The sequence below is a fragment of the Lissotriton helveticus genome, chromosome 10 (assembly GCF_964261635.1).
Source record: "Lissotriton helveticus chromosome 10, aLisHel1.1, whole genome shotgun sequence".
NCBI lineage: Eukaryota > Metazoa > Chordata > Amphibia > Caudata > Salamandridae > Lissotriton > Lissotriton helveticus.
The window spans coordinates 413,473,842-413,618,020 of NC_136071.1; the positions used below are offsets into that span (position 1 = coordinate 413,473,842).

Genomic DNA, 144,179 nt, shown 5'->3' on the forward strand with positions numbered 1-144,179 from the left:
TCTCTCATGATCAAATTATACAATCCTGTATAGTCCTTAACTTGATTTCCCAATAACCAGCCTTCCTGAGCCTTAGTGGCACAATCAACAAAATCAGTCCAGTCCTGAGTCTGTGTCTTCTGGGTATCTCTGAACAACAACCTATATTGTTCAGTGGTTAGGCCAAACCCATCAATCAGAGCACTCTTCAGGACAGAGTAGCTGTTAGCATCCCCATCACCAACTGTGAGGAGCTTATCTCTACCTTTTTCAGAAAAGGGGAGCCATAAGATTGCTGCCCACTGACTTTGGGGTACCTGCTGCACTTTGCAGGCCCTCTCCAAAGCAGTTATCCATTTGTGGATGTCATCCCCTTCTTTGTAGGGGGGCACAATCTTGCTTAGGTGTCTATTTTCATAGGACCTATCTTTATCCTTAGGGATATTGCTGCCACCAGTGGGTTCTAACCCACTCTCTCTATGCTCTCTAGCACGAGCAAGCTTCTCTTTGGCCAAGGCAACTTCTAGTTCCTGTCTCTCAATCCTCAGAGTAGCCTCTCTCATTTTGGCCTCATGTTCCCTTCTCTGAGAAGAGGTCATCCCTCTCTGAGCAGGGCCATGAGAGCCATTTGAAGCATGAGATTGGAGAGAGTCCCTGGAGTGGGATCTTCCTCTTCTCTGCCTCTGGTTAAGCCCACTGGGGGTCTGTATAGAGGCTGCCCATACTGACTCCCATGTATGCTTAGGTTAGCCTGGCTTAGTCTTCTGACTGAAACCTGGTTGTTTACCTCAAGATCAGAATCTTCCTCTTCTATCCCCTCTTCTTCCTCTGGTTCAACGGTATCAGCATTATCATCTGAGGATGGAAAAACTTCATCTGCACTACCTGTGTCACCTGTCTTAGACGGCTGTTGAGCATCTTACTCTTCTAAGAGCTCAGCCAGGAATTTGAGGGTAGGGTTTGAACCCTGTTTTAGTCTTCTAGAACTACACAATTGTCTCAATTCTTGGAAGGCTAAGTCTTCATATCTCGAAGCAGTCCTCAAGGGATCTACCTCTGCAGGCAGAGAACCACTGGGGTTCCCTGGCTGAGACATGGTTTCTAGTGAGGTGGGGTGTTGTACCTACCTACACTGTTTGTTTTCCTACAGAACCTTTCTAGGAGTTGTAGTCAGGGTGTGCTAGGCCCAGGCTCTACAACAGCTAAGTTCAGTAGAACTTAAGTATACTAAGACTTGTCTTTATATGTACCTACAGGTACCTATGTGATCTTTCAAATGATATCTCAAGATTACAAGTGGTAAAAAAACAGCAAGCTCTAATCCCAACCGCTGCACACCAATATGAGAAGTTGGCCTGGTATATGATGTTCACTATTCTAGTAAGAACCTTGCACCAGTCCAAACAACCCTTATGGTGATGGTTGTAAGTCAACCTTATAGACCAGCTATCCTAGTGGTAGCGTGGACAGAACAGTCTTAGGCTAAAAGACTCTTGAGGGCGTGTAAAGCCAGCTGTTTTACCATATGTAACCCCTTGAATATCAAATGAAAGGACACTTCTTTCGATTATCTGCTATCTTCGCTGTCTTCACCATCGATAGAAGAAGCATCGCGGAACACGTAACTACATTGACCACAGTCCCTAGGGGCGATACCGCTGGTGAGTGAGTAGTGTGCGACCCCACCCCCAATCGTAATGTTAAAGCTCCCTCGAGCAGTTGGCTGACGAGCCTGGGACCCCGCACCTGCGAGCCTGAGTGGTACTAAACCTGGCAGATATTTGGCAGCCACCGGCAACCCCAGAACACGGCCTATCCCTGCTGACGATGGGTGATACCCCGAAACACGTGTCCAGGGATGGCGAAGATAGCGAAGATAGCAGATAATCGAAAGAAGATGCATCGCGGAACACGTAACTACATTGACCACAGTCCTTAGGGGCGATACCGCTGGTGAGTGAGTAGTGTGCGACCCCACCCCCAATTGTAATGCTAAAGCTCCCTCGAGCAGTTGGCTGACGAGCCTGGGACCCCGCACCTGCGCGCCTGAGTGGTACTAAACCTGGCAGATATTTGGCAGCCACCGGCAACCCCAGAACACGGCCTATCCCTGCTGACGAGAGGTGATACCCCGAAACATGTGTCCAGGGATGGCAAAGATAGCAGATAATCGAAAGAAGATGCATCGCGGAACACGTAACTATATTGACCACAGTCCTTAGGGGCGATACCGCTGGTGTGTGAGTAGTGTGCGACCCCACCCCCAATTGTAATGTTAAAGCTCCCTCGAGCAGTTGGCTGACGAGCCTGGGACCCCGCACCTGCGCGCCTGAGTGGTACTAAACCTGGCAGATATTTGGCAGCCACCGGCAACCCCAGAACACGGCCTATCCCTGCTGACGAGGGGTGATACACCGAAACACGTGTCCAGGGATGGCGAAGATAGCGAAGATAGCAGATAATCGAAAGAAGATGCATCGCGGAACACGTAACTACATTGACCACAGTCCTTAGGGGCGATACCGCTGGTGTGTGAGTAGTGTGCGACCCCAACCCCAATTGTAATGTTAAAGCTCCCTCGAGCAGTTGGCTGATGAGCCTGGGACCCCGCACCTGCGCGCCTGAGTGGTACTAAACCTGGCAGATATTTGGCAGCCACCGTCAACCCCAGAACACGGCCTATCCCTGCTGACGAGGGGTGATACCCCAAAACACGCGTCCAGGAATGGCGAAGATAGCGAAGATAGCAGATAATCGAAAGAAGATGCATCGCGGAACACGTAACTACATTGACCACAGTCCTTGGGGGCGATACCGCTGGTGTGTGAGTAGTGTTTGACCCCACCCCCAATTGTAATGTTAAAGCTCCCTCGAGCAGTTGGCAGATGAGCCTGGGACCCCGCACCTGCGCGCCTGAGTGGTACTAAACCTGGCAGATATTTGGCAGCCACCGGCAACCCCAGAACACGGCCTATCCCTGCTGACGAGGGGTGATACCCCGAAACACGTGTCCAGGGATGGCGAAGATAGCAAAGATAGCAGATAATCGAAAGAAGATGCATCGCGGAACACGTAACTACATTGACCACAGTCCTTAGGGGCGATACTGCTGGTGTGTCAGTAGTGTGCGACCCCACCCCCAATTGTAATGTTAAAGCTCCCTCGAGCAGTTGGCTGACGAGCCTGGGACCCCGCACCTGCGCGCCTGAGTGGTACTAAACCTGGCAGATATTTGGCAGCCACCGACAACCCCAGAACATGGCCTATCCCTGCTGACGAGGGGTGATACCCCGAAACACGTGCCCAGGGATTGGAGTTCTGGACTTTTTGGTTCCGTCCAGAGGTGTCAGGGACAACACCCGAAGACCCCGGAGTTCAACCTGTCTCGGTGCACAAACAAACAGAAACACGGGCTTCTCGATGGTGGCGTCAAAGACCAAAGGTTTATTACTGCAGGGACACAGAAGTCACAGAAACTACACATGGGCAGTATCTAGGAGCCTGTTCAATTTGTACAAAGAGGGTTGTTCCTTATATACTAAATATTCTGCTCGGGGCAAATTCTTTACATGTTACCACAGTTCTAAACATTCGTGTCTTAAACAATAAATATTTGGCGTTGCACAGGAATCGTCAACAGTATCTGATGTCAAAACATTACGAATGAGGGGTTCCCACTATTCCATCATAATCCCATGTCAATTTCTCATTCAAGACCCGGACCGCCTCATCGTAAATTTCGTTACCTCCCCCTAATAAAGGCCCAGAAGGAAAGGAGCAGAGCCAGGTGCAGAAGATAGAAAGACAGGATAAGAGATGTTTGTGGGTCGTAAATGGGCACGGTTACCAGCTTCGGCCGCCTAATCATGATCAGGCCAACGAACACAAGAACCAGTATAGCAGGACTGGCCTCAGGCTGGGGAGGCAGTTCTTGCCGAGTCATGCTGCTACAGCGTTGCTGGCCTAAGGTGCACGTGTCACTAGCAAGGTGAATCGCCGGTTAAAGCCTACGTGTCCTTTAATAAAAAGAGGTCATTGCGTGTCCATTGACTATGTGAGGGCAAGGAATACAAAATGGCTTCCGTGTTCTAAGATGGATGCCACGGGTAGAACAGAAATGTGTTTGTAACAGGAGTGCTCTTGCTCGTAGCATAGCGAAAACACCAGGATATACTAAATGGATTATTTGCGGTTCACTGATACCAAAATTATGTATTTACGACAATGTTACAAACACGAGTAAAATCGTCACGGAACCTCAGACCCTCCTTTTGCCCTTACATAGGCAATTACTCAGTCTATATCAGAGTCAGAGTCTAATTCTATGCTCATTAGGTCAGTGACATGTTGTTGTACCATCATCCTGTCTCGTGCCTTTTCTCCTAATGCAGGTGGTTTTCTGAAACAGGTTGCAGCACAGAGACTACACAGAGCGGGACCACATTGGATAATAAGACAGCACGAGAACAGAAATACTAGGATGACACCAATGACCATCAGAACCTTCCATCCCCACGCTGATACCAGAGTCCAAAACCACTCCATGAAGGACCAGTTTCCCTTATCTACGTGTATAGAGTCGGAAATCTTGTGTAGCTTAGAGATCGCTTCATAGACTGTTGGAGCATTATTTGGAATAAAGACACAGCAGCTCGATTGGATCATTCTGCATACCCCACCTCGATCTGCAAGTATTACGTCTAGAACCATACGGTTCTGCAACGTCATGAGACGATCCGCCTGGAGCTCAGTTGTTAAGTTACTAAGGGCACCAGCAGTTTCTGTAATAGTAGATTCAACTACCCGTGTTAGTTGACGTAGATTTCTACTATTGGCCATAGGCCCCCAAAACGGAAGGAAACCTTTGAAGAAGTCTCCAGCTTCCTGACCAGCGGTATCTTCCTTGCTGAAGACACCTCTTGCTACTCTGGTCTTGTGATAATCTGAAGAAGCAGTGTATGTCGGAGGTAACAATCGAGCAATATAACATGAACCTGAGAAGTCAGCAGGCAGCCATGTATACGCTCTGTCTTGACAGATGAAGTAAGTACCCCTAGCAGTAAGGAAGGCAGGGGAGGAGTTAGACGGAAATACGTAAGTCTCAACGCACTCACTCCTCCCTAGCTGAGCTCTCAGATTTCTCCCATTTCCTTGCAAACAGACCTGACCTCGGTGAGGCACGACCCAAACTGAAGTGGAGCTTTTACGCTTGCTTTCTCCCAAACTAAGGCGATACTCTGTAGAGTTCCAACTCAAATACACCCGTAATTCATCTCTAGGGTAAGATGGAGTATTATTGACGTCTTTAATCATGTCAATAATTCCCTGGACTAAAGCTTTGTTGGCTGAGTTGTATTTAGTGGACCGTGGTGGACGCGGAGGATAGGTCTCAAGGGCATATGAAAAAATGGTCTGAAAGGCCTGAAATGATCCATTGTAGCTAAAAGGCAAGACTAGATAGGGAATGCCTTTATCCATAGTGTGAGGTATCAAGCCGCACACCCAGCAGTCTGTAGTATTAACTACCAGTTGGTGTTGATGCAAGAGCTGTACAAATGTATTGTTAATAAATTCTGAGCGTCGAGCTTGTTCGTGTTCAGGAAATGAGTGAAAAGAATGCATAGAAGAAACCGTAGAAGTAGTAGGATCAAGGGGAGATACTGTAGTTACCGGCATGAAAATCAAATGCACACCAAAGATGATTCCACCCACCAACGTTATCAAAACAATTAAAAATGTAACTGCACATTGCATTAGAAGGCATTTGCTGTGGAGTATTCTGTACAGTCTATTTCTGCGAACATAAATTACATTTTCTCGTTGCAGCTCAGGAAGCTCCATCTTCTACAATCCGCTCGTGACCACTGATGATGTGTACGTAGATGAAAATGCCTCTATCAGCCCTGGGAGTTCCCAGAACTAACAGAAAGATCGACCTTGTGTCAGACCCCCGCAGATTCAACTAGGCACACAGCCACGACCCTACGGCTACCCAGACGGCAAGGCAATTTTAAAATAAAAAGAAACAATACAAAGTATTAGCAAACTTCCTGGCTGGAGGCAATGTATAGAAAATTCAAATCTGAAAATAGGCAGTTTCCTGCTTTATTTGTCCATATTGCGAGGTCGCAAGTTGTATCTCAGTTTTGCAGGAGCTGTCTGATCTGGAAACAATGTATTTTCAGCTGACGTTACAATGTTCACGTTCGCAGATGACAAATGTTCTTTTGGTGCAGATGGCAAATGTTCGTTGGGTGTGGATGACAAATGTTCAGGGTTCAAAAGAGCAGTTTCAGGAGGAGAGTCAGAATTTGGTGAATCCGTGATCAGTTCTGCATCGCTGAAAGGTATGAACCTGGGGACTTGTTCCGTTTCAGAGGCACCGATTCCTTTCTTTACCCAGTTGTCGTAAGGAAGTGGCAGAGGCACACGTTTGACGTGTGTCGTATGGATCCAGTTCTTCCTTCCGGCCACACGAATAGCAGTTCTCGTTGCTAGTAGGACTTGAAAAGGGCCAATGAATCTGGGCTGAAGATTTTTCGTTCTTGCAAAATTTCTAATGACCACCTGGTCACCCGGTTTCAGCTGATGGCCTGGACTCTCCGGTGGCTTTGGCAATGCATCGAAAACCTGTTGGTGAATAAGACTCAATTTAGCAGTCAAGTCGAAAAGGTAATCAATTAACATTGGGTATTCCAGCTGCTTGAATTCTTTTGGTCTGGGTACCCCCCAAACATTTGCAGGACGACCAAAAAATATTTCATATGGACTAAGCCCTACTCTAGAATGTACAGTTGCTCTTGTTGATAGCAAAGCCAAAGGCAATGCGTCTGGCCAGGACAAACCCGTGGATGCTTGTATCTTAGCAAGTTTCAGTTTAAGGGTGCCATTGTAACCCTCGACTAAACCCGCGGACTGGGGATGATTCGCACTGTGAAACTTCTGTCTAATCCCTAGGCCGGCACACACACTCTGCATAACTTTCCCTATGAACTCACTTCCGTTATCTGACCATACAATCCGTGGCATTCCGTATCTGGGGAAGTACTCTTTAAGAAGAATTTTGGCAGTGGATAAGGCAGTATTGTCCTTTAGCGGGTATGCTTCGATCCATCTGGAGAAAGCACAAACTACCACTAGGACGTACTTTAGGTTATTACAACGATCCATGTGAATGAAGTCTAGCTGGATCACTTCAAAGGGGCAGGAAGGAGGAGCGAAGTGACCTGCAGGTGTGGGGATTCCCTTACCAGGATTATGCATCAAGCATACCATACAATTTCTCACCACTCTCTCTGCACACTTACTAATCCCATCATTCTTCCAGACCGGAGCCAACATCTTACAAATCCCTTTTGAACTGATGTGTGCTGTTCCATGTGCCATCGTCACTACTGCAAGCACATACGCATCAGGCAACATCCAACGCTGTTGTTCCGACAAGTCAATCCAACACCCACTCGAGTCCAATTTACCCGTGCTCTCTTTCCATGCAAGTTTTTCCTCCTCAGTCGCCTCTTTCTGAATTTCTTTCACGCTTTCCACTGTGTCTTCACACATTCCAGACTCAGAAATCCATCTTGCAGACGTTGCAACATACATTCTACTCATCATATTTCTAGCTGTCTGTTTTGCAGTCTCATCGGCAAAAGCATTCCCACGACCAACATCATCCGTGATTGCTTTATGAGCACTGCATTTCACAATCGCAACTTCAGTCGGCAAGGTTAGAGATTCCAACAAGTCATTAACTAGCTGGCCATGTTGAATCTTAGTCCCATGGGACGTAATGAAACCTCTCTCTTTCCACAAACGGCCAAAACTATGGGCCACGCCGAACGCGTACTGACTATCTGTGAACACATTCACTCTCTTTCCCTTAGCTAAAACGCACGCTCTTGTCAGCGCGATCAATTCTGCAGCCTGGGCAGAATTCTGACTCACTCTCGCAGTTTCCACAATCGTACTCAAAGTCGTTACTGCATAAGCAGCAGTCACATCACCATTCTCTAATTTGAAGCAAGACCCATCAACATACAACGTTCCATCTGGATCTGATAACGGAGTGTCTTTTAGATCAATTCGTCCTTTTGTTTCTTCCTCAGTTTTAAAACAACAGTCGTGTGGTTCGGAATCACTCGACTCTTGGCTAGTCGGCAACAATGTTGCTGGATTCAATACATTGCATCTTTTGATCTGAATATGACTAGCTAACAGTGTCAGTTCATAACCTGATAATCTAGCACTGGTAAGGTGTTGCGTCTTGGTTCGGTTCATGAGTGTATCTACAGCATGAGGAACCATAACTACTAGCATGTTGTTCATTACTAAACCAGCAGATTGTCGAATGGAGGCTGCAGCTGCGGCTGTAGCTCTCAAGCAACTAGGCAACGCTCTAGCTACTGGATCTAATGTTGATGAAAAATACGCACAAGGGCGTTGTTTATCACCAAATTTCTGCGTCAAAACACTCAATGCACAACCTTCTCTCTCGTGGACATAGAGCGTGAATGGCTTACTGTAGTCGGGTGTACCCAATACAGGTGCTGAACACAGTGCATTTCGTAACTCAGAAAAACTCTGCTGACATTCAGCAGACCATGGTACCGGACTCGGAACACCTTTCCCAGTCAAAGCTACCAATGGTTTTGCCAAAAGAGAAACATTTGGGATCCATTGCCTACAATATGAGGTAATACCTAAAAAGGCACGTACTTCTCTCTGCGTGCTAGGAACATTCATCTGTGTAATTGCCTTTATTCTCTCTGGGGTCAACTTCCTTCCCTCCTTTGACAAGAGATGACCTAGGTAGGTCACTTCTTGGCAACAGTATTGCATTTTTGAAGGTGACACCTTGTGATTCAAATCTGACAAGTGATGCAATAAAGAAATCGTAGCTGTTTTGCAAGTTTCCTTGTCATCAGCAGCCACTAGAAGATCATCGACATATTGTACTAAAGCAGAACCAGGAGGAAGTACAAATGAGTCTAACTGGCTTTTCAATGCTTGACTGTAAATGGATGGGCTTTCACAATAACCTTGTGGAGCGCGTTTAAACCTGAAGCTTCGTCCTCCTAGAGAGAAACCGAAGATATCTCTGCTTTCCTCGGCTATCGGAATGCTGAAAAAGGCATTTTTCAAGTCGACAACCGAAAACCATGCTGCTGTAGCAGGAATCAACGTTAACAATGCAGTAATGTCTGGAACCACAGGAAACTGTGGAATCACAATTTTATTAACCTCTCTAAGATCAATTACAAACCTATATACTGGAGGTTTTGTAGGGTCAGTTCGTTTCAAAATAGGCAGTACAGGACTATTACAGACATTACCTCTAGTTTCTTCTATAACGTCTTTCTCAATCAGATCATGCACTATCAGTAGGAGCGCACGCTCACCTTCACTAGAGATTCTGTATTGTGGAATTCGTGGAAGTTTGACATTTGCTTTCAAAGTTACTACATAGGGTGGAATTTCCAATAGACCTACATCATTAGGACCAGTCGCCCAAAGAGTATCAGGGAGTGAACGCAGCTCTGGTGGGAGCGCATCCATCGACAAGTACATCGGAGAGATTATTCTTTTACCCAACGTAAGCTGTACTCCTTCTGGAGAACAGTATAATGTCGCATATAGGCGTTTTAACAAGTCTAAACCAAGCAGATTTTCGTTACAACCTGTCGTCAAAATCAGGGGTGCTTTCAATTGACAGGGTCCAACAGAAATAGACAAAGGACCAGAAACAGGGTTATGAACAGGGGCGCCCGAAAAACCTACTGAAACGTTTGTTGAGCCAGACAAAGGTGCGCCAGGGAGTTTCGCATGTATGATAGAACTTTTTGCTGCACCAGTATCCAACAGAAACGGTTCGACTATACCTGATGTTGCTACTGCGACATAAGGCCCACTCTGATCTACTGGAACTGATACTACTCCCTCTCTTTGTCCATGGCTGTCCTAGTACTCACTTTGCTGACCTTCCTCACTAGCTTCATAATAGTCTTCAACATGATACTGTGGAGACCTATTCTGTTGGGCAGATTGTCCATTTCGCTGGTCGAAATAATTAGAAGGGCGATCACTCGTCTGCGGAGGCATAGCACCTCTTCCTCGACCTCTAGAATTTTGCATAGAACTACCACGACCTCTCTGAGCAGCCGCAGTATTATTTTGCGTTCGAACTGGACACTCATTTTTGTAATGACCTTCCATTTTGCAATAAGCACATTGATTCCATTGGTATTGTGGCCTTTGAAGATTATAATCCGTTCTTTGATATGACCCTTGCTGTATGTTAGTCTGATTCGTGCGAGGCGGATAAGCTTGCTGTAAAAGTACTTTAGTTTTTAAATCTTTCGTCTTTTTATCTGATTTTTCCTTCTCTTCTTTATCCCTATTTTCATAGTACTGGGCAGTCGCAAGTATTTGCGCAGTCGTAGAGACAGCCCACGCACTTTCAGAATTCTTTAATTTACCACTAAGTTCTGGCAACAGATTGTGCACAAATTTATCAACAAATAATCTCTGGCCTCCTTCTGTGCTCATATCCTGACCACTATGATCCACGAAAGTCTCTTCGAATCTTGTGAAAAAGTCGGAGACGCTTTCCTCTTTCTTCTGTTTGCACGCGGACAATTTGTCCCAGTTAACGCGCAATGCTGGCATCAAGGTTTTCATTAAATCGATTATCCTACCAGGCAAATTAGCAATTAAGGGTTCAGGTTTAGAACCACCTATTTGTTGACCATCCGCTGCAATTATAGCTGCCCAATCACCACCTAGGGCAACTGGATGATTCTCTTTACGAATTTTAGCCCAAATTGGTTGTGGTACTACATTACCAAATAGCAGATCTATGTCAGCCAGATTCAATACACAAGCGTCAACTGTCTGAGCCAACTCTTTGTAGTATCCTGCAGGATTTTTACGCGGATCTGGCAAGGCCTGTTTCACTGCTAATACTTCAGCTCGCTTCCATGGAATATGTATCCATACTCTCTGGAATTGGGCTGGAGCGGCTGCAATACCAAGGTTTGCATTAGCTTGCACAGCTTCACGCCAAATTGGTGGAACCTCTCTCATTGGGTATTGACGATTTTGTTTCGTACTACGTTTCTCTAACTCTCTCGGTGAACGAAGGGATGAGTCGGTCCTATAACTTAGAACCAGTTCCATCGCTTCTTTTATATTTTGACCGACTATCATACCTGCAGCAAACTCTTTCTGAACATTAATTAATTCTCCTAGATTTGGTTCAGGGTCATCCTCTTCCAATTCCTCACGTAGAAGGAAACACATTTCATCGAACACATATCGTTGTGTCGGTTCATTCCATTGCATAAACGTATCTAATACATCTTGTACATTATATCTTCCAACTTTTGAAACCCATCTAAGAGCAGTGGAATCTAATATTCCTCTTTCTTCAGTACTGGGAAGCTGACTACGCCTCTGCACAGAGTCAGAGGTAGGAGTCTTAATCAGAGTTTTATAGAAGGGAGATAGAATATTGGAGACAGAATCAGTGATTCTCCGACGAACAGAAAGTGGAGTCATAATATTAGCAGAGGCAGTAAATAGAGTAGCAGTTGGAACAGATAGATTAGGAACAGTAGGAGTAGCAGGCAAAATAGCTTGTGAACTAGCAGGTCGAACGACACAGGCATAGGTAAAGAAGCCGGCAACCCTGGAAGAGGGGTTGTCGAAGGAACATTAATATTGACCACAGGAGGTACAGGAACTTGATTCAGGGGAGCGGGAACAGGGACACCAGGTTGTCCAGCAACCGGTAATTGAACATTCGGTATAGGTGGAGCCGTAGCACCCTGTGCATACGGTGGGGGTGATCGTAACAAGTAAGACAACAGGGGATCCTTTTCAGGGTCCTCTACTATCTTAGCTGTACTCGATGGCAAAGCAGGATAGCACTTGTCTATCGCTAAATTACGCTCTCTATTGGCCACCTCCATCGCTTTCTCAGACTCGTTGAGTTGCAGCTGCTTAGCAGACTGTTCTAAAGTCAACTCTTGCTCTTTTTGTTCTTTCTTCAACTTTTTAATTTCTCTCTGTTTAGATTCTTTTCGCCAATAACGGAAAGAATCAAACATTGCCGGCCGGGCTTTCTTCTTAAACAACCTTCTTTCTAGATTATCGAGAACTTCAGGTTCAAAACTACCATGCAGTGGCCAACTAAGGACACCATCTTTCTCTGTGAAGCGGATCCATACCTCGTTATAAGAGATAGGGCCCACACCAAATTTGCAATATAGATCATAAAGGGGAGTTCCAATCGGAGGAACCAAACACGAGTCCTCCAACTGGGAATCACTGTTGCAACTGAAACAAGACAACATACAATTTTTCCGACTTACCATTTTATAATCCGGAACACAAAACAAACGAGACACAAACAGAAAAGAAAAAAAAAAATGCGCACTCGAACCAAGAACTTAGGCCTACCAGAACTGATAAATGTATCGATACCTGAACTGAACAGAATGATTATCGTAACCAGAATAACCAGTGATAATCTTACAGAACTGAACTGAACTGAGAACTAAAAGGATTATCCAAACAGGAGCAACCCTCACAAAATACTTAACTGAGGTACTGAAGACGTCACCAAGGAGAAACCCGTCACGTCTCGCCGTACTGAGGACTGCACCTCGGGTCCAAGACAGGGCGACGGTCAAGGCAACGGACCACTGCAGCCGTCTGAACGGGAACCCTCGTGGAAGAGAACGTCGGGCCACTTTTGCGATATGCCGGGATCGATGAAGTGGGGCGCCTCCCTCTGAAATCTTCCCACGAAGCTCCTCGAACTCTTCAGGCTTTTGGACCGGTACCGAATGACGTCGCCCCACGTTGGGCGCCAATTGGAGTTCTGGACTTTTTGGTTCCGTCCAGAGGTGTCAGGGACAACACCCGAAGACCCCGGAGTTCAACCTGTCTCGGTGCACAAACAAACAGAAACACGGGCTTCTCGATGGTGGCGTCAAAGACCAAAGGTTTATTACTGCAGGGACACAGAAGTCACAGAAACTACACATGGGCAGTATCTAGGAGCCTGTTCAATTTGTACAAAGAGGGTTGTTCCTTATATACTAAATATTCTGCTCGGGGCAAATTCTTTACATGTTACCACAGTTCTAAACATTCGTGTCTTAAACAATAAATATTTGGCGTTGCACAGGAATCGTCAACAGTATCTGATGTCAAAACATTACGAATGAGGGGTTCCCACTATTCCATCATAATCCCATGTCAATTTCTCATTCAAGACCCGGACCGCCTCATCGTAAATTTCGTTACCTCCCCCTAATAAAGGCCCAGAAGGAAAGGAGCAGAGCCAGGTGCAGAAGATAGAAAGACAGGATAAGAGATGTTTGTGGGTCGTAAATGGGCACGGTTACCAGCTTCGGCCGCCTAATCATGATCAGGCCAACGAACACAAGAACCAGTATAGCAGGACTGGCCTCAGGCTGGGGAGGCAGTTCTTGCCGAGTCATGCTGCTACAGCGTTGCTGGCCTAAGGTGCACGTGTCACTAGCAAGGTGAATCGCCGGTTAAAGCCTACGTGTCCTTTAATAAAAAGAGGTCATTGCGTGTCCATTGACTATGTGAGGGCAAGGAATACAAAATGGCTTCCGTGTTCTAAGATGGATGCCACGGGTAGAACAGAAATGTGTTTGTAACAGGAGTGCTCTTGCTCGTAGCATAGCGAAAACACCAGGATATACTAAATGGATTATTTGCGGTTCACTGATACCAAAATTATGTATTTACGACAATGTTACAAACACGAGTAAAATCGTCACGGAACCTCAGGATGTCGAAGATAGCGAAGATAGCAGATAATCGAAAGAAGATGCATCGCGGAACACGTAACTACATTGACCATAGTCCTTAGGGGCGATACCGCTGGTGTGTGAGTAGTGTGCGACCCCACCCCCAATTGTAATGTTAAAGCTCCCTCGAGCAGTTGGCTGACGAGCCTGGGACCCCGCACCTGAGCGCCTGAGTGGTACTAAACCTGGCAGATATTTGGCAGCCACCGGCAACCCCAGAACACGGCCTATACCTACTGACGAGGGGTGATACCCCGAAACACGTGTCCAGGGATGGCGAAGATAGCGAAGATAGCAGATAATCAAAAGAAGATGCATCGCGGAACACGTAACTACATTGACCACAGTCCTTAGGGGCGATACCGCTGGTGTGTGATTAGTGTGCGACCCCACCCCCAATAGCTGTAAGAACATGGTTGCAAAAGCTGCAGACAGGCTCAGCTCATGCTATAGCACCATCTCACACATAACCAAGCACTCTGCCTTCAGGATTGTTAAGGCCTGCCATAGGAGTGACTTATAGGTTACTGTGTGTCTATATATAAGGGTAGATATAGGAATACTATACCTAAGCAAGGGGTGATTGCACGACCTTGCCCCAGCTGAGTGATCAGCCAGTTGGGTCAGTTTGAGTGGCCAGCCATGAGTGGCACAATACATGCTGCAGCTCCCGGTAGGCCTTGGTTACACCTATGCCCTGAGTACCTAGGGTACACTTCGACAGGGGCTGACAAGGTGAACCAATTCCCAATTGTGGATGTACCTAGAGTACATAGTTTGAAATTAGAGAGAGTGCATCTGGGCTTTGGGTCTGATTAGCAGACCCACAGCCGCATCTAAGTCAAAAACCAGTAAAGCAAAAACAAAAAGTGGGGGATGACCATAGGAAGCAGACCCTACACTCGGCAGGAGGGGGGGCGCACAGTCTCTCAGAGTGCGGGACAGATTCCCAGGCACACTCAGGTCTCCAGGGTCAGCGCTGAAGGGGGAAATAACACCAGCAGCAGCATCCTTCTTCAAGGGAGGGGTAGCACCCACTGTTCCTAGGGTGCAGTTCAGGGGGAAAGTTCACAAGCAAGCCCTTGGAGATTGTTTAAGATGCACAAGTGAATAAAACGTCTTTCAGTCTTTTCTTCCTCTCTCCTTCTTGCAGCAAGGCACCTACCATAGGCCAGTCTCTCATGATTAGAGACAGTAGTCCTCCATGCAGCTTTCCCAGGTCCTTCTCTTCAGACAGAGTTTCTTCTTGGCGTCAACAGAATCTAGTTTCTTAGGAGCAGGGCTCCTACTTTTATATACCATTTCTTTTGTTCTCGCAGGCCAGGGAGGCCTATGCCTAATCCATTCAGTCTCTGAGCACTTTGTTTTTCAGGCCCTGGATTCTCCTTTCAGTGTGCAGGGCAGGGACATCAGACGCTCCGCAGGAGGTGGAGCCAGCATTGTGACGACAAGTACTGTCAGGAGCACTCTGTTGACATTCTTGCCTCTTCCTGGGCCAGGTGCAGGGCAGAGTCATCAGTCGCTCCCCAGGGGGCGGAGCCAGCATTGTGGTGGTAGAGCACAGCCCTATTCAGAGTCAAGGGGCACTCCCCCCACCTAGCCTGGTGTAATCCCTCTATTCACCACCTGTCATCCCTAGCCCTGTCACTCAAAGAACCCAGACAGCAGATACACATAAGAGCAGAGGCAGGCTGAAATGGGTAGGCAAGCAAACGCTCACTTTCTAAAAGTAGTATTTGCAAACACAGGATATTAAAATAAACTTTACTAAAAGAAGTATTTTATTATTCTGAGTTCAGGCATACTAAACTTGACTTTCTACCATGTTCCCTGAGCCTGCTGGGATTATAGAGTGTAATAATTCCAGCAGCCCATTCTGGCCTATGAGAGCAGGTAGCCTTATAATAGTGAAAAATGAAAATGGCTGTAATTCACTATTAGGACATACCACACACATCAGGGCTTGTCCTACCTTATGCTTACAATGCACCTTGCCCTTGGGCCTACCATAGGGGTGACTAATGTGGATTTAAGGGAAGGTTTAGGGACTGGCAAGTAGGTGTACTTGTGCAGTCAGCATGACAGTACCAGACTGCACGCAGGTTCTGCAATGGCAGACCTAGACACATTTTACTAGGCCGCTTCTGTGGGCGGCACAACCAGTGCTGCAAGCCCACCAGCAGCATTTGTATTTACTAGCCCTGGCACTCCTGGTGAACTTTACTGGGGACTGACAGTAAACCAAATAGGCCAATCATGGAAACCAATCACATATAGCAATTTACAGTAGGGAGAGCATATGCACTTTAGCACTGGTCACCAGTGGTAAAGTGCCCAGAGTCATTAAACCAACAAAAACAGGTCAGAGAGAATATAGGAGGAAGGCACAAAGTTCAGGGATGACCCTGCCAAGAGGGCCAAGTCCAACAGGCACCATGGTCCTAGGCAGTCCTCTCCCCGGGCGCCCGGGCCCCGAGAGCTCCTGCATGCCTCACCGTGCCTGAGGCCCAGCCGGGGTCTCTGAGCCCCCATGAAGCGGAGCCCCAGAACCCTGCTAGGGCAGGCGGAAGAACCGGGAAGGCTTGGGGCGGGCCTAGGGGCATCCTTTCGGTCCCGGCCATCTGGTCGCACCTCTCCCCTCAGCCATCTGGTCCCACGCAATGCTTTCCAATGGGGCAACCAGATGGCTGGGCTGCCCTGGAAGTCCCGATGGGGGCTCATTTGCCTCCCCAATCCCAGCCAGGGCTCAAGGAGGTCCACACCTAGGGTCCCCGAGTCTCGCTGTGAACACTGGTTCCAGAAAGAGGGGTAGCCTTCCTCCCGATTACTAGCGGCAGGGTATGCCGGGACTCCCCTGTCGGGCTGGTGGTTCTCAGCCGGGGAGGAGATGGGCTGGGCCCGGAACTCACCTCCCCGGGTGTCCAGGGCTCCCTCCTCTGGCCCGGGTTGGTGCAAAGTACCCGGGACAGGTACCATCGGTCCTGGGCAGTCCTCCCATGGGCGTCTGGGCCCCAAGAGCTCCTGCGTGCCTCAGCATGCCTGAGGCCCAGCCGGGGTCTCCGAACCCTCAGGAAGCAGAGCCCCAGAGCCCTGCTAGGGCAGGCGGGAGCCCTACCAGGAAGGCTCGGGCGGGGAGAGGGGCATCCTTTAGGTCTCGGCCATCTGGTGCTTTCCAATGGGGCAACCAGATATCCGGGCTGCCCTGGAAGTCCCGATGGGGGCTCATTTACCTCCCTGGTCCCAGCCAGGTCCCCAGGAGGTCGCGTGCATCCCCTCATAGGGCCCGCTGAGCCTTGCGGTTCGCATGGGTTCCCAGAAAGAGGGGTATCCTTCCTCTGGATTACTAGGGGCAGGGTATGTCGGGACTCCCCTCCCGGTCTGGTGGTTTTCAGCCTGGTACCAGATGCCTGAGGCCCAGCCGCGGCCTCCGAACCCCCGGGATGCCCTGCCCCTGAGCCCTGCAAGGGCTGGCAGGAGCCCTCCCGCAAAGGCTTGGGGTGGGCAGAGGGGCGACCAGATGGCCGGGCTGCCCTGGAAATCCCGATGAAGGCTCATTTGCCTCCCTGATCCCAGCCAGGGCTTCAGGAGGTCGGGCGCATCCGCGCCTAGGGTCCCCTCCGTCACTCAGTGCGCACAGGTTACCAGAAAAAGGGGTAGCCTTCCTCTGGATTACTAGGGGCAGGGTATGTCGGGACACCCCTACTGGGCTGGCGGTTCCCAGCCGGGGACCAGATGGGCTGGGCCTGGACGACACCTCTCCGGGCATCCAGGGCTCCCTCCTCCGGCCATGTCGGGGCAAAGTGCCCGGGACAGGCGCCATCAGTCCCGGGCAGTCTTCCTTCAGGTGTCCGGGCCCTGGGAGCCCCAGCAGGACTCCCTGTGCCGGAGGTCCAGTCAGAGCCTCCGAACCCCTAGGATGCCCTGCCCCCGAGCCCTGCAAGGGCAGACAGGAACCCTCCTACAAAGGCCCGGGGTGGGCAGAGGGGCGACCAGATGGCCTTGCTGCCCTGGAATTCCCAATGAGGGCTCATTTTCCTCACTGATCCAAGCCAGGGCTCCAGGAGGTCAGGCTCATCCGTGCACAGTGCACAGGGGTTACTAGAAAGGGGGGGGTAGCCTTCCTCCGGATTACTAGGGACAGGGTACTCCGGAACCCCTCTTGGCCTAGCGATCCTCAGCCTGCAGCCGGATGAGCCAGGACAGCCCCCCCCAGCCCTGACTCCGTCCTCGGTCTTGCTGCATGGCAGGGTGCCCGGGATGGGGTCCCGCGGGCCTGGGGAGGCTGCCCCTGTGCCTCTTGGCCTGGGAGCCCCAGCTGGGTCCAGGTGCCCTGCCGGGCCCTGGTTTGGGTGCTCCAGTCCTGGGCCCTGTCCCCTGCCGCTCAGCCAAAGGCCCAGGACAGGGTTCCATCATGCCCGGGGAGCCCCTTCCTGCTTGGCTGGGCTCATGGGTTCCCAATGGCCCTCGGGAGGGCAGCTTCCCCACCCCAGACTCTGTCCTCGGTCTTGCCATGTGGTAGGGTGCCTGGGACGGGTTTCCCATGTGCCCGAGGAGACTTTTCCTGTGCCTCTGGGCCTGGGAGCCCCGGCTGGGTCCATGGGCCCTGTCGCACCCCGCTTTGGGTGCTCCAGTCCTGGGCCCCAGCCTGCCGCTCCGCCAAAGGCCGGAGACGGGGTTCCATTATGACTGGGGAGCCCCCTCCTGCTTGTCAGGGTTCAGGGGCTCCAAGGGGCCCTGGTGAGGGATGCCTCCCCACCCCGGGCTCTGTCCTCGGTCCTACCATGTGGCAGGGTGCCTGAGACGGGGTCCTGCGGGCCCAGGGAGGCTTCCCCTGTGCCTGGTAGCCCTGCTGTTATGCCAAAGGCCTGGAACGGGGTTCGTTCATGCCGGGCCCCGGGTTGGGTGCTCCAGCCCTTGGCCTCTTCCTGTGGCCTGCCGGTGGCCTGGGACGGGGTTCCTTCATGCCCGGGGAGCCTCCCATTGTTTGGCTTGGTTCAGGGGCTCCCAGGGGCCCGGGGAGGGCAGTCTCCCCACCCCGGGATCTCTCCTTGGTCCTGCCGTGTGGCCTGCAGGCCCAGGGAGGCTTCCCCTGTGTCTGGTAGCCCTGGCTGGGTCCAGGGGCCCCGGTCGGGCCCTGGGTTGGGTGCTCCAGCCCTGGGCCCTTTTCCATGGCCTGCCGGTCTGCCAAAGGCCTGGGACAGGGTCTGTTCATGCCTGGGGAGCCTCCCCCTGCTTGGCTTGGTTCAGGGGCTCCCAGGGACAGCGGGGAGGGTGGCCTCCCCACCCCGGGCTCCGCCTTTGGTCCTGCCATGTGGCAGGGTGCCCGGGACGGGGTCCAGCGGGCCCAGGGAGTCTTCCCCTGTGCCTCTGGACCTGGTAGTTCTGGCTCGGTCCAGGGGCCCTGGCCGAGCCCCGGGTCAGTTGCTGCAGCCTTGAGCCCCGTTCACCGGCCTGCCTCTCTGCCAAAGGCACAAGACAGGGTTCCGTTGTGCCCAGGGAGCCTCCCTCTGCTTGGCCTATCCCCTCAGCAATCTGATCGCGCTTATCCACTCGGCCATCTGGTAGCACGCAATGCTTTCCAATGGGGCGACCAGATAGCCGGGCTGCCCTGAAAGTCTCTATGAGGGCTCATTCGCCTCCCCGATCTCATACAGGGCTCCAGGAGGTCAGGCACATTTGTGCCGTGGGTCCCCTCAGTCTCACGGTGCACACAGGTTACCAGGAAGGCGGGGTACCCTTCCTCCAGATTGCTAGAGACCGGTTACTCCGGAACCCCTCTCGGCCAGGCGGTCCTCAGCCGGCATCTGGATGGGCCAGGACAGCCCCCAGGCCAGGGCCCCGTCCCTTGGGCAAACGTGTGGTGTGGCGCCCGGGATGGGGCCCGCGGGCATGAGGAGGCATCCCTTGTGCCCGGGATCCCCGACGGGGTCCAGGGGTCTAGACTCAGTCCTCCAGCCTGCCGCTCCATCGGGGGCATGAGAAGGGGATCCGCCAGGCCCGGGGAAACTCCCCCTCCTGATCTACCCAGGGAGGGCACCCGCTTCACCCGTGGCTCCGTCCTGCCACATGGCAGGGTGCCCGGGGCAGGGTCCCGCAGGCCCATGGAGGATTCTCCTGTGCGCCCAGGTCAAGGAGCTCCAGCTGGGGCCAGGGGCCCTGCCGGGCCCCTTGTCGGGTGCTCCAGCCCTGGTCCCTGTCCCATGGCCTGCCAGTGTGCCAAAGGCCCGAGACAGGGTTCCATCATGCATGGGGAGCCTCCCCCTGCTTGGCTGGGTTCAGGAGCTCCGAACGGGACCCAAGGGAGGGCGGCCTCCCCACCTCAGGCTCCGTCCTCGGGCCTGCTGTGTGGTAGGGTGCCCGGGCCCGGGTCCCGCGAGCCCGGGGAGGCCTTCCCTGCACCTGTGGAGAATAGTTTTACAATTCTCAAATAGCAATACTCTAAAAAGTCTAACTTTTCTTTGATACATCTGGCCCTTAAACTGTATGTCTGTGCAAATCTAGTGCCCATTTCAATAAAAAATGTGCTGTAAGTGAGAGAGCGCTGCCGAACGATGCTTTAAAAAAATCATCCTCCACTTGGCCATTAAAGCTAGGTGGTCGTGAAAGTTTGTTGATCTAACATGTGGGTCTGGTTCTAAAACACTTTGGGAAGCTCTGGTCTAGAAGCAAGCATTAGCAAAGGTGACAGAGCAGGCTTTCATTTTCAGTTACTAGTCAGACCTATAGACTTTCAATCAATCAGTGCCTACTAAAAAATGAATGTGACCTTGTGTAACTTAACTGGTGCTCATGCAAAGCGCTACAATACCTTAGGGTCAAGTTTGCACTATATGAATCTGCAAAAAAAATCAAAAAATCAATCAGGATTGTTATTAAGGGCGATTACTCACCCAGGAGCGTCTCAAGGCTATTGCATACGGTGCATCGGACTCCATGTCCTGAGCATCTTTGAATCACAGGCTTATCCAATCTTTAAGTTGCAGTGAAAAGCCTAACCCTAACCTGGGAGACAAAGCAGAGTTGCTGTGAGTACAGATCTTGAACACGAACACTGAGAAATTGTATGGAAAGTTGTAAATGCCATAAGGAATGCAATAATGAAAGGAATCAGCCAGTGAAAGTCCGGAAAACGTTATGTTGCATAGCTTGTTAGCGGCGTCGCGGACATCACATTACACTGTTCGCAAACATTCTATTTTGATTGGCATGTCAGTACCCAGTGTTACTACTTAGTATGGAGTTTTCAAAGCAAGCAGCTATTCCCACCCCATATTCTGGTCAGTATGAGTTAATGGGCCCAGCATCGGATTAAACGAGTTCCAGCACTATCAGGCCCACATCCACTTGCGGTTCCGGATTCCAGACATTTTGCTGTGCACATTTTGCATCTGTTTTCAGTAGAGGGAAAATCGGAGTGATAAAACTGGCTTTTATCAGGTGTGCTTCTGCCCATGGTAAATACAACTCTGAACCGTGTGGTGTCTTATCTCCTAGAAGATACTATTGCGAGGGCCTTTTTGTGTTTATTTAACTGTGCAATTTTTACTGGTTCATTTACTTTTTTAACTGTGCATATGTTTTAAGGTTTTATTACAGTCTGGTGCCATCTTTACTGCAGGGGGTAATAAATATGTTATTGAGGATCTGGGCGCCTACTTTCTACCTCAGGTCAAGTACTCGGAATTATGGCCAGTAAAGTGCACATACAGTCCCGCCTTTGATATTGACAAGTTGTCTCACTGACTTCAACCATCTGGAGAAGCACCTGATCCTCGGGGTCATTTCTCCTGCCTATTTCTGATTGTGGCCTGCTCGAAATATGCGAATCCTGGTTGATGTCCAACATTATCATTCCTTCGCCAGGAATATAATACTGCCACAGATTCCCAACACAATTAAAAAGTCAGCTGATCAGGTTGCAGAAATTCCTTCTCCTATGTTGTGATTACCCAGGCAATTACACATCTTAATTGGGTTGTGTCATATTCAGAAGGATAATGGCCACTAAAAGGACCAGTGTCTAACTTCTCAGAAAAAAATACCCCGTAGTAATGTTGCACATTTGGCCATAGCAAATCCCCAGAATCAACATCTCTTTCCTATTAGGTAAACGAAACATGATGCTGTTGCCCTTTTTGAGTGTTTTAAGTCCGGGACAGATAGCTGCGTAGCACGTTTTATTTATCTACTTCCGAAGCCTGTCCCAACCTTCAATGAGTTGAACAAAAGGCAAATAGATGAGCAGATGGAAGGCGCGATGACGCTTTTCTAGCAGGGGTCTTTGGGCGAGGCTATATTTAATAACCCGAAATTCACAGTTATTACGCCTGGATCCCTCCTAGAGCAAACACTGATAACCAAGCTCAAAGGATACATATACACAGTGCCCCGCGGCTATGGTCACGGCTGCACCCCTACAAGCACCAGCCACTGAAGCACAGGTAAGACTGGGGAGAGATTCTGACCTCGTTAAGGTAAATGCTCGTTGGAATGTCCTACAATATGTGTCACATTTGCAAAGGGGCCTGCCTTAGATGGAGATTTGGCGTGAGAGACGGGTCGTCACAAGGATGGCCGCCGAGTTGAACGTTTAAGTCACTTTATTTTAGCAGGAGGCTACTGTAAAGTAAAGGTTTAATTCCGTTTCTATGTGACAGGAGAAAGCTGGCTTGTGCGCCTTTTTTGTATAGCGCTAACTCTCCCGATCGTATTGGAGCGCTTTACATGAGCACCAGTATGGTTCCATTCATGTTTTTTTAAGGCACGGGGTGATTAGATGGATCAAGTGATTTTGCCCACAATCACAGAATGTTGAGCCGACGAAGTGGGAAGCTCTGGCATCACGCCCCATCCTTTCTGCTTAGCTGCGTTCTGGGGTGCAGCAATGCATAGTGTAGCAGGTGCAGTGGAACCGGTGCCCAGCGGTTATTGCTGCATTTCAGTACCTGACGGGGAAATAGGAGCCCATTTCCGTGCATGCGTTAGGGCCCGTGGCATTCTTGCTCCGCCACTGGCTGCTGCACACCCTTCCAATACATCTCTCTGAGCACCGCACGTCTACCCCTTGGGGCAGATTTACTAACATTTGACGCAAAGCAAGACAACTTGCTACGCTGCGTCAATTATAGAGGGAAGGGATGCACCATATCTGCTAAGATATTGCGCATTTTGTCTATGCTGGCGCAGTAGTATCTGCCAGGTGCCAATGTAAGCGTCCTTGCAGGCAAGATTGTTTTTGTGCAGGAGGGCACACCTTCCTGCACAAAAACAATCTTCGAAACCTTTTCCTCTAATCTATGTGTGCTGCAGAATGCTGCACATGTAGAAAGAGCAAAAATAAACAGAAATAAACATATTTCTCCTTGTTACTCCTTCCTGGGTAGTCATAGCATTGTGACGCATTCCCAGGACTACTATCTTCAGGCTTTCATTTATGGGATTTTGACATAAAGCAGCGCAGCAAGTCACCTTGCTGCGTTCTCTGCGCCAAAGTGAAAGGGCAGAATGCACCATATTCATGCAATATGGTGCATTCATGTCTTTTCTGCCTTTGCTGGCACAGTTTCGGCTGCCAGGCACCAATGCAGGCGCCCTTGCACCATGGTGCAAGGGGCCCTGTGTTGTCAGCATGATTGTTGAGCACCTTCCTGCACAGAAATAATACTCAGGGGTGTTTTCCTCTTTCTATGAATGCTGCAAAATGCTGCATGTATCAATCAATCAATCAATAAACTTTATTCGTCTTTTGTAATAAAAACCATAAAAGTCAAAAATACAACGATACAAAAAACTCCCATCCAATTGATATCATCGTCATCAAATATCATACATTAATATGGAACACATTTTTAAAATAAATAGATATAAAACTTAATCAGGCCTACTCTACACATGGTGCTAGTCACTACTAGATCCAAGCTTAACTGCGGGCTTTAAAAAAGATAAGAACATACCGTTACGTAGACCCTGAGAGTATAGCTAAAAAAGTAAAGGCAGGATGCACTTGATTAAAATTTGCTGTTTTTAAAATTGGGATTATATAGGTCTTCCTCGGCATCTCATAATAACTACAAAACATTAAAAAATGAATCTGAGGGGACTTGCTGTCACAACCGCATGATGGCAGGGTCTCACCTTTGCCTCTCTCTCAACGGTGGGAAAGGAGGAGATAAAATATGTCAAAACTGAACCTTGTCAAAAAAACGGTCATAAGTGTTAGAGAGCCCAAGGAGATACGGTTCCATAGATTGTACTGTTTTCAGGATACTGTATTTGCGTACACTGGGCTTCATTAACTCACAGTCCTCCCTGTTCACCACCCAGAGTTTAAAAAAAGACTTCTTAGCCCAAAGTAAATCCTTCCTGTTGATTGAATCTCGGTCACTAAAGAGGTGCGCCCTTCCAAGAGTCCTAAATCCTTCCCAGATATATTTAAACCATGGGATATGGTGGGCATAATCAAGGGCCATACAATCCCTTCTGATGTCTTTATGTAAGCCGGTCCCCTTATTCACCCAGACTTTGAGCCAATAGGATAATGGGAGATACAACAACAGGTCTGACAGGTAGGACATACCCAGTTCTTCGTGTCAGAAAAAGTAGAGGTTCCCTGTGGTTCACATAGGCGTTGTCTCAGGAACCTATTTTCAATTCTTTGTAACTCCTCATGTGATGTATAGCTCCAAATTTCACTACCATAAGTTACCTGTGCTAGACACTTAGCTCTATAAATCTCCAAAGTTGCACCTACTGGTTTTTTACCCAACGCGAAGCAAAGTTAAAAATTGCTGCATTAGCCCGTTGGAATTCCCCTTTCTTTTTGCTTCTCAGGGTGCCCAAATTTAGTTTGGCGTCCTGCATCACCCCCAGGTAAGAGAAGGCACTGGTCTTAGGAACTGGTGTAGACCCTACCTTGAAGTTGAAGGACTTCCTTGGACTTAGCCCCACCTGCATCACATATGACTAAGAGTTGTTGAATGACAGGTCCGGTCCTCCATGAACTTCACAAAGGAGTTGAGCAGGGCTTGCAGACCCCTCACTGTCCTGGCCATAAGGACGACCTCATCGGCATACAATAGTACGGGCATACCGCGCCATCCCTCCTGGGGGAAGTCTACTAGTACCTTCTCCAAGTCGGTAATATATAAGTTGAATAAGAAAAGGGTCAATATACAGCCCTGTTGCACCCCTCTCTGAATTGGGGATTGACGCGTGACATGACAGTCATTTGTGTACCGTACCACTGCTTTGGTGTCCCTATGAAGCTCACGGAGGAAAAGGACGCTGTCTTTGTCCACGCCCATGCCCAATAAGGTCTCCCATAACTTGTTTCTTTTTATACTGTCAAAGGCGAGGACATGTCCATGAAGGCCAGATATATACTTAGAGATTGAGCAATGGTATTTTTGTTGACAATCATATATAAATTCAGACATTGATCGACTGTGGACCTCCCTGGACGAAAACCGTGTTAGATGTCAGTTAAGATGTTTTTGTAATCCGCCCATGTGGACAGCCAATCAAACAAGACAGGTCCCAACACTTTAACAGATGAATCCAGTATTGATATGGGCCTGTAACCGAGGGTGCTGTCTCTATTTCCTTTTTGGAAAACCGGGACGATGGTGGATAGGGGCCAAGTGCTAGGTAGATCCCCTCTCATTGCATCATTTATAATGGTGGTAAGGATTGGCACCCACAACTGTGGGTTGGATAGGTAAATGTCAGGAGGGATACCATCGAGTCCTGGCACTTAGTTCCTAGACAACCCAGCTATACCTTTGCTAACTTCATTGGCTGTGATGACAAGGGATGACTTTCCTCCACCACCAACTAGACTTGGTCTGATGGGCTGCTGAACATTTCCTGGAAATAGCCAACCCATACCTCTTCTGTAATATGTGCGTCTAGGGTCTGAGTGTTTTCACCTGACAGGAAAGAACAGCTGACAATACTCCAGAACTGGTTACAATTTTTTAGGGCACAGGCCTCAATGAGCTTACTCCATGCCTCCTCCTTTAGCTTGGCCTTACGCCTTGCTAATACAGCTTTGTATATCCCTCTACACTCTTTTACCAAAGCAGAGTCATTTGATAGAGTGCCTAATGCACCCCTCAGATTCCTGGCCGCACAGGAACAATCGTGATCAAACCAACTCATGACTCAAACCATCGAGGACTTGGGTGGTGCCTTAAATAGGTGTCAAATTGTATAAGAAATGGCAGAGAATGCCTCCAGTGCAGCCCCTGCCTCCTCTCGTCCAGTTGTACAGACATCGATTTCCCTCTTGCACTTGGCCAAAAGGAACTCCTAGAAGGAGTCCGGGGTTATCTGTGCCCATTTTAGCCTTCTGCCCTGATCTATTGCCATTAGTGTTCCCCTGGGAATTAACATACAGGATTTCCCAGGCTTTGGCCATGTGGTCGAGATACACAGCGGGTTATGATTGCTGTAAATGCTGTCTTAGACATAGAAATCCAAAAGAAGCTGAAAGAAGGGGCTGGAAACAAAAATGAAATCTATAAACATTGAACTCCCCTTCCAAGTGAATGTCGGATTAATATGGTTCCTACCATGGGCCACCCTGCTTATAGTCATGGTCAGATCAAACTCATCGACTAAGGCGTTAAGACTGTCTCCCAGTAGGGTATGTTCAACATGCATACCTGTCATCCGAGGGCATCTTATGCCATTTAAAGTGCTTGCATTTGGGTCCCCACATAGATGAATATTAAAATCTCCTGCAATCATGAGGTAGCCATTCAAGGGAGCCTTAATGGTCATGTTCCTTAGAAAAGAGCCCGTCCTAGCGATATTACAGTCATTTGGAGGCTCTGTATTGGCATTATAAAAATTTAACAACAACAAGTTTACCAGCCCCTGGGAAAAAGATAAAGCCTGCAGACAATCATTATGAGTTGATAATTCCTTCAAGCTGCACCGTATGTCCAGGGAGACATAAGTGAGCAGCCCGCCTGTGAAGGAGTGGTTAGTACACAAAATGGCTTAAATCCCTTGAGAAAGAAGCTATTAGTAATTGTCCACGTCTCCTGGAAACAAATCACATTAAATCCTTTTATAAAAGTGATCCAACCTGGGTTATTGATCTTGTTTGCTAATCTGGCAATGTTCAGTGAGATAAATTTACAAGCTTTACCGTCCCCAGGACCTATAGAGGGAGGCCCTATTTTTCTACAGTGAGAGGATGCTATCTCTAAGGGATCTTTGTCAATGAGTCAATCACAAGTGTCCAATGATTCCAGAGGTGTAAAAGAAAAATAAAGTGGTATGTCTTGAGATACCAACTACAGATCCAGCTCAGGGCAACTGGGATAAGCTGGGAGCCTCCAGGAGGGGAAACATCCTTTACAACGCAACTTTTACAACGCAGTGGCTTTACGACGCAACTATTACAACGAAAACCATTACAACGCATTGCACTGGGGGGCGCTCTAGGATAGGGAATAGATTTAATTTACTATCCAACACCTTCCCTAGTGTCCACGGGGACTGGAGTTGGAATAGTAAATTAAACTATTCACTATCCAGCACCCCTAAGCACTATGCGTTGTAATGGTTTGCGTTGTAAAAGTTGCGTCGTAAAGGCATGCGTGGTAAAAGCATGCGTTGTAACGACGTACATCCCTCCAGGAGCCCATCCTGTTGGGTGTCAAAGCACGGGTGAAGGATCTATAAAAATGCAGTTGGGGGAAGGCCACAATAGATGATACAACCCCACCCAAGTGATTTCTGTAACACTGAATGTAAAATTCTATCTACTAGATGGGGTCTGTTAAAGTTGACAATTACACAGTCTCCTGCCAGGTTTTTTGTCGACCTCCTGTCCCAGGATACTCTACGCACCATAATACTGTGTTTCTCCAACCTTAGACCAAGAGACGCATTACAATCCAACCAGTGCAGTACCTTGTTATTGAGTAATACAAATTCCTCACTGGCACCCAAAGGGAGCGCCGCAACATTCCTAAGTACTAATACATATGGAGAGGATTCTGGTGGAAGATGTAACGTTGGTAGCCTCTGTCTCGGTCTCTTCCCCCAGGGGTCTGATGCGCGGGGCTCTGGGAGGGCACTCCCAACACTTACTGACTCATCCGTTGGGGGTTTGGCTGGACCAGAACAGGCTGTGGGACACTGGCCTTGGAGGTAGTTTGCCACTAATTTGCACAGATGTTAGTGAAAGCCTGTCCTCATTTGGACTTTGCTCACCAAGTGTGTTACTAGCTGAGCAGGGACCCATTGGAGCCCCCCCAAGACGATCCATATTCCCAGCAGGCCTATATTGACAAATCCTCGTGAGCTGCACCTCCATTGTAGCTGGACTTTGACTGATGGGATCTAGTTTCCGCTCGATATTGATCATCAAGGTGCCCTTTCAGCCATCCATCAAGGCATCCATGTCCTCCTTAGACAGTGGTTGCGGATTGCTGACACAATGTCCTGATCCTTCTGCCCTTTCATGTTTGGCTATAGCCCCTGCTGCATGACCGTTCCTTTTAACTCCCGTACCTGCCCCTGCTTTTAAACCCCCTGGCTTGACCTTACACCCCGGGCCCTTGGTTGGTGTGGTTGGGCCTGTAGATCCAAGTTCAGTGTTGCTGACTATGGCTACCTCTAGGCCATGATTGCCCTCAATCCCCAAGGATGGTGATCTTGTTTGACTATATGAGGGACCATGTTCAAGCTGGGTATACTGGGCAGGATGCGATACGCTACCCCACTGTACCTAGTGGGCTGGGGACAGGGCAGAGGACAGGGGAGTGAGAGAGCTGGCAGGAAACCAGCTGGATTTCCTTGTCTATGATCCCCGCTGCCCGTAATAAGAATACATCCATTGTCGTGGCTGGAATACCTGAGGGTACTGACGTCGGGCCTTTATGTTTCCCCATGATTCCCGAACAGGGATAAATATTAACTAAACCGGCTGGCCAGCAAGCAGTGCTACGAGGGACTAAGATACAACCACTATCTGGGCAAACAAACCTCTTGCTTCTGGTTGAAAAATACACAAAGACTCCTCCTACCTTCCTGTCTTATTGGCTGGGAATACTCATCCACAAGACTCCTCTCTTGGAACCTTCCTTGAGTCTCCAGCCCTGGTTGTCCACAAAGTCACAACAACTTCGTCCCAACTAGTCCCAGAACTAAGAGAAGTGGCCCAGACTCCTCTGGGCTCTGACGGGTGTGGACGGTCCCGCCCTTGGCCCGTCCCGAGCCGCAGGTGGCACCCAGCGCTTTTCAGCGCATGCGGCTGCGTGTGCTGTTTAGTGCCTTTGCGTGGCCTTATAGATATTTATTTGTAATCTGCACCACTGGAGTGTCACAAAAAGAGATGCTCCGGCAGTGCAGGGGGCTTGTAAATGTGCCCCACAGTAAATCTGGGAATGCACCTAAAACCATGGTGCAAATGAGTGGGAACACCCACAGTCCATCCATGGAACACCTTCCTAGGCCAGAGCACTGCAAGACAGCCACTTGTGGTGTCTTGTCTCACTTCAGATTTGCTATGCCATGCAGGGCCATGCAAGGTGGGCTCTGTGTGGCATAGTAAATCCTACTTAAGGGTTTGGGTCACCTTGAGTCATGCCAAGGCAACGCAAGCCTTTACTAAATGTGGGCACTTGTCTCTAATCAGCTTGCTCGAGTGTCCGTGTGTCAGCCGCCCTTTCTAAATTCAGATGCTGATCAACACACCAGAAGCCAGGCAAGTCCGGAAATTATAAATCTGCCTTCTTGCCAGTTCTCCTATTTGTTTTCCATGTATAAATCACAGATAACCATTAGAGATCCGGTAAAAAAATAAACACATAACGGGTGCAGCCCTTTAATGTTTTCGTGGTTTAAGCAAGGCTCGCTGCTTCTGTCCAGCTTTTCTCTTTACATTCAGAACTTGAGGTTTTGTTTAAACTGTAATAATTCCAAGACTACAAGTCCCAGAATGCAAAGCATAACAAGTGGAATGGAGCAGCTGATCATGCGCGATCTTCAGAGACCTCGTAGACTCTTTCACTTTTGATCTGCATGATAATGTAAACACACTTTTACAGCCCTCTCAGTAGCCTATTTTTTTCTTAGAAAAATACAAATGTTGTGAAATGTAACAGTAATGTATTTAAACAATTACAATCCTCAGCACACAGGTCCACAAATCGTAATTAAATTCAGTTCCAAACTTGGTCTAGGGCTGAGCACACGGTGATTAATCCCTGCTAGAAAGTACATTTTTATACCTATCGATTGGTATTTATGAAAAAACATTTTTTATCAGCGATACATTGTATTTACGTTTTTGAAGTTAATGTAAAAAGTTTCTTAATGTCAAGTCAGTTTGTAAAAACAACCAGTATTACTTGATGCTCGCCCGAAGGTATGAGAGTCCCACAAGCCTGTTGAGGAAGAATCTCTGAGCCATACGAATGATACCAGTTAGCACTTCCATGTCTTCGTCCCATGAGACACGAAATAAAGCAGGAAGTGCCATGATCTGCTCTTCTCTTGCTGTCAGCTTCGATCTGACAGTGGAGGCCTTGGATATCGAGGCTTGAGCCTCATCTCTAAATATTTTCTTTCAATTATTTGGTCGCAGTTTAGTTTTCTTGATGATCTGCGACACATTGGTTGTGGCTAAGGTACTGATAAAGCGTACGTTTGGAGTCTAAAAGCAGACACCAGCAGAGACTATTTATTAGACCCAAACCTTTCCTGAAAAGCATAGTTTTCCATACGCATCTGAACATTACCAATGATGGCATCGATCGAAGGTGACCAGAAGAGTATTCCATATTTTAGGGGCTAACATACCAGCCCAGCAGCGGCATTTTGAAGGAGCAGGAGTCGTCTCAGATCACATTCTGGCAGACCCAAGTTGATGCTATAAGTTGTTGTGTTGGGGCCCTAGGCCCTGTGTCACGTGCCTCGTGACATCAGTGGTGGGTGGGTGTTTAGTGTAGGCTTACACAAAGAACAACTAGAATGTGTCCAGCAGGACACAACATTCCTCCCAAAATTTGATAAAAATTAAGGAAAGACAAAAGTCCGAACCTGTGGGAGAAAATACAGAAATATACAATAATTACAAATTTACACCGAGTCTCTTCAGCTGCTTGCTTGATGACGACGGTGGAAATTGCTGCTGAAACTTTAGTTCTTCCTGGCTTGACGTCCTGGTTCTCAGTGGGCGTGCTCTTCTTTACTTGCGCCGTGGAAGTGTGTTGGTCAGTCCACTGAGATCTTGTTTTTGAGGGTGACGCCAAACAGGATGACCAGATGTTAGACTTGAAGGATGTTGTCTTCTACTGGTCCGTCGGTTTCTTCACTGTAGGCAGCTTGGCTTTACATTACAAAGGATGGAGTGTTTGAAGGACATTCTTCTCACTAGAACGCCCCTCTCTCGGGTGTTCTCCTGCCACGAGATGTCCCGGAGGCCCTTTTCATCAGGTTTCCACTGGGCCGGGTATTTTTCCACAGCGTTGCTCCAACTCCACAGTCTGCGTGTGAATGGAGGAGATGATGAGGGTACTACCTCACAAAGTCCGTAGCTCCACCTGAAGGGTAGTTGTTGACTCCTGCCTTTGCGCACAAGTTCCTCTCCTTCCTGGGACATGCAGGTTAGACGGCGATGGATCCATCTCTCGTGTCGGGACCCTCTGCCACCGGTGTCCCTGAGGCCTTTGCCCCTTGGATCTCCACGGGCTGGTGTGGATTGGTCAGTTCTCCTTGTTCAGGCCATCTGACCTCCCTCCGCATCCAGGTTTTCTCTCGATCCCAAAGGTGGGTGTTGCCAATGGTCCGGCCTGTGCTCTCCTACCGTCCACGGGTCGTCGGGGTCTTGTGAATAGGTGCCTGTTCTGTTCTTGGTGCTATCAGTGTTCTCCTGAACGTGTGGGTCACTGTACACGATGTTGTGGTGTGTCACCTCTTCTTGTTGTAAGTGTGTAGACTTATCACACCTCTCCTCACCTTTTCCAGATGTTGTTCTTGGCGTCGTGCCACATGACTTCTTTCTTCATTTTCCTTTTCACGTCACAGTGCTGTCACCTTTCTATCTTAGTCTTTCTGACCAGGCTTCTTCAAGCAGCGTGCACTCCGCCTGTTTCCCTCTGGTCTTGTCCTGGCTTTAGGACACTGTCTTCTCTCCACTTTTCTGTGACTGGACCGGTCGTTACGATCTTTTCTCTTTTTCCTTCTCGGGCGACCATTTGACTGGTCGGCTTTTCTTTGGGTGCACATCTGGCTGTTCGGATCATCCTTTTCTTCTTGGGCGATCTTCTTTGCTACCAGATGGGGTGGACAGCTTCCTCTTCGTAAGTCTTCTCGCTGTCCGCAATCGTTGGGATCGCCATTTACTTCTGCTGCAGTGCTTTTGCGTTGGCGCAGTTTCTTCTGCGCTCTTCGTGTGCTCTGCTGTTTCCGGAGGGTTACTTCACCGCTCCATGAACCTTCTCCGGTGGGTGCACTTCTCGTGCGCGCTGCCGGTGAGGCTCTTTAGCTTCTTGGCGTGGTGATCTTGCGTCACTCTTTCATTGCACGTCACTGTGCATGGCACTTGCAAGTTTGTGCTTCACTTCGTACCGTCGAGGTACATCTTCAGTGTCGCTTTGTTCCTTGCATTTCTTTATCTTCTTCTGGCGTCGTAGCTCTACGCCACGTGCGTGCTGCACTTCTGCTTCTTCAAACACTTGGGTACTTGCCGTGCACATCTTCTCGTGCTTTGGGGTGTGGCTTCCTTGCTGTCAGGCGCTGTCCTGTACCGTCCGCGTCTGGGGTACACTTGCGCTCTTCCATCGGTTGCCTTTGAATCTTGCTGCTTGCGGTGGACGGTTGTGAATCTCCCTCGCTGTCCAGCGTGGTGATGTTGTCTCTCCTGCGGTTGTGGTGAGCACCTGTGGCCACTAGGCGTCACCTCAGCAGTGATGATGGGTCTCCGTCTTCATTCGCGTCGCTGCAGTCTTGCTTTACCTCTGTAGGCTTTCCCTTGTGCTGTCTTGTGCTTGTTTGCTTCTTTGTGCTTCTTTTGGTGCAATACCACCTAGTGACCACTAGATGGCAATGTAGGCTGGATTCCCTTCAGCAGCAGCTTCCTCCTCTTGGTGACTTTTCTTTCCTGTTGTTTCTCTTTTCTCTATGCTTTGAGTCCCGGGCTTGCAGGACCTGCTGTTGTCCAGGAGTGTTCAGGACAGGAGGGGGGCTGGAGTCACTGCTGGCCACAGGTAAGTCAATATTCCTTTCCTCTTTTGTTCTAGGAGGCAGTGGGGCTGCAGTGCATGCGGGCTTTCCTTGCTGCGGGTTGCACAAGGGGGGGGAATGCCGCTATTTCTCTCCTCAGCCTGTAGATTGTTTAGGCTTCCTGTGGGGGTGAGATTAGGGCGTGTTTCACTCTGTTGCCCCTCACCATGTACTTCGGAGGCTCCGGTCGGCTGGAGTAGCTCCTGTTCTGCTGCGGGCCTCCCTGGGATGTCTCTTCACTTTCGCAGCCTTTCTGCTGCTCGTGTTTGGGGGCACACGTAGTCAGGCACCGCTCCGCCTTGAAACCGGCAAGCCCCTTCCACAAATGCTGCCATGCTCGCGGTCTTCTTTTCCTTCTCTCTGCCTCTCCTCCGCCCGGCCTCGGTTCCTCACACAGCACAGGATGGAGGAGAAGGTAGCCGGCTGCGCGCTACCTCTTGTCTCCCTACCGCAGCCTCACTTGCGGTGCAGCGGGGGAGTCGGCGCTGTCCTCGTGAGCCTGGTGCTTCACTTGCACCGGTGGGGCAGGCTTCTCCCTAATGCGGGTAGACTACGCTTCAGAGGGGGTATCAGGGTCCGAGGGCAGCGTCTCCTCCTTCACTTAAGGCAGCGCCTCCAGCAGGTGATCTCCGCATTCTCTTTAGAGTTTATTCCCCCGCCGCTGCAGCCTCACTTCCCCACGTTGCGCGGCGGGGACGGGGGACACTGCAGGCAAGCCGCGGGTGGGCTCCGCTGGCGCTGCCTTATTTCAATGTCTATAGTGTTCACTTTGAGTGGGTGGGCTCCGCTTGTGTGCAGTCGATACGGGGGGGTCGCTCCTGGCATGCGCGACCCCCGGGGCCACTCTCAGCACCCGGGCTCACCTCCGGCAAACGGGCCTCTTCAGCCACGCGGGTGGGCTCCGCTTTGGCTCTTCACTATGGAGGCCACATGCTTGCGGCCGGCGCAGGTGGGCTCTGCCCGGTCCGCTTTCTCCTTCATGGTGCTCCCACGGGGGGCAGCACCGGCAGGGCTCGAGAGGTGCGGGGTGGGCTCCCGGTCACCCTCTCCTTGATGTCTGGGCCCGGGGCACGGCACACGCCCCACGGGCCATCTCGGCGGCCGGCGCTCCCTCCTCTGGGGGTGCCCTTCCCTCTGGCAGGATTCTCTCTCCCTTTTTCTTGTGGATGCTGCTCTTGGGGTCACAGCACCCTCGTCGCCAAATGTTGTGGTGGGGCCCTAGGCCCACATGGTGGCAATAACTGCGACACGGACACACAGAGGGTCAGCTGGTTAATGAGCCTAGAGCACGTGCGCTCGGCTCCTTTTATTATCGGTGTCACGTGCCTCGTGACATCAGTGGTGGGTGGGTGTTTAGTGTAGGCTTACACAAAGAACAACTAGAATGTTTCCAGCAGGACACAACATTAGTATATTCTGAACGGCCACCTATTATTGCCGTCGGATTTTTTTTCATGGCTCCCAAGGATAGCTAGGAATTAAGGGGCATATTCTCAAATAAGTGACGGAGCGCGGCGTTAGCCTTGTTTAGCGTTCACGCTCCGCAAGTCCGTAAACGCAGGTCTGAACCGTATTTACAAGAATACGGTGCAGCCCTGCGTTTCAGCCTGCACTAGTGCTAATTGCAGCTGCCTAGCGCCTACGCAGGCACCCTTGCACCATTGAGCAAGAGTGCCTGCGTTGCAGGGAAAGATTGTTTATTTGCAGTAAGGTGTTTTTTACTGCATATAAACAATCACCAGTGGCGAATTGGAACTTCTATATGTGCTTCATTGTGCAGCACACATTGAAGTTGCAACGTGTCATTTTTTTAAAAGATTGTTTATGTGCAGAAGGGACACCTTCCTGCACATAAACAATGAATGGGGTTTTGCTGTTTCAACATGTGATGCACAATGCCGCACACATAGAAACAGCAAAAACGAAGAGAAATAAAGCATTTCTCCTCGTTTCTCCAGGGTAAGAACAGGCTTTTTTCTTCCTAATTTTGGGGCTGCCTCACATTTACACCACCCGTGTAAATAGGGGGCAGGGTCAAAATAAATGGGTGCTGCGGTGGAGCGCCCTCATAATTGCCAATTCCCTTCCCCTTTCACCCTAAGTCCTGCGTGAAAGAGTGCCATATTTACAAGGCAGTGTTAAGCCATACTAAGTGGCTTAACGCTGTCTTGTAAATAAGGCAAAGCCTGCATTGCCACCACAACGTCACTGAAAGTGATGTACCGGCAGCAATAGGAGCTTGGAAAAATGCCCCTAAGTTTCCTCACATTCTAGAGAATAAAAACTTCTATTGAGACCACACTATTAATTTGTGGTCTCAGAGACTACTGCTGATCCACTAAAATACCCAGGGCCTCATTTATGAAAAGTGACGCATCCCTGCGTGAAAACAGTGATGCATCACTTTTCACTGCGCCCTCCTTGCAACACCAATGATGCGTCATATTTACAGTATGACGCATCATTGCGCAAGGAGTTACAGATACGTCAGTATTTCTGACGTATCTGTATGGCGCAAAAGTGACGCATTGCTGAAGTGTGTCACAAAAGTGACGCAACTCCAGCAATGTATCCTTTCACATGGGGCAAGCCCCATGTGAAAGGGCCTGCGTCAGTCTTACGCCTGCTGTGAGGCAGGTGTAAGAAATTGACGCATTTGTGTCCTAGAAGTGGCGCAGTGAAATCTCATAGATTTCACTGCGTCACTTCTACGACCCTTTCTTGCGTCAATACGCCCCCCCCTTGCATACTTTATACCTGGCGCAGGTATAATGTGGTGCAGGGGTTTACAAAGTGACGCATCTACCTAGATGCGTCACTTTGTAAATATGGCGCAACAAGGCGCATTTTTTACGCCACTGGTGCATCACAAAAAGTGACGCACCCGTGGCGTAAAAGTGATGCACAGCCTCATAAATGAGGCCCCCAGACTTTTTGCCACAACTTTTGGTGTAGGAAGCAGACCTACAGGCATATTTATGAGGGCCTTGCACCACTTTTGCACCATGTAAAGTGATATGTGCGTAAGACACAGTTCTGAAACAGATTTATGGAGCCACGCAAAGCCACTCTGAGTGACTTTGAGTGACCTCATAAATCTTGAGTAAGGCAACGCAGCGCCAATTGCTGCCCCATCTTACTCTGCACTCGGGAGCCGTTTCATGGGCGTTTTAGGAAGGTGGAATCTGACTACATGGTTACCCCCACTTTTTTCCTGGTGTTTTGCTGGCTTTCAACTTAGTCTGACTGGAACCCTGCTAATCAGGACCCCATTGTCAGAAGTTGACCTGGCATATGATGTCCACTATTCTAGTGGGCACCTTGCACCAGTCCATAGAACCCTTATTAATGGTAGGTTTAGACAACCTTTATAGAAAGCTATCCTAGTGGTAGCTGTGGAGAGCAGCCTTCAGGCTAAGTCTTGAAGGAATGTAAAGCAGCTTGTTTTACCAGTCTAAAATATCTTGAATGAAAAGAGAATAACACCAGGTACATATATAAAATATATGTATTTATTCTAAACACACCCCTCGAGTCTCTTTATGAGGCTTCAAGTAAAAGTACAATACAGTAACTTAAATAGCACGCAGTAAATTAGCACAGTATACGTTTTGCCCTAGGGGCCTCACAAACCATATACTATATTTACCGCTCTAAGCAGAGAGACAAGGCCTAGGGCCTGTAGAACCGCTGGGGGCAACCAGGAACCACCCAAGGTAGGGACGCAGGAGACCCACGGGGGATGTGTGCAGTGTCTAAACACAGCTACAAATCACCATTGACTTCTATGGAGAAAGTTAAAGTTACAGTTTTAAAGAATAAGGACACTTAAGAGTGGACTAGGGTAAAACCCCTTCAGTACTGGACCCTTCGAGAGTCAAGATCCACGGGAGCACCAAAGTACTCGTGCTACCTCACCCAGGGAAGCCGGGTGCATAGGTGTCTTTTCATATCGCATTTCGTCGTCGTTTCCAATGGAGAGCTGCAAAGAAGTGCTGCAGGCGACCAGGAGGAAAGTGTCCAGAGATCTGAAGAACCTGAAAGCAGAGGGGACAGAGTCTGGGTCACTTGCCAGTGACCAGGATGGCGACAAGAAGATGGCAGCCAATGCCCGGTGCTTTCAAGTGATGTAGGTGAAGCTTGACTCTTCAGCCACGAGGTCCAGGCGGCGTTGACGACAACCAGGAGCTGGATTCAAGCTTTCCCACAAAGGATGTAAAGTGCTGCAGCATTGGTATCTGGATTGGACACAACAAGCCTTGGCAACAGCAACCCATGCAAGATGGAAAGATTGGCTTCGGTGCAGACCAGCAAGGTCTGAGGGACTCACCCTTTGGAATGGAGTCAGGGCACGTCTAGAGCCACCAGGGAAGTCCAAGAAACAAAGGATTGTCCTTTGTGGGGACCCACCAGTCGACGGACTAGGGATCAAGAAGGAGCCTTGAGCAGAAATGCTGAAAGCGGGCCCATGGAACACTCGTGGAGTGTAGGCCCACAATCTTCTATGCAAAAGGTGCTCAGGGCTTGGACTACAAGTAGCCCAATGCACAACTTCAGGAAAGCTTGGCAAATTGATGCACTAGCAAATGTGCAGGATGTCCAAGAGTTCCTGTCCCACATCTCTCGTGATAGCTACAGGTCTCAGCTTTGCTGGGGACTCGTGTCAGCCTCGGAGATGTCTGGAAGACCATGTCCTGTGCCGCAGATTCTTCGGGATCCGGCGGGAGCCTAGAAAATGCAGACCAGCAAGATGCTTCTTTGGGGCCTCTTTGAACAGGGGAGTCACTCCTTGACCCGAAGGGAGATTTCTGGAATGGAATGTCGAAGGTCCAAGATTTCTGTTTCAGAGTTTCGTCCAGGGTAATCTAGTCTTAGTGACTGGGTCCCTATACTTATACCAAGTTTAGGGGTTGGACTAACTCTAGAGTCCCACCTATGGGAGGACCTGGGGAGGGGGTGGTTACACCCCTTCCCCTTTGTCCAGTTTCACGCCAGAGCTGGGGATGAGTGCCCCAGCAACCATTTTGAACTGGGAAATGCACGGGGACACCTTGTGTGCCCCAGACACTGTCTGAAAAGTATTCACTGAATGCAACCCACCCTGCGTGGTGTTCTCAGTATCTGGGGGGTCTACTCCTTCTCCTGACCCTGAGGGAACTATTCTAGCTTTCTCAAGATCATCCTTCTGCAGGATGGCTATCAGGATGTGAATGGTAGGGTTGTGACCCTTTCTCAGCCCCCTTGCAGTGCATAAAGCACCCAAGTCCTTGTGGCTGAATTTGTCATAGGTGGAGGTTGCCTGTGGAGGGGATCGAAGATGTAGAGTACCTGAGAGCAGAGGGGACAGAGTCTGGGTCACTAGCCAGTGACTAGGAAGGAACCAGGAAGGAACCAGGCGATGTCGGGCGCAATCAGGTTGATGTTGTGAAGCTTGTCTCCGCTGCCACGTGGACTCCGCTGCCACGTGATCCACTCCAGGATGTCCTGGAGTGGATCACGAGCTGTCCCACAAAGGCTCTCGCTGTCGGCGGTGTCGGCTTCCGGATCGGAGTCAACAAACCTTGGCAAAGGCAACCCACGCAGGATTCGAAGATGGCTTAATACTCGGACCAGCAAGGTCAGAGCGGGTGCTCCTTTTCAGAGGAGCGAGGGCCAGTCTGGAGCAACCAGACCAGCTGTGTAAATTCTCAGGTTTGTCTGTTCTGGGGCCACTAGCCAACGGGCAAGCGACCGGACCAACGCGTCAAGCAGGAAAATGCAAAAGGGCCCCACGCAGCGCTCGTCGAGTGTGGAGGGGTGAGCTTCAGTGCAAAAGCTGCTTGGGGCTCGAGCTTCTCAAACTCCAATGCACAGCTTCGAGGGAGCCTTGGGTGCTGCACGGTCAGTGCTTTGTGGTTTTCCAAGATGGCCGCTCCCACGCTTCAGGTCGCCTCTACGGGTCTCAGCTCTGCATAGACTGTGGATCGGGCTGTTGGAAGGCAGGAAAGCTGGCTCTTGTCGATCTCTGTAGATCGAGTTCCGGAAGGAACTGCAACAAAGCAAACGTCGAGGTTCTGGATGGTGCCTGTTTGCACAGGGTGGTCACTCCTTGACCACAAGGGAGATTCTTCAGTCTTCCACGTCGAGTGGGATGTCGAAGGGTCCAGAGTTTCGTTTCATAAGTTTCAGTCAGGATAATCTGATGTGCATTTGCACAGCTCCTATCTTTATTCCAAATCAAGGGGCTGGATTACCTGCTAGGTCCCTCCTATGGGTGGGACCCAGGAAGGGGGTGGTTACACCCCTTTTCCTTTGTCCAGCTTCCCGCCAGAACTGGGGCTGGAGAGTCCCAGAACCGGTGTGGCTGGCATTTGCTCGGGACACCTTGTGCGCCCCAGGCAGTGTCTAGTTTCTTTCAACCCTCGCTGCTATAATCCACTATCTCCTGTCTGGGGTGGTGTGACACCTCCCTGTGACAGGAGATCCTTTGATCAAGCGTCCTTGGCCGAGTTTCGGTCAGCAGCAGGAGGCCAGACTCGTGTCTGTGGCAGAAGCATCCATTTTGTGATGCTGGGGCTCTGGTTAGGATTAACCGCGTTTTAAGTAAAGTAACATGTCTTCTCCCTCTAGAAGGGTGGAATGCTACCCCCGTCGCCAAAACTGGCGAGGGGGTAGTATTCCAAAGTGTATGACGCCAAACACGACATGTTTTGATAAAGCCAAACCAAAGTTAGCATTAACCGCGAGGATTATAATGCACTTAAGAGTTTATGGTATGGCAGTATCACTGGAACAGCAGTACGGAAATGGTTCCGACCACTGCAGACAGGCTCAGCTCATGCTAGAGCACCATCTCACATAAAACCAAGCACTCTACCTCCAGGATTGTTAAGGCCTGCCATAGGAGTGGCTGATAGGTATATATGTGTCCAGATATAGGTTTAGACATAGGTATAGTATATCTAAGCAAGGGGTGATTACACCACCATGCCCCAGCTGCGTCATCAGCCAGTTGTGTCAATTTAAGGACCAGCCAGGGGTGGCAAAAGATATGCTGCAGCCCCTGGTAGGCCTTGGATGCACCTATGCCCTGGGCACCTATAGTGCACTGTACAGGGTCTGATAAGGTGTCCAGTACCAAATTGGTGATGTACCTAAAGTACATGTCTGTGAATTTAGAGAGAGAACAGCAGGCTGTGGGTCTGATTAGCAGGCCCACAGCCACATTAAGTCGAAAACCAGTGAAGCAAAAAGCAAAAATTGGGGTGACCATAGGATAGCAGACCCTACTCTCCTACATTGAGCATGTACGTGCAATAGTCAACAGAGATCGAAGTAATGCCAAAGCCAAGCATATGGCGACAGACCATGAGGGAGACTGGAAAACTTTGACCTTTTATGCAGCGGAAACAATACCTCTCAATGAAAGAGGGAGACATCATGAAAAGAAATTGAGGCAGAGAGAGTCCAGGCAAATACTGAACTTCAGAACTTTTACTCCGTTTTGCCTGAATCAAAGTGAAGAGTTGTATGTTCACCTCTAAATTGTTTTCTATGAAATTATCACTTTCTTATTAATTACATTTTAGAATCACTGGATAAAATATAGAAATCACTGTAAACACATATTTTTACCACTATTAATATAAACTTCCCCTTTTTTCCTGAAAACGTATTGCACAACTCAGGTACATAAATTCAACACATTTGTTTGGCAAAACTAAAAAGGAAATAACGATAAAAAGAAAAAGGCAAAATATTATAAACATAGCGGGATTTGAAAGGAACTATTCAAAAGTAAGCCCCCTGAAGGGCGTTACTCTTTTTAACACCGCGGGTAAAATGCCTGCAAGAAAGCGGAAAGATCCTTAAAATTCTTGTAAACATTAAAAATGGAAAACACGTAACAGACATAGTAACAGACATGGGAATTAAAATAAGGTGGACCCGCTTTCAACTAATAGGAAAGACTCCAATCCCCCCTTTGTTAAATATGGCAGAGTAAGTAAATATGCCCAGTATGAAACATAACAAAACAAATGAAGATGACTAAAAATAAAGTTTGTACTGAGTTGTTTTTGGATTCCGTCATTAAATAGGACTGAAACTTTCCCTTGGGGGGCTAAAAAGTAAAGGTGGTTTAAAATAAATGGGTGTTGGACACATAAAAAATGGCAAAAAAATATGAATAAAAAACACATAATTAGGAATAAACTACATCTCCCAGAATACACTAGACAACCCCTGATCTACATCACGAGTCACATCCACTGTTGAAACTTTTTTCATTGGTTGAATTGAATGTTTGTAATTTTAACCGTGATCAAGTTATCTGTGATAACGAATTGCGTTGGTTGTTTCTTCAGCCTGGGAGTTTTGAAAATTAAAAAGATTTGGGAAATCTAACCTTCCTGCAAGTGCGTTTTCAATTATCCGAAAGGATGTTGTGGACTTAATTTACGGCGTGGCTCTGCCTATGAATCTGCACCGAAAGAGAAGCGCCACGGGTCTGAGTGACGGTTGAGCCAGGAGATGTGGATATATATATTATATATATATATATATATATATTACCTACTGGCGGTCGCCAGTAGGTATATATAGTTAGGATTTTTTCCCTATGGGATTTTTGAAAATTCTATGTCTAATAACTTTGGCGTTTGTGGACGGAATTGGCTGAAATTTTCTGGAAAATGGAACATTTTGTTTCTGAGCAGCCACTGGAAATTTGGGGGGAGTTGGTCCAGGGGGGGCCGAGAAAAAAGGGGGGTCCCAAAACGTGTTTTTAACATTGAGTTTTCCATAGGGCGGTTAGCCTCACTTTTAGCCCGAACGGCTGAATGGATTTGCACGAAACTTGGCAAAATTGTAGGGACTGGTAGCCCGATGTGCCTTTTGTAGGTCTCAATATATGTGCTGCAGTGGATTTTGAGAAAATAACGTTCAAAAAAAGATATATATCTGTAAGCGCGGACCAGGCAGCGCCCCGGTACGCGTACTTGACGCGTAACGGAACTTCGCGTAGCGAAGTTGATTGGCTCTCCGGTGTCTGTCAACATTCTAAACAGTCCGGAGCGGCCACCATCTTGTCTCTCGGTAGGATCGAGAGACAAGAGGAGGTCAAAAGCGAAGGGGCAAATGACCTTAAGGGGGCATAGTAGATACTCCCTGACCCCCTAGGTTTGATGTGGAGGCTTTAAAGGGGCCCCGCTAAGCAAAAAAAAAATAATTTTTTTTTGTTTTTTTTCGTGGTTAGCGCCCGGTACGCGAACCGGGAAGCGTACTGGGGAGCGTATCACAATAAAAAATGAATGATAGACTTTTCAAATGCTGTATGTTAATTGATTGTTGGTTTTGTTGATTATATATATATATATTCACTGAAAAAACCATAGGTTATAGACCATATATAGTTAGGAATTAGCATTTACAAAACCTTGAAAATTCACTGAAAAAACCATAGGTTATAGACCATATATAGTTAGGAATTAGCATTTAAAAAACCTTATTTTACTCACACAAAACCATTGAAATTCCATATATAGTTAGTTGCACTAACTATATATCGCGCACCCGCAATCCACTGCTGATCATGTCACATATTACATCATTCATGACATGGTCAGTGACATCACTGATGACATCACTGATGACATCTCAAATGACATCACTGATGACATCACTGATGACGTCTCATTTGACATCATTCTTGTGCTAATACGATAAACCTCTTCAGACTCTAATATAACCTTAGATACACTCAGTGTATACAGACACTCACACACTGCCACTCATCCATGGAGTTACTCACACACCCAGTCAGTCATGCAAAGAAACAATCTCACCTCCATTTCCTCAACTATACAGTTATACACACCTTACTTATTGAAACATATACTAACACATATTTACTCTCTTATACAATCCCTGATACAAGTTCACAATGTTCGATACAACCACTCACTCATTCAGTGGCTCTCATGCACAGTTATTTATATATGCCAACTCTCACATGTACTGTGTTTTACATATGTACTTACTATGACATGTAGCATTGAGATATCCATTCACTCATCAATACACTCATGCACACAGTCAACTGCCCATGTAGCTGTTTCCACATGCACTCTTGAACTCATACACCTAGTGAATAAACTGCTCACACATCTATGCACAGAGTCACACACCTTCCAGCCACCCCCACACAAACTCAATCTCCCATAGAAATACTTGGGCAACCAATTAATAACACATATAGCCTCTCGTATAGCTAATGATCAACACATGCAGCAGTTTACATCACAACAGACATAATGATGCACAAATTAAGACAGTTTAGTCACTAACCCATGCATTCAGTGAGACACATTTAATCACTCACTCATACAGTCAGTCACGCACCTACTAAATCCTTCATCCAGACACTTATACATCCACTCATTCTTCAATATGTAAGACATATTTTAACTTTACAGAAACATACAGTCACTGGATGTTGTCATCAGTGATGTCATCAGTGATGTCATTTGAGATGTCATCAGTGATGTCATCAGTGATGTCACTGACCATGTCATGAATGATGTAATATGTGACATGATCAGCAGTGGATTGCGGGTGCGCGATATATAGTTAGTGCAACTAACTATATATGGAATTTCAATGGTTTTGTGTGAGTAAAATAAGGTTTTTTAAATGCTAATTCCTAACTATATATGGTCTATAACCTATGGTTTTTTCAGTGAATATATATATATATATATATATATATATATATATCAACACACGGAAAGCGGCGTGCTTCTGCCGCTTGCACGGCGGGCGCTCGGCAGGGTCGCCAAACCATCAAATGTAAAAATACCTGGTATAGTCCTCATTTGCAAAGATACCAGAGTCGAGGCCCAAATTCATCTTTCAGTGCTCAAGGTTTATTGGCAAACACAAACAGCCCCTACGCGTTTCGAGGTAAGCCTACCTCTTGATCACGGGTGGAGTACAATTAAGTGCGCCATTCTTTTAAAGTGAAAACGAAATGCATTTCGTCATGCATCACGTGGTGATAAACATTAAAGACACACTACATTTTGGCAACAATGTTTCCGTTCAACGTGTTTCATGGCTTTACAAATTATAAACGAACCATCAATTTAAAGATATATGGCATGCCTATCTAATAAAATTAGAATATTATTTCATATACATGCGTGTACTTTGGTTCGTAATCACTGTCCTGGTGATATTACGAATAAATGTTCAATAGTTCTTTTTGTGGCACGCCAGATTTTTTTCAACAAGAATAAATCACGCCCCAGTGGGCTTACATCTCGGATATAATGTTCATAATAGAAAACCATGATTTCAATTCCGCCCATGTGGGCATGAAGTCCAAAACCTGTAACAAGAAACAATATGTTTTAAGCTTGTGTGTCCTACAAAAAATATTATTCACAAGTGCAAGTTAAAATCATGTTCCTTTAAAAGTTTGCAATTTTCTACAGAGATGCGACAACAATTTTCAGGATAATGCACCAATTATTCATAAAGGTGGACTGCAAGTTCTTCCCCGAGATTATGCCCAATGGGTTCGATGGTATTGTATTTAATTATATATTTCGATTCCAGTATTCGTAAGTCAAGCCATCGATTACCACCTCTTTCTTTATTTTCAACACAATCCAATACCGTGAATCGTAACAAGTTGGGATTCTGATTATGTTCTGCGGCGAAATGTCTAGCGACAGGGTATTGGTGGTTAAGGTTTTTAATGGCTCTCAAATGTTCTAAGACTCTGAGTTTTGCTTGTTTTGTAGTGCAACCAATGTAAAATTTGTCACAGGGACATTGTAATGCATAGATGGCATAGTCAGTAGTACAGCTTAAATGTTTGGTAATTTTGTGTGCCTCCTGATCTTTAGAAATCTTTAATGATTTACAATTTCTGCTCGTTTTACATGCTTTACACCTTTTACAAGGAAAAAATCCTTGTATAGCATTTGCTTTGGGACATTCTTTAATTAATGTGGTACTTAAAGTGTCCCTAAGTGATTTTGCTTTTTTGTATGTAAGTGATGGTGCATCATGTATGACTCCACATAGATCTTTGTCCAATTTTAGAACATCCCAGAATTTATGTAAACTCCGTCTTACTTCCCAGGACTGACTGTCATAATTGGTTATGAAACGGATTTTATCATCACTTGGACGTTCTTTGGGGGTCAGAAGGTCACCTCTAACACTCTGGGCTACTTTTGTTTCTGCCTGCTTAATGACTTTACTAGAGTATCCTCTTTCCAGGAACCTTGTCTTCATTAGTTGTTTTTCTCGTTCATAATGCTCTGCTGTACTACAGTTAGGTTTCGCCCTGATTAGTTCCCCGAGTGGTATACTTCTTATGAGTGTAGTAGGGTGACAGCTATCAGCATGTAGGAGACTATTCCCAGCAGTTTTTTTGCGGAATAAGGAACTAGTCAGGACCCCATCCTCAACCATAAGGTTTACATCCAAAAATTCAAGCTGTGTTTGACTCATATGACAAGTGAATTGTAGATTGAGACTATTATTGTTAATGAATGTCTCAAATTCCTGAGCTTGGTCACGTGTGCCACTCCAGACACAAAAAATGTCGTCAATGTATCGTAGCCAAAGGACGGCGTGGGTACCAAAGTGGGAGATGTTACTCACCACTTGCTCCTCCCACCAGCCCATTAAAAGCCCGGCGAAGCTGGGGGCGAAGCAAGTACCCATCGCCGTCCCTCGTATCTGTTTGTACATCTTCTTATCAAATATGAAAAAATTGTTCTTAAGGCATATCTGCATCATCTCCAATATCATATTGGTGTGATCCAAATGGGAGATTCATGGGCTGGTGGGAGGAGCAAGTGGTGAGTAACATCTCCCACTTTGGTACCCACGCCGTCATGTGACCAAGCCCTCTGTGTAGGGCGAAACGTTATCCTGCCGTGGTGTGCTGTTTAATAAAAAACTCACCAGCACTCTGGGTCTTCCGTGTTCTTGCTCGTTTGTCAGCCGAGGATTGATGGCGTGGCGTGGTAGCAGGAGTACAAGTGCGGAATATATATATATATATATATATATATATATATATATATATATATATATATATATATATATATATATATATATATATATATATATATCCTATATATATCCACATCTCCTGGCTCAACCGTCACTCAGACCCGTGGCGCTTCTCTTTCGGTGCAGATTCATAGGCAGAGCCACGCTATATATATATATGATACCTCCTTTCTTCTCCATGAATCGAAGAAATAACGGAATGGACTCCTCTTTTCTTGGTGCAGGGTTATTTTATTTAATGTTGTTATTGGCCCTCCTGACGCGTTTCAGGCTTTGCAGGGCCCTTGATCACATGACCTGCCAGTGAGTTTCTCATGTTATTTAAAGTGCTAGAGTGCTACCTTGCCAATCAACATAAACGAAAGACTTCCGTTGCCACAGGGTGTGTTTGCACACATGTGAACTCAGGCCAGCCCCCTCCCTTCACCACTGTGCAAATGCGCCCGTGGCATGTTTTAAGTTGGGGGATTAACTCCCCTTGAATCCTGAGGGTCCCTGGGGTGCAACTAGCCCACCAGCTACCTCCACTAAGTGCCACATAACTGCGTTCCAGAGAGGTGTAAAAAGGGGTATGGCCTCAGAACACCTCTCTGCAACGCAGCCCCCTGGTGCATACTGGAGGTTCCTGGTGGGCTAGTTGGCCCCCAGGACCCCCAGTATTCAAGGGGAATATGTTCCCCATCTGAAAATGCAACAGGGTGCACATTTGCAGAGTGATGAAACGAGGGGCCGTGGCCTCCGGCGCAATGCCAGTCTTTTTTATAATTATTTTTTTTAAGAAGGGGGCTGTGTAGCCCCCCTTCTTTTTCTATTTTTTTGGCCCTGGGTGTGATAAGTTGGCCTGATATATGATGTTTCCAATTCTGGAACCACCTTGTATCAGTCCAAATAACCCCTTATGGTGTCTGGTTGTAAGTCAACCTTATAGACAAGCTATCTTAATGGTAGCATAGACTAAGCAGCCTTAAAGGCTAAACTCAAGAGGTCGTGTTAAGCGAGCTGTTTTACCAATCACAGTCCTGTAATATCAAATGAAAGGACACCACACAAGTATATATTATAAAAATATATGTATTCATTACTTAAAATAATCCCCAGTATTCTTTATGAACAATGGGGCACAAGCGTTAAATCAAAAGCACAGTATAACATACAAAGTTGCACAATTATGGATGAGGGCGAGGGGCCACTCAGACCATATACTAAAAAAATGGTATAAGAGATACCAATCGATCAGTGGTTAGGCCTAGGGCCTAGGGAATCGCTGGGAGCAGTCGGGACAAGCAATGCTGAAGTCGGGAAAAGCCCGCGGGATTCGGGTGCAGCGCTGAAAGCGCAAGCATGCACCAATGTTAGTCAATGGTGCGTAAAAGTTACAAAAGTAGAGTTTAAGGACACTTCCGCTGAACCTAGAAAGACAAAACTTTAGACACAGGCCCTAGAGGTGTGTACCAGTGTGGGAACACCGGCGTTGCAATGTTACCTCACCCACAGGAAGCGGGTGCATAGGGTCGAAGTGGCGTCGGGTTTCGTCATGCAGGTTCTTGGTGCTTGAAGCTGAAGAGGCTGCAGGCGATATGAAGGAGAAGTGTCCGGTGGGATCCAAGGGTGGACCCAAGTCGAAAAGTACCTGAAAGCAGAGGGGACAGAGTCTGGGTCACTCAGCAGTGACCAGGGTGGAACCAGGACGGAACCAGGCAATGTCGGGCGCAATCAGGTGGTTGTCGAGGAGCTTCTCTCCGCTGTCACGTGGGCTCTGGGGCATCTGCGACATCCAGGAGCGGGTCACGATCTGTCCCACGTAGGCTCTCACCGTCGGCGCTGTCGGCTTCAAGATTGAAGCAAACAACACTTGGCAAAAGCAATCCATGCGGAACTGGAAGATTGCTTCTCACTCGGACCAGGAGGGTCAGAGTGGGGGCTCCTTTTCAGGGGAGCTGGTGTAAATCTGGAGCAATCAGAATCACAAGTCGTATTTCAAGTTTCGTTGGCACAGGGGCCACAAGCTGGCTGGCAAGTGACCATGCCAATGCGTTGAGCCAAAAGTAGCAGAAGGGCCCCACGCAGCACTCGTCGAGTGTAGAGGGGTGAACTTCGGTGCAAGAATGGCTCAGGGTTGGGGCTTCTCAAATCCCGGTGTACAGCTTCGAGGGTCACTCGTGGGCTGCACGGTCAGTGTCTCGTGGTCTTTTCAAGATGGCGTGCCCCACGCTTCCGGTCATGTCCACGGGTCTCAGCTCTGCAGGGACTGTGGATCGGGCTGTAAGAAGGCAGGCAAGCTTGATCTCGTTGATTTCTGTCGCTCGAGTTCTGGCGGGAACTGCAACAAAGCAGATGTCGAGGTCTGGATGGTGCCTGTTTGCACAGGGTGGTCACTCCTTGACCACAAGGGAGATTCTTCAGTCTTCTACGTTGAGTAGGATGTCGAAGGGTCCAGAGTTTTGTTTCTTATGTTTCATCAGGATAATCTGAAGTGCATTGGCACTGCTCCCAATCTTATACCAATCTAGGGGGCTGGATTACCTGCTAGGTCCCCTCCTATGGGTGGGACCCAGGAAGGGGGTGGGTACACCTCTTTCCTTTGATCCAGGCCACGCTGGGTCGGGGGCTGGAGTGCCCCAGAACCGGTTTGGCCGGATTATGCAAGGGGCAGCCTTGTGCGCCCCAAGCAGTGTCTGGTTTCTTTCAAACCTCCCTGCTACAATTCACTATCTCCTGTCTGGCACCTCCCTGCAACAGGAAATCCTTTGTCCAGGCCTCCTTGGCTGAGTTTCGGTCAGCTACAGGGGGTCAGACCTGTGTCTGTGGCAGAAGCATCCATTTTGTGGATCTGAGGCTCCTTTTAAAATTAACCGCATTTCAGTAAAGTAACATGTCTTCTCCCTCTAGAGGGGTGGAATGCTATCCCCGTTGCCAGGACTGGCGAGGGGATAGTATTCCAAATCGTATGACACCTTACACGACATGTTTTGATAAAGCCAAACCAAAGTTGCTATATAACCGCGAGGATTATAATGCACTTAATAGTATATGGTATGGCATTATCCTGGAACAGCTTAGGGAGTTGTTCCCGACAGCTGCAGACAGGCTCAGCTCATGCTAGAGCTCCATCTCACATTAAACCACGCACTCTGCCTCCAGGATTGTTAAGCCTGCCATAGGAGTGGCTCACAGGTTTATATGTGCCCAGATAGGTTTAGATATAGGCATACTATATCTAAGCAAGGGGTGATTACACCACCTTGCCCCAGCTGAGTGATCAGCCAGCTGTGTCAATTTTAGATAGCCAGCCAGAGGTGGCAAAAGATATGCTGCAGCCCCTGGTAGGCCTTGGATGCACCTATGCCCTGGGCACCTATAGTGCTCTGTACAGGGGCTGATAAGGTGACCCAAGCCAATCTAGTTATGCACCTAGGGTACATGGAATCCATTTTTCAGAGAGAGCAGATGACCTGGGGCCCTGATTAGCAGGGAACCAGGCCAACTAAGTCGAAAACCAGCTAAACACAAGGCAAAACATCTGGGGGAACCATAGTCAGGTAGCCACCTTCCTACACTGGGGACCCCACCCCCCAGGGCCTGCCCTCTAATTTTCTTTTTTTTAATTTAAAAAATGTGGAAGGGGTCCACGTAGCCCCCCTTCCGAGGCCTTAATCGGACCCAGGGACCCCATCCCCGGGGCAGGGCCTTTTCCTTTTTTTTTTTAAACTGTTGGTGAGGGGGGCCACATGGCCCCCCTCCCGGGCCACTTATGGCCCCGGGCACCCCATCCCCCAGGGCTGGCCCTCTCCGTTGGGGACCGTGGGGGGGGGTCCCCAATCCCCCCCGCGGTCCCAGCCGGCTCGTCGCGTCCTGCGGGAGCCGGCATTATTCATTTATTTATTTATTTTAGTAGTTTTGTATAGCGCTAGCTGGACCAAAGGGTATCAGAGCGCTTCACAGCATATACAATAATCAACAGACATGTGATACAGGAGATTGTGGGAACATGGGGGTTAGGGAAGGCGAGGGACTGGCATTGCTTTTCCACATGGGGACCAGCTAACATGCTCCTCCCCATGTGGAAAAGCAATCTGCTTTGCTTCATTGAAGCAAGAGCAGGTTTCCCTGCTCTCGCTTCAATGAAGCAAAGCAGTTTGCAACGACAGGGCAGGATCCGCGAGGCTCCCGCCCTGTCATTGCAAACTACAGTGTCCCGGGGTGGGCACCTTGGGACACTGCAGGAGCCGGCCCTGGGGTGTGGCAGTCCACATGGCCATGAAAAGGCTCCAGGAGGGGGGCCGCATGGCCCCCCTCCCATATTTTTCAAAGCCCTGGGGGGTGGTGGTCCCCAGGGCTGGGGGGTCCTTCACGGACTCCCCAATTTGAATCTTTAGTGCCCCGGGGATGTGGTGGTCCCCAGGGTGTGTGGGGGTGCTTGAGCCCCCAACACAGGTTTTAAAAAAATATATATATCACCAAACAAGCCCCGGGGGGTTGCAGTTCCCAGGGCTTGGGGGGCTTTGAGCCCCCCACCCTCTTATTTACAATGCCCCGAGGGGGTGGCAGCCCCCGGGGCTGGGGGGGCTATGAGCCCCCACACATTTTTATATAAAGCCCCTGGGGGTGGCATTCCCCAGGGCTGGGGGGCCCCTTTGGGCCCCCCACCCTATTTCTTACATTGCCCCTGGGATTTGGCCCCCCGGGGGCTGAATATTAATGAAGCGCGGGAGCCAGCGCTTCGTTTTATTTCATCGGCAGGATCCGCGCACCCTGCGCAGATTTTGACGATTTAAAAAAATAATATTTGTGGCCTTGGGGGTCCTTGTGGGACCCCCTGAGCAGACCTAGGGGGTCAGGGGGTTTCTACCCTGCCCCCTTTTTGCGTTCTGTGTGTTTTTTTCTTAGGTTTCTTGTGCCGCGGTTCTACTGAGGCACAAGATGGCTGCCAACACTTCCTGGTTCGGAGTGTTGACAGCCAATTAGCATACAGCTCGTGCTAGGAAGGGTGAGGAGATCCTGCGCGGCCATAGATATATATGTGATTTTACTTTTTATTTTCTCAGGAACTACTGGGCGGATTTACACCATTTAGCCAAAAGGCAGGACTCTGAAGCAAGGGCTACCTTTTTGCCAAATTTATTGTAATTCCGTTCAGCAGTTCAGGCTGTAGCTGCGATTAAACGTTCCTATGGAAAATTACATGGGGAAAACATGTTTTGCCCCCCCCCCCCTTTTTCTCAGCCCCCACTTGACGAATCACCCGAGACTTTCAGGATAGGAGCGGAGCGGACCGGAGCTGGCCATAAGTTTTGAAAATTTCGCGAAGATTCGTCATCCGGCGCAAAAGTTATTCCAAATAGAATGTTGCGGATCTCCTATAGAAAATAGGTCCTAACTTTAACTACCTACTGGCGACCAAGATCGGGGCGACCCGGGCGAAACGCGTCATGCAGTGGAGGTCATTAAAAAAATAAAGCACTAATTCCACCAAGCTGAGTGTGGTCCGTACCTGTTATTTTACGCCCGGAAGGGAAAGTGGATTTCGGCAATAGGATATATATGTCATGTGATCAAGGCCCTTCGTGGGCTGAAACGCGTTATGGTCGGTGTGGTGTTTGGGCTTCAATAATAAAAAATATTGCACCAGCATTGGATTCGTCTCGTCTATTGCCAAGATTGCAGTTAAGACGTTTTTCTGCCTCATATATATATATATATATATATATATTCATATATATTCATCCAAAGTGCCTCATGATCTTGAAAGCGCACTCCAAAGGCGCGCTATATATTTCAAAGTCAATTTCCAAGTAATAGCGCACTCTCTGTAGATAGTGAAAAGCAGGTGTTTATTCCTATGTCGTAACGCGTTTCAAGAGACACAGCTCTCTTGTTCACACAGTGTGAACAAGAGAGCTGTGTCTCTTGAAATGCGTCAAATATAGCCCAAATTCAACCCAAAGGCATCTGAGCGCTTTACATGAGCACCAGTTGCATTACAGACGATCACGTTCATTTTGTTAGGCCCAGAATCACAGGATGTTGAGCGTTTCTGCGAGACTCAAACCTGGCTGGGAAAGCTTCAAGGTCCACTGCTCTGGCCATTAGACCACATCTTCATTTATTGTTTTAGATTGCGCAACTCCAATGTTTACTTTCAGGTCTACTGTGATTATCAAAAAACCAGACACATTAAGCATAAATTGACTACAGCAGTATATAAGCATTTTTGGTAACACAATTCAGCATATCCAATGCACTACCCTATTTTTCACCCTATACCGCTCTCCGTATATCCTCTACCTCAACTCTCTGACTCATCTCAGCTGTCATTCTGCCACTCTTTCCAATGCACTACCCTATTTCTGATCCTATACCTCTCTGAATATATCCTCTGCCTCCACTCTCTCATTCATCCCAAACCCCATACCACAATCCCCAAAATACCCATTTCTAGACTCTTCCCTACTCTACCCCATGCATTATCTCAGACCTCTTTTACTATTCAGATCTCCCAAACAAGCCTTTCTAAATCCTTTCCTCTGACTCTTCCCCCTCCACCTCCTTTTTACTTACTTCAATCTTTATTTCGATCGATTTAGATCATAAAAGAAATACAAACAATTTTCAGTCAAAATACAGATAATATCCAGTAACAGAATTAAAAAGCATTACAATGAGCCTATTAAAATCAATTATTATATATTGCAATTAAAAATCATCAATACAGTTCATTTATCCCGAATCTACCTCATATTTCAAAAAGCGGGAGCGGGTGTGCCACATCGCAGTTAAAAAATTTGCTACCTCCTTTTTCACTCACTTCAAGTCTCCTCCTACTGCTATGAGCTCCAAAAAAAGGTATTCTAAATCCTTTCCTATTCTATCCCTCCACTATCCTTTTCAATCCAAATAACAGACTAACATGTCCACCACTGAAATTACTTTCATATTTCACTATACTAATTCACCACTGATCCTTTATGGGTTTTGGAGTAGTGTGCTTCTCACCGAACAAGCGCTTTGACTCCTTGTCAGGGGTAGTAAGCACTATATAAATGCAATTTCAACACAATACAATAGTTGTGGCCAGGATGAAGCTACTCTAAGAGCCTCTATTCTTACAAATGAAATTGCAACTACAATACAGTACTGTATTCTGCAAACTCCGGTCCTGGCAAGCGTTGACACGAACTGGTTGTTATTAGACACTAGTACCTTACAGTTTTGATTTTCCCGATGTAAAGCACCTCCGGACAAGCCTACAGTTCGAATGCATAAGAAGCACAATCCAAGAGAGATCCAGAACATATTTGTGTGAAATAGCATGCAATGTTGATGTCAATGCCATCCCAAACGATGTTGACTGCATTCTTTCTGATGTGACTATGGTTTGTCTTATTTATTTCAGAGAGAACGTTTGGAGAATCATGGCACTGGCAGTGTACACGATGTTCCTCCTGAGCACTTTGGTTCTCACAGACGTCATGGCTAGTGAGTACTTATTGTCCCTAAACCGTACCTAGTGACTGACAATAAGCATCACATAAACATCACAAGTACGCGTGCTGCCCTTGCTACTGCTACCTAGAACACAATGGCTCGAATATGCAGTCACTTAGAATGGGGTGCTTTGATTGTTAAATGGTTTAAAACAAAAGTATGCCCCTGGCCCATGCAGAATGTGAAGAAGGGCCCCTGAGTCTCCCATATCTTACAGATATTTGCTGGCCTTGGGCTGATGAGGAGCCCCTGAAAGGTTGGGAGAGCCCTAAGGAATGGGAAGGGTTCTGCATTACGCCCCTGGTTTTGTTATTTTCAGGCTGAATAGTGTTTGTGGATTTGCCTATTATGAACTGGAGAGCTACTTCTCCCTTCCCCAGTCAGGAACTGAAAGCCATGGGCTGTCCCCACCTGACCATGAGAGGTTTCTCAAAATCAAGAGTAAGGGCCATATGTATCAAGCCTTTTTGGATTCGCAAAGGCCGGAATTCGGCGAATTGCGGCCTTTGCGAATCGCAAAAGGCTGTTTAGCAATTTTTGCTATGTATGTAAAAATCGCATCATAAGGAATCGCAAAAATGTGCAATTCCTTATTTTGCTATAGCATTTAAGGAATCGCAATTTTGCGATTCCTTAAATGCTATGTATGATGCCATTTTCAATAGCGATTTTAGCTTAAGAAATCGCAATTTACCACCAACTTTCAATTGGTGGTAAATTGCGATTTCTCATAAAAATGCTATTTAGAAATCGCAAATGGTGATGATGATACATATGGCCCTAAATCTCTATAGCTCTAGCTGGCCAACATGAATCTTTGGCCCCTCGTAATAGATCCGTCCAACCAGAGATATGACACAAATCATCGTAATCTGTTAAACTTGCCGCTGTAAAAGATTGACCTTCACAATCTCTCACATACATCAATTATGGTTAGTTGGGAGACTCCTCTATTACTATATGTTTACAGGTGGGTAAAGCCACTCTTTTAAAACTGCGAATAAAATTCGTGAATCTGGGCCAAAGCTTTTATCTCTAGTGGTAACAGCCTCGTCCCTTTTAACTTTTTTGCCACATTAAGTACACTGAGAATATTGCCTAACATGAGTGTTGTGACTTTCCTTCTAAACAGGCCCAAAGGCTCGATCCAGTTGCCCTCCTGGATGGTTTTACTACAGAGCAAATTGTTATGGATACTTTCGATTCGCCCTCTCTTGGTCGGAAGCGGAGGTAAGTAATGCCATCTCAGTGATATCCGTAGGCTGTTTAGAATTGAGATATCGCAGGACCATTGTCGGGTTATTGATTTTGGCGGTTGTCTAGGGTGAGTGGGAGCAATAATGACAGCCTTGTAGGCTATCCTTTGGTTAATAATGATGGAGATCTTATTGGGCTATCAATAAATACTATCTTATTACAAGCGAGCTGTGACGTCAGGGTGTCATTAGCTTCACGAATCACACAGCGAGTTGCCTCCTTCTCTCAAAAACTGCGCACAGTTGCACGAAAACATGAACAAGATGTGTGCACCAGTGGCAGGGAAGCATGCAAACTTTTACTTCTTCTGGCACAGACAGCCTGCTAGTCTGCGTAGATTCATTGTCACAAATGCTGAATAGAAGTCACGGTGCCAGGAATACACTGTAGTAATTATGGCAGATAACTGCCGTGCGCTACTCGCACGCAGAAAGAAGTGTCACAGCCTGCCTCTTATAAGTGCAACAATTCCTAGGCAATTATGATAAAAACAAAGGGAACTAGTATGTGGAAGAGGAGGACATTCAAGACAAGAACTCTTAAAATCATATACTATTTAATAAACAACAGTAAATTATACAAATATTATTCAAATACAACACATTCATTGCAATATAAAATACACATAAATGTTAAAACAAGAATATAACAAAAATAGACTATAATCAATGAGAAAATAATATATATTATAAAAGTGGCAAGGTAATATTCCGACGCGCGTTTCGGCGTGTAAAACAACGCCTTCTTCAGGAGCCACAAATTTTTTTAGGAAAAGTGAAGAAATACATCTGTCTAGGATCTCTTACTGGATATGTAAAAGGACCTATGAGTTATGCAGCAAGGTTTTCAAAAGGATGAGTACTATCCTTAATTCAGTAACGGAGTCACCTTCGTTTAGGCGACTGTGTTTAAAAAATATAAAACACGTATTCTCAGTGAAACAGCCCAAATCAGGGAAATGCGTCAAAGAGCAGGATATGCCAAGGTATAAACAGAGTTTCTAACGATAAAATTAGAAAGGGGGGAATCTACATTCAGAAGGGAGAAGTGTTGTTCAAATCAAAAACGATATGCCGTGATGGGTCGCCCAGTCGGTATCGGGCGGGGGTATTTTTAGCCGCGTTAGCTTGCTTAGCAGACAGCGTGAAGAGGATTACACGAGTCACGATAAAGAGAAGCACGGCAATGCGGAAAACGGCTGTCGGCGTCTTACGTCCGTTACAATGATAGCCTCTTAGGCACAGCTGAAAGCAAGAGCACCTACAGAATTCAGCTGGAAGTAGCAATATCTAAGGTATTAGGCAGCAGTCCGTCGCTTCAAAACAAGGTAAAAAGACCAGCCTGGTCATACTGAGGGAAGGCTGCTCTTTGTGGTGTAAGGGCCAGAGCCGCGTACTTTGGGTCTGGGGTACCAGGTACGAGTTTCGGCGTCCTCTCAACATCCTGTGCTTCTGGGCAAATCACTTAGGGGCATATTTACAAGTTCTGGCGCATCTTTGCAAATCAGCAGGGATGCGCCAGAACAGATGCGTCATGCAATCCCCTCCTTCCGCCACCACAGAAGCGCCGCATTTGCAATGCGGCGCACCATGGTGCAAGCAAGGGAAGATGCGTGACGCATCTTGTGGCGTATGAGTGACACATTGCTGGAGTGGCGTTGCAAGAGCGACGCAACTCCTGCAATGCACAGGGGCCACCCATACTCAACATAGTGCGTCACTCCTTACGCCTGCTTCAAGCAGGCGTAAGGATTTGAAGCAGCAGCGTCGTAAAACTGACTCAGTGAAATCTTGTAGATTTCACTGCGTCAGTTTTACGGGGCTTTCCTACGAGGGAACGCCCACCCTGTGACAGAACGCCCACATGAAACCTGACGCAGGTTTCATGTGGCGCAGGGCTTTACAACGTGACGCATCTGCCTAGATGCGTCACGTTGTAAATAAGTCGCTACGTGGCGCATTGTTTACGCCGCCGCTGCGTCACAAAAGTGACGCAACAGCGGCGTAAAAGTGTCGCAAGGGGCTTGTAAATCTGCCCCTTAATCTCCCCCTGTCTCCAAAAAAACCTTAAAGGTCCTTGTGTAACATAACTGATGCACATGTAAAGTGCTCCAATACCTTCGGAACACGTTTTCGCTATCTAATATTGCAAAAAATAGTCGGATTTGCTCCCAAACAAATAGTTTGCAATAAGCTATTTTCCTATATATATTTTTCAAACTGTGAAAAAGCTTCATATTATCATACACATTTTATTTTGTGATATGTACCACGTCAAATGTGAGACTTTAGCCATACATGGCTTTTTTATCCACCAACACCAAACTGCATTCTGGCACTGGAAGTTGAGACTTTAGCCATACATGGCTTGTTTGATCCACCAACACCATGCTGCATTCTGGCACTGGAAGTTTAATGTTGATATTATGCGCATCTAAAAGGCCACCATGGAAAGAGCTCTCAGTTAAAAAGCGAGGTCTGTCTTGAACTGCAAAACATGAAACTTGGCAATACATGATATTGGCAAATTGAGACCATGAGACTCCTGGGTCTAAAAGCACAACACGTGAGGTGATGACGCTGTAGAAAATCTGCCTTTTCTGCTTGGTCAACCCGTATTTTTTGCTGTTTGCTGGACCATATGCTTTTTATGACTGTCGAACTCTATGAACTGTAAGTAACTAAGGGGCATATGTAGGAAGGCGTTTGCGATTCGCAAACGCCGGAATTCGCAAACGGCGTTTTGGTATGTAGGTGCCACTTAGCAAAATAAGGAATCGCAAAAATTGCGATTCCTTATTTTGCTCAAGCATTTAAGGAATCGCAATTTTCCGATTCCTTAAATGGTATGTAGGGATGCCTTTTAAATTGCGATTTTGGCTTAAGGAATCGCAAAATACTACCTTCTCCAAGTAGATGGTATTTTGCGATTTCCTGTCAAAATGCATTTTTAAAAAAAAATTCAAAGTGCCATGTGGCGCACAGACATGTCCTTAGGGCATGTATGTGCGCCACATGTACTTATAGGCACATTCCAGGGGTGCAACAGGTGTCCTTTGGACACCCTGGCACCATTAGAATTGCGATTCTCAAATTGCGATATTCTCATAGAAAATCGCAATTTGAGAATGTATCCCCATTCATTCCTATGGGCCTCTTGGCACATAGGAATGAATGGGTCACTTATTCCTTAACCCCTTCCATGCTCATGACGGAACGGTTCCGTCATGAGCGTCGGTGCTCCGGTGCTCATGATGGAACATTTCCGTCATGAGTCAATGTGATTTATGACCCTTCAGCACTGCAGCGAAATTCGCGCAGCACTGAAGGGGTTAATTGTGATTCGCAATTTGCTAATCGCAATTAAGGAATTTTAGAGATTCGCAAAAAAATTGCGATTTATTACCTACATTCCATTTTGCAATTCTCAAATAGCGATTCCTTAAAAATCACTATTTGAGAATCACAAAATGTGAATTACCTACATATGCCCCTAAGTGTGCTGTTCCTAGCAGTGAGAAAAAAAGAAGGGTGGAATAGCTTCTATGAGGAGCTAGGGCCCTCACACCGCCCGAAAGGTGTCCTGCCCAGCTCGAGCCCAGCCCGAGCCTCCTGCAATATTCCTTTGATCTATCTCTAGGCGTGGCTGCCTTGGCTGCCCCTGTCCTCTTCCGGCCATCGATTAAATTCATAGATGCATTATCAGAAAACTCTAATACAACTATTTCAGCTAGCGATAATTGTTGAAAACTCATGAGGGTTCGCTTTACACCGAGGCGCTTTTTAGCCTCGATGTAAAAAGCGTGCGATGGATCTCTAAATTGCTTTGGCCGATGTACGTAAGGGATGGCTTAAGCACATAAACTACTGTGTTTTCTAAAGAGTGCAACCCGAGGCGCTTGGGAGAGCAAGCCAGATGGCACCTGCTCGGGCGCTGAAAGCTGCCGGCTGCGCGTGTGCACTCACGCGTCACCGCAAGCGCTAGACCAGTAAAAGCTGTGGTAGCACTTTTAAAAGCCACTTACTAAAGGTCTCGCAGAGCAACGCATGCGCTGGCTCAGGCGAGACCTAAAAAAGTCTTCTTCATTGAATTGGATTTTTGATAGGTATTACAAATAGTTGTTTAATTATTTGTCTATTTATTCTCATTCCGGAGATGCAGTTTTAGTATTTAATATTGCATCCCAGTGTAGAACAGCCAGCATTCAATATAAAGAAATTACCTGCATGAGAATTACAAAAAGGCCTTCGTCAGTGGTTCCACTGACAAAGGGACGCTGTCCCGAAACGCATTTGCTTGAATAAAAATCTTTGCTGTATTACTTGAGCCCGTGAGTGCTGTGTCTTCGTTCCCGGCCCGGCTGGGTATGGGTAAGGAGGACTGGAGCTGCAATTTTAAAACGCGGTACACCGCTGCGTTTCACAGCACCCGACACCAAGAGTGACCCACGATACCGGTGTACCTGGAGCTTTAATATATATATATATATATATATATATATATATATATATACCTTTCGTGTTTTTCAGTGAATAAACACACACACATATATATTTTTATATATATATATATATATATATATATATATATATATATATATTACCTACTGGCGGTCGCCAGTAGGTATATATAGTTAGGATTTTTTCTCTATGGGTTTTTTGAAAATTCTATGTCTAATAACTTTGGCGTTTGTGGACGGAATCGGCTGAAATTTTCAGGAAAATGGCACATTTTGTTTCTGAGCAGCCCTTGAAAATTTGGGGGGGGGTTCGTCCAGTGGGGGCCGAGAAAAAAGGGGGGTCCCAAAACGTGTTTTTAACATTGAGTTTTCCATAGGGCGGTTGGCCTCACTTTTAGCCCGAACGGCTGAATGGATTTGCACGAAACTTGGCAAAATTGTAGGGACTGGTAGCCCGATGTGCCTTTTGTAGGTCTCAATATATGTGCTCCAGTGGATTTTGAGAAATTAACGTTTAAAAAAAGATATATATCTGTAACAGCGGACCGGTTAGCGCTCTGGTTCGCGGACTTTTCGCGCAACGGAGCTTTGTGAAGCGAAGCTGATTGGTTCTCCGGCGTCTGTCAACATTCCAAACAGTCCGTAGCGGCCGCCATCTTGTCTCTCGGTAGGATCGAGAGACAAGAGGAGGTCAAAACAAAGGGGGAAATAACTATAAGGGGGCATAGTAGATCCTCGCTGACCCCCTAGGTTTGATGTGGAGGTTTTAAAAGGGCCCCGCGGGGCAAAAAAAAATAATAATAATAATAATCGAACGGCTGAATGGATTTGCACGAAACTTGGCAAAATTGTAGGGACTGGTAGCCCGATGTGCCTTTGCTAGGTCTCAATATATGTGCTTCAGTGGATTTTGAGAAATTAACGTTCAAAAAAAGATATATATCTGTAACAGCGCACCGCTTCGCGTACTTTTCGCGTTACGGAGCTTTGCGAAGCGAAGCTGATTGGCTCTCCGGTGTCTGTAAACATTCCAAACAGTACGTAGCGGCCGCCATCTTGTCTCTCGGTAGGATCGAGAGACAAGAGGAGGCCAAAGCGAAGGGGCAAATGACCATAAGGGGGCATAGTAGATCCTCGCTGACCCCCTAGGTTTGATGTGGAGGTTTTAAAAGGGCCCCGCGGGGCAAAAAAAAATAATAATAATAATAATCGAACGGCTGATGACCATAAGGGGGCATAGTAGATCCTCGCTGACCCCCTAGGTTTGATGTGGAGGTTTTAAAAGGGCCCCGCGGGGCAAAAAAAAAAAATAATAATAATAATCGAACGGATGAATGGATTTGCACGAAACTTGGTAAAATATTAGGGACTGGTAGCCCGATGTGCCTTTGCTATGTCTCAATATATGTGCTTCAGTGCATTTTGAGAAATTAACGTTCAAAAACAAGATATATATCTGTAACAGCGCTCCGCTTCGCGGAGATAAAATTATATCTGTATTACCTAGCTGTTGCTAACACCAGTTAGCGACGGCTAGTAGGAGATAGCGACCATCTTGGGTCCCACTTTGCATGTGAGTGATATTTATCACTAATGACATGCAAAGTGGGCATGCCAAGATGTTAGCGACTGGAAACAGTCGCTAACATCGCTATCTCCTATTATCAACTTTTGGAAATATTCGAGATAAGCGCGAATATCTCCAAAAAGTAACAGCTGCCCTGAGCAGTTCTTAGCCATGTTATCCAATGGGAGGTGGATAACATGGCTAAGAGCATTAGCTCGGTAATGCATGAATATCGCTGAGTTTTCAGCGATATTAATGCATTGCGCTCGTTTTTTATCGTATTTGCGATAAACCTTGATAATAGCAAGGTTTATCTGCGATAATTTCTGACGGTAAAAAAATCTTTGCAATGCATCGTTAGGGATAAATATCGCTTAACTTTGGTAATATGCCCCAACGTCTGTTAACGTTCGATTCGAAGGAAATCAGGAATTGTTGAAAAACATTGTGTGCGCCATCTTGTCTTTTTTCAAATGCCACACTTTTGTCGTGCACGGCAGCCATTTTAGATGCCTTGACCAGATCCACTCTGTGCACGCTGTCGATCCTTAGCATGGCTCCCCACCCTCGCAAGCATCTCCCCCAGGCAGTGGTCACCCCCGCTCTCTGTTTTATGCATGGGTAATAAACCTCCCCCCATCTGCGCTGTTCTTCCCTGAGAATCACACCCTGTGCCCGCCCGACACCTCCCTTTCGCCCTATTCACTACCGCACCCTCTGACACTCCTTTTCCTCTGTGTCCGATTGTCCAGGCCGGTCCTAGGCTATCAGCTAGCCCTGCAGATGTAGTTTATGGCCACAGCTGTAAAGAATCACCAGTCTTCAAAGGAGTTATAGTAGATCAAGGCCCACACTCGATGAGATCCGTCACAGCAGAAGCGTTGCTATTATCTGAAAACCATCCTGTATTGTGATTGGGGAGGGGACCGAGCGTGAAGCGGAAGATTCCAGGGATGACTCTTTGTACATCAAAGTTTTTACAATTATGTGTCACATTAAAAATATATAGCACTCCGACAAAGTAGTAAGATTATAAAACTTTAATAATTTATAAATATATACAAGAAAACAAAAATAGTAATAACATATAAACATTTTTAGAGAAAAACAACGAAGTAGCGGTCGGCTGTGCGAATAGTCCCAACGCAGCACAACGTCCAGATTTCCGGCGTGGGGCGTCGCGGGGGGTGGGTCATCAGTAGCAAACTGTTGTGCGAATAGTTCCAAGGCAGCAGAACGCGCCGAAATCTAGATGACACGAAAGTGATGTCTAGTAAGTTGCCACCCAGCAAATAACGGCGTGGGGCGTCGCGGGGGGTGGGTCATCAGTAGCAAACTGTTGTGCGAATAGTTCCAAGGCAGCAGAACGATGGCACCAAGGTGATGTCCAGTAAGTTGCCGCACTGGTTTTGGTATCCTACAATGCTGCTCCGAATAACGGCGTGGAGCGCCCCGGGGGAGGCGGCGTGAACGGGCCTCTCCAGGTGGAGTCTCATCTGTTTTAGTGGGGCGCCCCTTTACCGTTTCAGTTGCCATTCCGTCCGCTTTTGGTCCACTGTGTCAAAATCCGCCATTCAGCTGAGTTGCGCCCACTCTTGCGGTGCAGCGATAGGCGGCTGTCACAGGACTCTCAAAATGGCGGCAGGCTGTTTCCTTTTTGGGCCTGGTCCACTGAAATGGCCCTGGGACACCTTGGAAATCGGACGCTTGTCTGCTAGGTCTTGGACCCCATTCTCGAAAGCGTCCCCTCCGCCTTGAGAATTCATCAAAAGTTTTGGGGGCTCCGACTCCTGCAGGCTTCTGGTGGGGAGCGGCTGCCATGATTGCTCGCGGAATGACCACGACTGAGCTACGAGATGGTGGTGCTTTCATGCTGACGCCAGCTTCAGTCTGAAACATCCAGAAACAAGGTGGGGCTTTCATCGTTTGGGGGAAAAAAAAAGTTTTCATCCAATGAAAAGTGTTGTTTTTAGGTCATATGATCAAGCCTTCCATCATTAGGAAACCAAAAGTAAAATGAACCAATGAAAAGTTTTATAAACAAGTCACATGACCTGTTATGCGGCATAGGGTATAAAATGCGGAGAAAATACGTTGGCACGTGAGGCGGCGTCAGTAGCGGACCGATGTGCGAATAGGCCGAAGGCAATACAACGCGCCAAGATCCGGATGGCACCGAGGTGGTGTCATAGTTGAGAGTTCTGAGCAGCGGTTGTAACACTGTCTGAAGCTTATTTGCAGCTGCTGCAGCTTCACTACGCGCCAAGATCCGGATGGCACCGAGGTGGTGTGTAGGAAGTTGCCGCACTGGTGTGGCCATCCTACAATGCTGAAAGTCGGCGTGGGGCGCCCCGTTGGCCTGTGAGTTTGCGTCAGTAGCGGACCGATGTGCGAATAGGCCGAAGGCAGCACAACGCGCCAAGATCCGGATGGCACCGAGGTGGTGTCTAGTAAGTTGTCGCACTTCTGTGGCCATCCTACAATGTTGAAAGTCGGCGTGGGGCGCCCCGTTGGCCTGTGAGATGGTGTCAGTAGCAGACTGATGTGTGAATTGGGCCAAAGGCAGCGCAACAATATTTTCTACTATATTTCCGGTGTAGAAGACACCACAAGGCGCTGAGATGCCAAGATCCGGATGGCACCGAGGTGGTGTGTAGCAAGTTGCCGCACTGGTGTGGCCATCCTACAATGCTGAAAGTCGGCGTGGGGCGCCCCGTTGGCCTGTGAGATGGCGTCAGTAGCGGACCGATGTGCGAATAGGCCGAAGGCAGCACAACAATATTTTCTGACTGACACCACAAGGCGCTGAGATGCCAAGATCCGGATGGCACCGAGGTGATGTCTAAGTTGCGGACTGATGTGCGAATGGGGCCAAAGGCAGCGTAACAATATTTTTTGTATGGAAGATACCACTAGGCGTTGAGATGCCAAGATTCGGATGGCACTGAGGTGATGTCTAGCAAGTTGGTGTGGTCATCCTACAATGCTGAAACTCGGCGTGGGTCGCCCCATTAGCCTGTGAGATGGCGTCAGTAGCGGACCGATGTGCGAATAGGCCGAAGGCAGCACAACGCGCCAAGATCCGGATGTCACCGTGGTGGTTTCATAGTTGAGAGGCACTTCATCTGCAGTGGGGCGCCGAGATCCGGATGGCACCGAGGTGATGTCTAGCAAGTTGCTGTACTGGTGTGGTCATCCTACAATGCTGAAACTCGGCGTGGGTCGTCCCATTAGCCTGTGAGATGGCGTCAGTAGCGGACCGATGTGCGAATAGGCCGAAGGCAGCACAACGCGCCAAGATCCGGATGTCACCGTGGTGGTTTCATAGTTGAGAGGCACTTCATCTGCAGTGGGGCGCCGAGATCCGGATGGCACCGAGGTGATGTCTAGCAAGTTGCTGTACTTGTGTGGTCATCCTACAATGCTGAAACTCGGCGTGGGTCGCCCCATTAGCCTGTGAGATAGCTGTTCTTTGGATTTGGGCCTGGTCCACCAAAATGGCCCTGGGACACCTTAGAACTCGGACGCTCGATTTTTTTTTCCTTTCCTGTACATGCAAAAAAAGGTAAATGCCCGGTACGTTACACGCTTCATCTGCCACGATGAACTCTCCAGAGGAACCGAAAAAAAATATAGTTGTGGTAACTATACCATGCATCGTCATATGGAGAGGTGGCACCAATTAATTATAGTGCTGCATAAAAGAGAGATTTGGAGGAGAACCCCTGACCTGCTAGTACATTCATCAAAGAAGTGGCACTGAGAGCTTCAGAGGCAAGGGAAACGGTCCCAAATATTTAGAAGAACTTTGGAAAGATTAAAATGACATGTTTAGATTGTGGCAAATTAATTTCATGTGGACAGATGAGTGTTACTCTAATAAATACAGCATATGAACATCATCATAGTCGATGGTTGGTAGAGACATTTTGACTATATCCTGGACCTGCCCGTCCTCGCCCAAAATGGCGCCAGAATAAATGGGACTCGTAACTCCTTGTTGTGTACTGGTTGCAGAACCTTGAAATCACGAGATACGTATGCAGTTTTGAAGCACATGGCGGGCGGGGACGAGAATTGATTGAATATTTCGACATCCCTATTGATATTAAGTTCTGATGTGTTATTGATTACTGTACTGTTGAAAGTTCGAATTAACGTCACCCATGGTACTTGCCCGCAAATGTATATCTAGATAATTTTATTGTAACTGGCCCTGTCGTATTTTAATTATAAAATGTACGTCCACCGATTCCGTAACTGTTAGACACCTTAGTTCTTGCAACCTAATGGCCCGCCCGTTACGTTCCTCTACAGTGTAAATGTCTATTCATCATATACGATTACAGTTTGCTCCGTGGCCGGCCCACGTGGTTATAGGCTCGTATTTGTATAATGAAATTTTCACAATAAAGGTTTTTAAAAGAAAACATGGTAGTAGTATATACATTGGTAAAGTTTTTAATAATAGTCACTGTTTTAGAATCATTAAAAGGCAAGTGAAATAAAGCAGACCAATTACATGAAGGGTAAAAGGTATAATACGAAGGAACGCAGTAAAGATAAATGGTCAAGGGCTGTTGTGTTTTCTATTCCTGCAACATAAAGTGATCGATAAGAATCTCATATTCAGGCGTATCGGCGACTAAGACAGCAGGTCGACCCTCTTTTGCTCAACGGCTCCGTCATGGGACGAAGAAACGCTCTTTTTCTCGAAAAAAGAATATATTTTACTTGCAGGACAGTTGTAAAATTTCCGGGAAAGTACATTAGCCTGGAACATTATAACATATATTTAAGAAAAAATAATGTTCGGAAGTAATGAAAAGCGTAATTTTTAGGTCATATGACCAAGCCTTTCATCATTACAATAAGAAAAGTAAAATGAACCAATGAAAAGTTTTATTAACAAGTCACATGACTTGTTATGCTTACGTTACGCGCTGCGCGCCCCGGATGACTTCCGGATGCGCTAACGCGGCGCGTCATATGACGCATTACGCGACAACGCAGGTACAGAATATAGTCAAAATGTCTCCACCAACCAGCGGTCGGAACACAACCCCTTTCAGCAGGCTAAATAGTTCTGTTAAATGACAACAGAAGGGACAGGCAACAAGAACCATCAGTCAAAGAGGGGAGGGCTAGTTCTTCTCTACCGGGTTACATTGGGGCGCTACCGGAACTGATCGAATTGGTAGTCTACAGTGTTTCTGGATGTTTCAGACTGAAGCTGGGGTTAGCATGAGAGCAGCACCATTTCGTAGCTCCGTCGTGGTCATTCCGCAACCAATCATGGCAGCCGTTCTTTATCGTTATTTTGGGCGGGGTGGGTGGCGGAGCCGAGCTGTTTTGCAGCCATCATTGTGTGGAGTTCAGTTCATCTCACTAGTTTTGTATTTGTCATGAGGGGTTGTTCCTAATGTTTCTATTTTAGCGAGGTCAAAAAGAGATCCCATTAGTGGCCTACTGATTTTGCTCGATTCCTTTTCTTTTTTTTTACACGATTTTTCGTTATCTGCAAAGACTAAACAGAGTATTGCGACTCTGTGTTTGTTTGTAAATAGAGAATGAACCAAAGAGAACTAATTCTAAAACAGTAAATACTTGGATAACAATGAATCAAATGGAGAGAGAAGCAGGCACGACGGATTACAATGGGGGCAAAGACCTGCGTTAACTACCTTTCACTATCTGCAAAGAGAGAGTACTCCTAATAGAAATGAGGGGGGGGGGCACCATTCAAAGCAGATCAGTGTGCATAAACACGAAAATGTTTTCACTTACCACGTACTTGACATTCGACAGCTTATGATATTTGCTATTAAAAAACCATTGAAATTCACTGAAAAAACCATAGGTTATAGACCATATATAGTTAGGAATTAGCATTTACAAAACCTTGAAAATTCACTGAAAAAACCATAGGTTATAGACCATATATAGTTAGGAATTAGCATTTAAAAAACCTTATTTTACTCACACAAAACCATTGAAATTCCATATATAGTTAGTTGCACTAACTATATATCGCGCACCTGCAATCCACTGCTGATGATGTCACATATTACATCATTCATGACATGGTCAGTGACATCACTGATGACATCACTGATGACATCTCAAATGACATCACTGATGACATCACTAATGACATCTCATTTGACATCATTCTTGTGCTAATACGATAAACCTCTTCAGACTCTAATATAATCTTAGATACACTCAGTGTATACAGACACTCACACACTTCCACTCATCCATGGAGTTACACCCAGTCAGTCATGCAAAGAAACAATCTCATCTCCATTTCTTCAACTATACAGTTAAACACACCTTACTTATTGAAACATATACTAACACATATTTACTCTCTTATACAATCCCTGATACAAATTCACAATGATCGATACAACCACTCACTCATTCGGTGGCTCTCATGCACAGTTATTTATATATGCCAACTCTCACATGTACTGTGTTTTACATATGTACTTACTATGACATGTAGCATTGAGATATCCATTTACTCATCAATACACTCATGCACACAGTCAACTGCCCATGTAGCTGTTTCCACATGCACTCTTGAACTCATACACCTAGTGAATAAACTGTTCACACATCTATGCATAGAGTCACACACCTTTCAGCCACCCCCACACAAACTCAATCTCCCATAGAAATACTTGGGCAAGCAATTAATAACACATATAGCCTCTCGTATAGCTAATGATCAACACATGCAGCAGTTTACAGAACAACAGACATAATGATGCACAAATTAAGACAGTTTAGTCACTAACCCATGCATTCAGTGAGACACATTTAATCACTCACTCATACAGTCAGTCACGCACCTACTAAATCCTTCATCCAGACACTTATACATCCACTCATTCTTCAATATGTAAGATATATTTTAACTTTACAGAAACATACAGTCACTGGATGTTGTCATCAGTGATGTCATCAGTGATGTCATTTGAGATGTCATCAGTGATGTCATCAGTGATGTCACTGACCATGTCATGAATGATGTAATATGTGACATCATCAGCAGTGGATTGCAGGTGCGCGATATATAGTTAGTGCAACTAACTATATATGGAATTTCAATGGTTTTGTGTGAGTAAAATAAGGTTTTTTAAATGCTAATTCCTAACTATATATGGTCTATAACCTATGGTTTTTTCAGTGAATTTTCAAGGTTTTGTAAATGCTAATTCCTAACTATATATGGTCTATAACCTATGGTTTTTTCAGTGAATATATATATATATATATATATATATATATATATATATATATATATATACACACACACTTGGCTATATCTTTGGCGAATTTTGACTAATCTTTCCAAAAGTTTACCAAAAAAGTTGTCCGGTGAATCTTGTTGTGCATGGAAAATTTACAGGCAATACAAAAAAGGGGGCGGGGGGGGGGAAGGTGTGTTTTCCATATTAATTCCCATAGGAGCTTTGAACGCAACTTCAGCCCAAACCACTGGACGGAATTACACAGACTTTGGCAGAAAGGTAGATTTGACTACGCAGATCACAATTTCAGTTATTTGGTGTAAATCCGTACAGTAGTTTGTGAGAAATGAAAGGAAATTCCAATTTGTATATCTACGATCGTGGCTACTTCCTGAATAATAACAAGCTTGTGCAGAGATCTGAAGAGCTCTGATTGGTTGCCAGCACTTCAACCAGGAAGGGTTGGCTGCCATCCCGACTTGACTTCCTAACTATAATGTCCCTGTAACCTTTGATTTTTTTCAGAGAATATGTAGACACAATTTGTGATGTTCTCCCTGTGGGAAAAAAATCCACATCATGCAGGTGGGATCTATGAGTGGTGCAGGTGCCTGACCCCAGAGGAAGGATGCTGGGACACACCCAGATTTGTGGATAAATGTGCAAAAAAAGAAAAAAGCTGGTCTGCAGCAAATAACACTGCAGTTTTCATGAATATTACAGCTGCACAACCACTATTTATGAGTAGCAATAGAGGCACCATTTTATGCTAAAATCATGTTTTTCCAAGAAAAATGGAAAAAGGGATAATATTAATCATAAAAAAGGGTGGGGCCCTGTTATTTGTTATGTGCCTGGTGCTATTGACGTGCTGGGTGAGGCTCAGAGATTATATATTGTGACCAATGAATCCGAAATGATATTGCTTTAGGCAGATGATACCTTGATTTATCTCACCCATTCAGAGATCTTGATCCCGTTGGTTCTCGCAGTTTTTCAAAGCTTTAAATCATACTGGGCTATCGCATCAACTAAGAGAAATCTGTACATTATCAGATGGGGACTGTCGGAATCACAGTGGGCTGACTGGGGGCTTCTGAGTATCAAGAACAGGTATCTGGGAAGTGAGATAACAAGTAAGGCTGACCAATTCCTGAAGCTTAACCTAGATTTAGTTCCAGACGAATTTCTGAAAGGAGAGAGCTTCTATTTTTAAAATGATCACACTACCCAAACTGTTAAATATTCTACAAAACACCCCCTTCCTAATCCATGTTATATACTTTGACAACAGACAAAACGCTGCACACACTGCTTTGTGAAGGGGGTACCCCAAGATAGCTTTGTGCAGTCTATAATCTAGGTCTTGCATTCCGGATACCAAGGCATACTATAGAGCCTCCCATCTCCATGTCATTAACAAATGTGTATTCACCCTGCACAGTGAGACGCAAACAGATTAGAGAGCTGAGATGAGAAAGGCCACACATTTACATAACATGTATGGGAGAAGAGACAGAAGATGTCTACCCATGCTGACCTAGGCGACCCTGAAGGCATGGGACAACACCACCATAGCCCTGGGGTAGCTTGAGAAAATCACATTGGGCACACCATTAAGGAAGGGGACATTAATAAAATAAGTTTGAAAGCTCACAGGATTTCAACTCTGGAAATGGGTAGGGATAGAAACCTGGGAGACATACTAGTGGGGGAGATCATTTGTCACACTTCAACAAGAATACCAACTGGGGCCTACCGGAGATTGAAGGACCTTCAGCGGGCACACACCCTCTGTGCGGAAGGGATATAAAGGAGAGATATCCTTGAATGTACCCCACTGGAAAGCTGGTTGTTGGGATGTGCAATCACACAAAAGCCAGTGTCCAACTCTACCGCACTATACTCAACAACACCCTGGATAATTTACGGAGTTTCTGAAAACATTGGTAGATCGATCTAGGAGTCTTTGAGGACATGGATTGGGAAGTGGCGGTTGCACCCCAGGGAGGGAGCAATCAAAGCCTATTTGTGATTTTATGCTGTTTAATATTCTTTAGTGAATATATTACACAACAGGAGGAAACTGTTTAATATGCGAACAGTGCCAGACTTGCACCTCCTAAGATGCATCAGAGACAAGTGTACATGCATCTGGAGCTGCCCAAGAGTGATTGTCTGCTGGAAAGAAGTCTTACATAAATTTGTTTTTTAACTCTTTTTTTTGGCCGTATTAACAAGTATTAGATCATTGTTATCACACCATGGAGAACAGTCGTACATTTCATTTGTTAGTCACTCACAACTAGTCCAATACAACCAACAAGTAAAAGAAAACACTCCCTAACCCAAACTTGGACCAGATAGACCTATACAGTTACAGAATGATGGATGCCGTCTGATACTTGCTAATACGGCCAAAAAAAGAGTTTAAAAAACAAATTTATGTAAGGCTTATTTCCAGCAGACAATCACTCTTGGGCAGCTCCAGATGCATGTACCCTTGATATCATGTTGGTGGAGGAAGCTCTCGAGTTTTTCAGGCCTGATTGTACTGTAATCAACGCACTCTATTCACACACTGATGTGATGAGAAGTTCAATGAGGGCTTTGGAATAAAGACTATCTTACCACTAAATGGCAAAAAAAATTCTATTTCAGTTTTTTTCACTTGCACTTTAAATGTGTCATTGAAATTGAATGGCAGATACTGTAAACAAGGCCACAACTAGAAGATGAAATGTGTTTGTTCTGTTATGAAACCCCTTGCATAAAATAAACCACATGTATCTTATACATCACAGAAGTTCTTTCTGATTTACACATTTCCATGGTTGAGTACCCACCCTTAAATGTCTGTGAGGCATTACATTGAGAGTAATTTATTCTTTCCAAGTTACAAAAAACACAGGCTGGTCACTCATTTATTCAGCTTTAGTGTATTAATTACTGAGTTCTGAATCTCTAACCGTACATTGCTTCCCCGAGTGACACTCAGACTGCACTGCCCAGTACTTAAAGAATGCACTCAGTGATCAGTTACGGGACTTCATAATAGGATGAACCTAGGACATCAGAGGCAAAGGGACCCGATCGATAAATTTGGGACCATAAATTCCAATTTCCTATCTTTGACCACCAAAGTGTTTCCACTAGTCAGACACTTCTCAAGTGCATGTACAACAGAAAATCAAATGCTATTACCATGTTAATGTAAATGTAAATGTAAATGTATGTAAATGTATTGCGACTTATATAGCGCACGTATCACCCGAAGGTATCAAGGCGCTTGCTTAGGGAACCCGTCCTGGTATTCCCTTGTGAGATACCCCGGCAGGGTATCCACAAGGTGAAAGCCAGGCATCCCGCCGCGAGGGGCCGTAGTGGAGATTAAGCAAGCTATTGCCCAGAGTCGCAGAGTGTGACCCCGTGAGTCGAGTAGGCACCGGAGCGTGAATTGTCGAGTCCGTGGAATTTTTGAGCCCGAGACCCGCCGAGGCTGGGAATCGAACCCTGGTCCACAGCCGATTTCAGCTTCCGGGTCTGCCGCCTCTAACCACTGAGCCACGCTTCTCCACTAAAGTACTACTAAATACTAAAGAGATCACCAGGGAACTTACTGAATCAATTCTCCTTTCAGCTTTGGTCCATGGTAGAATGTTAGACATCAGTTGTAATCCCAAAGTTAGCAAAAAACCTCGGTGCTACCATTTGGTTTGAAAATGTGCTCAGTATACTAGTTCCACTGTAACGGGACAGTTTAATTCTGACGTGTCTAATGTTGGTACATAAGAGCTAAAGCCATTTCCGATATCCAGAGTAATCACTATGCATATTATTTCCAAGTAGATTAATCGTATGCTAATTTATCTCCGGTAGATGCATGACTCTGGTTCACATGGACTACCATGGTTTAATTCTTTAAACATGCTATACGATTACACTCACACATTCACCTAGTCAGTCATAATTGTGTATGCTAATGGTTGCTTGTGAGGTGGAGGTGGACCTGCAGGTAGATGTGTACTATTCATTATGGGAGTTTACCTAAGTTGGGAATGGATGTTTTCAAGCTAAAGGAGGTTTCCTGAATTTTGAGGTGCATGTGTTGCACTCATGGTGGTGTAGGAGTGTTAATAGTCACACTAGATGTGTTCAAGGTAGTGAAAGTCTGTTGGCGGTGGAAATATGTGTGGTCTCTTGATGGTTGTGGGAATATGTATGTTAAAGGGGGAAAATGTTTGCTGATCATGAAAATTAATGGAGATGACTAGTTAATGATAATGGAAGTTTCTGGCATTGGTTATGGAAATGGAGATGATTGATTGCTGACACTGCATGTCTAATACTGTGGGGAAAAAACTGACTTATTCACAACAAAGCGTATGTGCTAATGGTAGTTTTTAAGTTGATGGCTGGTGCTAGTGGGTCAGATTGTCTCTGGTTGGCGATAAAGATGGAGGTGTGATGGTGGAATCATTCTGTTCATGGCAGGAATAGGAGTGACTAGTTAACACCTAGGTTTGCTGGGGATGAAATTCAACTGCTGATGAAAACTAAAGTCTGTTTGTTAGGACAATACTTGTAACCCTGTCAGTAACAGAAAATAAGTTCATAAGACAGGTAGCCGCACTCCCCCCGAGTACACCGCTTCTTCCCCTGAGGCTTGACCTAGGGTTACGACCACTAGCTGACGAGATAGGCCTGAGACCCATAGCCTTTTGGCGCAGGCTATGGAGTAGCAACGATCTCGCAGATTATAGGGCAGAACTGGTCGAACTACTGAACCACCCCAAGGTGCTTAGTGTCCCTTGGGTCAAAAATATTCAAGCCACCTGTATGGAATTGGGGCTCCCTGATCTATGGACAGACCCGGCAACGGCAGCATCCAACATCTCTAAGAGGTCTCTGTCGAATTTGTACTATGAACGCAAATTGGCAGGGGCCAAAGCTGCCCAGCCAGATGGGTCTTTATCAGCTGTGTTCTTGCAAAGTAAGGACCTTTATAGGTTTGAAAAGGCACTGGACCCTATCTACCCCATACTTGCCAGAAAACTGTTCCTCCAGTGGAGGTATGGCACATTGCCCCTCCGATCTTTTACAAGCTTGTGGTCATCGGCCTCCCCTGTAAAGCACTGTCCTGTATGTGTGGACAAGGAGGAAAATGACCTGCATGTGGTCTTTTTCTGTCCAGCCTATAAGGCGGCTAGAAAGTACTGGCTCCTTCCGTTGATAAGGAATATGGGTGGCAGGGAATATGCACCAATGTACAGGATTTTAAAATCTGATGTTACTGGCCCAACTGTTTTTGCACTTTCAAAGTTTTTTATCAATGTCTGGTATACGCGTAATCGCTTTTTAAAGATGTTGGGTAGCGTCTAGGCATTTTTATCTTCTCTAAAGATGTTTAATCCTGTATAGGAGCCTTTTAATATATGTATCCAATGTTTTATCTGTTATGATGTGCTTACATGTGTTTTTTCTTTCTGTATTGTGCATCTTTTATGACCTAATGGTCGAAATAAAGATTGGAAATAAAAAAATAAAAAAAATACTTGTAATGGAAATTAAAACTGTATGTTTATGATGCAGGTGTTCAAAGCATGTGCTTCTGTCTCTACAGTTTGAGTGTCAAGATTATGGTCATGGGGCACATTTGGCTTCCATCCTGGACGACTCTGAAGCAAGCATCATTGCCACACACATTTCAGCCTATCAGAAATCCCATCCTGTTTGGATTGGACTACATGACCCAGAAAAGGTGAGGGACCATAAATATGCATGGTTACAGAAGAGTAAAGGGGACCTATGTATATGTTCCACACTGTATTCTGTACATCACGCTGGGAGCAGCGTAACCTAGAAACTGTAGCAATATTTAGTCCTTCTTTCACCCTCTGGTGAAACAGTATATATATTCACTAAAAAGACCAAAGGTTACAGTAGTTCCCTAATATAACTATAACTCATGTCGCAGCAATGCACAGTTTTCATATTATTAATTTGATTGCAAATGTTGCAGTTATATTATCAATGATGTCATGGAAGATGTCAGGGCTGTTATGTGGGGTAATTAACAGTGCATGGTGAGTTATATTTACCTTAGGGCACAAGTTTTACTTTCTTGAGATATGTACAACTATAACTGCTGAATTTCTTTGGATTTTGTGTGTAAAATCTGAACCCTGTAACCTTTGATTTTTTTGGGTGAACTTCTAAGTTTTTTAAAAATTCTAATTCCTAACTATAATGTCCCTGTGACGTTTGTTTTTTCAGTGAATTTCTAGTTTTTTAAACATAATATAGTATTCAATTGCCATATGTTAATCTAACCGCCACCGCGCACATGGAGCCAGGGCCTGGCTTGCGGCTAAGCTCCCACATGCAGCTAACTCCACGCCGTGCACGGCCTTGGGCTGTACGCAGCGGGGTGTTGGCCACTAGACTTGTCCTGTTCCCCGGCCCTGTGACCCCCCTGAAAGGCAGGCAACCTGGAAGGGGGTATGCACCACCCCCCCGGGCTGATTTCAGCCCCGAGGTCTACATCCCCTGGGGCCTGGTACATTTTGAGGGGGGATATATGTCCCCCTCAGGGGCCAATTTTGGGCCCTGTGACCCCATCCTCTGGGGGCGGTACATTATTTTAGGGAAGGTGGGTATATACTCTCTTCCCTGAGCTGTTTCTGACCCTGTGGACTCCATCTCCTGGGACCCACCACTGTAATAGTGGTGAAGGAACACAAAAGCCTCCTACCTGGGCTGATTTTGGTCCCAGGAATCCCATCCCTTGGGGTCCAGCACTTTTTGTAAATAAGGGAGGGTGGCACAGAGTCCTCCACCTTGTGCTGATTTCAGCCCCAGGCACCCCTTCTCCGGGGCCGGGCCAATAAAGGGTGCATTTCCTGATGCCCACCCAGGGCACCCCACACGTCCTCATTGGGGTCCGTGGGGGGAGCCCTAAGGCACCAGCCAGCTCCCCGCATCCAGCGGGAGCTGGCATTGGTGGTTATAGTTAGAAAATAAAATTGAAAAAACATTACAAATTCACATAAAAACTCAAAGGTTACAGGGACATTATAGTTAGGAAATAGAATTTAAAAAAACTAAGAAATTCACTGAACAAACCAATGGTTACAGGGACATTAAAACTAGGATCAGATTTCACTTGTACAAAACCAGTGACATTTTGGAGTTATAGTTACATGAACTATCTATAACTTATGCCCCCACAATGCACTGCTTACGACCTCACTTATTACATCACTCATGCCGTGGTCAATGACATCACTGGTACTCCTTGCACCCCCGCAAGCCTCAACAGCAGCAAGGAGAACCAACAACCAACACAGGAGGGAGAGGCGGAGTAAACACCGCAAACACTACCAGTAGAGGGAACAAAAGAAGGAATTGGAGAAAATGAGGCACACCAACTACAATACAGTCAGTAATCTTACTGAGACAATGTTAACCACAGCAGAGATTCAGCTTCTATCTCTGGGACTCACATATTGTCCTGTCAATCAGTTCTCATACAATCAAACCAGAATTTACGTTTTTACGTTTATTAGAAAAGTGAAGCTCATCAAGCATTTTCAACTTAACAAACCCTCTGCAGTTCCTTCTAATCTGCCATCAGGTATGGTCACCTTTGATATCGATCTTCAGGTGAAGGATATACCCAATCTGCAGGTACTGCAATCTTTGTCAAACGATGATGAGAATACTAATGAATCTACACAACAAGTTATGACTGCAATGGGTATTAAGATCAATAAAGCGGTCACAAGTCCGTTCCACCCTGCATCAACATTTTTTCCACTGATGCCCAAAGATGCGGTGGACATCTTTATGACATAGTTTTAGAAGAATTTAAGCATCCTAATAAGACCATGATGTCAAGTCAACATTGCAGGAATTTTAAGAATGCTCAATACCACACTTTGATTAATAAATTGAAAAACAATCATGACGTTATCATAAATAAATCCGATAAGGGTGGTGACGTAGTCTTGTGGCCTAAAACCCAATATCTGACAGAAGCCAACCACCATTTGTGAGATGCTTTGTGCAACAGAAAGTCTTCGAAACAGGAAATACGGTTGGTCCAGGAAAAAGTGGGAAAATGCCTCGCACAATGGAAGAGGCAGGGCTTTTTAACCAAAGATGAAATGAGCTTCTTGAAAGTGGAGCATCCTGTCATTCCCGTTCTTTATTTCCTCCCTAAAGTTCATAAAAAGACAGTTCTGATTCCAGGACGGCCCAATATTTCGGCCCAAAAGAGCATGCTGGAAAGGTGTCTAAATATGAAGACTATTTCATACAGCCTCATGTCATCTCTTTATCATATTATGCTGAAGGACACTACTGACTTCTTCAGAAAGATCAATAATGTGATATGGTAACCGAGTTACTTTTTAAAATTTGTATTTATCTTTTATTGATAAATTTTCAAACAAAGAGGAAACAAAAACAAATGTGCAGCTGATCATCATACATACACGCAATATCACATACAGAACCGTAGTAGCGAAGGGGAGATATTACATTGTTTGATGAAGAACATGAAATCAGGAAGTACAAGCAGTTCATCATTAGCAATTGGTCCATATCACAATGTTTAATCGTCCACAGAGCGGGTCAACATACAGGCAGTATACGGTCCCCACACATCTCGGGGTCTTGATATACTTGGTAGCTCTTCTGCATAACAAAGAAGTTGATCACGACAATAGGCAATATCATGCAGCCATTGATTTAACAGTGGTACAGGCTTAACGTCCCAAGTTAAGGCTACTCTACATTTAGCCAGTTGCAGGGACAACGCCACCAGTTTACGTACACCTGGTGGAAGCTTAGAGACATTTCTCAAGAGGCACAGCTTCACATCATTAACAATCTGAACACCCACCATTTCAGTCAGCACTGTTACCACTTCATCCCAAAAAGCAGACACTTTGGGGCAGGCCCATGTCGAGTGCAGAAAGTCTGCGCTATCCATACCACAGCGTTTACAGCAAGACGAATCCCTCAAACCATACCTATATAGTTGCACAGGAGTATAATACAACTGATGTAGATACTTGTAATGAAGGAACCTAAAATTTCCATTGACCGCAAAGCTCCCAGTCATTCTGCAGCTTTCTTCCCATTCATCATCCGTCAGCGGCTGTGTTAGGCACGCATCCCATTTAGCCCTAGAGGCCTGCAGACCCACACCTTCATCAAGTTGCGAGAGGTGGTACAAACGTGAAACTAGTTTAGTCTGGGTTTGCGTAGTGTATATGAGCTGCAAGGCCCCCAGCACTGAGGGCTCCTCAGGAAAACATGGATATAAGCTATGCATAGCAGAGCGAAGCCTGGCATATGTAAAGGTGGACATAGCCTCATTCGCACCCTCTTTCAAAAAATCCTGCAGGGAAATAAATGTCCCACCCGAAAATGCATCACCTATGGTCAGTACCCTCGCAGCTTGTAACACTTTAAGGGCACCTGCTTCCCCCGTTACAGACAGCGCTGCATGATGAAGCAAAGGCATATCCGGCGCGTACAGTGGAAGCTGCCTCGCCCGTTATCCTAGCACATGCCACGCCCGAGCTGTGCACTTAACCGTGTCCACCTCATCCTGTTCGAACACTGAATATGGATTGATAAGCATAGCCTGCAAAAGTAAAGGGTGTACCGCGCCAGCTTCCACCGCTACATGCGGCATGAAGGGCGGCGCATTCCGCCAATAATAAGCAAATTGTGCCTGAGCACATAAATAATATAGGTAAAAGTCTGGCACTGCAAATCCGCCCATAGCATATCGTTTCATCAAAGTGTCCCAACTAATGCGGGATTTCCTGCCCCCCATGTCAGAGTGATCAACAGTGAGCGTAATGTAGTAAAGAAATGCTGCTTTAGCACAATAGGTACATTAACAAATAAATATAAAAATGTGGGCAATACCACCATTTTAATTAATGCAACCCTATCAGCAAATGTGAGGGGTAGGCAAATCCATCGAGCCACCTGATCTTCGAGCTTCGAGATCGCCGTACCATAATTTGCCCGTATAATAACCTGGGGATTCCTGTGCATCCATACTCCAAGATATTTTACAGGTTACGTAGCCCACTCCAGAGGGTAATTCAACATAAACGGTTTAGTACAGTCGGTAAGAGAGAATATTATAGATTTATTCAAATTGATGGCTAGCCCCGAGTACCACTCAAAACGAATGTATTCTCTAATAACCTGTTCTAGATGTTGACCCGGCTCCCTCACATACAGAACCATGTCATCGGCATACATGGATACAGCTAATGGTCTTTGGTAGAATCTCAATGCAGACCCTGCATGCCTCAGCCGCGGAATACACGCAAGCGGTCCCAACACCACCGCAAAAAGCAACAGTGACAGCGGACAGCCTTGCCTGGTACCCCGCTTAATCAGAAATAACTCCGACGTGTGTCCACCAAAAATCCAATCGGGACCAAGTGTTATGCGCATATGTATAGCATGTTCCCTCCTTTTCCACAGGATGTCGCAGCCGCCATACATCAAGAAGTCCCAGATCACTCATACCATCATGTACAGCTTGCACAGCCTTTTTAACAGCCACAGACTGTCTCGCAGACCGATCCAACCCTTGATTGATCACCACATCAAAATCCCCCCGACAAATTATGGCAGACGGTGGTAACTTATAAACTTTGATCCACAGTATTTGAAAGACCTCCGGATCGTCTACATTTGGACCATAAACATTCACCATTGTGATAAGAGTACCACATAACCTCCCCTGTACAATAATATACTGGCCTTCGCCATCAATCTCTTCATAACAGCTTTCAAAGTGAATGGTCTTTTTAACTAATATCATCACTCCCCTTGCATACAATGAATAGGAAGAGGCAAAGCGTGCACCAGACCACTTTTTTGCCAACCTCCAAGGCCACATGTTGCCCGAGATGGGTCTCTTGAAGAAACGCAACTTGAACATTGTGACGGTCCAAATATGCCAGGACATGCCTAGTTTTCTTCGGGTTATTTAACCCCCTGACATTCCATGTTATCCAAGTGATTAACCCTTCCCCCTCCATTATATGCTATGCGGAATGAGCACATAGTGTAAAGAATCATATTGCGCACTACCAGATGAATGAGACAGTACATTAAGAATCCAATCAGCGGCGCTGCACTTAAAACCCCCTGCAACAAACCCACTCTCCCACCCTAGCACCGTAACCATGCCAAGGACATCCCCATATCCCCCCGTAACCAGAAACACAGAACCCAAAACAGTCCCACCCACCGTGAGTCCCCAGGGCACTCACCAAACCCTCCCTCAACACAAAACATATTGCGGTACTCCCTCAGGAGAGACACCAGGGCCCATCAATCCCCTCAAGAAAAAGAGGGGAGGTCGGGGCTACTCTCTAATGACATACCCCCACCATCCAAAAGCATGATTACCCATATTCATATCCAAAGACCATATAGAAGAGGAAACCCTCCCAAACCATGTTGAGTACAATTTCAATAACCAATGCTATAGCACCCCTCCATGAAAAAGTGAGAGCTGGACATAATGAAGTACACATGTATGCAGTGCAGCTCCCCCGTCCCAAGGAATCGATCCAACAAAAAATTATCAGGTAACAGTCAATCAAAGGCGGCAACATAGCCAACAATGCGCCCTTGTAGGATGCCTCCAGCATGTCCTGGCGCAATAAGCATACAACCCTACAATATAGAGCAGGGACACCCTGCTATAGGAGAAAATGAATTTGTTAGCACACATATTTCAACAATTGCAAGGTATTGTATGTCAAAACACAAGATATACAACAGCGTATCCTATAAACTCGTCAGTCTTCAGCATCGGACACGTCCTCGGTATCCTTGGCCTTTTCCTTACGTTACAGCTGCCTGACAAACTGCAAGGCATCCTTAGGTGTGGTGAAGATCCTCGGCTTGCTGCCATGGTGGATCCGTAATTGTTGTGGATAGAGCATTGCATACTGAATTTGTAATGCTTGCAGTCTCTTCTTAATCGGTTGGAACTCCCTCCTGGCCTGCTGCACCACAGTAGTAAAGTCCGTATATATTGCAATTTCCATCCCTTGGTATGTGGTCTTGCCCATCTCCCGTGCCAGTCGAAGTGCCGTATCCCTGTCTCTATAATTAAGGAGCCGGGTGATTATTGGCCTAGGAGGAGCTCCAGGGACAGATTGCAGAGCCAAAGATCGATGCGCCCTCTCCACTACCATAAGCGAGAAAAAAATGCTCTGCCCCAAGCATAGACTTAAGCATTTCTTCCACATACAGCTCAATTTTCCCCACGTTGGTTGTTTCTGCCACTCCCGTGATGCGCAAATTGTTCCTGCGCGATTTGGCCTCCAAGTCCTTGTTCTTGGACTGTATTACCGACAGAAGCTTGTCCATTTGCGCACAGGAGGTGGTGACCGCCTCAACCCAATCCTCCGCAGTGGATATGTGTTGTTCAGCTTCCGTCAAGCGGGCACCATGCTTATCCAGCTTGGAGGCCATAGTGTCCATGCGGAGATTCAAATTGTCTATTTTTCCATCTATTGTGCGCGAACTTTGCTGCATGGCCAACATCATGCCCTCCAATTTGCTACAGCTGCCAGCCTCCATTTCTTGTTCAGTGTCCGACACAGCAGGGGTGGTGGACTTTTTCTGTCGCTTGGACTCGAATGACAACTTAGATTGCAGCGGTCGGTCCGTCTTACCCATGGCAGCCACACACCAGCAACACCTGGCTGCACCAGATCACGCAGTCGCCTCTCTCAAGCCCAAACAACACCGCTGCACAACTTCCACCGACAATGTGCCACAACTATCCACCGGCACTGGCAGACCCTCATCCACCAGGAGGTACTGCGTCAGTCAACAGGTAAAGCGGAATGTTCAGTCCCCTCACCTCCACAGCTATTCACAGGGGGCAGCCCCACACTGCCACAGAAATGTAAGACCGAGGTAGTAGCAGAGGCAGCAGCACCACATCGATAGGGCGTCAGACACCGCGCCACATGCCTCAGCGTAGACCGCACCACCATGCGGCGTGGTCCAAATCACTTTGGAAAGGCGCAATGCCCGGCACTACCGCCCCACCAGCAATGCACCAGCTGCAGTGGTAATAGTAGACAGGTCCACGGCAACGACGGTATCACAGAGGGGCCAACAGCCAGTCACAGCAGATGGACAGCGTCAGGAAAGCCCCAGCAACTGTAAAATGGCGGCAAGTCACAGCGCATAGACCAAGCGCCGAGGGCCCAAGCTCCACACTTCAATCAACGTCCAGCCACAGACAGTGCATCTCACAGTGTCGCAATGTCCACAAACAGCCGCCGCCACCTCAGATCTCGCCACAGGCACCCACCGGAGAGCCCGCCCCGGTCTGAAATGGCGATGCTGAAATGAAGGGCCCCCCGTACTCCCAGCAGCCTCCAGGTAGCCCCAACGGCCTGCGACAGCCAAATGCAATCAGCAACATTAAAGCACAGAGTCACTCCGCCATCAGTACCAAAGGGAGGTCACCACATATGTTCCAATAGTGGCGGACCCAAAATGGCGGCAAATCACTGCAGGGACACAGGACAGTATCAATATCAGTCCCGCTTGAGCAAGAGGATCGGATTCCAATTGAACTGTCCCACTGTGCTGCTATGCTGGCTCTCTTTCCCCACAGCACAAGCACACTGTCCCTCAAGCTGCAACCACCGCCGCAGCCATCACACTGTCCGCCCCACGGCCCACCTCCACTCCGCCGCTCGGGTGATTCAAACCAGGATAGCGCTGCTCACACGGCTGCTGCCCCTCACCTTCTGTCGACGACTGCCACCTCGATGAGACGCTCCGGACCACCACTCCACCACCGGCGATAGTGTCTCACTAACCGGCAGCGTGATCAGATTCAGGCGGCAGTCGCGTACACAACATGGAGGCAGGGGGCAGGCAGGATGAGCCTCCACCGCACACGAGACCCCGATACAGGCCAAAGTACACTCCACACAGGCCAGGTCAGTGTGTGCAGAGCAAGCGAGTGACCCACGGCAGCCGGCCCGTCCTCTCCTCCAGTCGCGTCGCGGCCCCCGTCCACACCGCTCCACCAGTGATCAGCGCCGGCGTGGTATTATCCGCTCCCCCACAGCCATACACCGTGAGCCAGCAGCCGCCACCCTATTGAGCAGCTCAGAATGTCCGGTCATCCGCTGGCTGCGCCAACACATACTCCCGCAGGGAGCCACAGACTCAGGTCCCGCCAAGCTTCACTTCGAGCCCGCAGATCACGGACAGCGTGGCACACAGGCCGCGTCCAAGCAGGAGTCTATCTCGCCAATATAGCCGTCTTTGAAAAGCAGAAGCACCGCAAACTGTCGCCCAGGATCTGCTGATTCCGATACGGACACTGGCAGTAATGGATGGCAGGGAAGTCACAGGATAAATGAAGGATTATTGCCCCGACCAGCAGAGCTGCACTAAGGTGCGGCCATCTTGCCTCGGCTCACTACCGCCCCCGTAACCGAGTTACTTGCTTGTAGTTATGGACATAGAATCTTTAAATACAAGCATTAATCATTCTGATGGATTAGCTGCAGCAAAATATTTTCTGGACAATAGAGACATCAGTATGAAGGAACATAATTGTATGCTAATTGATATGACAGAACTTTGCTGTAACAACTACTTTTTATTCAATCAGGATGGATAGCCACAGCTCAGAGGTGTGGTTATGGGGGCATGCTTCTCCCCAAGTCAGACCCCCCAGGATATAGCGGCATGGATTAGCAAATTTAGCGGCACAAAAATGGAAATTTAGCGGCCCAAATATGGAAATTTAGTGGCAATTGTGCAGCATTTTATTTGGCCATTTTTCCTACAACAAACACAGATAGCTTAGTTTTTTGTGTTATTTAACAACATGAAGCTATGTATATTTAGTTTATTTACAATGTAGACACTTTGTTTGGCTTCAAGGCTACATATAGGACATAAACATGTTAATGAATAAATGCCCCAAAAGCAATGCCCCCCAGGGCCCGCCACACACTGGGCATGTAGCGGGCCCACCAAGAAACATTTGTAAAATATAATATGGCAGCCAGGGCCTGCTGCGTACCCCGTGTGCGGCCGGCCTCAAAACAGTGCTCCCAGGGCTCGCCGCACACTGGGCATGCGGCGTGCACCAAAAACAGAAGCAGCAGCTTACCTGGGCCGCCGACGATCCGCAATCCGACGATGCTCCACAGCAGCCAGGTGAGCCCTTTAGGCTAAAATACTTCTTTGATATTAATGTTGCACGTGGTATATTTTATTGTTCTACTATGTATTATATTTATTATTATAGTATATAACATCTTCTATAGTTCATGCATAACTGTTCCAATGTAAATCACTCTTCCACTTTTTGAGTCTTGCACAGGCTAAATAACACTGTTAATACATCCATCCATTAGTAGCACTGTTATGTTCAGAGTCACTAGAAAATGTAACTGTGCAGCTGGAACATTTTCCTTATAATTATGGATGTACCATACTTGCCATCACCCCTCTGTTACATTATTTCTAGAATTCAAAAATACTTTTTTCTAGAAAAATACGGATCAAAAGCTACTAAACGGCGTGCTGCATGTGGTGCCGTGGCAAACACTCTGCAAATGCTATTATCTTTCTGTTATTAATTGTTGTAGTCAGGTTTTACACTTATACTAATAAAGTGAAACTTTTGCCCAGACAGCATAAATGTCCCAAGTTAATTGTCTATGTATCGACCTTTGGCTACAGCATGAAAAGATTCTGACATTTATATGAAATTCAAACTGGATGGGAAATTCATTGAGCATCATATTCCCTTATCCCAAAACAGCTGGGGTGCTTTTAGTGGTGTACCTTTTGAACACAGTTGACAACATAATTACATTAAAAACCAGTTAAAAAATATGACAGGGATACGCAGAATAAAAAGAATTGCATTTTTTATTACTTTGTCTGAGCCAAAGTAGTCTTGTTTTTTGCCAAGTGCAAGATTGTATGTTTTAACAAACAGTATTGCACTAAAATTTAGAACGGGCAATGGCAATAAAATGGTGTTCCTGTTCTTCCATCTTAGATAAAATAGTTAATTTGTTGGTAAACATTTTCAGTGGGATCAGGTGATAGTGTGTAGTTTTCTTTTTTTATTTAAACGTTTGTGTTTTGAATAGTGTTGGGGTCTATTTCGGATCTATCGGGCACATGCATCATTGGTTTTTGCATTCGCAAACGGAGCGAATCTGAAAAATCGGCCGTTTGCGAATGCAAAAACCATTTTTGGGATGCATCAAACTTTTTTTCATAATTCGCATTTTTTTGCATTTCTAAAAAATGCGAATGCATTTAAGGAATCGCATTTGTGCGATTCCTTAAATGCAATGCATCATTTTTTTTAAAATTGCGAATTGTGAAATTGGAAGTGCAAATTAACACGAGGTTGACCATCGTGTTAATTTGCGAAAATTTTTAAACAAGCAAAAAAATGCATTTTTTTAACTTGCATGTTACAGACACACATGTCCTTAGGACATGTGTGTGTGAAACATCCACTTAAAAATACATTTCAGGGGTGCAGGGGGGGGTCCTTTGGACCCCCCCCCCGCACCCATGGAATGCATGAACATTATGCGAATTCTAATTTGCAAATTCGCAATTCCCATTGATTCCTATGGGCCTTTTGGCCCATAGGAATCAATGGGAAATGCGAATTAGCAAATTAGAATTCGCATAATATTTGCGATTCGGTAAAAAATGCGATTTTTACCGAATCGCAAATATTATGAGAAAATATTCATGCATCCCGTTTTGCAAATTCCAAATTGCGATTGGCTATTTTTCGCAATTTGGAATTCGCAAACGGCCGGGATGATGCATGTGGGGGTATGTGTGCTAAAATCACAACTTAGCGAGACAATACTTTCACCGAAGGAGCCGCTTAATTTTCCTTTGCTTGCCTGATAAATTAGTCAACCATCCCACCTAATTTGTCCTCCACCGCTGCATAATTCCAGAGGCCCTGGTTATATTATGTCACGTAAATTGCATTTGTAAAGCACATATTTACCTCAAGGGGTATCTTGGTGCTGCATAGCAGTACACAGTTTACCAACCCCAGAAGGATGACAAGCAGAGTGGAAGCCGCAGGATTCGAACGTGTGAGTCACTTTGACCATGAGGTCAAAGATACCTGCCGCGCATGCCTTAGTCAAAGTGAAGATGGATTTTAGTCGTATCTTTCAAAATTGCACTTCCGATGTAATTTGAATGTTTGGAATTCATAATTGTATGTTAGGCAATAAAACATGTAATACCAATACTACTGTTTAGGGACTAAAACTACAGAGGACACAAGTATCACGGCAAAAATAAAAAAAAGGTTCCAGACTTGAGCCTTGAGCTAGACGAGATACCTGCTCTGTCACATTTTAATATAATTAACATAAAAAGAATAGCATGTAAACCTTTGTTGATCCGATATTAAAATGCCAGGAGTAATTCATGACTGTTTGCATATTCCCATTGAAAGGCGCTCATTTGTAAATGTGTCTCAGCTGTGCGGATTGAGACATTCAAAAACCCCTAGATGCCTTTGCAGGAGTGGGAGGATAGGTGGGGGAAACAACGGGTAGCCGGCACTTTTGTCTGGAATTCGCTGGCACTTTTGTAAAAATGGCGGCATTTTTACAAAAGTGCCGATTTTGCGTCAAACCGCGAAATCGCGAAATCCTGGAGGGTCTGCCTTGTTACTCATGTCTCCATATTGGCTGGTGGGAGGAGTGTGTCCTCATGACCAAGCATTTGGATTGGTATACGCATGTTAAGCATTAATGGAGGTACATTGATGACATTTGTCTAATTTGGGATGGAAGTAGAGAACCAGCAAATTAGCTTGTTACAGCCATTAAATCCAATGAGCAAAATCTCAAATTCACTGCCACCATTGATAACTACAGTGTGGAATTTCTAGATGTTCTTTTTTCTTACATTAGCGAAGGCAGGATTCACACAAAGCTTCACCGTAAACAAACTGCGGGCAATTCGACCTTTGCATGCTGAGAGTTCGCATCCCCGCCACTTGATTAGGAGAATACCATTCGCGAGTTTGTGCGAATTTGCCGTTTTTGCAGTTTGGACACTGATTCACATGAGTGTCAACAGGAGACATTATGTCGTTTCCTAGACCGGGACTACAAGAAGTCCTTGTTGGTCCAAGCTTTGAATAAAGCAAATGATCTTTCTAGAGGAGTTACTTATACCCAAACGAGACCGTGTTTTAGCTGCGGTCCTCCCTTCTGGTGACAAGGATAAAGATAAGCGCAGTATCAGACTTACTACTACCTTTAGTCAAGAGGAGCATAGAATTCGTAAAATAATTTACTCTCAATGTCCCATAGTACTCACAGACATAACGTTAGGACCCTTATTACCTACTTTGCCAGCCATCACATTCAGGAGGGCACCCTCTATGAGAGCAGTGGCAAAGAGTACAGTGAGCTAGAGTGGTGTAGAGAGCAATAGCATAGGGTTCAGTGGTGCAGAGTAGAATACAGTGGTGTAGAGTGCAGTTGTCCAGAGTAGATTGGCATGGAGTGCAATGGTGTAAAATGCCTAGGTTATAGTAGAGTGGCGTAGAGTGCAGTAGTGCAGAGTAGATTGCAAGTGGTGCAAAGTGCAGTAGTGTAGAGTGCAGTGGCATAGAGTGGAGTGGTGTAGTGTAGAGTGGAGTGGTATAGGATGAAGTGGCTAAGGGTGCAGTTTCATAGACTAGTGAGGCATATGGTGCAGAGTTGTTTAGAATGGCACAGAGTGGATTGACGTGGAGAACAGTGGTGTAGAGTGCATTGGTGTAGAGTTGAGAGGTGCATAATACAGTGCAGTGGTGCAGAGTAGAGTGACATGGAGTGGCAGAGAATCAAGTGTTGCAGAGTAAATTATTGTAGAGTGCAGTGGTGTAGAGTGGCGTACAATGCATTGGCACAGAGTGCAGTGGTGGAGAGTAGTGCCGAGCGGCGTAGAGAGAAGAGGCTTAGAGTACAGTGGTGCAGTGTACGATAGAGAGGTGTACAGTAGAGAGGCATGGATTGCATTGGCATAGAGTGCAGGGGCATAGAGTGCAGAGTAGAGTGGTGTAGATAGCAGAAGCATAGATTACAGAGGTACAGAGTAAAATAGAGTGGTATAGAGTGTAGTGTGGCAGAGTATAGGGTCGTAGAGAGCAGTGGTGTAGAGTTGGGTAGAGAGCAGTGGTGCAGAGTAGAATAGATTGGTGTAGAGGGCAGCAGCGCAGAGTAGAATGTTGCAGAGTAGAATGTAGTGGTGTAGAGTAAATTTGTGTAGAGTGAGTGGCATAGCGTAGAGTGTTGCAGAGTAGAGTGCAGTGGTGTAGAGTGTAGTGTCATAAAGTGGTGAAGAGTAGAATAGAGTGACGTAGATTGGAGTGGTGCAGGGTTGTTATGGAGTGGCTCAGGATAGAGTGGAGTGGCATGAAACAGAGTACAGTGGCGTAGAGTGTAGTCCATAGAGTAGATTGCTTCAGAGTACATTGAAGTACAATAGAGTGCAGTGGTGCATGGTAGAATGCAGCGGCATAGAGTAGAATAGTAAAGAATGCAGTGGCATAGTGTAGAGTGGCGTAGAGTTCAGTGTTGTACAGTGCAGTGGTGCAGAGTGGCAGAGTGTAGTGGTGTAGAGTGCAGTGGCCTAGAGCAGCAGTGACTCCTCTGCTAAGGCGGAGGAGCACCGCCCCACTGCTAACAAGGGAAACAATTGGAAATAAAATGATAATAACACAATGTTATTATCAATTTATTTTTCCGTAATGAGGACGTTTTATGGTGTGGCGCTGGGCAGTTCTCACAGGCAGCAGGAGGAGGAGTGGTTGGGGCACTTAAGGGCACATGATGGTTTGGCCTGCTGTCTTGGCCCGGCCAAACAGTCATGCGCACTTAAGATGTTCTCCACATGCTCTCACTCCCTGCCTGTGCGCCGAACCAGGTAGCGGAGACCAGTCACAACGCAACTGTCATGCAGGTGACAGCAGCATTGTGATTGGCTTAGGGCAGCCTGTGTGCTTCCTGCTTCTGGGGGAACAGGAGGACAGAGGAGAGGCAGCGGCTGGCAGCCAGGTAAGTAACATTTCTTTTTTTCCACTCCCCTGACCCCCTCATACTATTCTGTGGCAGCTGCCACTGGCCTAGAGAGCAGTGATGTAGAGTGGTGGAGAGTAGAGTACAGTCAGTAGCATAGAAGGCAGTGATTCAGAGTAGACGGCACAGAGTTCAGTAGAGGAGAGTGCAGTGTTGAAGAGTAGAATGTCGTAGAGTGCTGTGGTGTATTGTAGAGTGATGTAGAGTGCATTGGTGTGGAGTACATTGGGATAGAGTGCAGTGGCACAGAGTACAGTGGTGTAGAGAGCTGTGGTGTAGAGTGCAGTGGTGCAGAATAGATAGGTATTGAGTGCAGTGGCGTAGAGTGCATTGGTTAGAGTAGAGTGTAGTAGCGTAGTGTAGAGTGGTGCGGAGTAGAGAAAAGTGGCATGGAGTGGTGCAGATTAGATTGTAGTGGTGTAAACTGCAGTGGAATAGAGTGGAGTGGCACAGAATGGAGTAGAGTGGCGTAGAGTGCAGGGCGTAGAGTCTAGTGGCATAGAGTACATTGTTTCAGATTAGAGTGCAGTGGCATAGAGTGATGAAGTGTAGAGTTGTGCAGAATTAAGTAGTGCAGAGTAGATACAATGTCGAGGGGAGTGGGGTAGGGTAGAGTGAAGTGGCATAGAATAGTGACTTAAAGTGCAGTGTCCTAGAGTAGAAAGACAGAGTGCATTGGTGCATAGTAGATTAGAATGGTGCAGAGTAGATTGGCGTAGAGTGCATTAATGTAGGGTCCAGAAGAGTGGCATAGAGTTGAGAGATACAGAGTAGAGTGCAGTGATTCAGAGTAGAGTATCATGGAGTTCAGTGGCAAAGATTGCAGTGCTGCAGAATAGATTGTCATAGAGTGCAGTGTTGTAGAATGGTGTAGAGTACATTGACATAAAGTTGAGAGGCATAGAGAGCAGTGGCGTAGAGTTCAGTGGTGCAGAATATAATAGAGTGGTGAAGAGTGTAATGGCTTAGAGTTCAGTGGCAGAGAGTGAAGTGTTGTAGAGTACAGTGTCCTTGAGTGCAGTGGTGTAGAGTAGAGTGGCATAAAATGCATTGGTGTAGAGTAGAGTGGTGTAGAGAGCAGAAGCATAGAGTACAGTGGTGCAGAGTAGAATAGAGTGGAGTAGAGTGTAGTGTAGTGGCAAAGAGTGCAGTGTTCCAGAGAATAGGGCCATAGAGTGCAGTGGTGTAGATTGGCGTAGCAAGCAGTGGCATAGAGTGTAGTGCAGCAGGGTAGAATAGAGCAGTGTAGAGTGCAGTTTCATAGAGCAGAGTTTTGCAGAGTTTAATGTAGTGGTATAGAGTGCAGTGGTGAGGAGTAGATTGGCATAGAGTGCAGTGGCATATAGTAGAGTGGTGCAGAGTAGAGTGCGTAGAGTGCATAGAGTGGAGTGACACTGGGTAGATTCAAGTGGCATAGGTAAGATTTGGAGTGACGCAGGGAAAAGTGGTGGGGCGTCGCACAGAGTAGAGTGCAGTGCCATAGAGTAGATTGTTTGAGAGTAGAGTGAAGTGGTGTAGAGTGGAGTGAAGCAGTGGTGTAGAGTGCAGTGACATAGAGTACTGTGGAATAGATTACAGTGGCATAGAGTACTGTAGTGCAGACTAGATTTGAGTGACGTAGAGTGGATTGCCATAGAGTGCACTGAGGTAGAGTGGAGTGGTACAGAGTAGAGTGTACTGATGTAGAGTACAGTGAAACAGAGTGCAGTGTTGCAGAGTGGAGTGGAGTGTGCAGAGTAAGGTGAAGTGTCCTAGACTAGAGAGCAGTAGAGTACAGTGACGAATAATGCAGTGGTGTAGAGTACAATAGAGTGTATTGGTATACAGTAGAGTGGTACAAAGTAGAGTAGAGTTGAGTGGTATAGAGTGGAATGGTTCAGAGTCGAGTGCAGTGTCATGGAGTGATGCAGAGTAGAGTGGAGTGGGGTAAAGTGGCGTATGCATGGTGTGAGAAGTTGGGCTGGCATATGATGTCCACTATTGTAGTGGGCACCTTGTACCAGTCAAAACGACCCTTATTGATGGTAGGTTTAAGACCACCCTTATAGAAACTATCCTAGTAGTAGCTGTGGAGAGCAGCCTTCAGGCTAAGTCTTGAAGGAATGTAAAGCAGCTTGTTTCACCAGTCTATAATCTTGTGAATGACCAAATGAAAAGAGAACCACACCAATTATATATATATAATATATGTATTTATTCTAAACACCCCCTCTAGTCTCTTTATGAGGCTAGAGGCAAAAGTACTTTACAGAAACTTAATTTAGCACACAGTAAATAGCAGAGTATACGTTTTGCCCTAGGGGCCTCACAATCCATATACTAAGAAAGTGGTATAAGTACCACTACAGTCATAGAGACAAGGCCTAGAGCCTGTAGAACCGCTGGGGCAACCAGGAACCACCCAAAGTAGGGACGCAGGAGACCCATGGGGGACTCGTGCAGTGTCTAAACACAGCAGTGAATCACCATTGACTTCTATGTAGAAAGTTGCGGTTAGATTTTTAAAGATTAAGAACACTTAGGATGAACTAGGAACAAACCCCTTCAGTACTGGACACTTCGAGAGTCAAGACCCACGGGAGCACTGAAGTACTCATGTTACCTTACCCAGGGAAGCCGGGTGCATAGGTGTCTTTTCGTGTCGGGTGTCGTTGTTGTTTCCTATGAAGAGCTGCAAAGAAGTGCTGCAGGCGACCAGATTAAAACTGTCCGGATGGATGCAAGGGTGGATTGAAGATCTGAAGACCCTGAAAGCAGAGGGGCAGAGTCTGGGTCACTGGCCAGTGACCAGGGAGGCAACAAGAAGATGCCAGCCAATGTCGGGGGATTTCAGGTGATGGAGGTGAAGCTTGACTCTTCAGTCACGAGGACTAGGAGGCGTCAATGACAACCAGGAGCTGGATTCGAGCTGTCCCATGTCAGATGTCGAGTGCTGCGGTGTTTGTATCCGGATTGGACCCAACAAGCCTTGGCAACAGCAACCCATGCAGAATGCAAAGACTGACTTCGGTGCAGACCAGCAAGGTCTGAGGGACTCACCCTTTGGAGGGGAGTAAGGGCACATCTGTAGCAATCAGGGAAGCCCAAGAAACAAAAGAGTTACATTCGTGGGGACCCACCAGTCGATGGACCAGGGATTGCAAAGGGACCTCAAGCAGAAATGCTAGAAGTGGGTCCACGGAACACTCGTGGAGTGTAGGTCCACAATCTTTAGAGCAAATAGTGCTCAGGGCTTGTACTACAAATAGTCCAATGCACAACTTCGGGAAAGCACAGGAAGTAGGTGCAGTTGCAAATATGCTGGATGTCCAGGAGTTCCGGTCCCAAATCTCTTGTGATATCTGCGGGTCTCAGCATTGCTGTGATCTCGTGTTGGCCTCAGAGATGTCTGGAAGTTCATGTCCTCTGTCGCAAATCCTTTGGGATCTGGTGGGAGCCTCAAAAATGTAGACTGGCAAGATGCTTCTTTGGTGCCTGTTTGAACAGGAGGGTCACTCCTTGACCCCAAGGGAGATTTCTTCCGTCTTCTAGTCGATATAGAATGTCGAAGGTCCAAGATATCTGTTTCAAAGTTTCATCCAGGGTAATCTAACGACTTAGTGACTGGGTTCCTATACTTATACCAAGTTTAGGGGTTGGACTAACTCTAAGGCCCCACCTATGGGAGGACCTGGGGAGGGGGTGGTTACACCCCTTCCCCTTTGTCCAGTTTCGCACCAGAGCTGGGGCTTAGTGCCCCAGCAACTGGTTTGAACTGGGGTATGCACAGGGACACCTTGTGTGCCCCATGCAGTGTCTGAAAAGCATTCACTGAATGCACCCACCCTGCCCCAATACACTAAAGCCTGTCTGGGGAGGTGGTTACACCTCCCTGGACAGGAAACCTATCGTCCGGGCCTCCCCTGCCGGAGTTTAATCCAGCAGCAGGAGGTCAGACTCATGTCTGTGGCTGCAGCTTCCATTTTGGGATGCTGGGGTTTTTTAAACTTCTACCGGTTAGATCAATGTGTACATGTCTTCTCTCTTTAGAAGGGTGGAATGCTACCCCCGCTGCCAGGACTGGCGGGGGGGGGGGTTGTATTCCAAAGTGTTTGACACCAAACAGGACACATTTTGATGCAGCCATTCCAAAGTTGGCATTAACTGCGAGGATATAATGCACTTAAGAGTCTATGGTATGGCGGTATCACAGAACAGCTATAAGGAAGGGATTCCTAAAGCTGCAGAGGGGCTCAGCTCATGCTTGGGCACCCTCTCACACAAAACCAAGCACTTTGCCTTCAGGATTCTCAAGGCCTGCCATAGGAGTGACTTATAGGTTTACATGTGTCTGTTTTAAAAGGTAGATATAGGTATACTATATCTTAGTAAGGGGTGCTTACACCACCTTACCCAAGCAGTAAGAGCAGATATGTGGTGCCATTTTGGAAGGCTTCCCAGGGGTGGCATAATACATGCTTCAGCCCCTGGTAGGCCTCTGGTGTTCCAATGCCCTTGGTACCTAAGGTACCATATACTAGGGACTCACAAGGGTAACCCAGTAACCAATCTGGAGTGTACCTAAAGTACATGCAATCAATTTTAGAGAGGAAACAGATAGGCTGGGGTCCTGAATAGCAGGATCGGAGCCAAACAAAGTCAAAAACCATCATAACACCAGGCAAAATTTGGGGGGTAACCATGCAGTCGGATGGTAGCGTACTGCCATTACATACACCACATATGCAATTCTAATGTCTATTACATTTGCACAAAGCAAACACAAGTAGGTAATGGACAGAGTGATGAAACTTTTCAGACACTCACCCCCAGTCACAGATCTAGGTAGAATCCATCATCGTTCTTTAGCTCACTTCGCCACCTCAGTTCAGACCCAACTATATGCAAATCAGTCTTGAACCCATGCCTCATGGGAACAGTCCAGCCCGATGGCCATGCCAGGTTTTCCTGGAACCCTAAACAGGCATCCTGGGACCGATATCGGGGTAACACCCCATATCAGCCAGGCTAGTTTGAATTCAGTGGCAAAGTGAGCAATGGACCCACGTCTGGGCATGCCCTGCCAACTTAATGCAAACACAGGGAGATAATGGATGGTTTGCTAAAACTTTTCAAACACTCACCCCAGGCACAGATTTGGAATGAATCCATCATCGTTCTTTAGCTCACCTCACCACTTCAGTTCAAATCCAGCTATATGCAAATCGGTCTTGACCCTCTGCCTCATGAGAACAGTCCAGCCCGAACTGCCAAGCCAGGTCTGCCCTTCTATTTTTTTATTTTATTTACTTGAGTTTTAGGTAGCGCTGGCTGGACCCGGAGGTATCGGAGCTCTTTATATGAGGAAAGTTACATAGGTTACAGGTTACACATAGTTACAGAGAGTACATCAGTTACAAGTTACATCAGTTGTTTCATGTAGAAGGGTAAGGGGAAAACTAAAAGGGTAAACGGGGAGGGAGATAAGTTGGAGAGACGAAGGAAAGTCTGTCCAATGTCCGGCTGGGTAGGTGAGGTCCGGGGAGGAAGACCACAGCACATCTCCTCAATAGTTATCCGGTAGCTCCACCGGGCATCAGCCAAACAGCTAGGTCTTGACGGGAGAATATTTAAAGATCATAGTAAAACGAGATGAATGGTGCATAGAGGGGTATAGAATAGAAAGTAAAATTTTCTAAAAAATGGAGATACCAATTCCAGTTAGAACAACCTATTCAGTATTTCAAAAATCTACATACATATCCAGTCATTCACTAACAGTTCTATATAGGCACTCATACATGTACTCACTCATCATATGTACTCATACACCTATACATCTTATTACACACCGACACTCATCTATAGAGTTACTCACACATGCAAATAAACTATCAAACATCCATTTACTTGCATATACAGCTATACACCTACCACTACACTAATTTCTACAGAATCGTACCCATACTTACTCTCTAAAACAATCACTTATAGAAACACATATTTATTTAAACAGGAACTCTTACAATCTTTCGCTCTCACATATACTCATTTATATACATCAATACTCACCTATACTAGTTTAAAACATATGAAGTTACTCATAAAGATACTTTTGAGACAGTCATTCACTCACTAACACACTCAATAACACACCCATACACACACTCATCCACCTATAAAGTCATGCACACATGCTGTCTTCAAAACACATACGAACAGTGAGTCAGTCATTCATGCATCTGTGCGCTAAGTAATACTCCCCACCGAACCATACAGACACTCGTTCTGATACTTAAAAAAAACAACTGATAACCCATATACACACTCATGTAGCTACTCACCACCCCATGCAGCCACTTATATACAAAGTGAGACACAGATAGAGCTATTTCAATATTTAAAGATTACTCGCTAATACACCTATTCACTAAGATATACTTAATAAGTCAGTTATACAATCAATTTTACAAAAAAAACATCAATTTACCCATTCAATCTTCCATCGACCTTTAGATATACATATATAAAAAATATTTATTTATTTTTCAGAAAGAGACACATTCACTGGATGATGTCATCAGTGATGTCATCAAGGATGTCATTTGAGATGTCATCAGTGATGTCATGAGTAATGTCACTGACCATGTCATGAGTGATGTAATATGTGACATCATCAGCAGTGCATTGCGGGCGCGCGAGTTATAGTTAGCTGAACTAACTATAACAGGGGAATTTCAAAGGTTTTGTATGAGTAAAATGACCAGCTAACTATAACTGGTGTGAAACCTATGTTTTTTTCAGTGAATATATATATATATATATATATCCACAGATTAGGCTCCAAACTCGTAGTCCAATGGCGCTCTTGTCACCGGTGCTGACTTCAAAGCAGAGCCCCGCTTTCGTCTATTCTCCAAAGAGCTATCAATGATAGCATAAGTCAGCACTCAAACAAAGGATATATTTCCCAAATTTTCCTTTTATTGTTCAAAAAGGCAGCATTCCACGCATAGTACCAACGCGTTTCGCAACGTACTGTTGCTTGATCACGGTAAGGATACAATGTTGCTGTTCTTTCTTATATTTTTCAAAAAAAAACGCCTGAGACCCATCAGTATGATCTCACTTCCTGTCCAACAACAGGAAGTAGCTTGGGAGTTGTAGTTTTTACATGGGGAAAAAAATTTCTTGACAAATGTTATGAGATAATAAGCGTCATCCCTGAAATTTTCTATGAAATGTACAGAAATGTATTACTTGATTGATTATGTTGACACATCCATAGAGAGATAAGAGACTGTATTGACCCCAATGTCAGAACTACAAACACTCGTTTTTTTAATGTAAAAACTACAACTCCCAAGCTACTTTCTGTTGTTGGACAGGAAGTGAGATCATACTGATGGGTCTCAGGCCGTTTTTTTTTTTAAATATAAGAAAGAACAGCAACATTGTATCCTTACCGTGATCAAGCAACAGTACGTTGCAAAACGCGTTGGTACTATGCGAGGAATGCTGCCTTTTTGAACAATAAAAGGAAAATTTGGGAAATATATCCTTTGTTTGAGTGCTGACTTATGCTATCATTGATAGCTCTTTGGAGAATATATATATATATAGGCACATAATAACCTATAAGTCACTCCTATGGCAGGCCTTGACAATCCTGGAGGCAGAGTGCTTGGTTTTGTGTGAGAGGGTGCCCTAGCATGAGCTGAGCCCCTCTGCAGCTTTCGGAACCATTTCCTTATAGCTGTTCTATGATATAGCCATACCATATAGTCTTAAGTACATTATAATTCTTGCGGTTAATGCTAACTTTGGTTTGGCTTTATCAAAACATGTCGTGTAAGGTGTTAAACACTTTGGAATACTACCCCCCCCCCCGCCCCAGTTCTGGCGGCAGGGGTAGCATTCCACCCTTCTAGAGGGAGAAGACATGTAGTTACTGTTAAACCTGGTTAAAGGTAAACAGAGCCCCAGCATCACAAAATGGATGCTGCTGCCACAGACACGAGTCTGCCCTCCTGCTGCTGGACGAAACACCGGCAGGGGAGTCTGCGACAATTGGTTTCCTTTCCAGGGAGGTGCAGGAACCTCTCCAGATAGGCTTTAGTGTATTGGGTCAGGGTGGGTTGCATTCAGTGTATGCTTTTCAGACACTGCCTGGGCACACTAGGTGCTCCATGCATTTCCCAGTTCAAACCAGTTGCTGGGGCACTCGGTCCCAGCTCTGGCGCGAAACTGGACAAAGGGGACGGGGTGTAACCACCCCCTCACAGGTCCTCCCATAGGTGGGACCTTAGAGTTAGGTCAACCCCTAATCTTGCTATAAGAATAGTATCCCAGTCCCTAGGACTTAAGATTACCCTGGACGAAACTCTGCAACATATATCTTGGACCTTCGACATTCCATATCGACTGCAAGATGGAAGAAATCTCCCTTCTGGTCAAGGAGTGACCACCCTGTTCAAACAGTCATCAACTGCATCTTTGCTGGTCTGCATTTTCGAGACTCCTGCCAGATCCCGAAGAATCTGCGGCACAGGACATGGACTTCCAGACATCTCTGATGCTGACCCGAGCTCCCAGCAAATCTGAGACCCATAGTGGACACGAGAGATGTGGGACCGGAACTCCTGGACACCCTGCACTTTTGCAACTGCACCTACTTCTCGAGGTATCTCGAAGCTGTGCATTGGGGTATTTGAATCCCCTGCCTCGAGCACCTTGTGCACCGAAGCTCAGAGGCCCACACTCCACGAGTGTCCCGTGGGCCCATTTTGTGTATTTCAGCTCAAGGCCCCTTTGCGGTTCCTAGTCTGTTGGCTAGTGAGCCCCATGAAGGCCCATCTTTGATTTTTTGAGCTTTCCTGGTTGCTTCAGACGTGCTCTCAGTCCTCTCCAAAGGAGGAGTCCCTCAGACCTTGCCAGTCTGCATCGAAGCCAATCTTGTCATCTTGCGTGGATTGCTGTTGCCAAGGCTGTTTGGATTCAATCCGGATTCCGACATTGCAGCACTCGAGATCCTTTGTGGGACAGCTCGAATCCAGCTCCGGGTTGTCGTCGATGCCTCCTGGACCTCGTGGCTGAAGAGTCAAACTTCACCTCTTTCACCTGAAATCACCGACATTGGCTGGCAGCTTCCCATCACCATCCTGGTCACTGCCTAGTGGCCAAAACCCTGTCCCTTCTGCTTTCAGGTCCTTCAGATCTTCGATCCACCCTTGGATCCACCCGCACACTTCTCCTCTGGTCGCCTGCAGCATTTCTTCGCAGTTCTCAATTGGAATCGACGACGAAACCTGACACCAAAAGACACCTATGCACCCGGTTTCCATGGGTGAGGTAACTCGAGTACTCTGGTGCTCCTGTGGGTCTTGACTCTCGAAGTGTCTAAGTCTAAAACGGTTCCATCGCAGTTCACCTAGAAGTGCCCTTAATCTTTAAAACTGTAAGCTGTTTGTTTCCCATAGAAAGTCAATGGTGATCCGCGGCTGTGTTTAGACACTGCACGCGTCCCCCGTGGGCCTCCTGCATCCTAACCTTTGGTGGTTCCAGGTAGCCCCAGTGGTTCTACAGGCCCTTGGCCTGCTTTCTAACTCTCACGTGGTTCTTATACCACTATTTCAGTTTATGGTTTGTGAGGCCCCTAGGGCATAATGTATACTGTGCAACTTATCGTATGCTAATTAAGTTCCTTGTATTGCACTGTTAGCTCTGACCTCATAAAGAGTCCAGAGGGGTTGTGTTTAGATTAAATACATATATATTTGATATATACCTTGTGTCGTGTGCTTTCATTTGATCATTCAAGAGATTATAATTGGTAAAACAACTTGCTTTTCTCGCCTCTAAGTCTTAGACTGAAGGCCGCTCTCCACAGCTATCACTAGGATAGCTTTCTGTAAGGTTGACATTATAACCTACCATCAATAAGGGTTGTTTGGACTGGTGCAAGGTGCCCACTAGAATAGCGGACATCATATACCAGGCCAACTTCTCACAGTTGTGTGCTACAAAAGAATAACATCCTTCAGCCTTCCTCCAGCACACCTGCAGTAGCCAGCATGATTGTCACACAAACCCTTTCACTTTGAAGTCATAGAAAGAAAGTTAAGCACCATGTGCCCTCAGAAGACAGAGTCTTACATTTGACTTTTGTCATTGCATATGCATAGCAAATGTGACGTGTTAAGAAAAAGAGTTAAAGTCTTGTTTACAGAAATTGACAACTGGTGGAAGGATACAGTAGACAAGCAGCTCTACAGGAGGGAAGAACTCACGGTGGACAGCGTAAAATAAATAAAGCCAGCAAGTAGAAACCGAGCAAATATGCGTTACAAACCATAAAGCCAATGGTAAGCAATGGACGGAATGCATTCCCAAAGAAGCTTTCCATATATGCCCAAGATGTATTTTGCAAAGCATACAACTGCGCTGTCCAGTAGGCTTCGACCTAAAAAGGTACAAGAATGGTGGAGGGAGGTGGACCCAAATGAGAAGCTGTGTTACCATTGTTCAACATCCATAAGAAATCTTAAATACATGAGTGAATGTGAGAGTTTATAAAAATATGATCATTTATTTTAGAACCGTCGCTGGAAATGGAATGATGGCTCCATGTATAACTACAGAGCCTGGCTTGGTGGTCAACCAGACAATCACAAGGGAGACGAGCATTGTGGTGAACTGAGCTGCAGTGGTGGTGAGTATGGATGACATTCCCTCATAAGTTCAGGAGCATATTTGGTACCCACAGTAGCACACATTGCTGCATTTCAGATCAAAAGGTTTATGCCTCTCTTCCTTTAAATTGCATTGCAGTTGAAAACAGGTCATTAGAGTCCCGTATCCAGGGGCACTACTATCCCCACAACTGCTCCGTTCGTGTAATTCTGCTGTGTCTGCTCATGACCCCAGCCTCTCAAAGTCAGTGTCAGAAATGCATAGCTAATATATGGAGGAACTAGATGTCAGGATAGTTGTCCATTGTACATAAACAATATCATACTGCTGTTGATTTTGTTAGAATCCAGTATATATGACCTGCACTAAGCAGGCCATTTTTGTGGGGAAAGCCTGTTTTCAAAGTCTAACGTGTTAAACCAGACCTCGTCGACTGACATTATTGAGCCTTTCTGACAAAAAGATGTACACGTTGGGTATTTGTCTTAATTCTTTGAACTGCAATTATCATTGAATTGTGTGTGCGTACCCTATACATTGGTCACTATATTATCAGATATGTTTAGCCTTGCTTTGATTCAGTTTCCATATTTTATTCCACATGACAAGGATGATCATGAGTAAGTATTTAATCCTCACCTGATACTGCTGCAGGCCTTTATTTAGATCTTCAGAATGACATTGGCATGGACACCTTGCCTGAGTCAGCCCTGGATTAACACTATGGTTCACCTACAGAGAGTTTTTCCTTTGTCATCACCACTTTCAGGATTCCTTAAGTTTCCAAACTACACGATGGAAATTTGGACAAACTTCTTCATGGAAATTCTGCAGCCAGGACCATCTTCTTCTGCACCTCTCTTTCTCCTGTAATTATGTTATTGTGGGTGACATTAAGGTTGCTTGGTTCAAGACTTTCTCTGCTCCAGTGATTAGATGTAAATTTCTTTGCATCACAGGCCAGCTCTTGGAGACCCTACTTTCCAGACACATCACCCCATCCGTAGAATTTAGTAGTGTAGGCCCTGTAATGCAAGCTTATTCCTAATGCCTTTTTTACCAGTCTTCCTGATTCAGAGAATGTAGTTGCCTAGGGAAGGGAACCGTTTATCATTTAAAACATGTCTGGATGTGCTCTTCGTGACACTTCTGATATGTCTTCATGAAGTTATTCATTGTTGGTACAGGGTTGTTTGATACCAGGGGTGAATCTGCTTTGGCGACGTTGACACAGAGATATGCCATTGCATGCGCGTAGGGCCTAGCTTTCCTAGCATGCCAGTTTCATCAGCAATCTCTGAAGTTTGGTTGATAATGTAGGGGTCAGCGGCAGAGGTCACAACCCATGCAACATTTAGAGCTATGAGGGAGATATGATAAATAAGGTCTGGGGCAACTGTAGATTTTCTTCTCCTCTTCCTCCGGCAATGCAGCAAAATATCTTTAGCTTAGCCTTGGAATAACAACATCCTTTGAATATCCCAGGTGCTTGACTGGATCCAGAAACGTCTGACATAGCTCTCCCACACCAGTAGTGGTGCTCCCTCCATAACAACACAGGAAGCGAGGTGGTGACATCACTGGACCATATAAGGCCTACCCTGTCACCCTGACCTCAATTCCATTTGTCTGCACCCTTTGACAAATCCAGAGCTTCTCTCCTCTGAACTGTTTACTTCAGCTATTCTTCTCAGAGAAAAATAATGTTACATTGTTTGTCAAGTATCTCAAGGGGGATGTCATCCCCTAAAAGTCAGCGTTTAAGTCTTGTTACAAATGCTATCTGCAGATATCGGTCACAGACCCTCGTGATGACTGTTTATGGTGTCTGGGTTCTAGGCATGGCCCTAAATATTAAGACCAGTGCAACAGAATGAATCAGAGGGCAATCAAAGAACCCACAATGACAGTTGAGCTCTGCATTATTCTGGGTGAAGATCTGCTTGCTGCTCTTCATCTTCTTCCAAAATCTCGAAAGAGAAGAGGAGGACTCACAAAAAGAAAGGGAAACATGTGGATTCCCTTAGACACCAATTCAGATCTGGGATAAGTCCATGCAACGCACCCCACCTCCGGCAGTCTTGTCTGAGCTAGAGCTGATCGACATTAGACCTCAGGAGTCTCCTCCGGTGCTACTTGGTGAGCAAAAGATCAATGGGGGCCTATTTATGAGCCCTTGCATCACTTTTGCGCCACCAGTGCGTCACTTTTTGTGACGCACCAGCAGGGTAAAACATGTGCCATGTTGATCCCTATTTACAAAGGGACGCATCTAGGCAGATGCGTCACTTTGTAAACTGCTGAGCCACATTATACCTGCGCCAGGTATAATGTATGCAGGGTGGGCGTTCCGACACAAGTAAGCCTCATAGAAGGGACGCAGTGAAATCTATGAGATTTCACTGGGTCACTTCTAGGGTGCAAATGCGTCAATATCTTATTCCTGCCTCACAGCAGGCATAAGACTGACGCAGGCACATTTGAAATGGGACTTGCCCATGTGAAATGACCCATTGATGGAGTTGTATCACTTTCGTGACACACTCCAGCAATGCGTTATTTTTGCGCCTACATATTCGTCAGAAATGCTGACAGATCTGTAACTCCTTGTGACATGATGCATTATACTGTAAATATGAGGCATCCAGCATGTCGCAGAGTATAAATATTGGATCTTTCCCCAAGAAGGGGAGAAGGAGTGCTTAGTCAAAGGGCACAAAGGACAGGGGGCTAGGCAGACTAGCAGGCAAGGTGAGAGATTCAGGGGAGAGGGGATAGGAGCTAGGGAAGTAGACAAAGAGAGAAAGAGTACTAAATGGAACATATTTAAATAATGAGTTATTATATAGCTCTGGCTAGACCCGAAGGAAACAGAGCGCTTTACATGAGGACCAATAATGTTGCAATTTACATCAGTTAAAAATTACATAAGTATAAAAAAAAGCATTCAAAGAACATAGGGGACAAAGTGAATGGTGCAGGGAAGGGTAAGTGGATAGGGTAAAGGGGTAGGAGGAAGATAAGACGTAGAGACGAAGGGAAAATCTGGCCAAGGTCCGGCTGGGTAGGTGATGGCGGGGGGAGGGAATCCACAGCCTTTCTCCTCTTTAGCTATATGGTAGCTCCACCGGGCATCAGCCAAATCGCTTGTTCATCACATTTAGAATACATGCAAATTAGTTATGCATCACATTACTGTGAGAAGTTGGCCAGGCATATGCTGTCCACTAGTTCTAGTGGGCACCTTGCACCAGTCCTAACAACCCTTATTGATGATAGCTTTAAAGACAACCTTTATTGAAAGCTACCCTAGTGGTAGCTATAGAGAGCAGCCTTCAGGCTAAGTCTTGAGAAGGAGTGTAAAGCAGCTTGGTTTACCAGATTATAACCTCTTGAATGTCTAAATGAAAGGAGAACCACACAAGATACATATATAAAATATATGTATTTATTACTAAACACTCTCTAGTAATCTCTTTATGAGATTACAGAGCAAGGTACACAATTTAAATGCAATAGAACTTCAGTAAATAGCACAATATACACTGGGCCCCAGGGGTGGACCAAACCATATATTATGAAAGTGGTATAAGAACCACGACTTGACTAGACACAGTGCAGCACGTAGAATTGCTGGGACCCCAAGGAACCACCCAAGCTGGTGACACAGGGGACCCACGGGGGACGTGTGCAGTGTGAGAACACAGCCACGAGCTCCGTTAGCTTCTATGGGGAAAGTCGCGTTGGAATTTTAAAGTTAAAGGACACCTCGGAGAGGACTTTTAGCAAACCCCTTTAGACTTAAGGGGTGCTAGGGCAAACACCCATGAGAGCACCGGAGTATTCGAGTTATCTCACCCAGGGAAGCGGGGTGCATAGGTGTCAATTGGTGTTGACAATCGTCATTGATTTCAACGAACATCTGCTGCAAAGTGCTGCTGCCGTGAAGAAGAAAAGTGTCAGGTGTGATCCAAGCCTGGATCGAAGATGAGGAAAAACTGAAAGCAGAGGGCACAGAGTCTGGGTCACTTGCCAGTGACCAGGGGCATGGTAGACGAATGCCCACCGATGTCGGGTGCTTCAGGTGCGAAGAGGTGAAGCTTGACTCTGGAGCCAAGAGGACCATGAGGCGTCGATGATGACCAGGAGCTGTATTCGAGCTGTCCCGCAATGATTTCAAGTGCTGCGGCGTCAGTGCTCGGATTAATCACAACAAGCATTGGCAACAGCAACCCATGCAGTAAAGAGGAAAGATGATTCGGTGTAGACCAGCAAGGTCCAGGGGACTCCCCAAGCGATGGAGAGTCAGGGCACATCTGGAGCAACCAGGGAAGCACAAGGAAAGTTAAAGTTGCCTTCTCGGGGACCCACCAGTCGACGGACTAGGGGTTGCAAAGGTACCTTGAGAGAAAACATAAAGGGCCTGCTCATGGAAAACTTGGCAATCTTCAGTGGAAATGCTGCTTGGGGTCTGGGCTACAAGTAACCCAATGCACAGCCTCCAGGATGGTCAAGAAGCATATGCACTTGCAAATGTGCACAGTGTTCAACGGTTCCGGTTCCATGGACCCACGAGGGCTACAGGTCTCAGCTTTGCTGGGGACTCGGGTTAGTCTCTGGGAAGTCTTACAACCCACCTCCTGTGTTGCAAATTATTCAGAGTCCAGAGTGAGCTTCAGAGATGCAAACCGGTCAGATGCATCTTTGGTGCCTGCCACGCAGGGGAGTAACTCCTTTACTCCAATGGAGATCCTTCAGTCATCTAGCGCGTTATAGATCGTCGAAGTTCCAGGATTCAGTATCAGAGTTTCGGCCAGGGCCAAGTCAGGGGTTCCTACTTTATATTCAAGGAAGGGGTGGGACAGTTTCGCCAGAGCAAGTGCTTGCTGGTAGCCCCTGCAACCGGTTTGAACTGGGCTTTTCACAGGGACACCAAATATGCCCCCAGTGCAGACTTAAAAGCACTCTTGGAGTGCTCCCATCCAGCCCCAATACACTAACGCCTGTCTGGGAGGTGGTGACACCTCCCTGTGACAGTAAACCTATTGTTCAGGCCTCCCCTGCCAGAGTTTCGTCCAGCAGCAGGAGGCCAAACTTGATTCTGTGGCTGCAGCATCCATTTTGTGATGCCAGGGTTCTGTTAAGCTGGTATCGGGTGTACCGGTGTGGCCATGTTTCTCCCTCTAGAAGGGTGGAATCATACTCCCGCCACCAGGACTGGCAGGGGGTATGATTCTAAGGTGTTTGACACCAAACACAACATGTTTCCTTGTAGCCATTCCTAAGTTAGCATTTACCGTGAGGTTATAATGCACTTAAGAGTATATGGTCTGGCGGCATCACAGAATAACCCCGGAGAATTGATTCCGAAGGCTGCAGAGGGGCCCTGCTCATGCATGGGCAACCTCTCACACAAAACCCAGCACCCTGCTTTCAGGATTTCCAAGGCCTGCCATAGGGGTGACTGATAGGTTTATATTGTAGTGATATAAGGTAGATATAGGAAACCTTTATCTAAGCAAGGGGTGCATATACCACCTTACACAGGCTGCTGTAGCAGAACTGTAGTGTCATTTTGGAAGGCTGCCCAGGGGTTGAATAATACATGCTTCAGCCCCTGGTAGGCCTCTGGGGTACCTATGCCCTTGGTACCTAGTGTACCATATACTAGGGATTTATAAGGGTACCCCAGTAACCAAACTGGAGTGTACCTAAAGTACATCTAATCATTTTAGAGAGGAAGCAGCTAGGCTGGGGTCCTGGGTAGCAGGGCCCCAGCCAGGCTAAAGTCGAAAAACAGTTAAACATCAGCAAAAAGAGGGGGTAACTATAAAAAGCAGATCCTACTCTCCTACAATTACTACGATCCCTATGTAAATACGAGTCACGTTGTGCATTGAGCACATTGTGCATGAGCATTACGCTTTACATCAAATAGATTAGGATTTCTAAACACACATTAATTTGTCATCCTTTTTACAATCTATTTTAACACTGACAATGAATAATATGCGTTTGCATACTACAATCAAATATATTGCACCCCTACATGTACCTCAAACAGGGTCCGAATTATTTTGCTCTATCACTGCACTGGGGTTGGTTCTGTGCATGTTTCTCGGGTGGAATTTCCTGGGCTCTTGATGACTTATTCTAAACCTCTGTTTTCTGTTAACTACACACCGAAGTAAGATGCAGTGTACAAAAACTATCCTATTGTGAAATATTTCTGGCCTACATGTTATGCTGCTGACTATATATATATTCCTCTCCTTTTCACATATATTGCTCATGTTCTTCTGTGTTTGCAAAAGCAGCCTTTCCTTATTTTTCTATTGACATTACTCACAATATTTTGCATTTTCTAAAGCGGTCCATGAATTTGTTGTGAGCTGGTGAATCGGTTTAAATAAACTGTACCTTGTAATATGGCAATTCTTTTTTTGTTTTTTTGCAGGCTTTCTACAATGGAATGACAGTAGCTGCAAGCAACAGAAACACTTTGTCTGCAAATTCAAGCCCTAAAAGAAATCTGATGCTTGGACATGAGTGGAACCACCTATACTCCCAGCTGGTTCACCTCATATATATATATATATCAGAATTGTATGCAGACCAGAATAGCTATCGGTACTTATTCATGAGAACCAAACGTCTTTATTGCCCATTAAAATCATTTATCAGTTTTCCCACCCTTGCTCTGACGTCTGACGTTCAAATCCTGCAATTCATTCATGCGTAACCCATTCAATAACTTACAGTTTAAGGCTTAGAACGTATTATGTAAATTCACCTCAATAAATGTTGGCTAAAGGCTAAATGAATGCTTAGACCCACCCTGGTCTTATTTTTTATGACTCCCACAAATCCCAGCGCTTTGGTGGTATGGATGTGCGTGATTCCTCTTTACTGTTTGGTTTCTCCTTTGGCAGTACAGTATAAACAATGTTCTATCCAGCCAGGTCACATTCACTCTCTCGTGAGCATGGAAATATATTAAGTGTATACACAGAATGTGTGTGTCCCCTAGTTCATCAGATCGTTAGTAGTTACATTGGCAATGGGCCTATGAGTTCTTACCTCCATTGTCCAATGTCCATAAAGTAACGATCTAAGCACTGCCCCTCTCAACTCATGAGGCTCAAGTATTTTCAGAAAGTATTTGCAAGAGCAAGTTTCCAAGCAGAAGGTTTAAGCCTCTTTTGAACTCATAATGAAACTGAGTGATAGCATAACTCCCTCACCATACTGAGAATCTTTCATGACAATCATAAGAGAAAACAACTGAAGCTAAAGAGAACTATCAGCATTGGTGTCTGACTTTTTACGAGATTTGGTAATGATTTGGTATATTTGCTCTTCTTGGGAAATGTTATATGGATCCTAGATATAATCTTTTAGGATCACTGTTGTGGAAAAGAATACACTGGTTGGCAAGATTAAACAAGAGCTTTATTTCAATATCAAATTCGGGATGATACGTTTCCGTATTTCCCCCATAGCTGCCCTGCTGTCAGCACAGCCCCAACATCGCAAAGCTCCTGAGGTGCAGCAGATCATTCATCAGAAGGGAGAAAGAGTAAATCGAGAAATGTCATAAAGGTGAAGAAATATAGAAAGAATACAACACATGTCCCTCCCAAGGAAATGTACAATATATAAAATGAAACTAAATCCGTTCACCATAATCGCAACCAGTATGTTGCCAACCAGGAGTAGACAAAAAAGGTTATAAAGATATAGCGACAATAGCTTTGAATAATTTTTTTTTTTTTGTAATTTTTTTATTGCAGACAGGCTGACACAAAAAGCCAAAGAAAATTACATATGAAACCAGAAAAACACAAGAATATCTTCCGAAGCAGCAGAGAATCATATACATACAAGTTCAAATATCGTCCAACACAAACACCATTCTGGCCATTCTGGCTTATAAGGTTGCTGAATCTAGAGCAGGTTCCTTAATATCCAATATACGGGGCTCAGATAATAACGTATATAACAAACCGCAGGAAGTGTTAGAGCAATTTGCTAGCTTCTACAAAACTTTATATACCCCAGAGAACCAGACAGATCCAGATCTTATACGGGATTATATCGATGAATATGCATCGTGTTATGCTGATAGCTCAGATTTGAGTTCTCTGTCCGAAGATCTAACCATGTCTGAGCTACACCAGGCTACTAACTCTCTGCCTGTGGGCAAAGCAACTGGGGAAGACACTATTCCGTTAGAACTCTATAAGGCCTGCTTACCCGAATTAGACTTGTTATTACTAGAAGTTATGCAATCAGTTGGAACTAACGGAAAAGCACCTAAATCTTGGAACAGGGCAAAAATTATATTTAAAAAAAAAAAGGGTAAACCAAAGGAAGAGAGAGGGTCTTATCGACCGATTTCATTAATAAATACAGACGCTAAATTATTCGCCAAAATCCTGGCAAATAGATTGGTACCCATCATGCCTCAACTCGTCAATATACAACAACACGGTTTCATCTCAGGTAGAGACACTACGTCACATGTAAATACGGCCATTACCGCCTTTGATGTCGCAGAGATAGAATCCACCCCACTAGGTATGATCTTATTAGATGCAGAAAAAGCATTTGACCGTGTGGGGTGGAACTATCTCTGGTGTACGTTGTCCAAAATTGGGTTTAGAGGGAAGTTTCTGAGGGGTATACAGGCCTTATACGATAATCCTATTGCTTGCACCAGCTATAACGGCCTAAACTCCTCGGATTTTCCAATCCTGCGTGGTACGCGCCAGGGCTGCCCTCTCTCACCCCTTTTATTTGCCCTTTCTTTGGAACCTTTCCTAACGGCTCTTAATTTTCAAAATCTGATTGTCCCCTTCCGCTTTGGCCTCCAAGAGCTTAAACTAACCGCCTATGCGGATGATATTGCTGTCTACACACAAGATATAAATGAAGCTTTAAAAGGAATTAAATTAGAGGCCATTAAATTTGGGAAAGTGTCTGGCTACAGGCTTAATATACAGAAGACGCAAGTTATTGCCAACTATTCCCCCTCCATGGTTATTCCAGAGATCTGCAAGACAGCCACCTATCTTGGAGTCAAAATCTCGGCCCAAATACAAGATATAAATCATATTAATTATGATGGGCTAATTAAGTCCACGGCTTTACTCTTAAAGAAATGGCATAGGCTGCCTTTGAATATTATCGGCAGAATTAATCTTATTAAAATGAAGGTTTTACCCAAGTTCCTATACCTATTCAGATCTATTCCATTGGCACTGAATAACCGATTCTTTCAACAGCTGGATGGTGTTTTAAATAGCTTTATCTGGGGCTATAAAAAACCAAGAAGAGCGTTGAAACATTTGAAAAATACTACGAATGAGGGAGGGCTTAATTTTCCAGATTTTAAGTTGTATTATTTGTCTTCATTTTTTTTACGATTACGTTCTTTACTATACAAGGAAGAAACCACATTTTTTTATTATTTTATGTTGAAGGAAGAATCAAACATGTTTCTATTTAGAACAAACGATCCGAACTACTTTAAGAGGGTAAGGTTTAAGACGGCCAGGGATTTAATAAAGATATGGAAGAACCTATTGACACACTGCAGGACATCATTTTTTCACCCAAAGCTCCCATTATGGGGCAATCCGGGTCTCCCAGGAGTATTTTCTGATAACAATAACAACATATGGGCTGTGAAGGGAATTAATACTTTGTCTGATTTATACGGCCCACAGAGATTTGCTGACTTAAATTAACATATGATTTACCGGAAAATGCTAGATATAAGTATCTTCAGATTCATGATTTTTAATTAACAAAAAAAAGATCCGAAGTGTAACTGACTGTGACATCTGGACCTGCTTATATGCCAAAAAAAAACAAATCAGTTATTAGCATAGCTTCTAAACTACTATTAAAACACAAAACAAATGATTTGCTTAAAATAAAGGAAAAATGGGGGGCCCAACTCGGCTCAAATGTTACTCTAAAACAAATAGAGAATTCTTTGTCCAATATCAACAAACTAGTTAGATCTTCTAGTCTTAGGTTACAGCAATATAGAACAACTTGCATGCTCTATTACACTCCGGCAAGGATCTTAAGGTGGTCCCCTAATCCAGATTTTACAGACCGCATTAAATGTCCTAAATGTTCAGAGGTAGCTGCCAACTTAGCTCATATGCTATTTTCCTGTCCTAAGCTTAAGACCTTCTGGGAAGAGATCCAAAATATTTGCAAAATTAAAAGGATCGTTCTCCCCACTCTCTCCGCTCCCTTTATCTTATTAGATTGTCACCCATCCTCAACCCCACAGTCCTCCCTGGTAACCATACTATTATCCTGCGCTAAACTAAGCATCGCAAGAGCCTGGATTGCTACAGATCCACCTACCGCTTGGGACTGGTGGGCCCTAGTAATGGAAATACACTCCATGGAACTTGCCTTAGCAAACATAAGAGGTGGAAGAGCACTGGCAAAATTCGATAGAAATTGGGGGACTTATTGTTCAACATAACATGATAAGAGGGAAACAGGGAGAGAAGGGAAGGGAGGAAGTAGGGGAGATTTAATGAGAAAATAGCTTTGAATTTGGATTGACTACGGAAGAAGAGTCTCGGTAGAGTGGACCAAATCTTCAAACCTCATAGGTGTACTGCCTTCTTCTTTCCAACTTCTGGACATCAAATTTCCCACCCTGATGAACAAACTTTTCATCATTTTGTGCACATGGTTGATTTTAAATGTGAGCAGGGCAGATCCCATGGTGCTCCTTTTTCATCAAGTTTCTTGGTGTACCATATTATGCCCCAACCATGCTATATTCATAGGAGGAGTTTTTTTTTTTTTACTTGCACCATATACCCTATCATTAAATATATGCTTGTCACCCCTTCACAGCGTTTTAGAAAATATAGTATCTGTTTAGGTGAAAAACACGTGGGGACCGCATCTGTATAGGTGGTCATGAAATTATCCATAATCTTTTCCACCATTGAACGATTCAGTCCTAACCATGAAGTCATTAGTCTAGTTCCTGGGTGATTCCTTTTCATGGGTCAAAAAGTTATATGCAAGTTACTGAAAGGGAAGTGATGCAGTATACTTCCAGCATGTTTTTAACAGCACTTTAATCTGTGTGCCACTGACCACAGCAAACTGCAAGCATTCGTTTATCATTCAGTTTATCCTCTCAATATTCCCATTGGACATAGAACAGTATAAGGTAATAGTTGGCGACAGATGACATTGTCAGTTTATCAAAATCTCTGGTGCACTTCCTTTATAAAAGTCTCTGTTAAGATTTCCAGTTGCACTGAAGTGGTAGTGTGGTGGATTACTTTCACAGCACCCTACTTGGAGTGATAGTAGCCCAGGATACATTTGCCTTCAATACATAACCAACGGGAAAGTGTGCCTTCAAGGGATTTATTAAAGTACTCAGTTATATTATTCACAATCACAGTTGGAAGCAAGATTTATTATTTAATTTCAGATTAGTTTCTTTTATCAACCTATTCCCTAACAACACAATTCTTTTGTACTTGGGAATGGATCACATAAAAATGTATATCAAAAGGATATATATCAAACAAAAAACAGCAATAAATCACGGGTATGTACAAAAATGATACATTTTATCTTGAGATTTCTTCAAAGGTACTCATATATAACACATACAATGAAACAAGAAGGAAACAATCTGATACTTCAACCTTCACTGTTGCAATTGTAAACACTTTTTCATAGTCATAGTCACATTTTTCTTTAAGAAAGATGTGTAAACCTCGATGTTTCGGTCTCTAGGCTTTCATCGATGAGACAATCTTCAATGTATTAAAGTGGTTGACCCCTAGTAACGTATGGAACAAACAATAATTACCATATGCTTTAATACAATTATAATATATCACCCGTGTAAGTATAACCAAAATTCTATCTTTCAGCATTTAATTTAAAACAAATTCATATCAAATAAATGAAAAACATTTGATATCATATCTAGATCTGCTACTTATATGTCTACCATGGTTCATTCAACATGTTCATTTGTAGCACAAAATGTCTATTCATTGTAATTGCATTATACATTCAATTAGTGAGAATCACCTCAATTTATTTGACCAGCCTCCATTTTAGACCGACCTTGGTTTAGATAAATATATAATTTTATCAGCAGTGGAATCCATCAATATCTTTCATTTTGGTCTGGTTAGTATTAGACTATAGCCATGGCATTTATATGGGTTCAGACATCAATTTATTTTTAGGTATTGTATTCTTCTTGTAAACAGTATGAAAATATTGGTGAAAGTAATTATTTCCTTCATTAGAACATTATAACTTGATGTAATGAGGTTCATCTATCTATACTAATCTCACAGCACTTAAAACTATATTTGTCTATGTTGCAGACAGCAATTTCTTGTTACGTATTGTATTCTCCTTGTTAACAGTATGAAAATATTGGTGAAAGTAACATTGTCCTTTGTTAAAACATTATAACCTGATGTAATGAGGTTCATCTATCTATACTGATCTCACAGCACTTAAAACTCTATGTGTTTATGTTGCATGCATCAAGGAGACTCTTTTATAGGTGATCAATTCTATTGTCACTGAATGGAAAAACAATCCTAAATTCGTTAGATTGACCAACTGATCTTTCATTCTTGTGGTGATAATGCCCTCAGCTTTACTGTCATTGACATTTAAACTTTTCAATCTTTCAAATCTAGAGACTGTAGCTGCAGATAGCAGCCAGGGTAATTTCCTTTAACATAGTCAAATACATTTAAATAAAAATACCTGGATTCAGTTGTAAGGGAAATTCAGCTGAATCGTAAATACTCACTAATTGAATGTATAATGCAATAACAATGAATAGACATTTTGTGCTTCAAATGAACATGTTGAATGAACCATGGTAGACATATAAGTAGGAGATCTAGATATGATATTAAGAATGTCTTAGAATAAAACAAGATGATATCAAATGTTTTTTATTTATTTGATATGTTATGTTATGTTAATAACAAATCCTTGAGCACACATACACCCTTGGGTTTCTTGGCGCTATAGAATCAACACAACCGACACAACTCTTAAGCATAAGCCTGTTGGAAAAGCCACGTTTTTAAGGACTTTTGAAATGCCAATAAGTCATTGCTCTGTCTGATAAAGAGTGGAAGAGCATTCCAGAAAGAAGCAGCCAGATGGTAAAAACAGCTACCACCCTGGCGTTTTTTCTTGAATGAAGAGACATTTGCAAGAATTAGATGTTTGGAACGTAGGTTGCGCGAAGGTGTATAGTTAGTGATGGATTGCCTAATGAATATAGGGCCATTATCATGGAGCGCCCTGAAGGTGATGCACCCTGTTTTGAAGGCAATTCGCTGGGCCACTGGCAACCAGTGGAGTTTTTCCAACCCAGCTCTAATTGATTGCCACTGCGGTTGCTTCCAGATCAGCCTTGCCGCCTGGTTTTGAACCATCTGGAGGCGTTTTATTAGGCCAATCGGAAGACCCAAGTAGAGGCTGTTCGAAAAATCTAGCCGGGAGAGAACAAGAGAAATCACTACTTGAATGAGTGCAGGGTGTGTTAGAAGGTGGGCAATTTTCCTGATCTTCCTAAGTTGAAAAAAACTAGAGGAAACCACCATTCCCACCTGTCCTTTAAGGGATAAATCCTCATTAAGTGTTATCCCTAAGCTTTTGACCGATTGGGTCTTTATAGGAGGGATTCCCATATCAGTTGGCCAGCACAGTCGCCCCAGCTCAGTCCACTTTCCCCAGGCAAGATCAGTTCTGTCTTGCCTGGGTTAAGTTTAAGATGGTTTAGGGTCATCCAACTCTGTATATGTGACATTACGGCTGAGCATTCGGCGGCTGAGTTCGGGGAATTTAAGGGAATGATTAGCTGAAGATCATCAGCATAGTTGTATATGGTTAGCTTGTAATTTGTTAAAGAATAAATCAGTGGGCGAAGATAAAGGTTAAATAATAAAGGGGAAAGTGACGAACCTTGGGGAACACCACAAGTAGATGACATCTTGGGGGCTGTAAAAGATCCTAATCGCACTGACTGTGTGCGATTTGTGATAAAAGAGGCAATCCAATTCAGAGTGGGGCCCCTGAGGCCGGCCTGCTCGACACGGTTGATCAAGATGTTATAGTCAACCGTGTCGAACGCGGCCGACAAATCAAGGAGCACCAAGGCCTGATGGATGCCTTTATCAGCATTAGATCTTAGCGTGTCTTGAACGGCCAGAATGACAGTTTCCATTGAGTGAAATGGACGGAATCCCGCTTGGTTTGGTTCTAAATATTCAGAACTTTCAATAAAATTGGATAAACATCTGGATACATGTGCCTCCAGAAGTGTAGAAAAAAAAGGAAGGAGGGAGATAGGTCTATAGTTGGCTAAAATTAGGGGATCGGCTCCTGTTTTTTTCAGTAGTGGAATCACAGTGGCATTTTTAAACCCATCAGGAACCTTGCCCTGTCCGAGTGATTCATTCAGAAGAGGAAGAATTCCCGATGGGATAGCTAGGCACACCACCTTTAGAATATGGGGGGGGGCAACTGTCAAAAGGCGAGCCCGATTTAACACGCGAAAGAAGTTCTGAAAGGGTCTTTTCATCAATAGGAGGTAAAGTGTCTAGAGTGGCTGGATTAAAGTAAATGTCTGCAATAGGATCCCCACCCGGGAGACTTTGAATATTCTTTTTTATAATGGCGATTTTCTCTATGAAGAAATCGTTTAGGGAGTCACAGAGCTCCTGCGAGGTCGTCAAAGGAAGCGCAGTTCTTTCGCTATTACACAAGTCATTTACTATGTTAAAAGTGTCTTTAGTTTTATTTTGGGAATTTAAAATTTTCCCAGAAAAGTAATTGATTTTGCTTTGTAAAATAAGCTTCAAGTACTTTCTGCGAGCCGCAGTATATTCCTCCTTGTCTTGGGGCTTATATTTTGCTCTCCATTTTCTCTCTTTTTGACGTACCTCGAGTTTTAGATTCTTAAGATCCGAGGTAAACCACTTGTGCGCGTCTCTAGTGCGTGCACGTGTGAATCTTGTTAAGGGCGCATGAGAGTCAGTGGCCTTTGAGAGCCAATGTGAAATCTCCTCTTCCATAAGATTTACCGCCTTCTTGGATACTGGTGCCGTGGATGCCAGTGTTTCAATGAAGGCAGGTATATTCGTGGCTTTCCATTTCCTAGTTTCACCGCCCGCCAGAGAATTTCATTTTAAATTAAATGCTGAGAGATAGAATTTTGGTTATACTTACACAGGTGATATATTATAATTGTATTAAAACATATGGTAATTATTGTTTGTTCCATACTTTACTAGGGGTCAACCACTTTAATACATTTCATTCTTGAAGATGATCTCATCGACGAAAGCCTAGAGACCGAAACATCGACTTTTACACTTCTTTCTTGAATATTTTTTCGATTATGACTATGAACAAGTGTATACAATTTCAACACTGAAGGTTGAAGTATCAGATTGTTTCCTTCATGTTTCATTGTATGTGTTATATATGAGCACCCTTGATGAAATCTCAAGATAAAATTAATCATTTTTATACACACCGTGTTTTTTGCTGTTTTTTGTTTGATATATATCCTTTTGATATACATTTTTATGTGATCCATTCTCAAGTACAAAAGAATTGTGTTGTTAGAGAATAGCTTGATAAAAGAAATTAATTGGCAAGTAAATAATACATTTTGCTTACAACTGTGATTGTGAAAAATATAACTGAGTACTTTAATAATTCCCTTGCAGTCACAGTTACCCGTTTATTAATTGTGCCCGAGCCCTCAAGGGTAGATTGGGTTGTCCATTACACTTACAATTCAATACATAATGCCCTTATTGGAAAAAAGCTATCCAAGGTCAGTATACACCTGGTGTGGTTTGGAACCTCTGCAGGAATAATGGGGTGTACTGGTGACTTTCACTTTGTTATTTGAAGCACAACTGGCACAGTCCCTTACTGTGTGATTGAATTATGGAATGCATACCAGCCCACCACTAGCAATTCCATATTCTGAACTTAGTAAGGCTTCTTCGCATGTGGCCGTTGTATGCTAAATTAACAATTCTTTCTCTCAGAACCACAGGTAAATGATTTGGGAACCATGGGAAAGCCTACAACTTTAAAGATGTAATTTGTTTCTGACTTCCCAATAAGGTTTCACTAATTGATTCAAATCGTGTTTAGAGGGCAAGCCTTAGGGCACAATTTGTTTTTGCAATTCAGAGTTTCCTACTCCTTGTCTCTTAAACTCCACACACTTTGATCAATCTCATCACATGAGATGGCCAAGACCACACCCTTATGAGTAACGTCCTCTACCCATACTTTCTTTATTGCCAATCTCGATAGGCAATCCACTAATATGTTTCTAAGCCCTGGTTACTGTCCAGCAATACATTTGTAACCTTCCAACCCCAATAGTCACCTAGAAACTCTTGGGGGGTGTGTTGTGGGTCCCTTTATGGTGAAAGCAGGAATTAAGTATTTGTGATCAATGCCAACCACAAATGGAAAAGCCCAAAGAAATAATTTAAAAAGTTTGATTACCCAATAGCATTCTAAACCCTCTTTTTCAATCACATACCAGCTTTTCTCTGATTCCTGTGGGGACCATAATGCAAATGTTATTAATCTTTAGGGCTTATTTACAAGCCCTGTGCACCGCTGGAATGTCACTTTGGAGCACAGGGCTTAGCCACATCTACAAGGCCATGTAAAGCCATGCTGCATGGTGTCGTAACTAGGAGAAATAACATAATTTGTCCTTGTTTCTTTCTCTTTTCATGTGTGCTGCATTCTGCAGCACACATAGAAAGAAGAAAAAGCCTCCAGTGAATATTTTTGTGCGGGAAGGTGACCCTTCCTGCACAAAAGCTATAATGTCAACAAAACAGACATCCTTGCACCATGGTGCAAAGTGACTTCTGATGCTGCCCTACGCCAATTCTTTGTAAATATGCCCCTTTGTTTTTCGTCCATGATGTATGATAATGTTGCCCTAAGCCTTAGGGGTTTGCATCAGATGTTAAAATGTTATTTTCCATTTATATCAACACACCCTAAGGTGGGTGCTTTCAATATTTTATTTTTAAGAAAAGTGTATGCCTCTGGCAATCATGGGACCTGATATACTGGTCATTTTTTTAGGAGAGACTTTAATGGGTAGTCAATGCTGGCAAATTCTTACACAAATTTTGAATAAAAATCAAAGAGTTCTAGGAAAGGCCTGAGCGTTCATCCTTATTTTATTAGGCAGGAGCTTTTTTCTCATCCTCAAACTTGGTCTACTTCGGGTTTTACCCCATCTTTGGAAATAGTGTGCCCTAAGTATGTTACTGATCCTACCCTTAATTGAATGTGTGTACTTCCTGACAGTTAACTTGCTTCTTTCAACTTCTGCAGCACTTCTCTAAAAGCACAGCAATACTTCTCGACATCAGCTTTGTTGTACAAATTGTAATCTTGGAAGCATGCAACATCTTGGGGGCCTTTCCAAATCGGATGAATGATCCTTTGACAGACCTGAGCTGTGGAAGCTATGTTATACAGATTTTTAGAGTTTACTATCCTCCTGGAGGGTATCCTGGTACTGAAAGGCATGCAGCAGAATCTGATGGCACCCAACAGTTTGGAAAAGAAAAAGTAAGATGCTTAGACTCGAAATGAAGTTCTACCTGATGATAGGCAGAGGGCAGATCAATCACACTGAAGCATGACACCTCAACAATTGAACTAAGAATTTGCCCAGGATTAGGAAGTGTAGCATTCAATCCCGGTGGTGGAATTCAAATTGTGCAAATGCTAATGGGGGAAAGAGTGGTGTGAGTAGCTGAGAGCCTGATGAAGGAGGAGGCTGCGGCTCAGAGGGCTGCATCAAGCCATACCGGATTGTGGCTGCGTGCCGAACCGAGGCCTAGGGTCTTGAAAGTCAATCGAGAAGACGAGCTGGGAGAGGGGAAGTTGTAGTGCAGTGCCATAAGCAGTGGGCGGTTAGACGTGGACTGGTTCTGGGATCCGCCTCAAGGCAAAACACAATGACCTAGCGGGTGAGCAGGTGGTGGTTAGAGCCACGGTTCCTTCTGTCCGTGCGGAGGTGGCTGGTGTTAGGCCAGGGCTGGCACAGACGTGTAAAGCCATCATGGGGTTGTGAAGATCGGCTTCTTCCCCACCCCGATTGAATGAATGGGTTGTGGCTGTTGCTAGCTACCATTTGACTCCGCTCCACGTTCAATAGTGCACACGGTACAGGAGGCGCAGAGCTCTTTTTTAATCCCCTCGCTATAGTACCATCCTGAAGAGCCTTGGAGCTTGAAAACACCTAGAAAAAGTGGAAAGGAGTTGCCTTATTGGAAGGATTGCTCTAATCTGGAACTCTGAAAGCATGGGTGCGACTATAAGAGTACCTGTGTTTTGGCAGCCAACAGTCCCAACATTTTTCAACAAGAACAAATTGCCTGTTGAGTCATAGGACCATGACTCTGGCAAACAGATGTTCTAAACAGGTGGTCCTGAGGCGCTCACTAAAAGTTTTTAATAAGTTGCTTGCAACTTTTCCAAAGGGAAAGGAAAACACACAAAAGGGTATGCCAGTAAGTTGTATTCTGAAGTTGTGATCCAGAAGACAGAGTCTAAGGCACATTCACAACTCCAACCTCAATTACAACTTACCTCCCCTTTGGTTGGCGTAACTTTGGGTAGACCCAAGGAGGTGGGATCCGTGGAGGGATTGTCCTTAAAGCTGACCACAAGTTTCTATCAAAAGATGAATAAAGTATTGGAGAACACGCCTGCCGCCATAGCAGCGGTGAGCCAGGAGACTGTATTGGTCAACCCATGGGGCACATCAATAATGCTGGTGGAGACTTCCCTCAAAGGCGATAAGGCCCCTCCTTGTGAGGAACAGTCTGGTTCCGGGACTGAAATTCGAAAGGGGTGCACCACTGAGTTTAAGTTAAAGTGTGAAGAAGGGAATGCTGCCACAAGTAGGCTACATGTTCAGTCGATGGCACAGGGGCAAGGTAGACAGAGGTCTAATGATGAATGATAGGAAGAACAAATGATACGCAAGGTCTAGGACCTTTGCAGCGGACGAGCATTCTCACTGTACTGGCAGAAAAATTAGGTTAAGATATCAACCACTCATCTACTGGGATTTTAGTATGCCTCACTCAGGAGGTAGTAATTGATGCAGCAGGAAAGGGTTTTTGCCAAATTTACCATCAGATACCAACTTCAATATCTACCAGTCTCTTCCGCTGCATAATCTAAAACATGTTACCAATTTCCATATTTATGTGACCCTCTCTCTGATGGACCTTTTAGAGTTGCAAGGGATTGACAAAGGTAAGACTGAATCCTAATCTTATGAGGACCTAAACATAGACAAAAAATATAAACACTATAATCAAACGTACATTAATAATGACAGATTCTGATTACTTGTCAAGTTTGCTTTTATATACTTTAAAGAATGCAAATGCTCATCAGGTACAATACAGCTCTAATCACAGATCATCACACAAGAGAAAATAACAATTTAATAATTCATGATAAAATTTCTCAACGAGCCATCGGTGAGTGGATAGGTGAAGAGACAAAGAGCATTTTCAAATAATGTCAATGCAAATTTAGAATAATCATACAAACCTATGAATAACTATAGCACAAAATGCTAATAGTCAGGAAGGCTACCCTCTTGCCGGAGGGGTAGAGTGGGCACCCTCACAAGGATATGAGGAGAAAATTTAAAGAGTCAAGATCAGCAGAACATCAGCCAGCCAATTAAGTAAGGAAAACAGCAAACACGGTTTTCTCCTCTCGCAAAGTCAAATGCTCTCACCCTCTCTTAAAAGTCTAAAACTAGTAGTTATACCCTAATTCTCTAAAGTTCCAACCCCCCCCCACCAATGTATCAAAACTCAAAAGTTTGAAAATCTTATTGGCCCAGGCCAAGGGTTGTCTGATCACTTCACTTCAAGCACACCTAATTCTCAACAGTTTCTTTGTCTTGAGAACACCATTGTCATCGTCCTTTAGCAGAGGAAACTCTGATTATCTCTTCCGCAGCTTGCACATGTCGTTCAATTGCTTTGTAACAAAACTTTCAGCACGATTATCAACAAGAACACTTTCTCCGATAGGCAAGGTAATTCCATTTACAACATTCATTACTTCCTCCACATACCCACGGCCATCATCAGGAACTATTGAAGGACAAAATACATTTCTACGCAGCCTTCATTTTAGAAAAGATTTTTGAGGCCTTCTCTGAAGAATAGTAAGTATGACTTTTCTCAAGGGAAAACAAATACACAAATAGTTATCAGGTCAGAACAAAACCTAATTATTAATGCTCTAATAATGTTTTGCACTTCACTGCACATTATGTGCTCATTTTCTAACAGGTAATCAAAAGAAATGTCTCTTTTTAAAACTCTTTGCTGCTATCATTATTTTCTCTGGCTATTATTTTTGCATTAATCAATTGCGTTTGCGGCCTAGTAGAAATGCTAGAAATACTGGTCTTTTCCCATCACATTTGCGCAGTTTTCACGTTCTCCCTATCTCCTTTCCCAAATAGCTGTTATAGCTTTTCTCTGTTAATTTTCACACAACTTTTTTGTTAATAATCCACACACTAAGAATTTTGATCCGAACAGGTTTCTATTTCCCAAAACCCTGCTCCATCACAATCCAAAGCTCTGCTGCTCCAATGGCCCAGTTGAGAGACAAATGCCCTAGTAATGAGTCCTTGACCACTAGCTCTTTGATGTTCTTGGACTATACCCTGCCTGATGTGCCTACAAGCACCACTGTGCGAGAGAAGGTGCTGTAAGAAAGTGCTCTCTTTTACGGTGGTGAGGAAGCCATCGCTGTATCTAATATTTCTGGACTTGCAGGCAGCTTTTGATTTAGTAAATAGAGAGAAGCTGTGGAGATCATTGGTGGTCCTGGGGGATGACTCCTCGCTAATATTGGCTATACAGGCGCTGCATACTAATGACACGGCCAAAGTATGGTATGTGCTGGGCAGGGAGTGCACTGCACCCTTCCGGTCGAAAAAGGTGTCTGGCAGGGGTGCATGTTGGCTCCCTTGCTATTTAGCCTTCTTTTAAATGATGCAGCTGTCAAAGTTTCATGTACTAAACGTGAAAAGGAGCTCCTCAGGGTCAGCTCGATGAAGAAAATGGTCCACCTCTTGATATCCCCAATTCCGCCTACCATGAAGGCGCAGAGCTTTAAGGTGAACAAATGGGGAAAAGGTATTAGGGTAGGAACAGCAGGGAAAAGGAAGAACACGTGAAAAAAGAATACAAAGATTATTGAAACATATAGAATCTACTCTCATGTAGTCTTTTTTTTAAAAAAAATTTAAAAACCTTTATTCGTATCAAAAGGATATACAAATCTAGGCCTACAACCAAATTGGCCGGCCACAATACGGAAAGCAGTCAAAAGATCCAGAGCGAGCATTACAGAATCAATCATTAAGGAGCATGAGCAATACAATCCTAGAAAGGGGAAAACACAGAAGATCTAGGCGGCCAGTAAACAGGAGCAGAGAAGGTTAATTTTATAATATGGGGATAAGGAGTACGACAGGCTCAGTGTCAACGTAGAAGAGTCCGAATTCCCCAAACAAACCCTCAGCAACAGTAAGGGGGTATAGGGCCGCAACACAGGAGAGGCAACACAATATACATAGGTATAAAAACAGATGCGTTAAACACAATCAATATGCGATCATTATCAGCTTTGCATGCCCACCACCCACTAGCACATCAGAACCAGAACGAAGGGATTGGATGGATATCTTACCAAGACTAACCAGTCATACTGACCTTGGTTGAAAAGGAAAGGGAGGAAAGAGGGGGGGGGGGGAAAGAGGAGGACAAAATGGGAAAAAAAGAGGAAGAGAGGGAATTGAAAGCACAAACTAAAGAGAAGAACGCCACGCCGACACAGGCGTCCCGCGGCGGGGAACACAGGAGAGAGCAGGAGTATTAGCAACGAGGAGGGTAAGGCAGTCGCTATGGAACAGCAGAACTATAAGAAGAAGATCAACGACGCTACAGACCCCACCCCAATCATACCACGGAAGGCAAGGACAGACGCGGCACTCCTATAAAGAGATACAAAAGGGCCATAGAACTGAGGAAAATGAACATCAAAGAGGACCCAACCCACCCATCCCACCCTGCACCCCTGTAGAAGGCTACGGCCTACCCTTCAGACAGCGTGCCTGTCGCCCTAAACCAGAACCCGAAATGCAGTAGAGAGAAGAAGGAAGAATAATGAGACAAAAAGAGGCATGAACACAAAGGAAAGAAACGGGAGGGAGGAGCGAGAGGGCAGAAACAAATACGGTCGGCCACAGCCCTCCGCCCAACCTTACAATCGTTTTACGAATGAACCAGAACGACACGATCTCGAGCGCCATAAAACTTACAGGGGGGGACCTCCCACCGCGCTATGAATATAAGCAACTGCACCACGAGTTCGTACACCAATAATCCACCGGTAGTCGTGCACATCACCCCAAGCCTTTCCTAACCACAAATCCCACCCACCACATGACAATGTGAAGTGAGCTACTCGATGCGAGGCAAGCACACAATTGAAAGAAAGTACGATGAAGACGTAGACAAGGGGGGTCAATCAACCCGCAAGTGAGCAAAAGTTCAAATAGGTAGTCTAAATGTATCAGCAACAGCAGCACGGGCGGTGAAAAACAGGAGTTCAGTTTCGCTGTTCGGAAACGCGGGAGTTTCCCTGCAATGTAGAAATACGAACTCGTCGATGCAGAAACAGGCAGCAGTCCACCATTCTTCTCAGGCACCCAAGTAGGACCGGGCTCCGGCACGATATCCGAGTCCCCGAACTCAATACTTCGAAGAGCAGGGAGTTCCAAAGCCACTGGCCCACTAAATGGTCGATGAACAGCGGTAATAACCTTCGCAACAGCCGAGGGGGGCGAGGCGATGGAAGCACCGGGACAAGAGGGAAGCATGAAGAAGCGTCCACCCAAGATGGCGGCGGACCGCGACAAGCGTAGAGGGGCATCGGGGGCCAGGGACGCGTGCAAGGATCTCAGGGCATCAAGGACATCTCCAATCGTAGGCTCACGCACACATGTCCAGGCCCCCGTGCAGTCCGGCAACCCAAGTCCGCCGCCACGAGGTGATCCATATTCCAGATAGTTGGCAGCCATTTTGTGAAGTCAGCCCCCTCACCACCCTCCGCGACTCTCAAGACAGTTAAAAAATGTAGGACTTTACAGAGCTCCGGGGGGTTCCCAGCGATGGCGGCCTTGGTGCAGAAAGGATACTCGCCCAATGCTGGGGTCCGCCTATATTAACGCCGGCGCTCCTCACAAGCAGAGTCCAGGCGCGAGGGTCCAGGGTCGCCGGGCGCAGCAGCGGCGGGGGGGACCCCTTCACATGATCAGTCCCCGGAGCATCGCGCCCCGCATCAGCCTCACGGCCACCAGGACTGGCCCGGCTCAGGATCACCGGGATGTTCGCACAACAGCTCTCACCAGTGGCTCACTCTCTCGGCCGGGGCCGACAGTCACAGCAACACCAGGCCGGATCCCATAGGCGAGGTCCCGGTCCAGGCTCCACGGAGGCCCCGGTCCATTCCGGGGGCACAACTTCGGAACCGCAGCACGTCGGAGCTTCCGGGTCAAACGGTGAGTATGAGCGAAATGTTATGTTCCCATTTCTTCGATAACGTGTCGTCTCCGGACAGGATATAAAGCAGGATATACGAGTCAGGCCGGAGGGCTGACGGAGCCGAGCTAAAAGGCGACCATTACGCTCGCGAGCTTGGCTCCTCCCTCTCATGTAGTCTTGCTAATACAAAGTATATGGATTACCTCATACATTCGCAGAATTTTCTCCTTTCAAACGAAAAAGCTAATCTCTGACTACTGGAAACTATCAAGGTTACAAAACATTTCCCACCTGTGAACAGAAACACACATTAGCACACAATCTCCATAAGCCTGATACTTAAGAAAGAAGTGCTCATCTCATAACGTGTCAAAAAGGAAGGAATCTATTTCTTCTTTGCTGATTGGTCTCAGCTACTGAATGCCACTCCACAGAATCTTATCCTTATTTGTTCTGTATCTTTCTTTTGTCTTCTTTTATTCAGTAAATATCCTTTCCTTTGAAATAGTATTTGTTACGTTCCTCACAATCTGTTCTCATTTCCCAGAAAACAAATTATGAACAACAAGTGGTGTTTGAATAAAAACATCTTCTTCAAACACCTCTGAACACAAATCATAAAAAAAGATCTGTAATTAGTTGTTTCATAATCCTCACAGGTAATGCTCATTATGTCAAAAGCTTCGTTGAAATAACTTGAGAAATGCTGCTTTTACTTGAAAGTATTTTCCTTACAGGGAATTAGTTTCTTTGGAGACTGAACAGACGGGTAATGTGCTTCCAGAAATAGCCACCATTAACAAGGTTAAAAACACATTGTCTCAAACACTTTCCAAACCTGACTGCATTCTTCACACCATTGGGCCGGAAAATCCGTTAACTTCAGGAAGAGAAACAGGAATAGTTTTAACCGACTGGCCTCTCTCAGCAGAATTTCAGGCAGTGAGGGAAAACAGGCAGCTCCAATTTCCAGAGCCTTCACTTGCCTCTAACTTTACACAATGAATTACACACGTCGGGTCATATTATCAAGAACGGCGATAACATTATTGCCGCTTTAGCGGCAGTAAACTGCTGCTGAAGCGGTGATAAGGGGCTTGATAATATGCCCTTGGGAATTCCCATAGAAGCCCAGGTTCTGGTGTGAACATGGGCTTCTATGGGAATTCACAAGGGCATATTATCAAGCCCCTTATCGCCGCTTTAGCAGCAGTTTCCTGCCGCTAAAGCAGCGATAATGATATTGTCATTCTCGATAATATGGCCCGAGTCCTTTGTGCAAGGATGATTAAATTTCACAGATTTGCGCATCCTTTGGACTACAACCTCCCATTGCCTCATGGGAATTGCAGTCCCCACATCCAAAGGACAGTTAAAATGACAAGCACCAATGACTGCTCACATAATCTACTCAAGGCTTCCAGTAATTTCAAGTAGGCGCTTTACTGAGTGCTAATCTTGACAGTGTACCCCCCTCTCATGCGCCTCTTAGGTCCAGGTTTACCAGGATGGGCCAAATGAAAAGCATGGACTGCTTTTGGAGCATGTACATTGGTACAGGGTTCCCATGAATCGTCCTCAGCAGAATACCCTTTCCAAGACACTAAGTACCACAATTTTCCTTTATGGTTTTTAGAATCCAAAACACAATACACTTTATATTCCAGTTGACCGTCCCGCAGAACAGTCAATCAATCAACTGTCTTGCTTACCATTTCAGATAATACAGAGTTCCACAAATGTCACTCCCACACGGTGGCTTAAACACGGCGAAGCAAGAAATATATAACACAACACCACCTAGAAAGGGGTTTCACTTTACAAAATGCAAAGACTCTCTTTTTAGAATAAAGCTTGCAGTTTTATTTATGCAATGCTCTCTTACAAAAAGACTTTCCCAGATGTCAAATGAACCACGTTCAAATATATATAGAGATATATATTTATATGCAAGCAATAATAACACACTTGGTAAATGCAACCGTTAAATGCATGGATAATAATATGAAATACAAGCAGCAATTATTATGAGATAAAACTCAAGCAACTTATACTGGACTTCCTGCAAGAGATCAGAAAGATATATATACACTAAATACATCAAATGATTACTTTGGATGTGCACCATGACTCACTCACACATCACAAAGAAAACATCTCAAATGATCAAAGCCACTGGCCACACATCACAATGGCAATAATCAAAACTCAACACTTAATCTGGTGCAAACACTGCATCTTAGCCCACCCCAGACCGGGGGATTTAACACCTGGGGAGATGAGCCTCAGCAACCAGGGTTCCGCTGTACCAAAGTTGATGTGTCTGTCTCCATTCAGATTCCAAAATCCTGGTTTCTAAGTCAACAACCCTCAGCTTTATAATCTCAAAACACACTAGAAGATTTGAGAGTCTTTCCCTCTGCGCCAATGAAACTTACTGGAACAGCCAGTTTCCATGCAAGCATTCCATGGCAAGAAGAAGTTTCCACATTCCCTCTACATTCTCACATGTTCCATCCTTTATCTTTACGAAGCTTACAAAAGCCTTCCAGGGTACATTAAACAATCTCTCACAAAATCAACATTGAATGACTCCAAATATTTTTTCAAATGAAGTTACAAGGCCGCTGCTAACTGTTTTAAAAAAATGCGCCAGCCCAGTTGTGGAGGACGCGTTAAAGATAGAATGCACCATTTCGCCAAAATGCAACGGTAAATCAGTATTTAAAAGGTCCTGAACCTCAGTCCGGGTGTTAGCTATGTGAAGTACGAAAGTCTCCCGGGCCGAACTCAAGGCCACTTCTTTCTGGGACAATAGAGCCCTTATTCTGCTCATGCCGCTGAACTCTGCTTCAAGGTTGGGATGCGTGGCCAGATGGAAACATCCCTATTTTCATGTGTGGGTGGGTACAGGACATTTCTGCAGCAAACTACACGCTCAGTAACGGTTACCACATAAGCTACACCTTTAATTAACCCGCTACAATCTTCATTATTTAAAGTAAATAACTTCCGTTCCCCAGTAAGGTAAAAGTCGGGATGATCGCTGGAACCGGAGTCCCTTTTAAAATACAGGCTAAATTTGGTCGGTCCTGGTTGCAAGAACCGTGTAATTGTATGTGCCTACACATTAACGAGTGATCTGGAGTTTCTGTACATTCCTCCCCATTCAGATAAACTTCCTGGCCGTCTTTCAAACATCTATAAGTGAAAGGAAGGGACCACACTTCATGGAGAAATGCACTACCTAAAGGCTCATAGCGACCTATGGCAACATATTTCATACAATTTGTAAACTTATACAAAGCAAAAGGTAATGTTATCAAACCGTGGATAAGCCACGTTGCAGCGGAGGCCTCTGCCACAGAAAAAGGTAAGGACTCTAATCTCTCAATATGTAACATAGAAAAAGAAGCATCTCGCATAGAAAGCAAGCGCTGCTTGTCAGTTAAATTAAAGGGGGCAAAGAGAGAAGAAACATTCATGTAGGTCCATGGCACCTTGCCAGATTTAAGTGTTTGAAGGGTCCATGCAAATTGCATGATAGAACGTAATTGATTCTGACCATGGTACAACACGGATACTTCATCATGCACAATATCCACTACAGAAGACACAATATTATCTAAAGTGTAAATGCGGGATGAAAGCATGTTAATACTATTGTCAACTACTGCAAGCACTTTCTCTAGATTTGCTTGATCTATAGCTCTAAGTCGTGTCGCTGCCTCAATCTGTGAGGTCTTCCAGATTTCATTGTAAATAGCATATATCCATCTTTTTGATCTACCACTAGCCGGGCCTTTTATGAAATCATTTAAATCAACATCATTATTCAGTTTTGCAAGATGTAATTTAACTGCAGACAATTGAGAATGTTTCAGCCAACTTTGACATAACTTGCCCACAGAGTAAGTTGTGACAGCATGTTCAGTTTCAAAACGTGGATCAGGTGTGACCTGTGTAAAGCCATCAGACAAACCCAGAAAACGGTGCTGGCATGAATCAGCACTTTTGTGCCACACCAGCCAACCTTTAGGGTCCATACTGGATATGTTAAAGGATGAATTCAGCAATAGGGTCTGTAAGTCCCTAATCGAAAACTGAGTATAATTACTCCAGCCAGAATATTCTTCTAACTCTGGGATAGTTGGAAAATTTAGTTTTTTAGAAGTAGCCAATCCAAAGCACGTTGTCTGTGAAATAGTGGAATTCAACAACATTTGATTCGGGATGAGACATGCACGGTGCAAAGCCTCAGTGCCTTGTACCTGCCAGTTTTTAGAACCCCAAACAGATTTTAGGTCAATAGTTTCCTTCCATAATTCATAGCCGCCAACAGCCAGCTGATCAAGAAAGGACTTCGAGTACAATAATTTGGTATCGGTAAGTCTAACCTTGGACATAGGCTTCTGTGTCATTTTGAAATAAAAGTACTCGGGATTAGACTGATTGAAGTCAGTAAAATAAGTGTACTTTTTCAAAAAAGTACTTGAACTGCCTTGTTTAGGAGCTGGGCAATGCTCCCATTGTGTATATAATTTACAGTATTTCTTCTGGACGTTGTTTTATGCAAGAAGTGATTGCCAAAATGTTGAAAGCAAAACAAATCACCATAATTAGCAGATTCTAAGTACAAATCTTCAGCATCAAAGGCAGCATAGTATTTTAAATCAGAAAACAAAGACTCTACGGCCCGAACATCCCAATCATCAGAACGTATGTTTTGTTTCACCACATCCCCCATATTAACTCTAAGCACATTAGGGACATTAACAACCTCCGTAGGGCCATGAATTTGGAATCTAACGGCATCCCACACAATCCCATCAACGACAGGCCAAGCAGTGATGTTAACAAATGTCAAGTCTCTTTTCAGTCTGTGTGCAGAATGCGAAGAGGAAAGGGGGGCCAAAGTTCCATTGAGATGTCGAATGCATGTTCTTTCCTCGACATAGTGTCCATTTACCAAGCGGAAAAAATAAAACACAAACCCTACTGACATAAAAAGGTAAAATGAAAAAAGCACCAGCCAAATATATGTCCATGGGGGAATCAAAAAATGTTTTTTAAATAAGCTGGCATAAACTGCAAAACGTGAGGGTTTCTTCGAGGCATTGGAAACTGTCAAATGAAAATCTGGATTCTGTGGCCAATTGTGCTTGCAGGTCAGGCATGGACAAGTCAGTGGGGTAAGTATAGTCTATTTCATCATGGTCTGTACCGGGCAAAGTACTTAATAAAGGACTGGAAATTGCAGGTAATTCGATGGCCACTTCAGTTTCATGATTAGAAGCAGTGGGCAAAACTGAATTTCTCACAATGGAAGGACAAGAGACCGCCGGTGTCATGCTAAGAAGAATCGGCCACTCTGTGTATCTTGACATTGTCAATTGAGATAAACCTGTTTTCCTTACGACCTGGAAGTGGTGGTAAAATGACTGTTCTTGTGCCCTTCACTCCAAGGACTGGAACCGGAGCTCGATAGGTAGGACCAAATTCTTTCTTGTTATCGATCTTCTCCCGAACCAGTTCTCCAACTTGGGGTAGCCAGCCGACTACCGGGATCTGCAACGCAACATCCGACGTGGAGGGCAAATGTTCCTTTGCAAGACTGTCTCTGGTCTCTTGTAGATCCTGTAAAACATTGCAATGTTCATCTACGTCAAAGGTTGCGGCGCGAGCCACACCGTCTAGACCGTCAAGGTCAGGGACGTACATCTTGATGCCAAAGAGCATTTTCGTATGGGGTCCGCCCACCCAGAGACCTTCTAGGGAGATTATTAAGAGCACGCTGCACGCCATTGAGGTGGGCCAGCCAGTTTCTGCCAGTGCCTATAACTCGAGCTGTCAAAGATTGCTTTATATCACGGTTCATTCGCTCCACTACACTATTACCCTCAGGTCTGTAGGGAGACGAAAACTTGACTTGGACCCCCATCGTAGTCATGGCATCCTTATACGCCTTAGAGACGAAAGCCGGACCCTGATCCGAATGGAAGGTACCACAGGCAAAAATCCCTACAAAGACATGCAAATCTCTAATGACAGTCCGTGAATCAGCGCTGCGATGGGGCCATACCCACACAAAGCGTGTGCATGAATCAACTGCTACTAAGATGTACTTATACGCAGTATCAGAGGAAAAAGGACCGCAGTGATCTAAATAAACACAACCTAGTGGTTTATTAGATATGTACAACTGTGTCTGTGGCGGACGCGCAGCAATCGAAGGTTTAATCTGCTGGCAAATGTCACAAAGAAGGACATAATCACGCGTCTGTTTGTACAGTCCCCGCCACCAGAAACGTTGTTGTAATTGAGTTACAGTGGCCGAGACGCCCGCATGCGCAGATGCCACACCTTCATGTGCCGCTGTAATCAAGTCAGCTCTGCGGTCCGCGTTGGGAATTAAACGTTCTCCAACTCCAGTTTTTTCACAAAAGGAACCTTTTCGGGACTTAAGTGGTATGTGTACTTCGAAGGGAACCCCGTAGGATGTTTACCTCCCTTCTCCGTGGCAGCAACAGCCGCCAAGATTTCACTATCAATCTTACTTTTGGATCTAGTAACTGCTGCAACTAAGTATGTAGATACCGCTGACTTCGCTGCTTCATCAGCAAGCGAGTTACCGACAGCGTGGACTCCAACACGCTGGTGGCCGAGAGTATGAATCACAAAAACGAGTGGCAAATTATCCTTAAGCTCTGCCACTCGAACCCAGATCATCTTGTGTTTTATTGTGCTACCCTTGGAATCACGAAAATCATTTTGAATCCAAAAGAACAAGTTTTCATTGTAAGACTGGACACAGTAATAGGAATCACTCACAATAAGAGTAGTCACACTAGGATCAGCGTACTCCAACACTAGTAAGGGAGCACGAAGCTCCGCCAATTGTGCGGTGCAGTCCCCTAGAGGCTGCGTGTGAACTGCCTGGGACTGGAACTCGTCGTTCACCATGGCACCGACCACAATGGCGCATGCGGAAACGTAGGCGTGTTTAGAGCCATGCGCAACCTGCGCCGAACCATCAGTGTAAATGATGCAATGGAAGTCCTCCAAAGGTCGCATAGCTAGAGGAGCAGGATGAACAAATTCATACTGCAAGTACTCTTGCGACCGCAATGAGGCGTCAAAAATAAACGTGACATCCGAGGACGTCAAGGACGCAGCCCACTGAATCCACCGAGGGTGCAAAGCTTTTGAATTTGGTACACTGGCTTTCGTGACTGCCTCCAAATGAGGACAGGGTGTAACAACCAACATGCGTTTCCCCTGTGACAGAGCTCGTTCCTTAAGAATCGCCATCTGCACAGCTGTTAAAACCTTTTCCACAGTGGGAAATTGCATCTCAGCCGAAGTGTACAAGTGTGACTTGTAAGCAATAGGTACTGTATCTCCTTCATTAAAAGTCAAGTACGTGAAACCCACCGTCCCAGGAATAATTCTTATCACCAGGTTGGTGTGGTTGTCACAAGTCAATAAAAATTTAGAAGCGAGCAGATCAGCCTGCAAAGATTGCAAGATGGCCGAGTGCTCAGGCAGCCAGCATGATTTAGAAAAAGTTGGTTGTATCAAAGCATACAAAGGCTTGATACGCTGGGCATATTCCGGAATGTATGTCCTCCCGAAATTTAAAAAGCCCAGTAATGACTGTAATTTTTTCAGTGTTGTTGGAGCGCGCAACTGGGCGCATTTCTCCAAGAAGTGAGGGGCCAAACCTCTACCTTCATTGTTGAGCTCATAGCCCAGGAACAACACTGTGTACACAGCAATGTGCGATTTTGCAAAGTTAAATTTGTAACCCATGTCTGCAAAGGTACAAATTATCGAATTGACACGACACAGATGCTCCCAAATTTCGTCGTCTGTGAGATATATGTCATCCACGTACGAGCAAGCATCTGGGTCGATTCTCTCTAAAAGAGAGACTATGCGAGCGGTAAATATACCAGGACTATTCTTATAGCCCATTGGGAGACGCCGGAATTGTTTTTGGACCCCAGCGCACGTAAAACTGGTCCATTGGGAGCTTAAGCTATCCAACCTGTGGGCATAAAAACCGTTGGAAATGTCAAGCGTTGTTTTAAAACGCTTACGCACAAGACTATCCACCAGGGCAGAGCCGTGAGTATTCTGTACTGCACAGTTACGGCAATGCGAGTTTAAATGCCGGTAATCCAATACCAAACGATACGATCCGTCAGGCTTGGTCACAGTAAACAGAGTATTATTCATCGGTGACACACACGTTTCAATAACTCCCTGATATTCCAATTGTTCAAGGATTTCCGCGACGGAAGCCTTGGCTTCACGCCGAATGGGATATTGAGGTTCAGACTGTGGCTGAGACCGCAGAGGAATCTCGTGGCACGGGGACAATTTGTCCCAACCACATTGGTTACGGTACAGAGCCGGTGCGAGAGCCCGAGCCCACTCTTCTGCAAAATGCTGCGCATGCTCCTTAGAGACAGTGTTCGCGAAACTGGGGAGGATTACCTTCTCCCCTCGCGGCGCGAGCACAAAAGGTGGGGGCCAGTCAGCCTCCGAAAGCAAAATATCATACGTAGAAGAAAGATTTTCCCAAAATACCCCTTTGACGGTACGTTGTATGTCACCTTCAATTAACAGGACAATTTCATAAAGTCTTTCAGGGGGAGCAAGTCTTGTATCGGCTGTCTCTATTACAACGTAGACATCAGTCGCTGTCACCCTCAGTAGTGGACGCAGCGCCTCTCTCACTATGGTAATCTCCGCCGCGCTGTTCAGCAAGGTCAGAGCCCACGTCAGATTCCGAAGCCGCGTTCTCACTATCTGTGGCATATCGATGCGCTGTTATGGCTGCGACTTTCGTCTTCGCAAACTGCGTTCTTTTTGGTGTAGAATCCTCCTGCTTTGCTGCGCGGTCTGTCTGGCGGGGCTGGCCACGTCCTTGTTGGCCACCACGTCCCCTACCGCCTCCTCCTCCACTGGTCTTCGGGGCCGATGAGTCCTGAAAGGAACGAGGAGAGTGTTGATCAGAAACCTGAAATCGATCAGGTGATTTAATCATTGCGCGATCGCGCAAGTCATAAACTCTCTCTGTCGGCGCAGAAACTTGTGGCACAGGATAAGAATCCTGAGTCTGCTGTTGCTGCTTCCCCATTTTCTGTTTTTTAGGCCAATTTTGTTTTTTGGACTTGGGCTGGACATCTGCCTCAGCAGACTGCCCTTGTGGTTGTTTTTTCTCCTTGATAGCAAAATATTTCAGACCTTTACTTGTGCGACCAATAGTTTTATATGCGGCCACAACAATCTTCGCTAACTGTTGGGGTTTATCGGCATCGGGCAGAGCAGCCAAAGCATTCGACACCTGAAAGTTCACTGCATCTCCCTTTATATTGGAGAGGATGAGATCGCTAACAATCTCAAAAGAACCACACAGGCGCATACCCAATTCAACCGCTGCTTCCGGTCCGTAATCATCCTGAACACGCTTAACGATCGTAGGCAGTACGGACATAGACGGGGTGCCAAAACACCTCGTATATACGGCCGCAAAAGTTTTCCCCCAACTTTCACAGTCAACAAGTTCAGGAGTTAAATCCTTAGGCAAAGTAATCGTCAACATTCTATGTTTATCAGCAGGAGTAGAATTCGGAAACACAGCCTCCAGTTGGTCAAATTTCTCGGCAAGCCAGAAAGGGAATTCATCTTTATCATCGGGGCGCTTACCAAAAACCGAATTGACCATAACCGGATTGAGCCTTAAACCGCCATGTTCCGTTTGAACGGCCGGACCCCCCGGGGGACCACCCGGGAGATGACGACCTATGTATTGCACTAATGCACGAATCACGGCAATCGAGACAACATGTAGTCTGCGAATATCCGCCAGGGGACAAGCGCCGTGATTCGGGTGCTGGGTGAATCCACCCAATGCAGGCCAATTTGTGCCTGGAATGGACAAAGGACCCAACCTCGCAGCGGATAAAGAGTGGGGTAGGGCGCCATCAAACCAAACGCGATGCTGCCAATGATCAATAGGTATTTCCAGTGCCCTGTACGGTGTATATTCAGCCGGTACAGGTGAGGGTGTGTAGGTGTGGAACACACCAGAATTTGCGTCTAGTGCCGGAAACGTTATCCACGAATAAAATAGTTCGAAAGGGTACGCCGGATCTGCACACACCACTAAGATCACAGCTAAGCCATCCACAGGGACCTGGTAATTCTGTAAATGGTTGCGCACCGCAATGCGACTATGCTGCGGGATGTCCACAGCCTGCGCCATGATCACACCGGAACTACTGAAAAACACAGCAAACTTTGTAGCACAACTGGGTAGTAATTCAAAGAAACCGTTTTAGATAGATTCAAGCTTGAAAAGACCTATTTCAAAAAATAGGTAGGTTTCTCCGACACCACCGTTTACCGGAAACGACAGTGAAGGGGTTAAGGTTTGAACGATATACTACTCGAGTGTCATGATATAGGACCACCAATGTACGGGCGCCATGTAGCAGGGTTTCTGTTCTCCCACAGAACTGTGCACAGAGGATTGGAACCTCGGCGAATTAGGGTGACCCAAAACTCACCTCAGTACCCAACAAACCCCTTACCGAGCTAGCTACAGTGTCTCATTGGTCGTAACAAACTCCCAATGTTTAGACAAACCAGAACATGAACTTACAATACCTCAGGTTACGTGGAACACATGAGCACTCGTTCGTTATACAATCATTTCAGACCAGAACTTGGAGTAAATGAGGACACGTGCACATTTGAAATATTTATTTACTAATGCCGTTTTCTCAGACGCAGTATCTTAGATAATACAGGGAAACATATTATCAGAAGCAAAGTTATCAGCATAGTTACTAGTCCATAGAAAGCAAATGGTGACAGCATGTTAACATGCTGTAAATGAATAAGGGCTAACAACACTTATTTCTCACCCTCCCTAACTCACATATTATATTAATAGCTAAGAAGGTCTCTTTGGGTTTTAGCAGGGCGGGCCCATACCTCAAGATCCTAGAATGAAGGGATCACATCAGCATACACCAGCTCTCTCTGCATGCGAACAGCATCAAGTGTGATTGTGTGCTTCAAGCAAAGCAATATAAAACCCGCCTAAAGCCAAAAGTTGGCAGAAGCTGCACTTATGTTATGTCTATAAAGGCGCGAAGATCAGACCTCATAACAATTCTGTATCGTGTTATTCCTGAAGCTTCAGCACTCTCTGTACAGACATAGTTTATTAAGCAAAGCTGATGTCAGAGTAATAACATATTATTCTCCTGTAAACCACAGCGAACTACTAGGTTGAAAGCTAAATCAACAATTAAGTGTCGTGTGCAGAAGCAGCAAAAGGAAAAATGGCGTTTAAACATTTAACGAGCCTATGCTAACTTAACACATTATAAAGATATACAGTAGCTATATGAGAAACCCAAGCAACTTGCAAACACTCTGGGGGCCTGTCTGTGTACGCAGAAAAGCTCAAGCAAGGAAGAGTCAGAATTCAGGACGACATGAGGCCATGTCAAAGCCAATAGTAAGAACTTCATAATACTTGCCAATGTACAATACAATGCACATTTGTGCACCACTGCCTACAGCATCATATACTTCATCTCTCAATGTACAACACAATGCACATTTGTTCCACCACTGCTGATAGCATCACATACTCCATCTCTCAATGTACAACACAGTGCACATTTGTGCACCACTGCTCATAACACTGTATTGTGAGTCTATTAAACTGTTGGTAGTCAAAGTTCATCACATGCTGTCTGACCATAAGAGTGCCTCTTGCACTATATTAATCAATTAGGGATTTGTAGAGCGCTAGCTACTCACCCAGAACGGGTCTCAAAGTATCTGACGGAGGGAGGGCGGGGGGTCGGCAGATCCTGGAGGTTTATTGAGTTCCATCGAAGAGCCAGGTCTCGAGGTCCTTTAGGAACTTGGGGAGCGATGCAGTATATCGGAGGTGTAGAGGGAGGGAGTTCCAAGCCTTGGCCTGAAGGAGGGAGAAAGAGTACCCTCCTGTTCTGCTTTTCTTGATCCGAGGTACTGCTGCAAGGGAGAGCTGGGCTAGGTGGAGAGAGCGCTAGGGAGCATGGAACACAAGGCAGTGGTTCAGGTTGGTGGGTCTGGTGTAGTGAAGGGCCTTGTGTGCATGGGTGAGAGGCTTGAAGGTGATTCTCTTCCCAACGGGAGGCCAGTGTAGGGCCTGTAGGTGCTGGCTGAAGTCAGCCTCTCACTGCCCACAGGCTTGGGTTCATGGGAGGCTCAACATTCCTAAGAACATGTTGAAACTAATGAAAAACGATGCATTATACATGTGGAATATCGTGAAATGTAAAAACACCGAAAACCTAGGGGTCTAGATGAGGCACTATCTCAATCTGGCATAGTGGTCCAAACTATACCTGAATGACTGCAAACTAATTTAAAAAAGTGGGACAGAAAAGCAAATAAAGTGTCTGTAGTGATTAATGAGAAGAACCCAAAAGGTATTCAGAGGATTCCCATCAACAAATTGCGATGATCAATATTATCATTTGGTCATCCTTCATAGGCAAAGAGGTCTCTTGATCATTGAGACCATGTTCTTACCTAGTACCATGGCTGGGTACTTCCCATAAACACGTTTTTAGCCAAATAGTATCAAAATGATGGGTTATAGTGCAGTGCAAAAGATTAAAGGTGGTGAATGATAAAACAGGATAGAAGACAGGAGAGAAAACTTTAATGAGAATCTGCCATCTTCCTGATTAAAAACAAGAACAGTGCAAGATAGCAGTGTTAAACAAATAACTGCATAAAAGCTTTTATGCAGTTATTTGTTTAACACTGCTATCTTGCACTGTTCTTGTTTTTAATCAGGAAGATGGCAGATTCTCATTAAAGTTTTCTCTCCTGTCTTCTATCCTAAAAAAGTGTTTATGGGAAGTACCCAGCCATGGTACTAGGTAAGAACATGGTCTCAATGATCAAGAGACCTCTTTGCCTATGAAGGGTGACCAAATGATAATATTGATCATCGCAATTTGTTGATGGGAATCCTCTGAATACCTTTTGGGTTCTTCTCATTAATCACTACAGACACTTTATTTGCTTTTCTGTCCCACTTTTTTAAATTAATTTGTAGTCATTCATGTATAGTTTGGACCACTATGACAGATTGAGATAGTGCCTCATCTAGACCCCTAGGTTTTCAGTGTTTTTACATATTGATTAGGGGGTATAAACCTAGGCCAGGTCTTTAAATACCCTCAGACCCTCTCTCTACTAGTATGTTGTGGAATATGGTGAAATGTCATAGGTTTTACAGGCACTGCAATAAATTAACATATTTAATTTGACACAGATTTGTCATGTTTTCACGTATTTCATGTTCTCTTCCTGACGCTTCACAGTATGTTTACGGCCATATAACACGGCTGAGAGGTGACTTCTAGCATGGATGTGGAGTAGGCAAACTATGGCATCCGACCTCGCGTGAGGGCAGGTTTTCAACATTTAGGAATTCATAAAGGTTTTTGAGGTAATGCTTGAGAACAATCACAGGATTCCAGGCATATTATTCATGCAAGAATAGACAAACATTTATTGTTATCATGTAAAAAAGTCATAGGAAGCGAAACCACACTTGCTATCTTTTTTTTACTGGCAAACATTTACTCTATGGAGTAAATGCTCCACCTAAGCTACCACCACTTAAAAGGTGTTCCCTTCCCATTCCCACCTTAAAAAGGATTTACTCATCGGAATACATCTAGGACAATTTCTCGTATAGCAATGGTCAGGAAATAAGTTCTGAACACCGATTAATGTGGAAGTTTGTGGCTGTCCACAAATTCCTGGGACATGTGTGCCCTACAGCGCCCACTACCTACCAAGTGACGGAAATATAGTCAGACAGAATCCTCTCTCTTAATACATTCTTTCAGGAGTGCAAAACTGACTTTTATGAAGTACACAAATGAGTTTGCACACAGAGTAAAATATTATTTGTGGGTGTGTCCGGCTTACATTTGTAAATATCTTTGTAAACTGCGCCTTTAGAAGGGATTGAGAAAAAGATTTCCATTCACACATATATCGGATTTGAAAAAAACAATAAAAATATTATAAAAAAAAAAAAAGAAGATCTGAACAAGACATGTAGGTAATGCGGGTGGCCACATCACTCCATGCTTAACTATTGCATCCATTATTTCAAATACCAGCCTTAGGTTTTTAGGTCTCTCGTCTGCTCAGCGCGCATGCGCTGCTAAGGAAAGAGACCTGTAGCCATCGATTGCCTTTTCCAGGCAAAAACATGCACGCGTTCCATTGCTTTGAATGGCAACGCGTGCACAATTGGCGATTCCCTTGCTGGAGCGAGTGGCACCATATGGTAGCAATTATCGCCCTCGCTCCCGCAAGGGTAACGCTGCGCATCCCTGCTCTAGGCCACACTCCCCCCATTTGTTTTATAATCGCGATCGCTTTTGCGATCACTTTCACGGCCGCTTGTTTTATTCTTGTTAGTTGTGAACGAGCTCTGTTTTTGTCAAAGCTGTAAATCTTTACTGAATGGTAGCAAGTTGCTGTTACCCGGGATAAATTCTTCAAGCCCTTCACTGAGCGGAGAGATGCGCAGGCAGGAGAACCGCCTGTAACCCAGGTTTTGCTTTAACGATGCACAGGGGTTGCTATGGTCACAGAGGTGGTGTTGCATTACACGGAGGCCGCAGGGGAACGTATGAAGTCGAGCTGAGAGAAGTGAGCAGAGAGATCTGTATGGCCCCAGCCAGCCGCATGGTTGACTCATGGCATGATTCGAAAAATATTGTGCTCTGACTTGCAAAGGATATCTCATGTTGTGTTAGTGGTATCTCTAAAATGCCCATTCTACCATCATATGCCTCCTAGCGCTACCGGTTAGGTTGACTTTGATGCTCAAACAAAACGCGTCCCTGTCATATAATTAGCTTTACTAATGCATTCTAATGTGAAAGATCGACTTCCTTTGTGTAGTCCGAAATGTTTACAAAATTCCAGGGTCTACAAAAATACAGTAAACTATTTAAGACATATGGGGTGGGATTTTTGTGGGTGTTGTTGAGAATCCAGGTTAAAATTATCAATGCTGGGAAGGGAACAATAGCGCCTCCCTCAGCAGCTTATGGCAATTTTTTTAAACATTTGCTTTAATAATGGCAATTTTTCTCCATCCCACCCCCACCCACTTTAAAGAGCATGATTGAGGCTATGGTGGACTCCCAGACATTAAAAGAAGGTCAAACTGCTTAAAGGGCCCCAGCAATTCTTATCCATCCCATACACCACCTAACTTATGTACAGAATAATAGTAAACAAGTGGAAAACCAGGATGTCTTCCCATCTGCTCCACCTACACTGGTGTTGCATATTCAAGGCCTTATGCTTTTGTAACAAAGTCTTCTACAGTCTGTCCACTGGTAGTCACGTGACCTCCTTGCTCCTCCTACACTCCCTCGAGAACCGTCTGATCTAGCACTCAGCGTTATGGGAAGATTTCTAAATTCAGGAAAACTTGTGCTGAAGGCCCAGGCTATGCTATGGTAACTTCCCACGCATGGAATGCCCCTCCTCTGGATATTTGTGCACAAAGAGATTTCATCAACTTTCGAAAAATGTAAAAAACGCCTGCTCTCAACATAGGCACTACCTTCCAGCATGGTTTTCCTGGACGCTAGGATACTTCCTTTTTTGGGTAACCACACGCTTTACAAATTGCAATTCAATCATTTTACTGCTCCTCCTATCAAAGGTACCTTTGCGGCTTAGTTTGGTATTAACTACCAGATAGTTCCCTTTTCTCATGTACTGACCTACAGCAGTGCAATAACAAGCATTGGCATAGCCAATAGGCCTCGCCTTTGGGACCTTATAAATATTTAGTTATGTAGCACAATATCCTTGGTGCAACAAGATCAACTGTTGCATGGGTAAACACTTCTAAGGTCCCAAAGGCGAGACCTATTGGCTATGCCAATGCTTGTTGGGAATGGAGTGGATACTCATACGTAATGGGGGCAGGACAAACATTGAGTTTTTCAAAGAGTGCAAGGTAGGAGTGTAGTTCAGAAGCAGTTCATGTTTAGGAAATGTGAAGTTTCCTCATTATTCCTAAGTGAGTGGTTTGAAATTCGGGGTGTGAGTCAAGAGTGTGCAAGCTTGTAATACTGGTTAAATCCTGTGCAAGGTATGCTAGGAATAGGTAGATGTGATGGGGTAGAATCAGCTAGACAAGGTTGGAGTTTAGCAGGAGATGAGAGCTGTAGTTTGTGGTATTACTGTTAGAGATAACTATAACAAGTTAGTGTCATTGAATAAGGATAGTTGTTAATGTGCAGTGGTCAATGGAGGTATAGAGCATGGGACTCAAATGTGGCTGTGACAGTGAGTAAAGGTTAAACTTATAATTTGTAACAAAGTGGATACGTGTATATTAAGGGTATATACCAGTTGCGCAATTTAGGGTGCTAAATGGTGAAATGTGCGATGTTGTTCAGTTGATTTATGTTGTATTTGAATCTATGGATGCATTTGTTTTTTAACTATCTGTAGAACTTAAGCAGAGTACGGTAAGTGAATGGTGATATGTGAATGACTGAGGATATATTCATTGAGCAATGTAAGTGTCTTGTTGAGAGATGTGGTGATGTGTTAAGTTTGCATGTCAGAGTGGGCTGTGATGGTGCACATTGTGGTATGAGTGCAGTCCAAGACATTACTGAGGGTGTAACTGGGACCATATATATGCCGAAATAGCTTAAGTGTCCCAGATCTCCGTTTTGGCACGAGTTGATATGTCTCGCCACCGGGTAAGCCTCATCACAGTTGCTGACCGTGCTGGAGTATGCGTTTGTGGACCTGCAACTTGGTACTACCCATATATTGCAGGCCACACGCACACTGCAGCACATACACGACGAATTCAGACTTACACGTGATCTTCTTGGTAATAGGTACTGGTATTTCACTGAATGGGGTCATGTATGTTGTTTTGTTCTTCCCCATTTTGCACGCCTTGCAAATTGCACATTTTATGAACCCTTTGCTTGTCTGTAAAAAGGTATTACCTACTACCTCTGGGCTGCTCTTTACCAACATATCACTCATTGATCTTGCACGGCTATATGTTATTGCCGGTTTGTCTGCAAGAGATCTACCGATAACGGGGTCCCCCTTTATTACGGGCCAATTTCTGCGGATTATTTTTTGTAGCTGCTTGTGTTGTCGGCTGTAAGCTGTTATTAGCCTGGGCTGGCCTGTTTCGCTACTCCCCATTTCTTCTGTTTTCTCAGGTTTAGTCTCTAGATCTTGGTGACTGATCTGCTTGTTGGCCCTCATCATAGCTTTTTTTACCACCGACACCGAATAGCCTCTCTCCAGGAAACTCTCTTTACTACCAGTTTGCGCTTGGAAACACGACTCCTCTGTACTGCAGATCCTCCTGATCCTCAGCATCTCCCCATAGGGGATGCTTCGGATCAGGTGTGCTGGGTGGTGACTTGACGCGTGCAGGACTGTGTTGCCCGCAGTCTCCTTACGGTGCAACCTAGTCTGTAATTTGCCTCCCTCAATGTACACTTCAACATCCAAGAAATTAACCATGTTTGTACTGATCTGACCAGTGAAGCTTAGATTCAAATCATTAACATTCACATCCGAAATGAATTTCTCTGCCTCACTTACCGACCCCCTCCACACTATGAAGAGGTCGTCAATGAACCTGTGCCATGCCACTATGTTATTTAACATTACATCTGCATAGGCGGTTCCTAGGACCTGCTCCTCCCATAGCCCCATGTGCAAGCACGTGTAGCTAGGGGAGAAGCAGGCCCCCATCGCAACTCCTTTCAACTGCTGGAAGACTTGGTTTTGGAATAGAAAGAAATTGCTAGTGAGGCAAACCTCTATCATTTCACTGATCATTGCATTAAACCGGGCTGCATAAAACAGTTTGCAGGATCCTTGTTGGAATCCACGTTGGCGGCCGCAGCTCAGTCACCCAATTTCCTGGTCCTGGGAGATCTGAATCTGCATTTTGACGACCCTAATGATAAAGTGGCCTTAGACCTTAGTTCGGACCTTAATGCCTTTGAACTGAAACTCATAAATAAAGAGGCAACTCATATCAGAGGGCATCTCTTAGACCCTATATTTTCAAATAGCAACCAGCTTATGACTAGATCCCCACTGCCTGTGCCATGGTCTGACTATTTTGTAGTACCATTTTCATGGAAAATTTGTACAGAAGGGAGAAGTGCACCTCGCTCTCGCACACTACAGAGAGCTTGGCCAAAGTTATCAGTGGGAAAACTGACACTTGCCTTAGAACAATCTGCCCCTGTTGTAGAATCAGATCCTCTGGTGGCAGATATAAGCTTCCAGAACTGGCTTAATAACTCCCTGAATGCGGTACAACCTCTCAAAATGGTCACTAAGAAAAGTAGTACTTTTAAATCACCGTGGTACACTGCAGAGCTTAGAGATCTTAGAAAAGCCTGCAAAAAATGTGAACGTAGTTGGAGGAAAGACTGGGCAGTTAACAATAAAGCCGCCTATCGTTCTGCCCTGAGACTATATAAAGCCGCCCGAAAAAAAACTCAGGCAACTTTCTTTGAGAATAAAATTAACTCATCTGCTAACTCCTCGAAGGAAACTTTTAAAATTGTTAAGCAACTTCTTAAAGTCCCTTCCCTGGTGATTGACCATGAATATACTGAAGCAAGGTGCAATCAGTTAGCGGAGTTCTTTGACACCAAGATACAAAGAATCCTTGATAGCCTACCACAGTATGTCACCTCTATCGGTGACGACTCTTATCCAGCACCTACCTCCGGCCCTCTGCTGGATGCTCTTAGTTGCATCACCAAGGAGGATTTTTGTAAAACCCTATCCTCCCTGAATAGTGGTTCCCCATCTGACCCGGCGCCTATGTACATCCTTAAACAAATTGCAGACACTATTGCCCCCCAAGCAACAGAGCTGTTAAACTCCTCATTCACCTGCGGAGTGGTCCCACCCAGCTGGAAACAGGCCAGAGTCAAAACACTCTTAAAAAAAACAGGGCTTGATACCTCCGATCTGTCCAATTTCCGCCCGATCCCTTTGTTACCTGGTCTGGGCAAAATTGCCGAAAAAATTGTCAATCAACAGCTCTCAGGGTTCCTAGAATGCAATGGGCTGCTGAGCGACTCTCAAACAGGTTTTCGCCCGGGACAGGGTACTGATAAAGCCCTCATAGTGGTGGCAGAGGAGGCAAGGTGCATCTTAGACTCAGGAGGATCCGCAGTTGTGATCCTCCTGGATCTGAGTGCAGCGTTCGATACGGTGGACCATGAAATATTAGTCCACCGTCTCGCTAGATTGGGCATAGCAGGATCGGCCCTGAGATGGCTTGAATCCTTTTTGAATAAACAATCGTTTAAGATCTGGGAAAACGGTGCTATGTCCAAATCTACCCCCCTCCAGTGTGGAGTTCCCCAGGGCTCCTCTTTGAGCCCTACCCTGTTTAACATTTATATGGCCCCACTGGAGGAGGTGGTAAATCCATCACTTACGCAGATGACACCCAATTAGTCGTCTCGTTGACTCAACAAGAGGGATGTCTGGATAATCTTTCAGCCTGCCTCACTGGAATATTCTCCTGGATGACTGGCTCGAAGCTCAAATTGAACGCAGCGGAAACTGAGATCATGCCCCTGGGCCACCAATTTACATCTCTCCCCAAAGCTTCCTGGCCTCCCTGTATGGCAGAGGTTAGATGGTGCAGGGCTGCAGGCAGAGAGACAGATGGTGCAGTCAGAGAAAACATGGTGCAGAGAGAGGGTGAGATGGTTCAAGCAGATACACAGATATAAAATGGTAAAAGCAGAAGGTGCGAGACTACGGGCAGAGAAGGAAAAGATTTAACATGGTAGCGCTGTCTAATACACACCAGCAACCATATCATAATATGCCTCTGCAGATAAACAAGAGAGAATGCAGACTGAGGGTGCAGGCAGAGGGAGAGGGTTGGTGCAGACAGAAAATGAAATAATGCAGGCAGAGACTAAACTGGTACGGGCAGAGGATAGATGGTGCAGGGCACCAGCAACCATATCATAATAGGTCTCTGCAGATAAACATGAGAGGGTGCAGACAGAGGGTGCAGGCAGAGGGAGAGGGTTGGTGCAGTCAGAGAAAACATGGTGCAGAGAGACGGTGAGATTGTTCAAGCAGAGACACAGATAGTGCAAGCAGATACAGACATGGTACACACAGAGGATAAAATAGTACAACAGAGAAGAAATGCTGGAAACAGTGAGACAAATGCTACATGCAGAGGCAAATTGGAGCACACAGAGGGGGAGATAGTGAAGACAGAGATAAAATGGTAAAAGCAGAGGGTGCGAGACTACAGCCAGAGAAGGAAAAGATTTAACATGGTAGCGCTGTCTAATACACACCAGCAGCCATATCATAATAGGCCTCTGCAGATGTACATGAAAGAGTGCAGGCAGAGGGTGCAGGCAGAGGAAGAGGGATGGTACAGACAGTCAATGAGATAATGCAGGCAGAGACTAAACTGGTACAGGCAGAGGATAGATGGTGCAGGGCTGCAAGCAGAGGGACAGATGGCGCAGTCAGAGAAAACATGGTGCAGAGAGAGGGTGAGATGGTTCCAGCAGAGACACAGATAGCGCAAGCAGACACAGACATGGTACACACAGAGGATAAAATGGATACAACAGAGAAGAAATGCTGGAAACATTGAGACAAATGCTACATGCAGAGGCAAATTGGAGCACACAGAGGGGGAGATAGTGAAGACAGAGATAAAATGGTACAAGCAGAGGGTGCGAGTCGACAGGCAGAGAAGGAAAAGATTTAACATGGTAGCACTGTCTAATACACACCAGCAACCATATCATAATAGGCCTCTGCAGATAAACATGAGAGGGTGCAGACAGAGGGTGCTGGCAGAGGGAGAGGGTTGGTGCAGACAGAAAATGAGATAATGCAGGCAGAGACTAAACTGGTACAGGCAGAGGATAGATGGTGCAGGGCTGCAGGTAGAGGGACTGATGGTGCAGTCAGAGAAAAGATGATGCAGAGATAGGTTGACATGGTACAAGCAGAGACGCAGATAGTGCAAGCAGACACAGACATGGTACACACAGAGGAAACAATGGTACAACAGAGAAGAAATGCTGGTAACAGTGAGACAAATGCTACATGCAGAGGCAAAGTGGAGCACAGAGGGGGAGATAGTGAAGACAGAGAGAAAATGGTACACGCAGAGGGTGCGAGACTACAGGCAGACAAGGAAAAGATTTAACATGGTAGCGCTGTCTAATACACACCGGCAGCCATATCATAATAGGCCTCCGCAGATGTACATGAGAGA

The 144,179-nt window shown here is 45.5% G+C and overlaps 1 protein-coding gene across 2 annotated transcripts; it reads left to right on the forward strand.

Moving 5' to 3' along the window:
* Nucleotides 1-22,155: 22,155 nt before the first annotated feature.
* LOC144784238 (regenerating islet-derived protein 4-like) lies at nucleotides 22,156-105,856 on the forward strand. Of its 2 annotated transcripts, none has more exons than XM_078662893.1 (6): nucleotides 22,156-22,267; nucleotides 53,539-53,621; nucleotides 54,763-54,860; nucleotides 73,799-73,936; nucleotides 98,937-99,051; nucleotides 105,490-105,856. In XM_078662893.1, exons 2-6 carry the CDS (start codon nucleotides 53,558-53,560, stop codon nucleotides 105,555-105,557), a joined length of 483 nt encoding a protein of 160 aa, XP_078519019.1. In that variant the 5' UTR covers nucleotides 22,156-22,267; nucleotides 53,539-53,557; the 3' UTR covers nucleotides 105,558-105,856. The 2 variants fall into 2 exon arrangements, with proteins under 2 accessions (XP_078519019.1, XP_078519020.1); XM_078662894.1 differs by lacking the exon at nucleotides 22,156-22,267 and adding an exon at nucleotides 33,034-33,055.
* Nucleotides 105,857-144,179: the final 38,323 nt, after the last annotated feature.

Coding starts and splice junctions, on each gene's coding strand:
- LOC144784238 (XM_078662893.1), top strand. CDS start 53,558: ATGGCACTGGCAGTGTACACGATGTTCCTCCTGAGCACTTTGGTTCTC. Junction 53,622..54,762: donor TCTCACAGACGTCATGGCTA/GTGAGTACTTAT, acceptor CCTTCTAAACAG/GCCCAAAGGCTCGATCCAGT. Junction 99,052..105,489: donor TGAACTGAGCTGCAGTGGTG/GTGAGTATGGAT, acceptor GTTTTTTTGCAG/GCTTTCTACAATGGAATGAC.